The sequence below is a fragment of the Hyperoodon ampullatus genome (assembly GCF_949752795.1).
Source record: "Hyperoodon ampullatus genome assembly, chromosome: 7".
Taxonomy (NCBI): domain Eukaryota; kingdom Metazoa; phylum Chordata; class Mammalia; order Artiodactyla; family Ziphiidae; genus Hyperoodon; species Hyperoodon ampullatus.
In genome coordinates, this window is record NC_136920.1 from 11,756,307 (window position 1) to 11,875,349 (window position 119,043).

At 47.1% G+C, this 119,043-nt stretch overlaps 9 protein-coding genes across 13 annotated transcripts; 6 read left to right on the forward strand and 3 right to left on the reverse strand.

Moving 5' to 3' along the window:
• The first annotated feature begins 32,905 nt into the window (after positions 1-32,905).
• On the forward strand, positions 32,906-38,256 carry WDR74 (WD repeat domain 74). 2 transcript variants are annotated; one of them, XM_079708023.1, is made up of 11 exons: positions 32,906-32,978; positions 33,063-33,169; positions 33,256-33,377; positions 35,142-35,217; positions 35,355-35,501; positions 35,703-35,804; positions 36,899-36,999; positions 37,082-37,137; positions 37,484-37,629; positions 37,714-37,770; positions 38,036-38,256. In XM_079708023.1, exons 1-11 carry the CDS (start codon positions 32,915-32,917, stop codon positions 38,213-38,215), a joined length of 1,158 nt encoding a protein of 385 aa, XP_079564149.1. In that variant the 5' UTR covers positions 32,906-32,914; the 3' UTR covers positions 38,216-38,256. The 2 variants fall into 2 exon arrangements, with proteins under 2 accessions (XP_079564149.1, XP_079564150.1); XM_079708024.1 differs by lacking the exon at positions 37,714-37,770.
• Positions 38,257-38,410: 154 nt separating this feature from the next.
• TEX54 (testis expressed 54) lies at positions 38,411-38,809 on the forward strand (the record flags this gene model as incomplete). Its single annotated transcript, XM_079708406.1, is given in 3 exon segments — positions 38,411-38,582; positions 38,585-38,709; positions 38,711-38,809. Coding segments are annotated over 3 exon segments (396 nt in total).
• A 1,167-nt stretch (positions 38,810-39,976) lies between these two features.
• On the forward strand, positions 39,977-68,359 carry STX5 (syntaxin 5; the record flags this gene model as incomplete). The annotated part of the gene is made up of 10 exons (XM_079707638.1): positions 39,977-40,201; positions 41,437-41,507; positions 41,673-41,728; positions 41,847-41,917; positions 45,698-45,814; positions 45,893-45,949; positions 46,118-46,199; positions 46,671-46,777; positions 46,947-47,068; positions 67,612-68,359. 10 exons carry the CDS (start codon positions 39,977-39,979, stop codon positions 67,769-67,771), a joined length of 1,068 nt encoding a protein of 355 aa, XP_079563764.1. The 3' UTR covers positions 67,772-68,359.
• Positions 68,360-69,848: 1,489 nt separating this feature from the next.
• Positions 69,849-82,077, forward strand: NXF1 (nuclear RNA export factor 1; the record flags this gene model as incomplete). The annotated part of the gene is made up of 21 exons (XM_079708318.1): positions 69,849-69,876; positions 73,150-73,333; positions 73,553-73,712; positions 74,522-74,605; positions 74,718-74,822; positions 74,946-75,026; positions 75,140-75,209; positions 75,581-75,669; positions 75,802-75,909; positions 76,093-76,202; positions 78,027-78,063; positions 78,529-78,597; positions 78,693-78,748; positions 78,880-78,987; positions 79,104-79,162; positions 79,268-79,383; positions 79,507-79,549; positions 80,159-80,231; positions 80,711-80,893; positions 81,390-81,450; positions 81,570-82,077. The coding sequence occupies 21 exons, from the start codon at positions 69,849-69,851 to the stop codon at positions 81,606-81,608; spliced, it is 1,863 nt and encodes a 620-aa protein (XP_079564444.1). The 3' UTR covers positions 81,609-82,077.
• A 196-nt stretch (positions 82,078-82,273) lies between these two features.
• Positions 82,274-83,439, forward strand: TMEM223 (transmembrane protein 223; the record flags this gene model as incomplete). The annotated part of the gene is made up of 2 exons (XM_079708817.1): positions 82,274-82,589; positions 83,004-83,439. 2 exons carry the CDS (start codon positions 82,274-82,276, stop codon positions 83,294-83,296), a joined length of 609 nt encoding a protein of 202 aa, XP_079564943.1. The 3' UTR covers positions 83,297-83,439.
• Positions 83,440-83,538: 99 nt separating this feature from the next.
• TMEM179B (transmembrane protein 179B) lies at positions 83,539-85,860 on the reverse strand. Of its 2 annotated transcripts, XM_079708815.1 has the most exons (6): positions 85,612-85,860; positions 84,950-85,040; positions 84,592-84,779; positions 84,379-84,510; positions 84,129-84,207; positions 83,539-83,883 (listed from the first exon to the last, which is right to left on the reverse strand). In XM_079708815.1, the coding sequence occupies exons 1-6, from the start codon at positions 85,740-85,742 to the stop codon at positions 83,722-83,724; spliced, it is 783 nt and encodes a 260-aa protein (XP_079564941.1). In that variant the 5' UTR covers positions 85,743-85,860; the 3' UTR covers positions 83,539-83,721. The 2 variants fall into 2 exon arrangements, with proteins under 2 accessions (XP_079564941.1, XP_079564942.1); XM_079708816.1 differs by lacking the exon at positions 84,950-85,040 and having other exon boundaries at positions 85,647-85,860.
• Positions 85,727-94,055, reverse strand: TAF6L (TATA-box binding protein associated factor 6 like; the record flags this gene model as incomplete). Of its 2 annotated transcripts, XM_079708813.1 has the most annotated exons (10): positions 85,727-86,642; positions 86,761-86,889; positions 89,487-89,619; positions 89,972-90,192; positions 90,333-90,407; positions 91,826-91,920; positions 92,484-92,534; positions 92,690-92,840; positions 93,507-93,593; positions 93,900-94,046. In XM_079708813.1, the coding sequence occupies 10 exons, from the start codon at positions 94,044-94,046 to the stop codon at positions 85,872-85,874; spliced, it is 1,860 nt and encodes a 619-aa protein (XP_079564939.1). In that variant the 3' UTR covers positions 85,727-85,871. The 2 variants fall into 2 exon arrangements, with proteins under 2 accessions (XP_079564939.1, XP_079564940.1); XM_079708814.1 differs by lacking the exon at positions 90,333-90,407 and having other exon boundaries at positions 93,900-94,055.
• A 6,567-nt stretch (positions 94,056-100,622) lies between these two features.
• On the reverse strand, positions 100,623-103,691 carry POLR2G (RNA polymerase II subunit G). Its single transcript, XM_079708931.1, has 8 exons — positions 103,602-103,691; positions 103,359-103,468; positions 102,241-102,400; positions 101,610-101,660; positions 101,442-101,507; positions 101,266-101,337; positions 101,049-101,082; positions 100,623-100,843 (listed from the first exon to the last, which is right to left on the reverse strand). The coding sequence occupies exons 1-8, from the start codon at positions 103,611-103,613 to the stop codon at positions 100,830-100,832; spliced, it is 519 nt and encodes a 172-aa protein (XP_079565057.1). The 5' UTR covers positions 103,614-103,691; the 3' UTR covers positions 100,623-100,829.
• A 7,923-nt stretch (positions 103,692-111,614) lies between these two features.
• On the forward strand, positions 111,615-113,604 carry ZBTB3 (zinc finger and BTB domain containing 3; the record flags this gene model as incomplete). Of its 2 annotated transcripts, none has more annotated exons than XM_079708677.1 (2): positions 111,615-111,656; positions 111,997-113,604. In XM_079708677.1, the coding sequence occupies 2 exons, from the start codon at positions 111,615-111,617 to the stop codon at positions 113,602-113,604; spliced, it is 1,650 nt and encodes a 549-aa protein (XP_079564803.1). The 2 variants fall into 2 exon arrangements, with proteins under 2 accessions (XP_079564803.1, XP_079564804.1); XM_079708678.1 differs by having other exon boundaries at positions 111,629-111,718.
• Between the last annotated feature and the right edge of the window lie 5,439 nt (positions 113,605-119,043).

Here is a 119,043-nt window from a genome sequence, read left to right on the forward strand (position 1 = left end):
AAGTTGCCATATACACTAGCAATGAAAACTAAGAGCTAAGATAAAATCTAACAGTAAATAGATAACTTCTTTATGAAGGAAAAGATAATATCCTACAGAAACACATTCACACAAAGAACACTGAGTACCTACTATGTGCCAGGCACTTTTCTATGAGCTGGGGTGGTAGCGAGGAAAGAGACCCTGCTTTCATGAAGCTTAATTCCACTGAGTGAAATAAAGACAATTAAAAAATACTCAAACATACATAATATGTCAAATGATTACAAGTGCTTTGAAAAGATAGAGGAGGGTGAGAAGGAGACTACTTTATTCAAGGAAATCATCTCTGATGAGGTGACATTTGAGCAAAGACCCAAGGAGGTAAAGGAACAAGGGAGCTTTCTAAATGAAAGTTTTCTAGGTTAGGGAATAGCAAGTGTAAAGACCAAAAGGAGAAATGTCACATATTCATGAATAGAAAGATTTGATGTCATAAAGAAATTAATGCTCCCTGATGAAATAAAATTAAGTCAAGATAAGAAAAATTTAACATAAAATTTTTCTCTGCAGTTTGAGCCACTACCCTGCCCTTTTAGTGTGCATTGTGAATCTGCATTATGCATTAACTAGATCCCCTTAGAACACACAGCAATGCCTACTTGCAAAAAGAAACAAAAAACAAACAAACAAAGCAATTTCCTCCTGGCACCAGGAAGGTAACTCCTTAGAAGATAACATTCCTTTCTCAATTCTGTAAGGGGTCACAATAACTCACAACTCGCCTTGTTGGACTATGTTACTTTGATGTATGACCCTTTGTCTCAAAAACTTATAAAACTGTGCTTTGACCTCTAACAGAGGAATAGTCCTCAGAGCTTTCTGAAAGACTGTCTCCTGGGTTATAATCCTCAGGTTGGCTTAAATAAAATTTTCCAGTTCTTTCTTAGATCGACTATTGGTTAATTTTTTCACTGACATCCCCAAACAATCTGTCTATCCACTGCAATTCCAATACAAATCTGAATATCTGTTCTTGGGAACTTTATGATTCTATAACACATGTAAGAGAAAAGGGCCAAAAACAGTAAAGATATTTTTTTAAGTAATATTTTTGAAGACAAATCCTACCATATACCAAGCATGTTATAGTCTTAAGTAATAATAATAGCATGCTAAAGTAATAATAATAGCATGCTATAGCCACAGGGATGGACAAACGGACCAACAGAACAGAATATGAAATCTAAAAGAAACTCATGCATATTTGAAACCTTAATATATGCAGAGATAATATTACAACCACTGGAGGAAGGAATAGCTATTCACCAAATGGTGCTGAAAAAAATAAAATTAGGTCACTATCTAAAAGTAAACACAATAATATATTCCAAGTGATTAAAAGACCTAAGTATGAAAAGCAAATATTTAAAATTTTTAGAAAAAAAATTAGAATATCTTTCTGACTTCAAGGTAAGGAAGGGGTTCTTAAACAAGACACAAAAGCACAAAACATTAAGAAAAGAACTGATAAATTCTGCAAGAAAAATCTGTGCATCACGAGACCATAACAAACTGAAAAGACAAGCCACAAAAGGGAGAAGACATAGTATCTGAAACTAATAAAACAACAGAGTCTTGCATAAAACATATAAATCACTGAAAACCAGTAAGGAAAAGGCCAACAACCTGGTAGGAAAAAAAAAAAAATTTACAGACTACGAACAGTCATTTCACAAAACTGGATACACAAAAGAATGGCCAGTGAACTCTTGACACATTACATAACCTTAGTAGTAATCAAGAAAATGCAAATTAAAATCACAACAAAATATAATTTTATGTCCATCAGATTGGCAATATTAAAGCATCTGACTGAACCAAGTGATGACAAGAACATGAAATTGTATAAGTGACAACATTAACTGGTACAATCTCTCTAGATGAACAATTTGCAAAAGCCTGTAGAATTGAAAATACTCATAGCTATTACCCAGAACTGTCATTCCTGGATTCATAACCCAGAGAAACTCTCATCTACATGCACAAAGCAATATACAAAGGATTTCACTGCAGCACTGGTTAAGTAGTAAAAAGTTGGAAATCTGGGCTTCCCTGGTGGCGCAGTGGTTGAGAGTCCGCCTGCCAATGCAGGGGACACGGGTTCGTGCCCCAGTCCGGGAAGATCCCACATGCCGCGGAGTGGCTGGGCCCGTGAGCCATGGCCGCTGGGCCTGCACATCCGGAGCCTGTGCTCCGCAACGGAAGAGGCCACAACAGTGAGAGGTCCGCGTACCACAAAAAAAAAAAAAAAAAAAAAACTTGGAAATCTGAAAAAGGGTTTATCACTAGGGGACAAAATAATTTGTAGAAAATGTCTAACTAGAGTACTATAACTAAATCTTAAAGAGCTAGGGCACAAAAAGACAGAAAAAATGCATCAAAACTATAATGTTAAAGAAAAAGGGGAAATAGCAGGTTTCACCTTAAAATTTTTTCCAAAAACTAAATGATACACAGAACACCAGCAGTCTGCATTTTCTTTTTAATAAACAAATAAATAAATTTATTTATTTGTTTGTTTGTTTGTTTATGTATTTATTTATGGCTGCGTTGGGTCTTCGTTGCTGCACGGCCTTTCTCTATCTGTGGCAAGCGGGGGCTACTCTTTGTTGCAGTGCGTGGGCTTCGCAGTGCGTGGGCTTCTCATTGCGGTGCCTTCTCTTGTTGCGAAGCACGGGTCTCTAGGCATGTGGGTTTCAACAGTTGTTGCACACGGGCTCAGTAGTTGTGGCTCGCGGGCTCTAGAGCGCAGGCTCAGAGTTGCGGTGCACGGGCTTAGTTGCTCTGTGGCATATGGCATCTTCCTGGACCAGGGCTCAAACCCGTGTCCCTTGCACTGGCAGACGTATTCTTAACCACTGTGCCACCAGGGAAGTCCAACAGTCTGCACTTTGACATCTATCCCAAAAGGGAGAACCACACCATTCATGGAGGAACTGAGACATCAGACTGATTTGTGGAATGGATGGAGCAAGCCTCTGGTTCATCTCCCTGTTCCAAAATTCCACTTAATAAAGTATCCTCAGGGCTTCCCTGGTGGTGTATTGGTTAAGAATCTGCCTGCCAACACAGGGGACATGGCTTCGAGCCCTGGTTTGGGAAGATCCCACATGCCACAGAGCAACTAAGCCCATGTGCCATAACTACTGAGCCTGCACTCTAGAGCCCACGAGCCACAACTACTGAAGCCCAGGCGCCTAGAGCCCATGCTCCACAACAAGAGAAGACACTGCAATGAGGAGCCCATGCACCACAATGAGGAGTAGCCCTCGCTCGCCGCAACTAGAGAAAGCCCGCGCACAGCAACGAACACCCAAAGCAGCCAAAAATAAAATAAATTATTTTTTAAAATAAAATAAAATAAAATAAATAAAGTATCCTCAGGTAGAGGATTTATGAGATGTTAAATGATAAGAACAAATACTAACCTTGATCTTGGGCCAAAAACCAAAGAAACAACCTATAATTAAGATTCCCTAACCAACACCTGGTCCCTAACACCAGGACCTACCATATAGCACAGGGAACTATATTCAATATTTTGTAATAACCTATAAGGGAAAAAATCTGAAAAGAATGTATCTACGCATATGTGTGTGTGTGTGATATATGTGTGTGTGTATATATATAGGTGTATGTGTGTGTGTATACATGTAGCTGAATCACTGTGCTGTACACCTGAAACTGACACAACACTGTAAATCAACTACACTTCAATTAAAAAAGAGAAAAGTTCTCAACAGGCTTTGCTTCCCAAACTTTCACGCAAGGCCACAGAAGCAGCCTTAAAGTTGTTTCTTTTAAAATCCCACATATTTGGCTCTTCCAAAAACCAGTCTAATCCTTCCCTGGGAGAGCTTCCCATTGTCACACTCCTCCACGGTTCAGGAAATAAGGAAATTCTGTTCTCAGATTGAATTTTTGCCCTACAGGTGAACATCCTATCCTGCCCCTTGCAGAGCACCGTTCATTTGCTTATTCCTACTCCTCTACTAGTAGAGGCAGTGCCTCTTGCTGCCAGGAGAGGGCAGACCAATTCCCTGGAGCAGCTGCCATTCTCCCAGAAAGATTCCTGTTAGAGGAACCTGTTTATAGTTCAAAAGTATTTCTTCTAACAACCTCTTCAGGAGTTTACTTCATAGCACGGAGCAGGTAATCAATGAATTCTAGTGACATGCCTTGTTATACATGATGGGGATAAAGTAATAAATTATTAAGACAAGATTTCTGACCTCAGGGAATATATGCCAGAAAGGGGTCAGGTAGAGCAACGGGGAGGGAAGGAGTGGCGTCATTGAAACTGAAAAGGGAAACTGGGCCTTGCTCGCTCTGTTGGTAGTGAGACAGGAAGACAAGAGTACAGCCATTTCGGAAAAGAACCGAGGACGGCCTTGGGCAAAACAGGCCTTCAAGCTAAAAGAACAAAGGCCCTGGGGGTTTTGTCTCTGGGACAAAAACCAGGCTCGCATGAATAAAAGATTAACTTTATCTCTGTTACACTAACCTAGCTGTCACAAGAGAAGAAGCTCAACTATAAATTTTAATCTTATCTGTTCCTGTGCTTTCTTGCAGAAAATTCTCATGCATTTCTTTCCCCTCCCAGAAGCACTCCCTATTCCTGACAGCCAACCTGGAGCCACCTGCTGCTGATCAAAGAGCTTTGATGATTTCTGGAAATTATCAGTCATCATGAGACAAACCCTCCCTTTTGTTATAAAAGCAACTCACCCCTTTTACTCAGGGAGCTGGCTCTTCCCACCCCCCCACCCCCGCCTTCTCCCTTGTACACAAGCTATCTCTTTTAATAAAAAGCTTTGCTTGCCTGAGAGTCTTGTAGAAGCGATATTCATTTCTACAGTATTGCTGTCCAAGAGTCTGGAAAGGACCTGGTAACAGTAGGAACAGACTTTAAGAGCAAAGGAGGAGGATTTTGAGCTGAGATCAGCTTTTTTATTTGGAAAGATCACTCTGGCTATCATGTGGAGAATGGATTAGAAGGGGGTAGAGTCAGAGCCAGGGAACCTGGTTAGGAATCTCTAGCAGAAATCCAGGGGTGAAGCGCTTGAACTAGGGTACTGAGAAAGAGAAAAGTAGCTGCTAATGTCCAGAAGCTGGCCTGGCCCTCATTGCTAGGTCTTGGTGTTCTCACGTTGAACATAACATCAGACAAGGCTACTCTGTGGTCATGGTGGATGAAGAAAAAACCAGAACAAGATCATTCACATAATCATGTCTAAACACAAACGAAAACGTGAACACTGTCCAAATCACAAAAGTCCAAACATCTCTCTATCCTGACTAATATGAGTGACTGCTGCTACTTTACCAATTACAGATTTAGCCTCATTGTAGTCTTCCCTCTTTCTAGATAAGACTTATTAAGATATCCAATGATAAAATGATCCCACTTCCTGAAAACACCCAGAGTAAAGCCCCACGAGGTTTTTTGGTTTTTTTTTTTGCAGTACGCGGGCCTCTCACTGTTGTGGCCTCTCCCGTTGCGGAGCACAGGCTCCGGACATGCAGGCTCAGCGGCCATGGCTCACGGGCCCAGCCGCTCCGCGGCATGTGGGATCTTCCCGGACCGGGGCATGAACCCGTGTCCCCTGCATCGGCAGGCAGACTCTCAACCACTGCGCCACCAGGGAAGCCCAAGCCCCACAAGCTTAAACCCTCACCCAAATCATCTAACACCAGCCCAAATCCTGTAAGTTTTTCTAACACCCTCCCCCGCCATGGTGTGTGTTCTTCCCCAACCTGCTCTGATACAAGGATGTTCCTGATAGTCTTCAGCTGGAGGGCATTTACAGTATGGAGGCAGTGGGGATAATGTCTGTCTTGGACAACTGAGTAAAAGAGGGCACACTGGAGAAGGAATAGATTTGTGGGGAAAGATGATGAATTCAGTTTTGGACAAGTTGAGCCAGATGTTGATGAACTATCCCAGTGAACATGTCTGGCAGTCAGATGCAAGGGTCTGCAGCTCAGGAGATCTTATTCCTTATCTAAATGAAGTGGAGATAGGCAACCTTCCAGAAAAACAATTCAGAATGATAGTGAAGATGATCCAGGAGCTCGGAAAAAGAATGGAGGCAAAGATCAAGAAGATGCAAGAAATGTTTAAAGAAGACCTAGAAGAATTAAAGAACAAACACCTAGACGAATTAAAGAACAAACAAAAAAAGATGAACAATACAATAACTGAAATGAAAAATATACTAGAGGGAATCAATAGCAGAATAACTAAGGCAGAAGAACGGATAAGTGACCTGGAAGACAGAATGGTGGAATTCACAGCCGCGGAACAGAATAAAGAAAAAAGAATGAAAAGAAATGAAGATGGCCTAAGAGACCTCTGGGACAACATTAAATGCAACAACATTTGCATTATAGGGGCCCCAGGAGGAGAAGAGAGAGAGAAAGGACCTGAGAAAATATTTGAATAGATTATAGTTGAAAACTTCCCTAACATGGGAAAGGAAAGAGCCACCCAACTCCAGGAAGTGCAGAGAGTCCCAGGCAGGATAAACCCAAGGAGAAACACACCAAGACACACAGTAATCAAACTGACAAAAATTAAGGACAAAGAAAAATTATTGAAAGCAACAAGGAAAAAATGACAAATAACATACAAGGGAACTCCCATAATGTTAACAGCTGATTTCTCAGCAGAAACTCTACAAGACAGAAGGTAGTGGCATGATATATTTAAAGTGATGAAAGGGAAGAACCTACAGCCAAGATTACTCTACCGGGCAAGGATCTCATTCAGATTCGATGGAGAAATCAAAAGCTTTACAGACAAGCAAAAGCAAAGAGAATTCAGCACCACCAAACCAGCTCTACAACAAATGCTAAAGGAACTTCTCTAAGTGGAAAACACAAGAGAAGAAAAGGACCTACAAAAACAAACCCATAACACTTAAGAAAATGGTAATAGGAACACACATATCAATAATTACCTTAAATGTGAATGGATTAAATGCTCCAACCAAAAGACACAGGCTTGCTGAATGGATACAAAAACAAGACCCATATATATGCTGTCTACAGGAGACCCACTTCAGACCTAGGGACACATACAGACTGAAAGTGAGGGGATGGAAAAAGATATCCCATGCAAATGGAAATCAAAAGAAAGCTGGAGTAGCAATTCTCATATAAGATAAAATAGACTTTAAAATAAAGAATGTTACAAGAGACAAGGAAGGACACTACATAATGATCAACGGACCAATCCAAGAAGAAGATATAACAATTATAAATATATATGCACCCAACATAGGAGCACCTCAATACATAAGGCAACTGCTAACAGCCATAAAAGAGGAAATCAACAGTAACACAATAATAGTGGAGGACTTTAACACCTCACTTACACCAATGGACAGATCTTCCAGACAGAAAATTAATAAGAAAACACAAGCTTTAAATGACACAATAGACCAGAGAGATTTAATTGATATTTATAGGACATTCCATCCAAAAACAGCAGATTACACTTTCTTCTCAAGTGCACATGGAACATTCTCCAGGATAGATCACATCTTGGGTCACAAATCAAGCCTCGGTAAATTTAAGAAAATTGAAATCATATCAAGCATCTTTTCTGACCACAACACTATGAGATTAGAAATCAATTACAGGGAAAAAAACGTAAAAAACACAAACACATGGATGCTAAACAGTATGTTACTAAACAACCAAGAGATCACTGAAGAAATCAAAGAGGAAATCAAAAAATACCTAGAGACAAATGACTATGAAAACACAACAATTCAAAACCTACGGGATGCAGCAAAAGCAGTTCTAAGAGGAAGTTTATAGCAATACAAGACTACCTCAAGAAACAAGAAAAATCTCAAATAAACAATCTAACCTTACACCTAAAGGAACTAGAGAAAGAAGAACAAACAAATCCCAAAGTTAGAAGAAGGAAAGAAATCATAAAGATCAGACCAGAAATAAATGAAATAGAAACAAAGAAAACAGCAAAGATGAATAAAACTAAAAGCTGGTTCTTTGAGAAGATAAACAAAATTGATAAACCATTAGCCAGACTCATCAAGAAAGAGAGGGAGAGGACTCAAATCAATAAAGTTAGAAATGAAAAAGGAGAAGTTACAACAGACACCACAGAAATACAAAGCATCCTAAGAGACTACTACAAGCAACTCTATGCCAATAAAATGAACAACCTGGAAGAAATGGACAAATTCTTAAAAAGGTATAACCTTCCAAGACTGAACCAGGAAGAAATAGAAAATATTAACAGACCAATCACAAGTAATGAAATTGAAACTGTGGTTAAAAATCTTCCAACAAACAAAAGTCCAGGACCAGATGGCTTCACAGGTGAATTCTATCAAACATTTAGAGAAGAGCTAACACCCATCCTTCTCAAACTCGTCCAAAAAATTGCAGAGGAAGGAACACTCCCAAACTCATTCTATGAGGCCACCATCACCCTGATACCAAAACCAGACAAAGATACCACAAAAAAAAGAAAATTATAAACCAATATCACTGATGAATGTAGATGCAAAAATCCTCAACAAAATACTAGCAAACAGAATCCAACAACACATTAAAAGGATCATACAGGGCTTCCCTGGTGGCGCAGTGGTTGAGAGTCCGCCTGCCGATGCAGGGGACAGGGGTTCGTGCCCCGGTCCGGGAGGATCCCACATGCCACGGAGCAGATGGGCCTGTGAGCCATGGCCACGGAGCCTGCGCATCCAGAGCCTGTGCTCCGCAACGGGAGAGGCCACAACGGTGAGAGGCCTGCGTACCGCAAAAAAAAAAAAAGGACATACACCATGATCAAGTGGGGTTTATCCCAGGAATGCAAGGATTCTTCAATATACGCAAATCAATCACTGTGATACACCATATTAACAAACTGAAGGAGAAAAACCATATGATCATCTCAATAGATGCAGAAAAAGCTTTTGACAAAATTCAATACCCATTTATGATAAAAACTCTCCAGGGCTTCCCTGGTGGCACAGTGGTTGAGAGTCTGCCTGCCAATGCAGGGGACATGGGTTCATGCCCCGGTCCGGGAAGATCCCACATGCCACGGAGCAGCTAGGCCCGTGAGCCATGGCTGCTGAGCCTGCGCGTCCGGAGCCTGTGCTCCGCAACAGGAGAGGCCACAACGGTGAGAGGCCCGCGTACCACAAAAAAAAAAAAAAGACTCTCCAGAAAGTGGGCATAGAGGGAACCTACCTCAACATAATAAAGGCCATATACGACAAACCCACAGGAAACATCATTCTCAATGGTGAAAAATTGAAAGCATTTCCTCTAAGATCAGGAACAAAACAAAGATGTCCACTCTCACCACTATTATTCAACATAGTTTTGGAAGTCCTAGCCACGGCAATCAGAGAAGAAAAAGAAATAAAAAGAATACAAATTGGAAAAGAAGAAGTAAAACTCTCACTGTTTGCACATAACATGATACTATACATAGAGAATCCTAAAGATGCCAGCAGAAAACTACTAGAGCTAATCAATGAATTTGGTAAAGTTGCAGGATACAAAATTAATGCACAGAAATCTCTTGCATTCCTTTACACTACAAACGAAAAATCAGAAAGAGAAATTAAGGAAACAATCCCATTCATCATTGCAACAAAAACAATAAAATACCTAGGAATAAACCTACTAAGGAGGTAAAAGACCTGTACTCAGAAAACGTTAAGACACCGATGAAAGAAATCAAAGATGACACAAACAGGTGGAGAGATATACCATGTTCTCGGATTGGAAGAATCAATATTGTGAAAATGACTATACTACCCAAAGCAATCTACAGATTCAATGCAATCCCTATCAAATTACCAGTGGTGGTTTTTTTTACAGAACTAGAACAAGAAAATCTTAAAATTTGTATGGAGACACAAAAGACCCCAAATAGCTAAAGCAGTCTTGAGGGGAAAAAATGGAGCTGGAGGAATCAGACTCCCTGACTTCAGACTATAATACAAAGCTACAATAATCAAGACAGTATGGTACTGGCACAAAAACAGAAATATCGATCAATGGAACAGTATAGAAAGCCCAGAGATAAACCCACACACCTATGGTCAACTAATCTATGACAAAGGAGGCAAGGATATACACTGGAGAAAAGACAGTCTCTTCAATAAGTGGTGCTGGGAAAACTGGACAACTACATGTAAAAGAATGAAATTAGAACACTCCCTAACACCATAAACAAAAATAAACTCAAAATGGATTAGAGACCTAATGGACTGGAGACTAGACACTATAAAACTCTTAGAGGAAAACATAGAAAGAACACTGTTTTTTTTTTTTTTTTTTTTTTTTTATTTTATTTTTTTCGGTACGCGGGCCTCTCACTGTTGTGGCCTCTCCCGTTGCAGAGCACAGGCTCCTGACGCGCAGGTTCAGCGGCCATGGCTCACGGGCCCAGCCGCTCCGTGGCATGTGGGATCTTCCCGGACCAGGGCACGAACCCGTGTCCCCTGCATCGGCAGGCGGACTCTCAACCACTGCGCCACCAGGGAAGCCCAAGAACACTGTTTGACATAAATCACAGCAAGATCTTTTCTGATCCACCTCCTAGAGTAATGGAAATAAAAACAAAAATAAACAAATGGGACCTAATGAAACTTAAAAGCTTTTGCAAAGCAAAGGAAACTACAAACAAGACAAAAAGACAACCCTCAGAATGGGAGAAAATATTTGCAAACAAATCAATGGACAAAGGATTACTCTCCAAAATATATAAACAGCTCATGCAGCTCAACATTAAAAAAACCAACAACACAATCCAAAAATGGGCAGAAGATCTACACAGACATTCCTCCAAAGAAGACATACAGATGGCCAAAAAGCACATGAAAAGCTGCTCAACATCACTAATTATTAGAGAAAGACAAATCAAAACTACAATGAGGTATCACCTCACACCAGTTAGAATGGGCATCATCAGAAAATCTACAAACAACAAATGCTGGAGAGGGTGTGGAGAAATTGGAACCCTCTTGTACTGTTGGTGGGAATGTAAATTGATACAGCCACTATGGAGAACAGTATGGAGGTTCCTTAAAAAACTAAAAATAGAATTCCCATATGACCCAGCAATCCCACTACTGGGCCTATACCCAGAGAAAACCATAATTCAAAAAGACACATGCACCCCAATGTTCATTGCAGCACTATTTACAATAGCCAGGTCATGGAAGCAACCTAAATGCCCATCAACAGACGAATGGATAAAGATGTGGTACATATATACAATGGAATATTACTCAGCCATAAAAAGGAACAAAACTGGGTCATTTGTAGAGATGTGGATGGATCTAGAGACTGTCATACAGAGTGAAGTAAGTCAGAAAGAGAAAAATAAATATCATATATTAACGCATATATGTGGAACCTAGAAAAATGGTACAGATGAACCGGTTTGCAGGGCAGAAGTTGAGACACAGATGTAGAGAACAAACGTATGGACACCGGGCCTCCCTGGTGGCGCAGTGGTTGAGAGTCCGCCTGCCGATGCAGGGGATACGGGTTCGTGCCCCGGTCTGGGAGGATCCCATATGCCGCGGAGCGGCTGGGCCCGTGAGCCATGGCTGCTGAGCCTGCGCATCCGGAGCCTGTGCTCCGCAACGGGAGAGGCCACAACAGTGAGAGGCCCGCGTACCACAAAAAAAAAAAAAAAAAAAAAAAAAAAAAAAAAAAAAAAACGTATGGACACCAAGGGGGGAAAGTGGCGGGGGGAGTGGTGGTTGGATGAATTGGGAGATTGAGATTGACTTATACACACTAATATGTATAAAATAGATAACTATAAGAACCTGCTGTGTAAATAAATAAATAAAATAAAATTTTTAAAATAAAATAAATAAATAAATGGTGCCAAAATCTCTTCCTTAGTTCCTGGATCTGAGCCAATTTTCACATCCAAAACTCAGTTACCGAAGAAATAACTAAGTCCCTAGGGGAAGGATCATGAAACTATAATGACTCTCCCAGTTCTTCCCCAAAGGGAACTCATCATCTATTCAGATGACTATATATTTGGAAAAGGAGAATGTGCAAGTATTTTCAGCATTTTAGACACAGGATCTGAGCTGACACTGATGCCTAGAGACCCAAAGCATCATCATGATTCCCATCAGAAGAGGTAATTTCTTCAGTCCCCAAGTGTTTAGTGGAACTAATATACTCATGAATTGGTATAACCTCTACTTTGGGTCCTTAGCCTAAGAGGGAAGAGCTATCATAGTGGGAAAGGCAATGTAGAAATCTCTGAAACTCCCCCACTCTTCAGCCATGATAGTAAATAAAAAGAAATTACCATATCCTACGGAGTAAGGGGAGAGGGACAGAGATTAGTGCCACCATAAAAGACAGAAAGGATGTGTGGATGGTGCCTATCTTATCCACTCCTAGAAATAAATCTCCCACCTATACACCAGATGACATGGTAAGTTGCCAACTTTGAGTGCAACCCAGAGTAGGAAAGGGCTCTGCAGCAGGTCTAAGCTGCAACGCACAAAGCCCTGCCACTTAGGCCATAACATCCAAGAGACCTAAGAGGGTGGAAAAACATGCAGTGTGGAGCCTATGGCAAGCCCCAATGGGCAAAGCAGGGGCTTGAAATTCTAGAGCAAGGCCAGGCTGTCCACAAGAGAGAAATACATGCCTTTTGAGAAAAAACTCTTAGCTGTTATTGGAATACTTCATAATGAAACACTAAGTAACCATGAAATGCTCTCATTATGAGTCGGTTGTCAGACTTGCTCCCATTATGAGTTATGAGTTATGTCAGAACTGCTGCCATTATAAGTTGGACCTGTTAAGTCGAACAGTCAGACCAGACCAGCAGCAGTCTTTCAAAAGATAGAAATGGTACCTTCAGAATCAAGACTAAGCAGAACCAGAGGACACAAGCAAACTGCATGAGCAGGTAGCCCAGACCTCTTGCTATCCACCATACATCTAAAAGCACCCCCACCCCTTGTGCAAAAGAACCCATAGTCATAAGGAATGTCTTGTATAACCTGCTAAGGGAGGAAGTAAAAGCCCAAGCATGATTTACAGATGGGTTAACTTATGAGTGCCAACTGAAAATGGATGACAGTCACATTCAGAAGTGGTCTTGAAAGACAGTGGAGACAGAAAATCTGCCAGCTATACACCTGATGATCCACCCTGTGTAGAAGGAGAAATAACCCAAGGTGAGAATATATACACATTCTAGGTCAATGGCCAATGGCCTGGCCATCTGATTAGAGGACTGGAAAGGAAAGGACTAGAAGATCAAAGGCAATGAGGTCTGGGGCAGAGAATGGTGATGGACATATGGGAGAGTGCACAAAGCTGAAGATTTCTGCATCACACATTAATGTCCACCAAAAAGAATCCACCATGAAAGAAGCACTAAACTACCAAACAGACAAAATGACTTGGCCTTCATCAGAAAGCATAAGATGAACCCAGGATTCTAATTTCAGGCATCCTCTTAGCCGATACAATGATTTATAAAGAAAACATGTGAACTTCTATTTATATTTCATTCTTTGAAAAATTTTCTACCTTTTCAAATAATTGATAATGTATATAAAATATAATTTACCCTAAAAAATCTTCATATATTAGGGTGTTCTAGTTTTTTTTGTTTTTTGGGTTTTTTTTTTTTTTTTGGCTGCGCTGAGCAGCTTGCGGGATCCTAGCTGCCGGAGCAGGGATTGAACCCAGGCCCTCAGCAGAGAAAGCGCAGAGTCCCAACCACTGGACTTCCAGGGAATTTCCTCTAGTTTTTTTCTTAACTGATAGGGAGCAATCAAAAAAGTTTGGTGACCACTGCTATATTCTGCCATTACATAAAGTAATTACTGGTTGTTGAATTAACAGATATGCTTGTTAGCCTAGTTCTGGACTACTTCGTATGGTTTATAGTACCTCTTACAAGTCCATAACCAAATCCTTTACTAATGAATCTAGTTGCCATAGTTTATCATACTTATTCTTTCTAAGGGACACATAATTTCACCAAAGTTATAGCTAACAAATCTCTTGTTTAACAACTAAATATCCCCAAAGGGGTACACTATTCCTAGAAGTACTGCAATGCCAGGTTGATGCATGGAGCTGACAAAACAAGCTCCTATTCTATCTCCTTGTTCCAAAACTCAATGTAATACGTTGTCCTCAGGTACAGGACATAGATACTAAACTGATAAGAACAGATAGCACACTTCAACTTAGCCAAAAGGCCTAGAATTGATATTATCTGTATTAACTCCCCATCATCTCTTCCTGTCCCAAACTTTCCTCACTCAGGTCCACAAACACAGCTTATAAGCATGTCCTTACAATCATCAACATCCTCATCTTCCCCAGAGACCAGGAAATTCTGTTATCAAATAACTTAAGTTACTGTCTTATCTCCCAGTTCCTGGCAAAGAACTAGTTATTTGCATACCTCCTCATCCATTAAGTGAGGCAGTGCCTCTTGCTGCCAGGTGGGGGCAGGGTTGCTCTCTGGGCAAAATCACCAGACCTCTCTAAGCACCTCATTTGATAAGAAGGGTTATCAATGAATTGGGGCTAGAAAAAGATCATTCAAAAATGTATAGGGATAAATTGGTATATATTGAGTCCTACTTTGTGTCCTCTACTCTGCTAGGCAATAGGGATACAATGATGATTTACACAGACATGACCTCTAAACTCAGGGAGTTTATGGTGGGCAGGCAGAGCGGATCTGTCTTGAGGAGGGAGTGGCAGTAAGGAAAGGGGCAAAGGGGTCTCAATGGCCATAATGATGATCTGGACGGTAACCTAAAGACTATGGAGGGGCACTGAAGAGTTATGAACTGAGACATGAGATTGGGCCAAATTTTTTATTTAGAAAGATCACTCCAGCTTCAAGATGGAGAATGGACTAAAGAAAGGAAACCAGGGTCAGGGAGTCAGATTAAGTCTGTTGTAAAAACCTTGGGGTCAAAGGCCTCAATTAGGGTAGTGGCAGTGGGGGAGCTTGGACAGTTGAGTGAATAGGAGAAGCAGGTTGAATTCATTTTGGAAAAGTTAAGAAGTTTGTGGACCATCCAAGTGACAATGTTCATCCAGAAGGCAACTGGATGCACAGCTCTGAAGCTCAGGAGAAAGATCGTGGGCTGGAGCTATAGGCATAACGGTGGTCATTAACATCATGGGAGTGGATAAGGTGGCCCAGGCAGAGTAAGTAAAAAGCTGGGCCTAGGGGCCTCCCTGGTGGCGCAGTGGTTGGGAGTCTGCCTGCCAATGCAGGGGACGTGGGTTCGTGCCCCGGTCCGGGAGGATCCCACATGCCGCAGAGCGGCTGGACCCGTGAGCCATGGCCGCTGAGCCTGCACGTCCAGAGCCTGTGCTCTGCAGTGGGAGAGGCCGCAACAGTGAGAGGCCCGCGTACCGCAAAAAAAAAAAAAAAAAAAAAAAAAAGCTGGGCCTAATACATAACTGGAGGAACATTAATGTTTGAGGAATGGGCCAGAAGATGTACCTCAAAGGATCAGGAAGAAATTAGCAGAAACATAAGAGGAACTCTAGGAGAGCGCAGTGTCCCAAGCACTGTGGAAACAGTGTTTTAAGAAATAGGAGCTCTCTGGGGCTTCCCTGGTGGCGCAGTGGTTAAGAGTCCGCCTGCCGATGCAGGGGACACGGGTTTGTGCCCCGGTCCGGGAAGATCCCACATGCCGCAGAGCGGCTAGGCCCGTGAGCCATGGCCGCTGAGCCTGCGCGTCCGGAGCCTGTGCTCCGCAATGGGAGAGGCCACAGCAGAGAGAGGCCCGCGTACAGCCAAAAAAAAAAAAAAAAAAAAAACCAACAAGAAATAGGAGCTCTTTCTCTTTCTCTTTCTCGGCTATGTGAGGACACAACAAGAAAGCAACCATCTGCAAGCCAAGAAGAGAGCTCTCACCAGAGCCCAACCATGCTGGCACCTTGACCCCAGACTTCCAGCCTCTAGAACTTACCCGGCCTCTCACTGCCGTGGCCTCTCTCACTGCAGAGCACAGACTCCGGACACTCAGGCCCAGCGGCCATGGCTCACGGACCCAGCTGCTCCGCGGCACGTGGGACACTCCCGGACCGGGGCACGAACCCACGTCCCCTGCATCGGCAGGCGGACTCTCAACCACTGTGCCACCAGGGAAGCCCTGAATGTGGATCTTGATGTTTGAACGTGTTTTAACCTTGCACGATGTCTATACTAACAATGTATGGGTTGTTTAATAAATAAATATATATATAAAAAAGAAATAGGAAATGGGTCAATAGGGTAAGGTTCTGCTGAGAGATCAAGTACGATGACTGAAAAGTGTCTTGAGAAAGAAGTGGGCAGCACTGTGTGAACAAGTGTTTCTTAAACTTTAGCTTGCATACAGATCACCTGGGGATCTTGTGTAAATGCAAATGCTAATTCATTTGGTCTGTGAAAAGACCTGAGCTTAGCATTTCTAACAGGCTCCCAGGTAATGCAGGTGTAGACAGCTCTTTAAAGGTAAAAGACATTTGCTGGAAAGGGGAAGCCAGATACGATGCTAGCCAGAGGGAGGCATGGTGTTAGAACCACGCTAGCGCACTGTCTAAAGCTCCAATTCAGGAGTCAGACCTCCTGAGTTTAAATTCTGACTCTCAATAAATATTTTTTGAATAAATAAATAAATGGATCAACAAAAGACAGTGTACCACAGGGGTTGTTAAAGTATAATTTTTAAAAATGAAAACATGACTCATAAAAATATAAAGTAAACACATGTCAAAGATTTTATTCAACCTATTAATTAATAAGAGGATGAATAAGATTTAAAACTGGTTCAATAGAGAATTCTAGAAAAAGAGTATCATCAGTCAAGAGTCCAGGCAAGGGGCTTCCCTGGTGGCGCAGTGGTTGAGAGTCTGCCTGCCGATGCACGGGACACGGGTTCGTGCCCCGGTCCGGGAAGATCCCACATGCCGCAGAGCGGCTGGGCCCGTGAGCCATGGCCGATAGGCCTGTGCGTCCGGAGCCTGTGCTCCACAACGGGAGAGGCCACAACAGTGAGAGGCCTACGTACCACAAAAAAAAAAAAAAAAAAAAAAAAAAGAGTCCAGGCAAGAATGATATGAGTTTGCATTCTAATACATAGATATAAAATCACCTAATGTCTTACAAGGCAAACGTATCAAATTGTAAAATACCCAAAGCAATAGTAAAAAGGACATCAAACAAAGGTACACACCCCCTGGAAAACCAGATAATCCCCAAGCTAGGTGGGCCTGCTTTACGTCAAAAGGACACCTAGTAATAACTTTTGCCTATTTCCAAGTTTTGGATAATTTTTCTTAACAGGGTCAAAAGTAGAGACTGGATTTGAATAACAGCTCTGCCACACTAGCTATGTATCTTTGGATAAGTAACTTATAGAAAACTCAGTTTTCTTATCTGTAAAAAGGGGATGGTAACCATAAAAACTACTATTTTTTTGAATTGAGGTAATATATATAAAGCGCTTAGTACAGTGCCGGGAAGGTGTCATGGAAAGCACTCAAAAGATGTTAACACCCTCCACCAATTGTTTCACCTTGTTTATCTCATTTTCCATTACTTGACACTCCAGCCTTTTTGCACCATTCTAGCAAATATATTTACACACACATGCACACATTTCACTTAATTTGACTACATTCTTCACTTGTGTAACATCCTCTTTTAACCTTATTATTCAAGGGAAAAAATGTCCAGCATTCACTTATTTCATGGGTAATGAAACTTGCATTATTTCCACCAAACTTCACCTTGACGTATATAATACCTCCCCAGTTGTTTTAAAAATCCTAACCACAACCTATAAATCAGTAAGCACAGTCCAGTGTTGCAGTCCTACTTAGAGCATTCTACCTCACACGGCTCGGCTCTCTCCTCCATTTCTTTCAGAGTTCTGCACAAATGTCCCTTCTCAGAGAGGCCCTCTCTGAGTGAAATGACAATTCCTCCCCCTCTGCCCCAGCACTCCCTCTCTCCTTCCCTACTTAATTTTCACCATAGCTTTGTTTGTTTTGTTTTTTTTTTTGTTTTTGGCCGCACCTCACGGCACGCAGGATCTTATTTCCCCAACCAGGGATCGAACCTGTGCCCCGTGCAGTGGAAGTGCTGAGTTTTAACCACTGGACCACCAGGGAAGTCCAATTTTCACCACAGCATTTAACTGCACTTGACATATTATTTTTCTGTGTTTTCCACCAGAATATAAGCTCCAAGGGAGCATAAGGGGACTGTCTGCTTTGTTCCCTGTTGTATCTCCTGTGCCTCGTAGATGCTCAACAGATAAATAATATTGGTAGACTAAACGTTAAGCGAAAGTCGTGCCCGTGATCTCCAACTGCCAAGAACATTGTTTTTTTTTTTTTTTTTTTTTTGGTGCTTAAGCTTCTCAACCCACTTACAGCTTCCAAAAAGAATATCCAGTTTTTGACATTCCCCCCTTTCTAGTGGATTCTATACCACTACAAAAGATGCTGACAATTCACACTCTTGGTGCACAGGCATATTTTGATTGGCTCATAGAAAATGCTTAAAATTTTTAAGTTAGATGCCAACATTTTATTATCTTTTTTTGTTTTTTGGGGGTTTTTTGGCCGCACCACACGGCATGTGGCATCTTAGTTCCCCAACTAGGGACTGAACCCACGCCCCCTGCACTGGAAGTGCAGAGTCTTAACCACTGGACCGCCAGGGAAGTCCCGATGCCAAGTTTTTCAACGGGCAAATTAATAAACAATTCTGGATTTCTGGATTCTCTTGATCAGATTTTTCAGAGAACAATATTCTAGGAAGGCAACAATCTGCTGGAGCTAAGACAGAGCTATCTAGATCGCCAGAGTCCCCACCCGGTTCCTACAGCTGGCTGCATTACCTGTATTCCTGTAGGTATGAGTTGAAGACTTCTGACGTAAATCCTCTCCTATTTCCCTTTCATTACACTTGTTAGTACAGAATCCACTTACCTGCTGCTTAAACTACTGTGACAATCTAATTAATGTCCTTGTCTCATCTTATCCCTCAATTTCTAATCACCTCCCTACTCAAAACTTTCACTGTTTATTTCTATCTATAGTTCAAATTATTTAGCTTTGCATTCCAGGCCCTCCTCATCCGGTCTTCCCCAGGAAATCTTTTCCAATTTTATATTGACTCCCCTTCAGCCCATCTTTCATGAACTATATTCATACACATCCTTTTCCAGCTCCAATCCTGTTGCTCAAATTGTTTCTTTAACTTGAATTCCCTCCCTGGTTCTGTTTATCTAACCTTCAAGGCCCAGGCACTCCATAAAGCATTCCCCAGTTCCCATGCCCACAGACCTCCCTAGACCTATCTGCCTACTCTGGACCTTCTGAATTTTCCATAACTTATCTGTTCCATTTTCTATACATTTTGTTACAACTTTCCAATCATGTACTTGCACAAGCACTTAATAGTTATTGAATAAATGAATTTATTCCATCTATAATAACTTTGTTCATACTGGAATTCTTTCAGTACTTGTTTTGTCACTTGTGTTATGCTGGGACATGCATGAGGACAACACTGCCCCCAAAGGAGTGAAAATGGATTCCTGCAGAACAGGGAGAGGGCAAAAAACCCTAGATATTAAAAAAAAGATTAAAAAACGGTTTCTGGTCCTCCAAAGGTCCGTGGAACATAAACAGACATACAGTATATCAGTGTTATTACAACTTCATGGTTGGGATTAGAGGGGAAAATGTCTTTTTAAGACTCCTGGAGAGGGGAAGACAACAATGAAAAAAATTGAGCAACAGTATCCAGGGATCATGCCATGTGTTTGTTTGCCCCCCAAATTCCCACAGTAGAGCGTGAGGACAGCAGTAAAGCAGAGTGATCAAAAGTGCAGGCTCTCGGGCTTCCCTGGTGGCGCAGTGGTTAAGAATCTGCCTGCCAACCCAAGGAACATGGGTTCGAGCCCTGGCCCGGGAAGATCCCACATGCCACGGAACAACTAAGCCTGTGCGCTACAACTACTGAGCCTGCGCTCCAGAGCCTGCGAGCCACAACTAACTGAGCCCATGTGCCTAGAGCCTGTGCTCCTCAACAAGGGAAGCCACCGCAATGAGAAGCCCGCTTGCCGCAATCACAGGAAAGCCCACGCACAGCAACAAAGACCCACGCAGCCAAAAATAAAAAATAAAAAGTGCAGGCTCTGGAATCAGACTGTCTGGATTTGAACGTGGGCTCTGATATTTCTTAGCTGGATAACACCGAGCAAGTTAATTAACCTCTCTGGACCTCCTCATACATTACCTAGTATCTCCTCCTAGGGTTGTAGTATTAGGTGAGGTCATACAGGAGAGCACACAGTTAAGAGCTTAATAAATGACTAAAAAATGTACATGTATAAAATTTTTTTTAAACGCACATGTGCCCTAGGTGTTCACCACAAACGATTAATAAATTGATGCTGGTTGGCCTCAATAACAAGTGTATACAGGTGACTGGAACTGCCTTGCCAATCAGGCGGGAGTTGTAGGCTGCTCTGCAAGAGGTCTTTACACCTAGATTCCCTCATCTATAAAATGCACGTACTGTACCAACCTCTCTTTGGGGATCTGGAGAACTGAAATATAATCAATTCACGTAATGTGCTTAAAACGGCACTTCAAATGTCAGCTAATATTAGCCCTACTGCAAGCCAAGCTCCTAGTAAAATCGGACTGGACAGCAGGACAGAGGTGGCCAGTTAGAGGAAACATCCTAAGACTGTTATAAAATTTCAAAAGCACCTACGGCCTGATTCACTTTCCCGAAACGGCTCCATGCAAGGGGCCTCCACTCGAGCTCGGCCCGGGGCCCAGTAGTACCTGAATCGCCCCCCATGCTGGCATGCTGGGACCCTGAGGACCAGACCCAGAATGCTCGCTGGGCGGCTGGCGTGGAACCGAGACGACGCCGGCCGAGGGTTCATAAGGTTCGCGGCCCATCGTGTCAGACCCTGCACGCGGGTTTAGGGTGTGTGTGCGCAAGAGGGGGGGTCTCAGGGAAGGGAGAGGGGGCAGGCAGCTGTGACCGAGACAGGGCGTCAGTCCAGGATCCGGGGGAAACCGGGAACTCGTCGCCTCAGTCCCACAGGTTGCCGCAGTAGAGTCCCCGCCGCGGCACGTTAGACGCGCCTGCACACTCCCTAAGGCGCATGCGCACCGTTTTCGCGCCGCCGCTTCAGGGAACGCACAGCCTCCCCCTCCCACCCGACCCGGGCTTCCTCTGGAAATCTTTACCCACGAGCCACCAGGCTCGCACGCCCTCTCTTTCTGCGCTTGCGCCTGTCATAGTCCTGCCCCCAAATCCCGTGGACCTCTGCGAGATGCTATTTAAGTGTCTCGCGGTAGGCTTTCGATCTCATTTTTCCACAGATTTTGGTAAGTGTGTGTCTTTGGTTGCAGTTAAAAAAAAAAAAAATGACCACGAGAACGTGCCCGCGCCTTGGCCTCTCTCAGTTGCATGTTTTGGGTTCGTGGGGCAGGGGAGAGAAAAACATGGCCATGGCATTGAGGCCTTGAAGCGACAGGGGCTTTGTGAAGGACAACATGGCGATAGGGGGCGGTGCCGACGGGCCTCTCTGTGATGAGAGTCTTTTCACAGACCTGTACTGAGCTCCGTGAGGATAAGAAACTCTGAGGAGACAGGCCTTGCACGGCCGACGCAGTCTTAGCTCCGGAAGACAAAGCGTTTACGAGGTAGCCTAGTGCTGACCTGATGTTCTCTTGTCTTCAGGGTTCGGGCGCGCGTCGAACACTAAAGGATCGCGAAGAGTTCTCGTTACAGTAAGTGCTCGTGGCGTGCCTTTACCACCTTTATTTTTTTGGTTTCATTGTTGGATATACGGAAGTCCACCGGGATGTGCTACGGGGATGATCTCAAAAGTTGAACTCTCTCTTTCTGATGAATTAGTGGAGAAAACAACAATTCTGAGTAGCACTGTTTGTGGCCAGTTTTTGGGCTCTTTAGCCCTGAGGTGTTAAGGGACTGATGTGGGACAGTTAGGCTACGAGACATAAAAGTGAAGGGTGTTCTTTGTTTTGTTTTGTTTTTTCCAGATGTGGTTTAAATCAAAAGACCTTACGGGTGGGAGGATGGGACAAGACCTGCCCCTGTGTGGATCAAGCATTATGGCGATGCTCCAGGTGGGTATATGATGCTTTATGCAATTATGGGTAAGGGCACAGAATCTGGATGGGAATCGCTGCTTCAGATTGTGCTGGCCACTCCATGATGAACGTAAAATGACAAGCATATGCCTGAACTCAAAAGTGATGTCATCTTACTACTGAGAAGTGGGCCCCAAATACTCAAGGGTCTTGAATGGCTATTCTTAGGTACATATGATGCCTCCCTTTTCTGTCTCCAGCATCTCATCACCAATCCTAAGAAATTCAGCTGCCTCCCAGGGTGAATGCAGGTAATTTTGCAAATGGGGGGTTAGGGTGTAGTCTGTCTGGTGTTCCCCACAACCAGGGGAGCAAATGGTCAGTGGAGCAGTGTTGCCTTTTTGCTCCTTCCAGCTTGTTCCTCTTGGAATGATTTTCCTGGGGAGGGAGATGGCAGCCCAGCAAGCGGCACAGTTGGTTCTTGTGATGGTGTGCTCTTCCCTCACCCACATGTCACTGTCAGATGATTTGAATGATAATGCTGATTCTTTGTGAGGTACGACATTTAATAGCATGTTAGAGTTCTGATGGCAGTTTCTGTTAATGAAGAAATTTTATTTCACCCTAGTATTTTGAAATAACCATTTGCTCCCCTTTTGCAGGTTGTCCTCATGGTGATGTATGCATCTGTCTTACAGTAAGTTACTTTTCCCAATGTTGTAAATTAGGTTATATGTGAGCCTTGATAACTCTCTGCGTAGGGGTTGTTGTCAAAGCCCTGATTGATCCATGTAACTTTTTGGTTTCTTTTGCTCCTTATAGTGATGCTTCTTGATCTTTTATTTTTCTTTTTTAAAAATATTTACTCCTTTATTTGGCTGTGTCGGGTCTTAGTTGTGGCACACAGGCTCTAGAGCACTGGGCTTAGTTGCCCCACGGCATGTGGGATCTCAGTTCCCCTACCAGGGATCAAACCGTTTTCCCCTGCATTGGAAGGCGGATACTCAACACTGGACCACCAGGGAAGTCCCTTATTTTATCTTTCTTGATTTCCTAGATGCCTCTTGATCTGCTCAGGGTCAAACTCCTGGAAAGAGTTGAGAATGGTGAGTACTTGTAACCTTTCTGGTTGTAGCTTGTTTGCAGTGCCAGTGAGGAGGGCAAGCATTCTGTCTTACCCCTGTTCTAGCCCCAGAGCCAGTAATGGTGACCCCACTGGGGCTAACAGGGAGAGGGGATGAAAGCTTGTTCCATAAGGAAGTGTCTGAGGTGCAGCAAATGCCTGCGGATATCATTTGCTTAGCTTTTCTTGGTTTATCCATTAACCCTAGCTAGAATAATTCTGGCTATTTTGCTAATTACATGATCTTCTCACTCAGGAGCAGCTTGTTCCTTGTTCCTGTATACTCCTGGAAAGCCTCCCGAGTTGAAAGGTTAGTTGATTAATGTCCGTATGGCATATATCACCAAGTAAGCAGTTTCTGTGATGAATCAAACTAGCTCACTATGACTTAAACAATGAAAAGATCTGAACACCTGAGAAACTGGAGAAGACAGCAGTGGGATACTCTGTAAGGAACTTGTATCACTCACAGCTTTGTCCTTCCCTAGGTACCATTGCCAGTTACCTGCTTGTTTGCTCAAAGGTGAGTGTTTTTCATATGTGTTGGTGCATACAGTATATTGAGTAGGAAAAAATGCCTTTTTCGGCATGTCTGTATGATGACTTACATGGAATCTCGTTCGGCTGACGATTTGCTGTTGAGACTCGGAAATCTGATTTTCTAGGAACCATAGCTTAGGTGGGAACAACTTTTAATGCAGGAAGTAAGCTTACTGATTCAGTCTTGTTTTTGTTTTAGGTCCAACTCCTTGTCTGGAGCCTGAGAATGAATTGAGGTAAATCTGTCATCTGTGGCTGCTATATAGAATTTGCCAGGGTTTTTTGTGGCACTTTGGATAGCTGTGCAGACATTAACTTGTTTAATCCAAAGTTTGTCTTTGGCCATTTGTGAACCACATGTGACAGATTTCCACTCACCAGTGATGAGTTCAGTACCGCCCCAGTCTGATCACTATGACTGAAAGGTATTTTCTGAGCTGTGAGTTTGCCTTGGAGTGAAAGGTGACAATAGTGGGAAGTTGGGTGGGCTTTATAGCCAATAGGAAGCTTTGTGGACTAGGTGGTGGTTTCTATAAAAATGTCTGTTGAGACCTACATAGATGTGCCTTTTGTCTGGGGTGGTTCAGAGACTTAGTTCCCAATCATTCTTTCGCAGGGGAAAGGAGTGAGCCATATTTCTGTTCAACTCCAGTCTGAAGTTAAGAGGTGAGTAAATGTAAACACAAAGTGGGTCAAGTTAAAATTTCCCAGTGAAGAAATATTCACGTGTCTTACCTCCTGTCCTAGACCCAGAGCCTGTAAAGGTGAACCCACTGGGGCTGGCTGGGGGAGAAGAGGAAAGCTTGTTCCAGAAAGAACTGTCTGAGGGATCATAAGAATTTCTAAACAAGGCAAAGGAGGGAATAAATTACTGGTTGAAAATGGGTTGTGGTTTTTTTTTTCTTCAGGTCTGAAGAAAGAACAAAGCACACATAATGGTAAGTATCTATTCACGTACTTATGTTACATATTTAATAGACTAACCATGATAAATAGAAAAGTATCTGGAAGCAGTCCTTTTAATGTTAGCTGGTTTAAAGGATAGCCCTTCTAAACCCATATGATATATACTTTTCCATATGGTAAGAAAACTCAACTTTTGTTTTTTCTCTACAGGAGTCCAACTCTCGAAGGATATCAAAAATGGAATTTTCTTATACAACCTACCTGTTCAAATTAGCATACAATCATTTTAGCCTTTCTAAATAAAACTTTGTTTTTTAAACCTTCACTGATTCTTGTGTTTGAGTGGGTCTAGCTGGACAGAAGGAGATAATCCCAGAAAGACTGTTCCTGGCTTTACCCTGTTTAAGCTTGGCAGTTTGCCTAATGCTGAATTGTCTAACCCAGGGAACCATTCAGGGAGCCTCCTTACACCTTTAAGGAGTTTTCCCTTCTCTCTGTACTTAGCTGAGGAGTTCTGTATGAAAGTTTGCTGGGTTTGGGTGAAAGGCAATTTAACTGAAAGAAAATGCGTTTTTGCTAATTAAATGGTAGCCATACAGTAATAAAAATGGTCAACACAGTAATTATAGCCACAAGAATGAAAGGGTTGGTCCAAGTAAGAGAAGGCACACCCAGGAAGCCTGGGGAAGCACCTGTATTTAAAGGTGGGAGGAACAGCAGAGGACAAACCCAGAATGAGGCACTGCAAGCAGTAAGAGAGCCTGCAGTGCTGACCTGTAAACCCGAGGGAAGAGAGCACCATGAGAGGTGTTTGCTGGATAATGAAGCCTTCCTCAAGCAATATTTTCACCATGTGGCAAATAAGGAATTCAAATTAAGGCCCAGTTACTTAAGCTAAGAGATGAAAGAAATGAGACTAGGACAATCTGGAGAAATGGGGGAGAGCTCCAAAATGAGGGGATCTCTCATAGTCCTTCCAGTCTATGATATTTCTAGCCTGGACTTTGCCAACCTGCCCCTCACCTGATACCCAGTCAGACATTCAGACCTTGATTCCATGTCTGTTCCTCTCCAGTCTCCCCACCTCAGTGTCAACAGTGCCAACGTGCTCCATCCCAAACCTAGCAGTGTACTTACTGGGAGAGCCAAGGCCCTGCTCTTGCCTTTGCTGACTCATGTTTGGTTACATTCTAGAGGAAGAGGAGAAGGCAGAATGAGAGCCAACAAACAAGATTATTTGAAATAGCAGAGTGGTTCTCAACCAGGGGTGATTTTGTCCCCTGGGGAACATTAAAAAATGTCTGGAGACACTTCTGGTTGTCACAATTTTTTGTGGGGGGTGGTGGGTAGGCTATACTACTGCTATCTAGTGGGTAGAGGCCAAGGATGCTGCTAAACACCCTACAATGCATAGGACAGCACCCCAACTCCCCAAACAAAATGTCAGTAGTGCCGAGTTTTCAGGCACCCTGAGATAATAAATGCCGACAAAGAATAGGAGTCGGGCTTCCCTGGTGGCACAGTGGTTTAAGAATCCTGCCAATGCAGGGGACATGGGTTCGAGACCTGGCCTGGGAAGATCCCACATGCCGCGGAGCAACTAAGCCCGTGAGCCTAGAGCCCGTGCTCTGCAACAAGAGAAGCCACCACGATGAGAAGCTCACGCACGGCAACGAAGAGTAGCCCCTGCTCGCCGCAACTAGAGAAAGCCAGTGTGCAGAAATGAAAACCCAACGCAGCCAAAAAAAAAAAAAAACTTGATCCCTGGTTGGGGAGCTATAATCTCACATGCCTCGCGGCCAAAAAACCAAAACATAAAACAAGCAATATTGTAACAAATTCAATAAAGACTTTAGGGCTTCCCGGGTGGCGCAGTGGTTGAGAGTCCGCCTGCCGCTGCAGGGGACACGGGTTCGTGCCCCGATCCGGGAAGATCCCACATGCCGCGGAGCGGCTGGGCCTGTGAGCCATGGCCGCTGAGCCTGCGCGTCTGGAGCCTGTGCTCCGCAACGGGAGAGGCCACAGCAGTGGGAGGCCCGCGTACAGCAAAAAAAAAAAAAAAAAAAAAAAGACTTTAAAAAATGGTCCACATCAAAAAAATCTTTCCTTTTTAAAATTATTTATTTATCTTTGGCTGCGTTGGGTCTTAATTGCTGCGCATGGGCCTTCTCTAGTTGCGGCGAGCGGGGTCTACTCTTAGTTGTGGTGCGCGGGCTTCAGTAGTTGTGGCATGCGGGCTCCGTAGTTGTGTTTCGGACTCTAGAGCTCAGGCTCAGTAGTTGTGGCTCATGGGCTTAGTTGCTCCGCGACGTGGGATCTTCCCGGACCAGGGCTCGAACCTGTGTGCCCTGCATTGGCAGGCGGACTCTTAACCACTGCGCCACCACGGAAGTCCACGTCAAAAAAATCTTAAAAAAAAAAATTACATCACCTAACCTGCTGTGCCTCAGTTCCCCCATCTGTAAAAGAGGGAAGATGATGGTACTACTTATTCTATTAATGTTGTTAATACATATAAAGCACCTGGAATTGTGCATGAAACCATAGACTAGTCAGGCTGGGAATCAGCCATCACCAGGTGACGGATGGGAGGGAAAGCCAGGGCACTGGGTAAGATCATTTCAGCAGAGAGTGTAAATAGGAGTAGAAATTTTGAATTCCTAGGAGCCAGGGAGCTAATACAAATCAGCAAAGAGGAAAGGGTTGGTGGTCAAGAGGACAGCTGGTCCCTCTTTTCTGGCCCGACTCCAACCCAGAGTTGCCACAAGGGGGTGTAGGCCCAGAGGAGCCAGTCTTAAGTCCTGGAGCTGAGGCTATCTCTCTGACAGCCCTTGGACGGGCCTGCCCACAGGGCCTTCCAGGACCTCCAGATCCTGTTCTTCCATTTGATGTGGCCTCTTTTTAGGTGTTTGGATGCCTTCCGACAGGTCCTCCTATCTTTTTTGGGCTGTGGTTGTTAACTTGTAGATTAGTGAACAGGCTTTAGGGGGCTCTAAGAATCTCCTCGGAAATTGTATGCAAAATTGTATAAGGCAACTATGCATTTATTTGGGAAAAGCTTCAACAGGTTCTCAGAAGGGTTGGGTGATGTAATAAAAATTAAACACCTCTTCAGACTGACTAAGCATTTCTTCAACCTGCTTCATATTATGTTGTTTTTTAAGTTTATGACATCTTCCTCTCAAGAACACCAAAAAAAAGTATAAAATTGTTCAATTAATTTATAAATATGGGGGACTTCCCTGGCGGTCCAGTGGTTAAGACTCCGAGCTTCCACTGTAGGTGCAGCCAAAAAAAAAAGAGTTAAAAGGGGGTTGTAAATTGGGGAGAGTTGTTGTTATAAAACTTTTAACACCACTTGACAATTTATACCATTTTCATGAAAATAAAACATTAACTTACAAAATTTAAATGTACCCACATGGAAAGAATATTCCCTTGGCCTTGCTTTGCTTGTTATCAAAGCCAGTGACTCTTTGTGACTTCTTCCACTTCTCTCCATCTCTGCCACCACAGCCACCCCATCCCCACCCCCTAAGCCACTTTCATCTCTTGCCTGGAGGATCACAGGAGCCTTCTCTCACTTTTCCCCAGTAAACCTTAAACATCATGAAGGCAAGGTCCATGTCTGATTTTGCTCATCATTGTAGGGTATCTGCTCAAAGAGTATAAACAAATGGACAAATGGCCTCCCAGTGAATAAATAGATCTCCAAGTTCCTGTGGATTCCTCACTATCAGCCTCCTGTACCCACGCAGCAAGAGGCGGGGGTCACAGTAGATGAGAGTGACAGAGCTCTCCCCACTTTCCTTTGCTTCAGAGGAGGACCTGACAGCTGAGACCCGACACGGAAAAGCCCGCCAAGAGATCTGTGCGCTCAGGATGCTTGGCTGCAGCCTGCCTGGACAGACTGAAGCCTGCTCCATCAGGGGGCTGTGGCCTGCCCCAGGCTGGGTCTTACAGAATTTAGAGAAGGTTGGGATTGAAAGAAACTGAATTCTGCATTTGCTTCTGTATTAGTTTTTTGTTTGTTTGTTTTGTTTTGTTTTTATTGCTGCTGTAACAAGTTACCACAAACTTGGTGGCTTAAAACAAAAAAAATATATTATCTTACAGTTTTGGAGGTCAGAAGTCCTAAATGGGTCTCAATGGGCTAAAATCAAGGTGTGTTAACAGGGTTGCATTTCTTTCTGGAGGCTCCAAGGGAGAATGTTTTCCTGCCTTTTCTAGCTTCTAGAGGCCACCCCCATTCCTTGACTGATGACTCCCTTCCATCTTCAAAGCCAGTGATGGCTCATCAAATCATCACTCTGACACTGAGTCTCCTGTCTCCCTCTGTGATCTTTGTGATTACATACATGGAGCCCACCAGATAATCCAGAATGATCTCTCCTTCTCAAAACTCTTAATCATACCTGCAAAGTACACTTTGCCTGCCATGTAAGGTAACATAATGAGAGGTCTACAAATTAGGACATGGACATGTAGGGGCATTATTCTGCCTACCACTTCCCCTTAATTTGGCCCCTCCCTGGAGATCCTGGATTTATTTTGGGAGCTTGTAGAAACTGCTTCTGTTTATTCACAGGGACACATTGTAAGGAACCATATTCTCTAAAATCATAGATTATCAGACTTTGCTAGTTGAAATCATATCAGTGAGAATAGAACATCCCACTCTTGCCTGAAGGATCTCAGCCAGGCCGGTCACTTTGACACAGAAACAGCTGTAGAGCTCAGTTAAGGAGGTTTCGAACAGAACGTTCCACGTTCAGATTAACACAGTTTCCAAGAAAACAGGACTTCAAGTCCCGTTCTCAGCCATAGTCTGACATTAATCCCTTTCATACAGCTGGGCTTTGCTGTGAGCCTCTAAAGTATCGCTTCTTTTAAATTTGACCTACGTTGCCTCACCCCTACTCCCACCGCAGGTTCCTGGGTTTATGAATCAGGCGGCTCCGAAACGTCTTTCTCAGGCCATCTTTTCTCTGCTGTGGGGCCGACCGTGGGTGATGGATGGTACAAAGGGCAAGATGTAAGTGGGGTGGGGGTGGATGTTACAAGCCGAGGAGGCGGGAGGGGCAGAAGGGAGCTGGGAGCCCCAGGATGAGAGGGGAACACAGGCTATAAGCCAACTTCCACTGTCCCCTCTGGGCCGAGAGCAGCGTGTCCTCAGTTCTCACAACCACCGCTTAAGTGCGGGTTATTAATTCCTCCATTTAAAAGAGGAGAAGACGGGAGCCTAAGCAACATGCCTCGAGTCATCAAATCAGGAACTGGCAAGCATGGATTCCAACTCGGTTCTTTGAACTCCGAAGTCTGTGCTCGGGAACCGCGGCCTTTCCAAGTAAATGTCCGGGAGAAGGGCTCCGCCCTGCATCTTCTTCCACAGACTAACGAACACCACCGCCCTGCCGCCCCCAGGGAGCGCCTAAAAGCCTTAAGGCTGGAGACGGACGCCACAGTCTCTGAGCAAAGGGACGACGCGGCCATTGATATCGCGTCTAGTTATGTTGACCAATCCCCAGAAAGTGAAAGAGCAGAGGGGCGGGTTTATGCAAAACACACAGAGCTTGAGCAGGAAGGCGAAGCAGTAAAAACCTTATTTAAGGTCTATTTCTAAAATTTTAGTTATTATTATGAAGCAAAAGTAATGAAGAATTGGTTTTAAGCAAGACTACACATTAAGAAAAGTCTAATGGTTACGCCATAAAAGTCACCACAACCGTTAAAGCTATAGCAAGACTAAGGCTGGCCGGCCGTGAAATTTACCAGTATCGCTTCTCGGCCTTTTGGCTAAGATCAAGTGTAGTATCTGTTCTTATCAGTTTAATATCTGATACGTCCTCTATCCGAGGACAATATATTAAATGGATTTTTGGAATTAGGAGATGGAATAGGAGCTTGCTCCGTCCACTCCACGCATCGACCTGGTATTGCAGTACTTCCAGGAACGGTGCACCCCCCTTCGGGGGAACATTTTGGTCGTCAAAAAGAAGAGTACAGTAATTTAAGTACCTCGCTGTTCACGAAACGGTAATTACTCCTACAGCAAGATTTTTTCACTACCGTGTGTGTTTAGTAGCTCTGTGTACTAGCTACTCCCACTCTGTTTTTATACTGGGGTTATGTGATTCTTTCCGTATGTTTATTAGCTAATGGGGGAAACAGAAACTTAGTAATACTGTGTGAAGTTTCTCTGGCGGAAGCGCTCAGCTCTCCCAAGAAATACGAGAACATCGAGAAGAGTTCTGATAGTTCTGGGGTGCTTGCGTTTTACTTTTTTTTTTTTTTTTTGCGGTAGGCGGGCCTCTCACTGTTGTGGCCTCTCCCGTTGCGGAGCACAGGCTCCGGAGCACAGGCTCAGTGGCCATGGCTCACGGGCCCAGCCGCTCCGCGGCATGTGGGATCCTCCCAGACCGGGGCACGAACCCGTGTCCCCCGCATCGGCAGGCGGACTCCCAACCACTGCGCCACCAGGGAAGCCCGCGTTTTACTTTTTTTGTCTGTTTTTTGAGGACTCTGAAAACTTCAGTAAAAATTCTGTTTTCCATGCCATGAAGTGAATCGCAAGAAACCCGTGTAGATCCCCCCTAAATCACGAGAACTGCGGTTCTTCTTTAAACTGTGTTTTTAGCGTTTCTGTCATTCGCGTAATACAAATCCACGTGGTACCGGAGCTGACGCGAGTTTGAATCTTAATCCGCGCAGATCTGCCCACAGAGACTTTGTTTCAACGTCGCAACTGTTGAATTCCGTCGCCTGTAGTTCGTGCTCAATAGCAAGAGAAACTAGCAATGAGAAGGCCGCGCACCACCATCACCACAAGGAGTAATTCTCGTTCGCTGTCCGCGTGCAGGAGTGGAGATGCAATGCAATAAAAAATTAAGGTACTTTTTAGAAAATCAGAAAGAATAGGAAGTACTCTTGCAAGTTCCGTACGAAGTGGAGGAACTAGAGCACCAACTTTTGGTCTGGACTGAGCTAGAGTGAGAGTGTTGTTCTCTCGGTAATGCAACGCCAAGAGAAATGGTGGAGGAATGGTGGAGTGTTACTCTCCGAACTCCACACCAGTTCTGCACCGGAGTCGAAAATAAAGCTTGCTTATCTCTTAAGGAGTCAAACTTACCGGGCGAGAGTGGGGTGCTTTATTCATACCGTAGTTTATAACAGCAAAATTTCTGAAAGACTTTGATTTCAGGAAACAGCCGTTCTCCGTACGTCACTCTAGAAAGGGGGTCGTTAGGATATTTTTAAAATTGCACTTTATTCGGAGGAGAACTGTTAATTCTGCAGCATTTTCACTGAGTTGATTTTAAAGATCACCAAACCTCAACATGAGAAAGAGTAATGCCCCCCCCCTTACTTTTCCAAAAGGATATACGTAAGATTGTCTCTTTCGTTTTCCCAAACTTGTATTGTGTTTTCCTTCTTTAATTATTTTTCTTTTACGCTGCTTTGGGTCTTCATTGCTGCACGCCGGCTTTCACCCGTTGCTGTGAGCGGCAACTACTCTTCGTTGTGGTGCGCGGCCTTCGCATTGCGCAGGTTTCTTCTGCTGAGCATGGGCTTTAGGCGGCGGACTTCAGTAGTGGTGGCACGCGGGCTCTAGAGCGCAGGCTCATTAGTTGGGGCACACGGGCTTAGTTGATCCATAGCCGGTGGGAATTTTCCCGGAGTAGGTTCAAACCTGTGTCCCTGCATTGCCAGGCGGTTGTTTGATTACTGCGCCACCACAGAAGTCCCCTTTTTGTCTTTTCATACTCGAAGTTGAAGCCCTCCGCTTCACTAGCGTTTCAATCATTTCTGAAATGGTGTCTGGTGCAGGAAATATTACATGATGCTTTGGGGTAGGGAAACGGACTACCTAGACCCGGCATCGCGGTTCAGTTAGGATATGTTTCACTCGAAGTGTGAAATGGTCATAGTTACTGTTCAGACCTCCACAACTAACCATCTCCAGGTTTCATTTTCGTAAAAGCGAAACCAACTGGCGCGGAAAGGGGATCTTTTGTTTCTTTAACTCTTCCGGTTTAACTCCCAGAAACCGCATTCCACTGGATCGGATTCCGCGCGCGCTGGTGACGCAGCTGCTGCGCCGGAAGTGCGAGCCGTAGGCTCCGGGACTCAGCTATGGCTGCTGCGGCAGCACGCTGGAATCATGTGTGGGTCGGCACCGACACCGGCATCCTGAAAGGTGGGTGGCGGGCCGAGCTTCGGGAACCGGGTGGGGGGGTCGCCGTTTGGGGACACGGGCGCGACTAACGTCCGTGTTCCACAGGTGTGAACCTTCAGCGCAAACAAGCGGCCAACTTCACGCCGTCGGGACAGCAGCGGCGCGAGGAGGCGGTGAGCGCCCTGTGTTGGGGCGCGGGCGGCGAGACTCAGGTGAGCGGCCGCTGGCAGCCGGAGAGGGGGGCCCTGGGGCACGGCCGCCTCCCTCTTCTCGCCATCCTGCCCTCCTCTGCCCGCAGATCCTGGTGGGCTGTGCGGATGGGACAGTGAAGCACTTCAGCACCGAGGAGGGCAGGTTCCAGGGTCAGAGGCACTGCCCCGGAGGGGAGGGCATATTCCGAGGCCTCGCCCAAGTCGACGGGTAAGACCGAGTCCCTTGCTGAAACGCTCAGGTCGTAGGGAGAGCTTTGAGGTTCCCGTAGGACGGCCGAATAATGGCGATCAATCTTGAGGTGACACGGGCCAGGTCTGCGTGACAGGAGCCTTTGTCCTGCCGAAATTTATTCATTCCTATAACAAACATTAACTGAACATCTACTGGGTTGTATATAGGCATTGGGCGAAATGCAAGGGCTTCAGGTCAACTAGACACAGTACCTGCCTTCATAGAGTTTGCATCCTCCAGGGGGTTTCTTTAGGCTCCATAACCTTTTGGATGACCCTGAGCCCGTCATTTAATAGTTTCGAGTATGTTTTTCAGTGGGGGCTAACAACCACCAACAAGGTCGTGAAGCTCCCAAAGTAAAAGATAGGAAAGTGCTAGGTTGCAGGCCTAGCTTCCTTCCGAAGATGAATGGAGAGGCTGTGAGCAGACTGTGTAGGTTTGGTGATGTTAATTCTGACAGGTGAGGTGTAGAAGGCTTTGTGGGGGTGAGAAGTTGGAACTGGCCCTTGAAGCATGGGTAAAATTTTGAAATGTGGAGAAAGGAATAAGGGCATTCTAGAAAGAAGCTCCTGCTGAGCAGAGCCAAGGATTGGTGTTAGGCTACAGGGTACATCACAAGGAAGATAAATAGCATTTGAGGGTTGAAGCTGAGGCAATGTTTTTCCTTTTTTTTTTTTCCTATTATTTGTGAGGAAGCATTTTAATATGAGATAGGCAGGGTAGGTTGGGACTAAAGGTAAAGGGCTTTAAGTGCCAGGCCGAGAGATCTGCACTTCTGTAGGTGGTGGGGAGTTACTGGTTTTTGAGCAGGAAATGCTGTGGTCAGAGCTATGAGCCTGCAGGAATGTGGAGGATGGATTGGAGAGAGGGCAGTTGGGAGACTGTTGTCACAGCCCAGGCAAGCCTAGAGCCTGAACCGAGTTGAGAAGGGTGGGCAGATATGAGGAAGAGTATAGGCTTGAACCGTACAGATACTGGGGAGAGACTTGCTTGGGCTTCATGGGACGCATACTTTGAGGAAGAGATTGGAACCCAGAACAGGGAACTTGAGAGAAGCAGCTGGTGTTTGATTTTGGCCGAACACTAAATCCAGAACAGTCCCATTTCAATCCTTTCAGAGCTACTGATCCTGACCTCTGGTGACTAACTCAAGGTTCAGAAAGACTAGCAGGGCCAGGTGCCCCAGACGTAGCTGTGGAATAGCAAAGGCTCTCTGTTTTGGAGTATCAGACTTGATTTCCAGCTCTGGTTCTGACATTTATAGCTGAGTGGCAAATCTTTTAATTTCTCAGAGCTTCAGTTTCCTCACTTACGAGACTGGTAAACCCTTACCTTGTTGAGGAAATTAAATAACAGCCATTAAGCCCCGCCCAGACCCGAGTAACCTAGAGGCTTCCTTAGGAACAGGACTGGTATGGGACCTCCCTGGTGGCACAGTGGATAGGACTTGACGCTCACAGGACGTTCAGGCCTGTGTGCAGGAGGCCAGGGTTCAATCCCTGGTCGGGGAGCTAGATCCCACGTGCATGCCTCAACTGGGAGTTCACATGCCGCAACTAAGGAGCCCGCCTGCTGCAACTAAGACCCGGGGCAACCAAATAAATAAATATTTTTTTAAAAAAGGAACAGGGCTGGTAGGAGGGAGTCTAGTTCACATGAATTTGGGGGTGGGTCGACTGGGGCCAGAGAACAACCCCGCTCCTTTTTTTAACCCTAACTCTATCCTCCCTTTGCCGGCAGCACCCTCATCACATGTGTGGATTCTGGGATTCTTCGAGTGTGGCATGACAATGACAAGGAGGCATCCTCTGACCCTGTGAGGCTCCCCTGTCCAGATCCTGATGGTTGGGGGAGGTGGGGCCCAGGGTAGGAGCCAGATGAAGGCTTTGTGGGAGGAGGAGTAAGGATCTGGAACCGACTCTCATCTCCCCTCTCATCTTCCATTCTTTTCAGCTCTTGGAACTGAGGGTGGGCCCTGGGGTGTGTAGGATGCGCCAAGACCCAGCACGCCCCCACTTGGTTGCCACAGGTGGGAAGGAGAATGCTCTGAAGGTGTGGGACCTGCAGGGCTCTGAGGAGCCTGTGTTCAGGGCCAAGAACGTGAGTGATGGGGGGTGGGGAGGTGATGGGGGGTGGGGAGGTGATGGGGGGCGGGGAGGGGCTGGTTCCGAGGTCCAGGGAGTCTGAGGCCGCTGACTGTGTTAGAGACCAGCTGGGCTTTAGGGGATAATGGTAGAAGGCAGGAGGAAGGGGCACACTGAGCCCTCCACAACCCTGTCCCCCATCTACCCACCCTACCAGGTACGGAATGATTGGCTCGACCTGCGGGTTCCCATCTGGGACCAGGACATACAGTTCCTCCCTGAGTCACAGAAGCTCGTCACCTGTACAGGGTACCACCAGGTGAGGCACCACCCCATCCCTGTCTCTTTCTGGGCTTAAGCAGCCTCCTGGAGAAACAGCCTTGCTGTGCAGGCTCGGTCCCCACCATTCGGCACAGCCGCCCTGCTAGCCATCCTTCTTCCATCCCTGAGCTCCCAGAAGAGGGACGACTTCCCCCGTCTGTTCCAGCCCAATGGCTGAGCCGGTGACCTTCTCATACTACATTCTAGGAAGGAGTTCCCTGAACTGTGATTCTTCCTTTTCTTCCCACCTGGAAGAGAAAAGAAGGGAGTGTCCCCTTCATAGTAGAATCACATGGTTCAGGTGTCATGAGAAGACGTGGGCTGGGTATCAAGAGAACTGAGTTCTGGTCCTGATGCAGCCTCTGATTTGCTTTCGGACCCAAGCCTGACCCTCTACTAACTGGCCTCAGCTCCTCAGCTTTACGGGAAAGGTCCATGTGGGGATCTTTTCAGTGGGTCTCTCTCTCTCTCTTTTTTTGACTGCCCTGCACTGCATGCGGGATCTTAATTCCCCGACAAGGGATCAAACCCGTGCCCCCTACAGTGGAAGCACGGAGTCCTAACCACTGACTGCCAGGGAATTCCCAGCTGGTCTTATGTGAAGTTCTAAGACCCAGGCAGGCCTGGGTGGCTGTATTTGCCCTGTTTCCTTTGCTCCTGCATATTGAAGTCTGCTATTGGTGATACGCCTCTGCTCAGAACACATATGAGGGCTTCCTTTCTCCTCCCTGTTGAGACTTAACGTCTTCCTCTGCTTGAAATTCAGCAACTCTGACAGTTGGACTGACTTGCTTTTCCATCCCAAGAGGGGAGTACGGGGGGATGGAATGCTCATTCATGCAGACCATGGGAATGCTGCCGCCTCCAGGCTGGGGGGCCTCTCTCCTCAGCCCTGTATGTTCATGCTCCTTAGCAGCTGTCTCTCCTCTACCCCCCAACACACAGAGAAGAGGGGTGCATTTCAAATGAGAGTTTCTCTGAAAGAGTGGGTTATAAACAAAGCAGTGTATGAGGAGGGGATGAAGATGTGGAGGAGCCAGAGGGGGTATGTGGAGTGCGGGTACTGTTGGTGATGCCTCAGTCTTCCTCCAGGTCCGTGTCTATGATCCAGCCTCCCCCCAGCGCAGGCCGGTCCTCGAGGCCACCTACGGAGAGTACCCACTGACAGCCATGACCCTCACTCCTGGGGGCAAGTGAGTGTTTAGAGGGCAAAGTGGGGCTTGGGAAGGACTCCAGGGGGCCCCTGCTCACCCCATGTGCGTCTGATCTCCTCAGTTCGGTGATTGTGGGGAACACTCATGGGCAGCTGGCAGAAATTGACCTTCGGCAGGGTGAGTGGACTAGGGAGCCTTGCGGGAGGGGAAGGGGTGGGGAGGAAGGGCAGGATTCCCTCTGACAAGGTGCAGTGGAGCTGCTGAGCCCTCTTTCAGGTGCCAGATTGCCCGGGGTCAAATCCTGGTTCTGCCAAAAGCTGTGTGACCTTAGACAGATTACTTTGTGAATTCCCTGTGCCTTAGTTCCTTCACCTGAAAAATGGAGATATTAATGGTAATTGCCATCTCAGCGTTATGTTAAACGAGGATTAAATGTTGAAACATAAAGTGAATATGAACAGTAAACACTCAGTAAATGGTTGTTGGCTGGCCAGCTAGCACTGATTCCTACCGCCTTCTCTAGGGCGCCTACTGGTCTGTCTGAAGGGGCTGGCGGGCAGCGTCCGAGGGTTGCAGTGCCACCCTTCAAAGCCCCTTCTAGCCTCCTGTGGCTTGGACAGAGTCTTGAGGGTACACAGGATCCGGAATTCACGGGGCCTGGACCATAAGGTGAGAGCCTGCTGCCTCCTGTGCCCTGGATTCATGTTTCTATTTTTGCAGGCTTGGCCCGTTAAGGTCCCTCATCTTTTGCAGGTTTATCTTAAATCTCAACTGAACTGCCTCCTGCTGTCAGGCAGGGATAACTGGGAGGTAAGCAGTTGGGTCTGGGAATGTGGGAGCTAAGGGCACAGGTGTGAGGACTTCCCTGTGAAGAGGAAAGGGAAACAGCTGGAACTCAGACCTGGGACTGTCCATCCATCTGCCAAGTGTAGTCCTAAAAGAGTTACTGCCAAGGGTGAAATAGGCGCATGGATGGACATGGTTTCCAGGAGCAGGAAATAAAAGGAGTGGTGCCTGGAGGAATTATTCCCCTTCCCTGTGGGTCTGACTCCTAAGCTCTTCTCCCACTCACCAGGATGAACCCCAAGAGCCTCAAGAGCCCAACAAGGTGCCCTCAGAAGACACGGAGACAGATGAACTCTGGGCTTCCTTGGAGGCAGCTGCCAAGCGGAAACTCCCCGATTTGGAGCAGTCCCAAGGCGCCCTCCAAACCAGACAGAGAAAGAAGAAGAGGCCTGGGTCCACCAGATCCTGAAGAGCTTGTGCTCACGTTGTAAATAAACAGCTTAATACGTACCACGACCCTGATCCTTTTGTGTTGGCAGAAAGGAAAGAGTGATGGCTGCTCCCTGAGCTGGGGTGATGGGGGGTGTCTGACGTCACAAAAGCAGGGCCGGGAGTCGGCGGCCTGGCGTGGGTGGAACCGAGTGCGGGGGCCGCGCGTGGGGCCATGGGCTGCTGCCAAGGCAAGGACTTAAAGACTTCGGATGAGCAGGCCAAGGAGGCCGGGTCAGAGGAAGTTCAGGAAGGTGGGACCGGAGACACACAAGGGTGCTCAGGGAGCCGGGAGTGCAGGATGGACCACCTGGAGGTTGGACTGGGGAGGGTAGAGCTCAGCGGCCTCGCATCCTCGCAGGCAAAGAAGGGGTCGATGCAGACTCGGCGAAAAACCGGATTCTCAGGACGCACGAAAGCCTTCTGATCACTGTGCTGTGGCGGCGGCTCTCCCTGTTCAACCGTCGGGGCTCCTCGCGGTCAAACGAGGCAATCAGTCCAGAATCCAAAGCAGGCGTGTACGTTCCAGGAGTGCAACCGGGAGGGGATCCAGGAGGAGCCCGAGAAGGGGTGACCCTAGCCCTGTTCTCAGTCCGCCCCAGCCTCCCTCCAGAGAATAAAGTTTCTAACTTGTAGCTGCCTGAGAGCTTGTGCCTCCAAGGCTCGCTTTGCGCGCACAGGGCGCGTGCACCACCAGGGCTGCGGGCTCTTTAAGGCTCCTCCCCCGAGGCTGGCCCAGCCCCTTGGGCCCCAGGCTCTCGTCCCTTGGGGGCGGGGCCACGGTTGCGGCCTAGCCAATGGGAGAGCGGAGTTGCATTAGCGTTTAGGTGGAGGGGCGTGGCTCCCGGGTCGCCGGGCTTGAAAAGGCGTGGCACCGCCCGCTCGTCGCCGGGGGTGGGGTTATGTGTGGGTGACGTGGCGGCTTCTAGTCTTTGGTCGGGTTTCGGCGGCTTCGGTTCTCGGGGAGAAGGCGGTGACGACCCGGGAGATTGTGGCAGTGGCGGTAGCGGCGGCGGCGCCAGGCGGCAAAGAGGAGGTAGGACACGCTCTAAGAGGGGTCTGACCGCAGTGTCCTCTCTGGGCAGCTCTTTCCGGGGACGGCGCGGGCTGGGGGGAAGGGAGCCAGGGGCAAGCGGGCAAGTCCTGCCGGCCCGGCTCGAAGTGAGCGAATACGTCGCCGTCCAATCAGGAAAGCCCCTGTTGAGAAAGACGTCGGCCTTAGCTAATCAGTGGTTGCAGTCCTCCAGACGGTGGGACTTAGGTGAGGCGAGGGTGGTACTTCCTGCTTCAAATAAACACCTAGAGATTTCCCCCCTCCGCCCACCGAAGTGTGTCCCTCTCTGGAGGTCCGTCACCGTTTCTCCCTGACGAGTCGGAGGAACCCGTGGATACGAGAGGGCCTAGTTAGGCCTAGGGCAGTTGCACAGGCCGGGCTGGAGCTTCGGAGCCACAGGACCTGGCTCTGGCCCTGCCTCTACTTCAGGGCCCCGGCCCGCGCTCTGGCCGCCAGAACCAAGTTGGAAGAGGAGTCTGAGGAACGGGACGGCTTGGGACAGAGAAGAAGCGGGGTCCTACCCGCTGCGGGTCGGCCCCAGGATCTGCGTGTGGCTTCGGGCGCGGAAGTCCGTGCCAAGTGCAAAGGGACCCCGAGGATCTGCTGGTTGGGGGGGATTTGTGGGGAAGGAGGCTGCCTGGGGAATGACACTCTCCCCTCCACCACAGTCCAAGGTTATGCGTCTCAATGATCCCGCGGAAACGCTACGGGTCTAAGAACACGGATCAGGGTGTCTACCTGGGTCTCTCAAAGACACAGGTCCTGTCCCCTGCAACTGCTGGCAGTAGCAGCAGCGACATCGCCCCTCTGCCCCCCCCAGTGACCCTGGTCCCTCCCCATCCCGACACCATGTCCTGCCGGGATCGGACCCAGGAGTTCCTGTCTGCCTGCAAGTCCCTGCAGAGCCGTCAGGTAAGGACCTGGAGTGGGAAAGGCAAGAGTGACTCATACTCAGACCTGGGAGAGTCGATGCTCCAGCACCGTTGGCTGAAGTAATTCTTGGGGGGAGCCCGATGGAGAACCGGTCCAGCTTGGGGAGGGTGGTAGGATCTACCAAGCAACAGAGAAGAGGTGGACTAGCTAATGTAGAGGCAAGGATCTAGGCTTTTTTTTTTTTTTTTTAAACCAGGAGTTCCCTGAGTGTAGCGTTGCTATTCTGGAAGGAATATCTCAGGGCAAGAGGTGACTGCAAGTATATTTGGTTTGGACAAGGAACAGGTTCTCGAAAGAGCTTTTAGCTCAGAGACAAGCACTTTGAATTCTAGTTCCAGTATAATTTTACCAAGTTTGCTCTGTGACAACACAGAAGTTAATCTAGTTGGATCTCAGGTTTTGTATCTGTAAAATGAAGGAAGGTTTCTAAATAAGTAGTTTTAATCAAAAGCACTTTGGAGTGCTTTTTTAAAAATTAGATTTGTTTTGGTCCAGACTTTCTGAATCCAAGTAGAACCTGAATAAATGTAATTTAAAATATTTTTACTGGTCAGCTCTTGTTAGCTGCTCTTCTGTACAATCTCCAAGAGTTTTACATTTATTCTCTCTGATTCCCGGATTGGAGGAATAGAATGGTAATACTAGTTACCATTTATTTAGTGCTTAGAATGGACCTGGTATTTGGCTAAAATAATTTACAACCCTTAGGTTTTGTTTGTTTGTTTGTTTGTTTGTTTGCGGTACGCGGGCCTCTCACTGTTGTGGCCTCTCCCGTTGCGGAGCACAGGCTCCGGACGCGCAGGCTCAGCGGCCATGGCTCACGGGCCCAGCCGCTCCGCGGCATGTGGGATCTTCCCGGACCGGAGCACGAACCCGTGTCCCCTGCATCGGCAGGCGGACTCTCAACCACTGCGCCACCAGGGAAGCCCCAACCCTTAGGTTTTTCAGTCTTAGCAAGAACAAGAGGTGTGTGGATTGTCTTCATTTTACAGAAGAGGAAGTAGAGATTCAGAATGGTTTAAGCAACTTGCCCCAAATCCCCCATGTAGTAAGAGGTGGCACCTAGATTTGAACCCAGGTCTACCTGTATGGACCGTCTGGTGGAGGATGCCACTAGTGTTAGAAGGTGGGTTTAGTAGACACACCTGAGGAACAGTGAAAGCTGGAACTGGGGAGGGAAAACTAAAGTTTTACCTCTTGACGTTGCTTTTCAGAATGGAATCCAGACAAACAAGCCAACTCTGCGTGCTGTCCGGCAGCGCAGTGAATTCACCCTCATGGCCAAGTGAGTTGAGAGAAGTTATGTGATGGGATGACCAGTGTCTGAGGAGAGGTAGCCTTGCCTGTGGGGACCTTGGCCGTGAGGACTGGGATTGGTTGTGCTGGTGCTAATGTGGGAAAGGCCCTCTCCTTCCCTTCCCACAGTGTTCCCATTAATGCTCGTTTGCAGGCGCATTGGGAAAGACCTCAGCAACACATTTGCCAAGCTGGAGAAGCTGACAATCTGTGAGTGTTCTCGGGGCCTTTCAGAACTGGGGCAGTGAACCCGGGAGGGCGGAGGAACCATACTCCCTGAGGCTGGTCTTCGACCTCACCTTTCGTGGCTTCTTGTTTGTCTCTGCAGTGGCAAAGCGCAAGTCCCTCTTTGATGATAAAGCAGTGGAAATTGAGGAGCTAACTTATATTATCAAACAGGTGAGTGACTAGCAATCGGGAGAGCCCAGCATTTCAGTTGGATCACTTCCATCATTTTCCTTGCTCTAGGGTCCCAGAGAAAAGTTTCTAGAGCCAGCCCCAAACATCCCACTCATCCACTGGGTCAGTGATCATCTACTGTGTACAAAGCACTGTGCTGGGCACTTGCCACACAAACATTACGAGGCAAGATACCTGCCTTCAAGGGCTTATTGTCTAGAAGGGGTATCCAGCCCCATAAACTCACACTTACAATGAATAGGAGGCAAGTGGTACAGAAAAGATCTTATGAAAAAGATGAATGAGATAGTCTGGGGACACTGGGAAAGATTTTATTGAGGATGTGACATCTGAGCTGGTTTCAAGGCTTGTGGAGAAGCAGTGGAAGAACGTGCCAGACAAAGGAAACAGTATGTGCAGAGGCATGTCTTATAAAAGGGAAAGTTCAAGTTTTTGCTCAGATATCACCTGCTCAGGGAGGCCTACTGTCACCATGCTGTTTAATACCCCAGCACCCAACTCTGATCTCCCTTATCTTGCTCTATTTTCTTTTTTATAGCACTTGTTACATTCCAATGGTCTCTCTAATTAACTGTTGTTTGTTTGTTTCCTCCCACTTACCTCATCTTCCTCAAAAAAAGAAAAAAAAAGTGCTAATGCCATAAGAGCAGAGATTTTTCTTTCTGTTTGTTCATGGATGTATCCTAAATGCCTGTAACAGTGTCTGGCATGTATTAGGTACTCAGTATTTGTTGATCGAATGAGTGATTGGCAGCAAATGAGGCTGAAAAGGTAGACTGGTAGCTGTCTGTGAAGATCGCCATGGGGGCTTGCTGAGGAGTGTGGAATCACTCTGAAGTGTGTGGGCTGCAAAGACGATTAGAACCTGGATTCCAGTTCTGTCTGCAAGACCCTAGTATAGCAGTTCTAGCAGTGTTATTTGTTTCTTTCCTGGAACAATGTAATAAGAATAAAATGAGAAATTTAATGACCATGGGGGAAAAAGGAACACCCTGGAGCATGAACGGTCAGAGAGGCTAGGGGGGAGGCTTGTGCAGTCCTCCAGTATGAAGATGATTATGGCAGAGGCCAAAGGGCAGACACATTCAGGAGATGCTGTGCTGAGTAGAAAAGAGAGGGTTCCGTTAATTACTGGGGCATTATTGCGTAGGCATTTAAGAACCACTGACTGGATTTAGACAGACTTCAAATCCCAGGCTCACCAATTATGGTGTGACCTTGGGTTAGCTACCTAACTGCTCTGAGCTTCAGTTCCCTTATAAATAAAAAGGGGATAATAACAGTACCCACCTCACAGGGTTGTTATGAGGATTTATTAGTTTATTTTTTCAATCACTCACATTATTGAGTGACTTTGGCTGCCTGGTTCTGGGGACTCAGCGGTGAACAAGACAAATGCGGTCCCTGCCCTTGGGAACTTCCTTGCTGAATGGGTGAACTAGACACTATACAAGCAAACAGAAAAGACAGTTTCAGGTAGTGGCACATCCTATTAAAGAAATGATGTGAGTGAGTTCCTCAGGGTAGGGGCCTACTTTTTACATGGGGTGATCTAGGATGGTTTGGTTGAGGAAGGGACATGGAGACCTGAATGGTAAGGAGAAAGTTGGTCATCCAAAGATCTGACGGGGGCACATTCCAGAAAGTGGGAATAGCAAAGGGAAAGGCCCCGAGGCCTGGGCAACCTTGATGGGAAAGGTTGTGAAACAGGCCAGTATGGCTGCAGCACAGCCAGTGAGAAGGAGGCCTGTGGGGGGGTGAGGTCAGAGGAGTGAGGGGGCCGAGACCACACGGCCCGTGTAAGCCAGGTAAGGAATTTGGATCGTGTACTAAATTTAGTGGGAAGCCCTTGGAAGATTTTGAAGCAGGGGAATGACGTGCACTGTTTTTGGTTTAGAAGATCACTCTGGTTGTTGCGTAGAAAGTGGACTGTAGGGGGCAAATTCTAAAAGGAAGATCACTTAGGAGGCTCTGGGCAATTTTTAGAGAGAGGACAGTTTGGACTAGGGTGGCTTTGTTAGAGAAGGAGATGAGTGGACACATTCAGAGTATATGTTGGAATCAGCTGGGTTCTTTGTGGGTTCCTTGTGGCTTAAGGGAAGAGAGAGGAATTGAGGATGACTTCTTAAGGTTTTTGTTTGAGCACCTGGTGAGCGGTGGTGCCATTTACCAAAGTGGCAAAGAAGGAAGGGGGAATAGCTCTGGGGGGGAAATTAAGAGTTGTTTTCTATGTTAAGAGAAAGTCATAAGCTGCTTAGCACAGTAAGTGCGCACAGTAATCAAACCCGAGACTGCTGTTCTGTTCACAAAGTGCTGAGTATGTAGTAAACGCTCAGTGTAGGTTACGGTTGTGCTGTGGCATATAGGTTGGGTTAAGGAGATGTCAGTATGTGACTTAGAAGCTTCTAGCTTGGGCAACTAAGTGGGGAGTGGTGCCATTTTCTAAGCTATTGGGGGAGGATATTTTATGGGGGAAAAGCCTGGAATGCAGTTTTGGACACATGGCTGTGAGCAGGCTCCATTAACTCCAAAGGGACAGAGCAGTCAGCAGCAGAAATCGTCCAGGGGTCTCGAGAGAATCTTTGGGGCTAGGATACTGATTGGAGGGCTACTAACTGGGGTGCTATTGGAGGGACTCTAGAAGTTGCCTAATCTAGTTTTTTGGGTTTTTTAAGACTTATTTATTTATTTATATTTTGGCTGCGTTGGGTCTTTGTTGCTGCGCGCGGGCTTTCTCTAGTTGCGGCGAGCGGGGGCTACTCTTCGTTGCAGTGTGTGGGTTTCTCATTGCGGTGGCTTCTCTTGTTGTAGAGCACGGGCTCTAGGAGCGCGGGCTTCAGTAGTTGTGGCATGTGGGCTCAGTAGTTGTGGCTCGAGGGCTCTAGAGCGCAGGCTCAGTAGTTGAGGCTCACGGGCTTAGTTGCTCCGCGGCATGTGGGTTCTTCTGGACCAGGGCTCGAACCCGCATCCCCTGCATTGGCAGGTGGATTCTTAACCACTGTGCCACCAGGGAAGTCCCTAATCTAGTTTTTTTCCTAGCCTGTATCTTGAGCTCACTATTTTTGACCTCTTCCTCCTCCTCTTCTTTTTCTGGTCCTTCCCTGGACTTTGCTGTCCTGGGGTGGCAAGCTTTCTCTGCCACTCCCAGCCGCCTCCTTCATCTCCCTTGTCTCACGAGCCCCTTGGCAGGCAGGATTGGGAAGCAGATAATCCATTGGCCTGGTGTAGAAAGCCTGGCTGTGCTACTAATTCATCGTGTATAATGTTAGACAAGTCACATCTTTCACTCTTTTGCAATAGTAATTTTTAAAACGAATTCTGTATATAAAAAGCATTTCGTTGATGCTTCTGGGAAGCCATGGTGCCTTTGACTCTTCCCGTCTCCTGAGTACAGCACAGATGCTTTGTTGCTCAGCATGCTCTGGGTCTGAGATTTTGGCCTTTTGAAGGGTTCTATGGCCACGAGCATGGCCTCACAGTGGGGGTAGGACAGCAGGGTGGAGGGAGTAAACACCTCAGGTCTTTACGAATGGACGGGGCCATATTTCACCTCTTTCTGGCTCTACCCCGCAGGCACTGAGCCTGAGCAAACTCCAGAGCTTGGACTATCCCAGCAGGCCCTTCTGGTCTGTCCAAGATACCATCACCCCTGCTAGTCATGTCCACCCTGCCATCCCTGCCAGAGATGCCCATGTGGGAGAGATGCTGGCTGAGGACCCCATGGTTGATACTCAGTTTTTCTGTTGGCTCTTTCACCAGGACATCAATAGCCTTAACAAACAAATCGCCCAGCTTCAAGATTTCGTGAGAGCCAAGGGCAGCCAGAGCGGCCGGCACCTGCAAACCCATTCCAACACCATCGTGGTCTCCCTGCAGGTGGGACCCGGGAGAGGGGGAGGCAGAAGGGAGGAAGGCGTTGTCTTCTCTGGCTGACCTTCTCTCCTTTTCTTTCAGTCAAAACTGGCCTCCATGTCCAATGACTTCAAATCAGTTTTAGAAGTGAGGACAGAGGTGAGAAGACTCTGTGTAGGAGGGATAGGAATCAGGGGTGAGGGCCCCAGAGGGAAGTGGGAAGGGGACAAGTGGAAGGGCAAGGGCAACAGGGTCACAGGAGGAATCTCTTCAATGTGCCCACTTTCCAGCGGCCTCAGGACCTTTGCATTTCTTCCCCAACCCTAGAACCTGAAGCAGCAGAGGAGCCGGCGGGAGCAGTTCTCCCGGGCACCCGTGTCAGCCCTGCCCCTTGCCCCCAACCACCTAGGTAAGTCACAGGCAATACAGGGAGCCCTGAGGGATAAGGCTTAGTTACTCTGGTTCTGGTATCTTCCAAAGGCAGGGGTTGGGTAGGAGAATGGAGGGCCAAGGAGGTTGCTAGGCTTTGTCTCTCAGAGGTCAGACCTGATTGCTGGGATTTATGATCCACACCTAGTCTCCAGCATTCTCAGTGTTGGGGGTGAACTCAATCATGTTCAGAAGAATGACAGTTTCTAATTTTTTTTGCACTTACTCGTTGTATTCCCATTCTGTCATTTAATTTTCACAACCACCTTTTGAGAAAGCAACTATTATTATCCCCCATTTTACAGGTGAGGAAACTGAGGCTCAGAGAGGTTAAATGACTTGTCCAGGGTCACAAGGCTAGTAAGTGCCAGAGCTGGGATTCAAATCCAGAGCATGTGGGCTTTGAACCTTTTAACCACTAAGAAGTGCCATGTCTTCTTTCTTCCCCCAGGGGGCGGTGCTGTGGTTTTGGGGGCAGAGTCTCGAGCCTCTGGGGACGTGGCCATTGACATGATGGACTCTAGGACCAGCCAGCAACTGCAGCTCATTGATGAGCAGGTATCCACGCTCTGAGCTTGGGAGGAGTTGCTCCTCTGTTTTCCTCTGTGGTCACAAGCAAGTGTTTGGAATGTGCCATGGGTGGAATGGCAAACTGGAGGGTCCTGAAGAGGCAGGCCCTCCCCTGCAGAAGCTCCCAGTGCTCATGTATGCTGTCTCTCCTCTGAAGGATTCCTACATCCAGAGCCGGGCAGACACCATGCAGAATATTGAGTCCACAATTGTTGAGCTGGGCTCCATCTTCCAGCAGTTGGCACACATGGTTAAGGAACAGGAAGAAACCATTCAGAGGTGAGATTCTTTCTCCCCTTAACTTCAAAAACAGGAGCCTTCTCTTCCCTGTGGATTGGCATCCTAAAGGTCCCCAGGGACAGCTTGATGCCCTTTGGAAGAGAAGAGTGAATCCTGTCCACCCATAGGGTCAAGTTCACCTGCCTCCATCCACTCAACAAGTGTTAATTGAGCACCTGTTCCTTGTCAAGCACTATCCTAGGTGCTGGGGATATGGTGATGAATAGCACAGTTAAGTCTATTTTGTGCTTACTTTGTAGTATGGAATTTAATAGTGTGGGTGAGGACAACTGTTAAAAAGAATTGAGAAGAAATTTTCAGGTACTGATAAGGGCTATACTGAGAATTAAAGTAGGATGAGGTGTTCAGAAAGTCATGGAGGAGGTATATCAGATTGGGTGGCAGGGAAGCCTGCTCTGAAGACTTGATATTTAAGCAGAGACATGAACTACAAGAAGGATCCAACCATGCAAAGAAGAGGGATCCAACCGTTCAAAGGAGAGGGTAAGAGTTGTCTAGGCAGTGTGGACAGCTAGAGCAAAGGCCCTATGATGGGACAGTCTTGCTGTATTAAAGAATCAAGGGACTTCCCTGGTGGCACAGTGGTTAAGAATCCGCCTGCCAATGCAGGGGACACGGGTTCGATCCCTGGTCCAGGAAGATCCCACAGGCCGCAGAGCAATTAAGCACGTGCACCACAACTACTGAGCCTGCGCTCTAGAGCCCGCGAGCCACAACTACTGAAGCCCACGCGCCTAAAGCCCGAGCTCCATAACAAGAGAAACCACTGCAATGAGAATCCTGCGCACTGCAACGAAGAATAGCCCCTGCTCAATGCAACTAGAGAAAGCCTGCGTGCAGCAAGGAAGACCCAACACAACCAAATAAATTAATTAATTTTTTTTTAAATTAAAAAAAAAGAATCAAGAAGGCCAGTGCAGCTGGAAAGCAATGAATAGGAAGAGAAAGGTACAGGATAAGACTGGAGGGAGGTAGGCAGAGCCCACGCACGGGAAGGCCTCTCTGCTCCCCTGGTGCCCCCTGCTACTGCACGAGGCATTTTATCTCCTCCTCTTTGGCACTTAGCGTTCATTCATTCAGTTATGGAGATACAGTCGAGAATGAAAGAGACAAAGAACCCTCCCCTTGTGGAATATACATTGCAGTAGGGGAGACAGATAAGTTAAAATATACATAAGTAAGTGGTCCAGTATATGTTTTTGCCCAGTGATAAATCCATAAATAAAAGTAGAGTAGGGTAAACTAATCAGGAGTTCTAGGATGGTTATTAAGAGAGGCCCTATTAAGAAGATGGCGTCTATCCAAGCAAGGGGAAGGTAAGGGAGTTTGCCATTTTGATATATGGAGAAGAGTACCAGGCAGAGGGAAGAACGAGTGTAAAGGCCTTCAGGCAAGAATATGTCTGATGAGTTAAAGGACAGCAAAGAAGCCACTGCATTTGGGGACAGGTGAGAAGGAGAGTAGTACCGGGTAAGGTTAGAGGGGAAATGGAGACCAGATCATGTGGGGCCTTTTAAAGCCAGTGTGAGAGGGGCTTCCCTGGTGGCACAGTGGTTAAGAATCTGCCTGCCAATGCAGGGCACACGGGTTCGTGCCCCGGTCCGGGAGGATCCCACATGCCGCGGAGCGGCTGGGCCCGTGCGCCATGGCCGCTGAGCCTGTGCTCCGCAACGGGAGAGGCCACAACAGTGAGAGGCCCGCGTACCGCCAAAAAAATTAAAATAAAAATAAATATATAAATAAAGCCAGTGTGAGGATTTAGCGTTTACTCTGAGTGACATGGGGAGCCACTGCAGGGTTTTGATGAACGGTTATACTATCTGACTTCTGTTTTATTTATTTTTGGGGCCACACTGCGTGGCTTGTGGGATCTTAGTTCCTTGACCAGGGATTGAACCAGGCCACCGCAGTGAAAGCGCCAAGTCCTAACCACTGAACTGCTAGGGAATTCCCTCTGACTTCTATTTTAAAAGAATCATTTGGTTGCTGTACTCAGAACAGATTGTAAAGACCTAGGATAGAAGCAGGGAGATGGATGCAGAGGCCTGTTCAGTAATCTAGGCAAGAGGTGATGGTAGCCGGGACCAAGGTTGTATGAGTAGTAGTTGCACTCTGGATGTATTTTGGAGGTAGAACCAATAGGATCAATTACTTGATGAACTGAATGCAGGGTATGAGAGAAAAAGAGGAGTTTATGATAACTCCAGGCTTTTGATGTGAGCAATCAAAGGGATTCATGCTCTTCACTTGAAATAGGGCTGGTTACTCAGGGTAGAGTAGATTTTGGGCAAAATAAGTTGTGTTGGACACGTCCGACGAGGTGGACAGTTGTTTGTTAGACATCTGGGTGGAGATAGTGAACAGGCCAGTAGATATAAGGAGTTGAGACAGGTCTGGGCCAAGAGTGGGCAGAATTGGACTTTGAAACTAGGCCAAGGGAGTTCTAAGAAAGAAGAGGATCAAGCACTGAGTCCCAGGGCTATTTCTGGACTCAGTTCTCAGTTCTGAGGGAGGGCACTGAACAGGAGCACAGCTTGTGAGGTAGGAAGAAAAATAAATGAATGTGGTGTCCTAGGAGCCAGGAGAAGAAAATGATTCAGGGAAAGAATAATCAGCTGTGACAAATTTTGCTTATAGGCTAAGCAAGATGAGAGCTGAGAATTTAATTGGAGTGTTTAGTTCATTAATAGTTAATAATTTTTGCTAAGGTTGGATTTAGGTCTACCATTTTACTTTTTTTTTTTCTGTTTTTCCCTTCTGTTTTTTGTTCCTCTCTTCCTTCTTTCCTGTCTTTTGAACAGTTGAAAAAATTTTTTTAATTCCATTTGAATTTGTCTGTTGTTATTTTAGCTATATGTAATTGCTTTTTTTTTTCCAGTGGTTGCTCTAGGGATTACAATATGCATCATTAACTTTTCACAGTCAGCTTCATATAAAATGTGAAAACTTTGCAACCCTCTTCTCCATCTTTTATGCTATAGTTGTCATATTTGTTGCATCTACATAGTTTATAAACTCCACAATATAATCATATAATTTTTATCTTACAGAAATTAGGAGGAAAAAATAGTCTTTTATACTTACTCGTATATTTACTGTTTCCAGTGCTCTTCATTTCTTCCCGAATATCCAGTTTCCATCACTTCCCTTTAACCTGGAAATTTTTCCTTCGTACTTTTTGTAGTGCAGTTCTGCTTATGACAAATTCTTTTACTTTTTTAAAAAATAAATTTATTTATTCATTTATTTAACTTTTGGCTGCATTGGGTCTTCACTGCTGCACACAGGTTTTGTCTAGTTGCTGAGAGCAGGGGCTACTCTTTGTTGCAGTGCACGGGCTTCTCATTGCAGTGGCTTCTCTTGTTGTGGAGCATGGGCTCTAGGCGTGTGGGCTTCAGTAGTTGTGGCACATGGGCTTCATAAGTTGTGGCTTGCGGGCTCTAGAGCGCAGGCTCAATAGTTGTGGCGTGTGGGCTTCAGTAGTTGTGGCACATGGGCTTCATAAGTTGTGGCTTGCGGGCTCTAGAGCGCAGGCTCAATAGTTGTGGTGCATGGGCTTAGTTGCTCCGCAGCATGTGGGATCTTCCTGGACCAGGGCTCAAACATGTGTGCCCTGCATTGGCAGGCGGATTCTTTACTGCTGCGCCACCTGGGAAGCCCTCTTTTACTTTTCTTTTTTTTTTAAATAAATTTATTTATTTATTTTTGGCTGCGCTGGGTCTTCGTTGCCGCGCGGGCTTTCTCTAGTTGTGGCAAACAGGGGTTGCTCTTCGCTGTGGTGTGCCAGCTTCTCACTGTGGTGGCTTCTGTTGTTGCATAGCATGGGCTCTAGGCACGCGGGCTTCATAAGTTGTGGCTTGCGGGCTCTAGAGCGCAGGCTCAATAGTTGTGGTGCATGGGCTTAGTTGCTCCGCAGCATGTGGGATCTTCCTGGACCAGGGCTCAAACCCATGTCCCCTGCGTTGGCAGGTGGATTCTTAACCACTGCGCCACCAGGGGAGTCCCTGGCTGCTTTTTAACACTTCTTTTCTTATATTTGGATTTTCACAGTTGATGGTTTATGTACTTAGATGTGGTCTCCTTTGAATTTATTTATTTATTTACTTACTTATTTGGGGCTGTGTTGGGTCTTTGTTGCTGTGTGCGGGCTTTCTCTAGTTGTGGCGAGTGCAGGCTACTCTTCGTTGCGGTGTGCAGGCTTCTCATTGTCCTGGCTTCTCTTGTTGTGGAGCAGGGGCTCTATGAGCACAGGCTTTAGTAGTTGTGGCTTGCGGGCTCTAGAGCTCAGGCTCAGTAGTTGTGGCACACGGGCTTAGTTGTTCCACGGCATGTAGGATCTTCCCGGTCCAGGGCTCGAACCCGTGTCCCCTGCTTGACAGGAGTATTCTTAACCACTGCGCCACCAGGGAAGCCCCTTCTTTGAATTTATGCTGCTTGGGGTTCTCTGAGCTTCTTGAATATGTAAATTTATGTCTTTCACGAAGTTTAGGGAATATTTGACCATTATTTCTTCAAGATTTTTTTTCTGCCTCTTTCTGTTTTCTTCTTCTAGGAATATATATGTATGCATATATATAATCAACTATAGGAATTCCCTGGTGGTCCAGTGGTTAGGACTCAGCACTTTCACTGCCAAGGGCCTGGGTTTGATCCCTCGTTGGAGAACTAAAATCCTACAAGCCACGTGGCACAGCCCAAAAAAAATCAACTATAACTATATATTTATTTTGTTGAGATGTATATATATCTCAACAAATTACATCTCATTAGGAGGCATTTAATGTCAGATTGACCCTATATTATCTAGAACAAATTTGATCACTTGATTAAGGTGGTAACAGATCATCTCTCCTTTTATTTATTTATTTATTTATTTATTTATTATTATTTTTTAATCTCTCCTTTTAAAAGTACATTTTCTTCTTTGCAGTCAGCAAGTGATTTATGGGATACCCTCTTCCCAAAAAACCTTTAACCTAATGCTTCTAGTAGCCAGTTATGATGCTTGTCTGGTCTGAATCAATTAATCTAATTTGGGTGTGTTTTTTCTGTAAAGAAGAGCTTTCCTTTATTAACTTCATGAGCTGAAGTTCATCTTAATCAGGCTGGATAAACCTTAATTATTTTCCTGTATTTCCAGAGTAAATAGTTATGAAGTAGGTGCCATAGTAGTGACCAAGGAGGTTTTTTGTTTTGTTTTAATTCTTTCTTGTTTTTGAGTATCATTATGGGCTTAAGGTTTTTATTTATGTTTTATATTACAATTAGTTAGGATAGTGATTATTTTCAATGTTCAGATTGTTCCCAGTTTGTCCAGTGGAAGACAAGAGGTTTTTGTTTTGTTTTTTTAAAGAATGGGAGAAAATAAAAGTATGTTTGTATTCTTTTTTTTTTTAAATAAATTTATTTATTTTTGGCCGCATTGGGTCTTCATTGCTGTGCATGGGCTTTCTCTAGTTGCGGTGAGCAGAGGCTACTCTTCGTTGTGGTGTGCAGGCTTCTCATTGCGGTGGCTTCTCGTTGCGGAGCACGGGCTCTAGGCGCATGGGCTTCAGTAGTTGTGATATGCGGCTAAGTAGCTGTGGCACACAGGCTGTAGAGCACAGGCTCAGTAGTTGTGGCACACGGGCTTAGTTGCTCCGCGGCACGTGGAATCTTCCCAGACTAGGGATTGAACCCATGTCCCCAGCATTGGCAGGCAGATTCTCAACTACTGTGCCACCAGGGAAGCTCCATATGTTTGTATTCTAATGGGAATGATCCAGCAGAGAAATAAAAATTGATAATATAGCAGGCAGGGGGAAGAATCTTAAAGTTATGTCCTTGAGAAGGTGAGAGGAAGTGGGATCCAGTGGATAAGTAGAGGACTTGGCTTTGAGACGAGCTGGTGAGAGCTGGGAAAGCAGATGCTGGGGGGAGGGACCAAGACAGCTGAACTCATGGCACTGTGTAAATGCCTGGGACTCAGCACCTAGTAGTTGAATAAATAAACAAACATCCTTTTAACCATTGGTTTCCAAACCTGGATGTTCATAGGAACCCCCTATAGAGCTTATAAAAAATGAAGATCTTGCCAACCAGTGGCTGGCAGCCATTGCACAAGGCAGAGCCTAACCAGACCAGGGGCCAGCCACGCCTACTGGGCCACCTACGCCTAGTCAGCCCCACCACAGCAGAAGGGCCCACACAATATGGGGCAGCCCTAGAGCATATAGCTGTGGTGACCAGAGGGAAGTGAACTGCTGGGATGCATAGGACATCTCCTACGAAAGGCCATTTCTCTAAGGTCAGGAAACATAACGAACCTACCAGGTACACAGAAATAAAAACAGCAAATTGGGCAAAATGAAGCAACAGAGGAGCATGTTCCAATCAAAGGAACAAGTTAAGACCCCAGAAGAAGAACTAAGTGAAGTGGAGATAGGCAAACTACCTGATAAAGAGTTGAAGGTCATGATCATAAAGATGATCAAGGAACTTGGGAGAAGAATGGATGAACATAGCGAGAAGATTAACAGAGAGAAGATAGAAGATGTAGGGAAGAACCAAACGGATGAAAATAACTGAAATGAAAAATACACTAGAAAAGGCTTCCCTGGTGGCGCAGTGGTTGAGGGTCCGCCTGCCGATGCAGGGGACACGGGTTCATGACCCGGTCCGGGAAGATCCCACATGCCACGGAGCGGCTGGGCCCGTGGGCCATGGCCACTGGGCCTGCACATCTGGAGCCTGTGCTCTGCAGCAGGAGAAGCCACAGCAGTGAGAGGCCCGCGTACCACACACACACAAAAAAAGACAGTAAAATCACCCATATCTACAATAAGTAAGTAAGGGGTACACAAAACAAAAAGTTGTAAAATATGATGTCAAAAACTAACTGGGGGGGAGGGGAGTAAAAATACATTTGAACTTAAGAGATCAGCAACTTAAAATAACCACATATATATATATAGATTGCTATATATAAACCTCATGGTAACCATAAACCAAAAATCTATAATAGATATACAAAAAAGAGAAAAGAATTCAAACATAACACCAAAGATAGTTATCACATCATAAGGGAAGAGAACAAAAGAAGAAAGGAACAAAAAGAACTACAAAAACAACCCCCAAACAACTAACGAAATGGCAATAAGTACATACCTATCAATAATTACTTTAAATGTAAATGGACTAAGTGCCCCAATCAAAAGACATAGAGTGCCTGAATGGATACAAAAACAAGACCCATATATATGCTGCCTATATATGACTCACTTCAGATCTAAAGACACACACACAGACTGAAAGTGAGGGGATGGAAAAAGGTGTTCCGTGCAGATGGAAATCAAAAGAAACCTGGGTAGCAATACTTATATCATACAAAACAGACTTTAAAACAAAGACTGTAACGAGAGACAAAGAAGGACATTATGTAATGATCAAGGGATCAATCCAGTAAGAAGATACAACAATTGTAAACATACATGCATCCAGACATAGGAACACCTGAATATATAAAGCAAATATTAACAGACATAAAGGAAGAAACTGACACTAAATAATAGTAGGGAACCTTAATATCTCACTTATATTAATGGACACATCAGACAAGAAGTTAATAAGGAAACACTGGCCTTAAGTGACACATTAGACCAAATGGGTTTATATGGAGAACATTCCTCCAAAAGCAGCAGAATACAAATTCTTTTCAAGTGCATATGGAACATTCTCCAGGATATATTACATGCTAGGCCACAAACCAAGTGTTAGTAAATTTAAGAAAATTGAAATCATATCAAGCATCTTTTCCAGCCACAGTGCTATGAGAGTAGAAATCAAATACAAGAAGAAAACTGCAAAAAAAACTAACAAGTGGAGGCTGAACAATATGCTGCTAAACAACCAATGGATCACTGAAGAAATGAAAAAAGAAATAAAAATTATCTGGAGACCAAATGAAAACAATAATCCAAAATCTGTGGATGCAGCAACGGCAGTTCTAAGAGGGAAGTTTATAGCAATAGAAGCCTGCCTCAGGAAATAAAAATCTCAAACAACCTACCCTTACACCTAAAGGAACTAGAAAACGAAGAACAAACAAACCCAAAGTTAGTAGAGGAAAGAAGTAATAAAGATTAGGGCAGAAATAAATAGAGACTAAAAAAAATTGAAAAGATCAATGAAAGTAAGAAGAGATAAACAAGATTGATAAACCTTTAGCCAAACTTATCAAGAAGAAAAGAGAGGGCTTCCCTGGTGGCGCAGCGGTTCAGAGTCTGCTTGCTGATGCAGGGGACACGGGTTCATGCCCCAGTCCGGGAAGATCCCACATGCCGCAGAGCGGCTGGGCCCGTGAGCCATGGCTGCTGAGCCTGCGCGTCCGGAGCCTGTGCTCCGCGGCACGAGAGGCCACAGCAGTGAAAGGCCCACGTACCGCAAAAAAAAAAAAAAAAGAAGAAAAGAGAGGGCCTAAGGCGATAAAATCAGAAAAAGGAGAAGTTACAACTGATACTACAGAAATACAAAGGATCAAAGGAGATTTCTATGAAAACTATATGCCAATAAAATGGACAACCCAGAAGCAGAGAACAAATTCCTAGAAACGTATAATCTCCCAAGATGAATTAGGAAGAAATAGAAAATATGAACAGACCAATTACCGGTAATGAATCAGTAATTTAAAAAAACTTCCAACAAAAGTCCAGGACCAGATCACTTCACAGGTGAATTCTACCAAATGTTTAGAGAAGAGTTAACACCTATCCTTCTCAAACTATTCAAAAAAATTGCAGAGGAAGGTGTGATCCTAAACTCATTCTATGAAGCCAGCATCACCCTGATACCAAACCAAAGATATCACAAAAAATAAAATTACAGGCCAGTATCACTGATGAACATAGATACAAAAATCCTCAACAAAATATTAGCAGACTGAATGCACCAATACATTAAAAATACACACCATGATCAACTGGGAGCTTATTCCAGGGATGCAAGGATGTTTCAATCCACAAATCAGTGTGATATACCACATTAACAAATTGAAGAATAAAAATTATAGATCATTTCAATAGGTGCAGATAAAGCTTTTGACAAAATTCAACATCCATTTATGATAAAAACTCTTCACAAAGTGGGCGGAACATGCCTCAACATAATAAAGGCCATATATGATAAGCCCACAGCTAACATCATACTCAGCAGTGGAAAGCTGAAAGCATATCCTCGAGATCAGGAACAAGGACACCCACTCTCACCACTTTTATTCAGCATAGTATTGGAAGTTGTATCCACAGCAATCAGAAGAAAAAGAAAGGAATCCAGATTGTAAAGGAAGAAGTAAAACTGTCACTGCAAACGACATGTTACATAGAAAACCCTGAAGATGCCACCAAAAAGCTACTAGAGCTCATCAATAAATTCAGTAAAGTTGCAGGATACAAAATTAATACACAGAAATCTGTTGAATTTCTATACACCAACAACAAACTATCAGAAAGAGAAATTAAGGAAACTCATTTACAATCGCATCAAAAAGAAAAGGAATAAATCTAAGGCAGTAAAAGACCTGTACTTCAAAAACTATAAGACACTGATGAAAGAAATTGAAGAGGACACAAACAGATGGAACAATATTCCATGTTCTTGGATTTGAAGAATTAATACTATTAAAATGACCATACTACCCAAGGCAATCTACAGATTCAGTGCAATCCCTATCAAAATACTAATGGCATTTAGTCTTTTTTTTTTTTTTTTTTTTTTTTTTTTTTTTGTGGTACACGGGCCTCTCACTGTTGTGGCCTCTCCCGTTGCGGAGCACAGGCTCCGGACGCACAGGCTCAGCGGCCATGGCTCACAGGCCCAACCGCTCTGCAGCGTGTGGGATCTTCCCAGACCGGGGCACGAACCTGTGTCCCCTGCATTGGCAGGCAGACTCTCAACCACTGCGCCACCAGGGAAGCCCTAGTCTTTTGTTTTTTGAATTTTATTTTTTTATACAGCATGTTCTTATTAGTCATCAATTTTATACACATCAGTGTATACATGTCAATCCCAATCTCCCAATTCATCACCCCCCCTCCCAGCCCCCCGCCGTTTTCCCCCCTTGGTGTCCATACGTTTGTTCTCTACATCTGTGTCTCAATTTCTGCCCTGCAAACTGGTTCATCTGTACCATTTTTCTAGGTTCCACATATACGCGTTAATATACGATATTTGTTTTTCTCTTTCTGACTTACTTCACTCTGTATGACAGTCTCTAGATCCATCCACGTCTCAACAAAAGACCCAGTTTCATTCCTTTTTATGGCCGAGTAATATTCCACTGTATATATGTACCACATCTTCTTTATCCATTCGTCTGTCGGTGGACATTTAGGTTGCTTCCATAACCTGGCTATTGTAAATAGTGCTGCAATGAACATTGGGGTGCATGTGTCTTTTTGAATTATGGTTTTCTCTGGGTATAGGCCCAGTAGTGGGATTGCTGGATCATATGGTAATTCTGTTTTTAGTTTTTTAAGGAACCTCCATACTGTTCTCCATAGTGGCTGTATCAATTTACATTCCCACCAACAGTGCAAGAGGGTTCCCTTTTCTCCACACCCTCTCCAGCATTTGTTGTTTGTAGATTTTCTGATGATGCCCATTCTAACTGGTGTGAGGTGATACCTCATTGTAGTTTTGATTTGCCTTTCTGTAATAATTAGTGATGTTAAGCAGCTTTTCATGTGCTTCTTGGCCATCTGTATGTCTTTGGAGAAATGTCTATGTAGGCCTCTGCCCATTTTTGGATTGGGTTGTTTGTTTTTTTAATGTTGAGCTGCATGAGCTGTTGATACATTTTGGAGATAATCCTTTGTCCATTGATTCGTTTGCAAATATTTTCCCCATTCTGAGTGTTCTCTTTTCGTCTTGTTTATGGTTTCCTTTGCTGTGCAAAAGCTTTGAAATTTCATTAGGTCCCATTTGTTTATTTTTGTTTTTATTTCCATTACTCTAGGAGGTGGATCAAAAAAGATCTTGCTGTGCTTTATGTCAAAGAGTGTTCTTCCTATGTTTTCCTCTAAGAGTTTTATAATGTCCGGTTTTACATTTAGCTCTCTAATCCATTTTGAGTATGGTGTTAAGGAGTGTTCTAATTTCATTCTTTTATATGTAGCTGTCCAGTTTTCCCAGCACCACTTATTGAAGAGACTGTCTTTTCTCCATTGTATATCCGTGCCTCCTTTGTCATAGATTAGTTGACCATAGGTGTGTGGGTTTATCTCCGGGCTTTCTGTCTTGTTCCATTGATCTATGTTTCTGTTTTTGTGCCAGTACCATATTGTCTTTTTTTTTTTTCTTTTTTTTCCTTTTTTTTTTGCGGTACGTGGGCCTCTCACTGTTGTGGCCTCTCCCGTTGCAGAGCACAGGCTCCGGACATGCAGGCTCAGCAGCCATGGCTCACGGGCCTAGCCACTCCGTGGCATGTGGGATCTTCCTAGACCAGGGCACGAACCCGCATCCCCTGCATTGGCAGGCAGACTCTCAACCACTGTGCCACCAGGGAAGCCCCCATATTGTCTTGATTACTGTAGCTTTGTAGTATAGTCTGAAGTCAGGGAGTCTGATTCCTCCAGCTCCATTTTTTTCCCTCAAGACTGCTTTGGCTATTTGGGGTCTTTTGTGTCTCCATACAAATTTTAAGATTTTTTGTTCTAGTTCCGTAAAAATGCCATTGGTAATTTGATAGGGATTGCACTGAATCTGTAGGTTGCTTTGGGTAGTATAGTCATTTTCACAATATTGATTCTTCCAATCCAAGAACATGGCATATCTCTCCATCTGTTGGTATCATCTTTAATTTCTTTCATCAGTGTCTTATAGTTTTCTGCCTACAGGTCTTTTGTCTCCGTAGGTAGGTTTATTCCTAGGTATTTTATTCTTTTTCTTGCAATGGTAAATGGGAGTGTTTCCTTAATTTCTCTTTCACATTTTTCATCATTAGTGTATAGGAATGCAAGAGATTTCTGTGCATTAATTTTGTATCCTGAAACTTTACTAAATTCATTGATTAGCTCTAGTAGTTTTCTGGTGGCATCTTTAGGATTCTCTATGTATAGTATCATGTCATCTGCAAACAGTGACAGTTTTATTTCTTCTTTTCCAATTTGTGTTCCTTTTATTTATTTTTCTTCTCTGATTGCCGTGGCTAGGACTTCCAAAACTATGTTGAATAATAGTGGTGAGAGTGGACATCCTTGTCTTGTTCCTGATCTTAGAGGAAATGCTTTCAGTTTTTCACCATTGAGAATGATGTTTCCTGTGGGTTTGTCGTATATGGCCTTTATTATGTTGAGGTAGGTTCCCTCTATGCCCACTTTCTGGAGAGTTTTTATCATAAATGGGTGTTGCATCTGTCTCCTCCAAACCCAAAAAAAAGAAATCTTTTTCCAAGGAGGAGCTGGTTAGTGATCTTGAAGAGACAGCTGGCAGTGTAAGTCTTAACAAGAGGAAGAAATCTTTCCCCAAAGAGGAACCAGATAGTGACCCTGAAGAGTCAGGAAACAAGAGGGTCCCCAAGAAAAAAAGGAAATTCTCTTCCAAGGAGGAGCCTGTCAGCAGTGGACCTGAAGAGGCTGCTGCCAGCAAGAGCAGCAGCTCCAAGAAAAAGAAAAAACTCCGAAAGCTATCCCAGGAAAATTAGAATGGACATTTCCCTAGTAGGGCATAACTTACAGAGATATTTCCCAATCCATCCCCTATAGCCCAATAAAAATAAAAACAAATTCACGAGTCATAAATGGGTGTTGAATTTTGTCAGAAGCTTTTTCTGCATCTATTGAGATGATCATATGATTTTTATTCTTCAATTTGTTAATATGGTGTATCACATTGATTGATTTGCGTGTATTGAAGAATCCTTGCATCCCTGGGATAAATCCCACTTGATCATGGTGTATGATCCTTTTAATGTGTTGTTGGATTCTACTTGCTAGTATTTTGTTGAGCATTTTTGCATCTATATTCATGAGTGATATTGGTGTGTAATTTTCTTTTTTTGTAGTATCTTTGTCTGGTTTTGGTATCAGGGTGATGGTGGCCTCATAGAATGAGTTTGGGAGTGTTCCTTCCTCTGCAATTTTTTGGAAGAGTTTGAGAAGGATGGGTGTTAGCTCTTCTCTAAATGTTTGATATAATTCACCTGTGAAGTAATGGCATTTAGTCTTTTGTGGAGACACAAAAGACTTGCAATATCCAAAACAATTTTGAGAAAGATGAACAGAGCTTGAGTTGTCATGCTCCCTGTCTTCAGACTGTACCAAAGCTACAGTAATCAAAACACTATGGTACTGAAACAGAAACAGACACATCAATGAAACAGAATAGAAAGCCCAGAAATAAACCCATGCACTTATGGTCAATTAATCTATGACACAGGAAGCATCAATATGCAATGGGGAAGAGACAGTCTCTTCAGTAAGTGGTGCTGGGAAAACCAGACAGTTACATGTGAAAGAATGAATTTGGAGCATTTTCTCACACCATATACAAAAGTAAACTCAAAGTGTGGGAATTCCCTGGTGGTCCAGTGGTTAGGACTCTGCGCTTCCACTGCCAGGGGCCCGGGTCAGGGAACTAAGATCCCACAAGCCACACAGTGCATTAAAAAAAAAAAAAAAAAAAGTAAAAGTGGATTAAAGACCCTAAATGTGAGACCAGAAACCATAAAATTCCTAGAAGAAAACAGAGGCAGAACACTCTTTGACATAAATCATAGCAATATTTTTTGCATCCGTCTCCTAAAGCAAAGGACACAAAACCAAAAATAAACAAATGAGACCAAATCAAGGTTGCAGAGCAAAGGAAACCATCGACAAAACAAAAAGATAGCTTACCAAAATAGAAGATATTTGCAAATGATATGACTGATGGGTTAATTTACAAAATGTATAAATAGCTCATACAACTCAACATGAAAAAATCAAACAACCCGATCAAAAAGTGAGTAGAGGGACTTCCCTGGAGGTCCAGTGGTTAAGACTCTGTGCTCCCAATTCAGGAGGCACAGGTTCGATCCCTGGTCAGGGAACTGGGATCCTGTAAGCCGAACAGCACGGCCAAAAAAAAAAAAAAAAAAAGGCAGAAGACCTGAATAGACATTTTCCAAAGAAGACATACAGATGGCCAACAGGCACATGAAAAGCTGCTCCACATTGTTAATCATTAGAGACATGCAAGTCAAAACCACAATAAGATAATCATCTCACACCTGTCAGACTGGCTATCATCAAAAAGACCACAAATAACAAATGGTGGTAAGGATATGGAGAAAAGGGAACCCTTGTGCACTGTTGGTGGGAATGTAAATTGGTGCAGCCACTGTGGGAAACAGTATGGAGTTTCTTCAAAAAAGTAAAAATATTAGAACGACCATATGGTCCAGCAGTTCCACTTCAGTCCTGGGTATATATCCAAAGAAAATGAAAACACAAATTTGAAAAGATACATTCACCCCAATGTTAACAGCACCACTATTTAGAATAGTAGAATAGCCAAGATATGGAAACGTCCTAGGTGTCCATCAACAGGTGAATGGATAAGGAAGATGGCATATATGTATACAATGGAATACTGCTGAGCCATAAAAAGAATGAACTCTTGCCATCTGCAGCAACTCTTGCAACAATGAATAGGCTTGGAGTGTATTATGCTTAGTGAAATAAGTCAAAGACAAATATTGTATAATATCACTTATATGTGGAATCTAAAAAATAAGACAAACTACTGAATATGACAAAAAAGAGACACACTCAGATATAAAGAACAAACTACTGGTTACCAGTGGGGAGAGTGAAGGGGGAGGGGCAACATGCGGGTGGGGGATTAAGAGGTACAGACTACTGTGTATAAAATAAGCTACCAGGATATATTGTACAGTTCAGACAATATAGCCAATATTTTATAACTGTAGTTGGAGTATAACTTTTAAAAATTGTGAATCACTATGTTGTACATCTAAAACAATATTGTAAATCAACAATATGTCAATTAAAAAAATGGAAAGAAAAATGAATGAATGTAACAAAACAGAAACAAATTCACAGATATAGGGAACAAACTAGTGGTTACTGATGGGGAGAGGGAAGGGAGAGGGGCAAGATAGGGTGAGGGGTTTAAGAGATAAAAACTTTATATAAAATAAATAAGCTACAAGAATGTAAATATTTTACAGCACAGGGGATATAGCCAACATTTTATAATAACTTTTTTTTTTTTTTTTTTTTTTTTTTGTGGTCCGCGGGCCTCTCCCACTGGGGAGCACAGGCTCCGGACGCACAGGCCCAGCGGCCACGGCTCACAGGCCCAGCCGCTCCGCGGCACGCGGGATCCTCCCGGACCGGGGCACAAACCCGTGTATCCTGCATCGGCAGGCGGACTCTCAACCACTGCACCACCAGGGAAGCCCTATAATAACTTTAAATGGAGTATAATCTATAAAAATTTTGAATCACCATGTTTTATACCTGAAATTACTATAGTATCTTTTTTTTTTTTTAAGAAGATGTTGTTGGTAGGAGTTTATTAATTAATTTATTTTTTTGTGTGTGTTGGGTCTTCGTTTCTGTGCGAGGGCTTTCTCTAGTTGTGGCAAGTGGGGGCCACTCTTCATCGCGGTGCGCAGGCCTCTCACTATTGCGGCCTCTCTTGTTGCAGGAGCACAGGCTCCAGACGCGCAGGCTCAGTAGTTGTGGCTCACGGGCCTAGTCGCTCCGCGGCATGTGGGATCCTCCCAGACCAGGGCTCGAACCCGTGTCCCCTGCATTAGCAGGCAGAGTCCCAACCACTGTGCCACCAGGGAAGCCCTACTATAGTATCTTAAATCAGCTATACTTAATTTAAAAATATTTTTTCTCCTGGAAAAAAAAAAAATGAAGGTTCCTGGCAGTCCACTGCACTCACATCTGTGGAATCAGAATCTCCAAGTGTGAGGCCAGGAACCTGTTTTTTTTACCTTGCCCAATTCTTCAGACTACTTCCATGTTCTCAGTTCGGTAAGAAGAAAGGCCATTAGTGGAGAGAATCAAGGAGAGGAGGTGTGGGAGTTTTGAGGAATCCACAGGTTCATACATTCCCGCCCACTTGCTCTGATGCCTTCAGGCAATGTCCAGGCCTGGATGTTCTTTATTCCCCACAGCACCGAGCAAGCAGAGCGCTTGTACTCTTGGTTGTTGATCAAGTGAAACTGCGTGAACACCTGCATTTGTATAAAGCAGATTTCCCAACACCAATGCATTAAGCAGCCTCACATATTTAATTGGGCAATTTAACGGTACCGTGAAGACAGCAGTCTTGATCCTAGAACCAGGAGAATTGACTGATTCTTATCTGGTTCAACTGAGACCTAGGGAATTCAGTTGAATTGCTGAGTTAGGCCATAAACACTGGAGCTCCTCAGGCTACAATGTTTTTGTTTTTGTTTTTGTTTTTGTTTTTTTGGTTGCATTGGGTCTTTGTTGCTGTGTGCGCTCTAGTTGCTGCGAGCAGGGGCTACTCTTCGTTGTGGTTCGTGGGCTTCTCATTGTGGTGGCTTCTCTTGTTGTGGAGCACGGGCTGTAGGTGTGTGGGCTTCAGTAGCTGTGGCATGCGGGCTCAGTGGTTGTGGCTTGTGGGGTCTAGAGCGCAGGTTCAGTAGTTGTGGCGCATGGCTTAGTTGCTCCGCGGCATGTGGGATCTTCCCGGACCAGGGCTCGAACCCGTGTCCCCTGTATTGGCAGGCGGGTTCTTAACCACTGTGCCACTAGGGAAGCCCTACAGTGTATTTTGAATATTAGAATATTATAGATTCAAAGAAACAGATTTGTATCAATAAAAGCTTTGTGTTCTTTCCCCAATGCATATGTGTTTTTTTAAGAATTTATTTATTATTATTATTATTATTATTATTATTATTTTGGCTGCGTTGGGTCTTTGTTGCTGCGTGCGGGCTTTCTCTAGTTGTGGCGAGCGGGGGCTACTCTTCGTTGTGGTGTGCAGGCTTCTCATCGCGGTGGCTTCTCTTGCTGCGGAACACGGGCTCTAGGTGCACAGGCTCCAGTAGTTGTGGCTCACAGGCTCAGTAGTTGTGGCTCGCAGGCTCTAGAGCACAGGCTCAGCAGCTGTGGCGCATGGGCTTAGTTGCTCTGCGGCATGTGGGATCTTCCCTGACCAGGGCTCGAACCCGTGTCCCCTGCATTGGCAGGTGGATTCTTAACCACTGCGCCACCAGGGAAGCCCCTGCATATGTGTTTTAAATAGAGTTAGGGAATTCCCTGGCGGTCCAGTGGTTAGGACTCCACACTTCCACTGCAGGGGGCATGGGTTCCGTCCCTGGACAGGGAACTAAAATCCCGCATGCCAACAAAACTGAAAGCCTTTTATTTTTTTAAAAAAGTTAGAGTTATAGTATGTATACAACTTTACATTCTAGTCTTCCTTGAAAAAGTGTCATAAGTATTTTTCGGTGTTGGTACTCATTTGTTCATTGGTTTAGCAAACATTTGTCGTTGCTCCTGTGAGCTAGTCCTCCTGGATCTGGGGATAGGGAGAGAACGCAAGAGGCCGCAGACAGGTGCTGGGTGAGGAGAATGAGGTTTGTTCTGGGACAGCTGAGAGGCAAGAGATGCATGGTCTTAATGCTCAGAAGAGAGGGCTAAGCTAGAGATAAGGACTGGGAGTCAGCAGCTTCTTGGTGAGACCATGGAGGTAGATGAGACTACCCAGGGACAAGGGGTAAAGTGAGAATAAGGACAGGACAGCTCCCCATGGATTCCAGGCATATGTGGTGAAGGGAAGAATCTGTCCAAGAGACAGAGGAGGAAGTTTTAGGGAGATGAGAGAAAGAAGCAAAGAGATGTGAAGCTGAGGTGGAAAGGATTTTAGGGAGAAAGGGGTCGTTATTTCTTGGTACCCCTGAGAAAGGAAGTGTGAATTAAGGATCCTCAAGCATTACTTGGATCGGGGGGCTTGGATTAATTGGATCAGTGCCAGCAATTTCAGTTGAGTGGCTCAGAAGCAATCTGGCAGTAGATTGAAACATAAAAGGGAAATAACAAAGGAGAGAAAATTTGTGGGCAATGATATGAAAAAGAAATTGAAATTTTGAAAGGATGATATTTTTAAAATAGACCCAGATATTCTTGTGTTTGCTTCCTGCAAATGCCAGTGGATCTGGATTTGAGCACCCTCTTGAGAAACCACTGATTTAGTCCAAAGTTCTCAGTCTGTAGTTTCCTGGGCCCCACCCTAGAATCTCTGAATGTGAAACCTAAGAATTTGCTTTTTTTTTTTTCTGCTCACTCCTTGTGGCATGTGGGATCTTAGTTCCCCAACCAGGGATCAAACCCCAGCTCACAGCAATGAAAATGCTGAGTCTTAACCACGGGACCGCCAGGGAATTCCCTGGCGGTCCCGTGGTTAGGACTCCACGCTTTCACTGCTGTGGGCTCAGGTTCAATCCCTGGTCGGGGAATTAAGATCCCACAAGTCACTTGGCTTGTCAGAAAAAAAGAAAAAGAAAAAGAATCTGCGTTTTTGAGATGCTCAATAGGTGATTCTTATTTTTTTCTAAGGTAGAAAAACTGCTGATCTAGTGTCACTCAGTCATTTTCCTTTTCCCTCCAACTTGTAAATTAAAAATTTTCAAACTATAGAAAAGTTGGGAGGATAGCATAAGGAACACCTATATTCCTTTCACCTGGATTCACCAACTGTTGACATTTTATCACATTTGCTTCCTCTCACCTTTTTTTTTTTCTGAATCATTTAAAAGTAGGTGCAAACATCATGACATTTTATCCCCAGATACTTCAGCAAGCATCTGCCAAAAATAGGTATTCCCCTGAGCAGCCACAATACCATTATCAAGCCTAAGAAAATGAACAATTCTCCAACACAATCCAGTACTCAGTCCATATTCAAATTTCCCCAACTGTTCTAAAAAAAAAAAGTTTTTAGCTTTTTTCCTTCAAGATTCAGGCAACATTCATACATTTCATTTGATTGTTGTGTCTCTTTAGCCTGCCTTTTGTTTTTTTTGTGTGTGTGATACTTATTTTTTGAAGAGGCCAGTGTCTTGTACGAGGCCCTGCATGTTTATTTGTCCACTGTTTTCCCTATGATTAAATTTAAGTTCCATGTATTTGGCCGGCTATGCAGGTGATCATAGCAGTAGGCACTTGATGAGGTTATCTCTTTTATTGGTGATACCAAGTTTGGCCACTTGTTCAAGGTGGTGACCATCAGACTGAGTCATGTGTGGAGTGATGCTTTGAGTCCCTGTGAATTTCCAGTTCCTTAGCCCCCTGATGGTCCTTGCCTGATTCGTTTGTGAGAGTGTGTGTTGCAAAATGGTAATTTTCTAATTTGCTCATTCCTTCTATATTTATTAGCTGACATTCTTCCTTAAAGAAGTTTTCTGTCTTAAAATTACTATAGGATAATAGTAATTTCTTTCCTTGTATTAGATTTCATTCACAGACTCCCATTTAAAATCTTTTATATGCCAGATTGCAGTCATTGTTTTTCCATTTTTGTTAAGCAAAGCCATTATAATTGCCAATATGAATGAGCTTAATTGGGTATGAGATGACAAACGCATCCACACTGAAAAATGTAGTTATAGCCAAAAGCTAGGAAACCTGATACTTTAGTTAGCCTCCCTGACATAAACAGGGAGCCATGTACAATCCAGGCTCCTGTATTTGGACAGAGATTAGCTCGCCGTCCTCATGACCACCTTACCAGGACCTTGGGCTTGCAGCCACTGGCCCAGCCTTTCCTCTCACTTACCTATTTGATTACCAGGCTCCACCAACTTCTATGACCTCACAGCTCCCACAGGTGCCTGCTCCCAGCGACTCCCTTTGCAAAGACCAGGGTTTATATTTGGTTTTTAGGACTGCATATTCAGATTAGCTGGGATATGTTTGACTTTACTCAGCAGTGTCTCAAGAGACTGCCATTCTTCTGAGAACTTCTCTATATCCTGAGAGACATGTTCTCCTAATATAGGGCTTTTCTTATCCCTTGACTTTCTGTCCACGTCATCAAGTTTTTCTTCCTTTCTCACTCAGAACCAGGGTTTCCTTACCATAATGGTCTGTGAACTTTTCCCCCTTATTACAAATGCAATACTGTTTATTAGACAAAAATTAATAAATACCAATGAGCAAAAAAATATAACTAACATTTTGGATCCTCTTAGTATGGGTTGGGCACTTTATATAACTCATTTAAGACTGACAACAAACTTACGATTTGTGTTATCCTCATTTTTCCTTCCTTTGCAGTTGAGGAAAATGAGACTTGAGGTTAAATGATTGGCTTAGGGTCATAAGCTAATAAGTTGCAGAGTTGATTTTCAAACCACACCCAAGACTTGTTTATATTACCCTTCCAGAGCTTTTTCTGTATATCAATACAAATATATAAACATGCAGAAAATACACTTCAACAGCATTCTTTTTAATCCAGTGTCATTCTCTTTCCCCTCCTCCCGGCCCTATCCCCAGGATTGACGAGAACGTGCTGGGAGCCCAGCTGGATGTTGAGGCCGCCCACTCGGAGATCCTCAAGTACTTCCAGTCGGTCACCTCCAACCGGTGGCTTATGGTCAAAATCTTCCTCATCCTCATTGTCTTCTTCATCATCTTTGTGGTCTTCCTTGCCTGAACCCTCTCCACTCTGAGGCACTCCATGGGGGTTTGGAATCCTCCTGGGAGGGCAGGTGGCCAGAGCTGCCACTGAGCCTGTGCAGGGTGCTTGGGAGAAAGGCCCTGTTTCCTTCGAACTGCTAAGAATGGCCACTGCCCCCAATCCCCCACTCCTTTCCTCTGGCCACCCTGTCCTCCCCTCACCACCCTCCAACCCATGAAACACACGGTTCTGGATTTGGACTCTGCTGTGAAGTGGCTGGAAGGGAGCAGAGGCCAACTGGGGGGCCCATCACGCAGGTTGTCTCCACTAGGAGATTTTTATAAACCCTCCCCAGCCTGTCGCAAAAGAAACTTTGGCAGCAAGGGGAGGTGATGTCCTTCCCCACCCTCCTGAGAGTGAGGAAAGGAAGTGAAACTGGCCCAGGGACCAACTTTCCCATCTGGGTTAGAATTTGACCTCTTCTTCCTCTCTTCACCATTGAGGCAGGGGGCCCTGAGCCCCTCGGCTGCCTGCATAACCCCAACTTTGGCTGCAGGTGACTCTGAATCTGCCAAATGTGCTGCAGCCTGTTTTCTCCCAATTACAACAAGACTGTCAGCCTCACTAGCCATGTCGTCATTTTTGGGTGGGAGCGTCAAAAGGCCTAGGCAGCAAGTGGAGTGAGCCCACTGCCCAATATTATAACTGCAAGGGTTGGGCTGATGGCCCCAAGGGGCCAGGCTTTGGGCTCCATGCACACAGCTGTCTCCAGCAGGGGATATCCAAGTGCAGCAGCACTTACTTAGCATGGAAACTTCCCTTCAAAGGGGGGAGAAGGATCCCAGAGTGGGTCTCTGATGGGTGGCAACTTCCAGGACCGTCTCCAGAAGTATTTGGACCTGTTTCATCTGGATCCTCCAACCAGCTGGCCCCACGTTTTCCTTGGGCTGGATGAAGCAGGAGTTCTGCCTGCTGCCAGGAGTGAAAGGTGAAGAGAAGTGGTTGTTCGCAGCTCCAGCTGAGGCTCGTGGTCCCCTCGAAGCCCCTCACCAAATCCAAGCTAGTCACACGAGAATGAAGTAGAGACCTGCCTGGAACACCTACCCTCCAGGGAGGTCAATATGCTTGTCAGTCCTGAGCAGGACCCACGACCACATCATGCCGAGGTCACTGGAGTTCCCCCATTTCACACACCCAAAGGAAGCTCAAGCTATAGCGAGGACAATCACCATACACTGGGCTGCCCATAGCACTTTGGGGGGGATTTGTCTAGGAGAGCCCAGGTCTTTCCTAGGCCTGGTGTTTTAATATTTCCTCTCCCCTTGGCCTGTGTTCAGGGGGTGGTCTTGCTTGCACCTTCACTGCCCAGTTGACCCACGATGTGGGTTTAGCACAGCACATCGGTGGTGGGTGGGGTGGTCTGTGAAGACGACCAAAGCCTGACAAATGCAGTTTTTCTCATTTGACTCTGCAACTCTTTTTGGGGGAACGCATAGATAGGAAGCTTATTTCATAAATATTTGTTGAGTTCCCGCTACGTACTAGGTATGGTACTGAGCCAGGTGCTGGAGAAAAAAGCCATGAATTAGTCAAGTCCCTGCTCTCCTGGAGCTTACCTTCTAGTTTTCTATTTCTTTTTATAGGCGAGGAAAGCGAGGCATAGATATGCAGATGGCAAAGGGCTGGGCTGAGCTGAGACTTAAGCCCTGGCTGGGTCACTCCCACTCCAAGGCCTTTGGTCTCCCATTCCTCGGCAGCCCTTCTTGTGGCTCCTGTTCCCTGTTCCTCTTGGAATCCTGGGCTGTAACGCCCAGTGGCGGACGGATGAAAGTAGGGGGCGGGGCGAACTCGCGGTAACTCAGCTTCGCGAGCTCAGGTCCTGGGCGGGGCGTGCAGCGCCAAGTCCCGCCCCCGGCGCGTCTGCTCGTCGGATACGCGTGCGCATGTCCCAGCAGCTCCGCCTATGATTGTACGACGTCGGCGCTCTGTGACGTGCTCGCCCTATAAATACGGTAGCACCCGGCACAGGAGCAGTTCGGCCAGGAGCGCCTGGGCTTTCGGACGTTGGGCTGGGTTGCGGCCCGCGACGGAGCCCTCCCTTTCTCGTTGTGCTATGGCGGACGAGGGGAAGTCGTACAACGGTCAGTGCCGGCCCTTGGGTTGGGGAGCGGGAGGGTCTGGGCTCAGCTGGGCAGCACCGGCCTAGGCCGCAGCGCCGGGGCATGAGGCCGCGGGGGGCCCGGCGTCCGCGGGGAGCGGCGGTGTGCGGCGCGGGTCCGGGGCGAGGCAGCCCGGGGGCCTGGCTGAACTTGAGGGTGGGTGCCCGGCTTGTTAACTCCGGAATCCTGGCGTTGCGAGCACCTGCGGCTCGAAGCCGATGGCTCGGCAGCGGGGTGACGAGATTCCTTTGAACTTTGTGGGTGGTTGATACCTGTCAGTTCAATTTGGCTGCCAGACTCTTTAATGTGAGTCGGTGCCCTGCTCTTGGGCTGCCGGTGCCCTATTTTCTACCGCGCGTCCAGTCGGTCTTGCCCCCCCCGCCCCCCACCGCCCCGCCGCGGCTTTGGCTTAATATTTTAGACCTACACACTAACTCGATGTTCTAGTCCGAACACTACATTGGGTTTTAGTCCAGAGTAGTGGTTAAGAGCACACGACAGCCGAGGTTTCAATCCTGAGTTGGCTATGCCAATCTTGAGTGAGTTATACACTCAGGCCTGATTTTCCACCCCTTTAATGAGGATAGAAACAGTACCTATCTCCTGAGTTTGTCTCCGTGTGTGCGTTAAAACGAGATTGTTCGTGGCAAGTGCCTGGAGCATGGTGCCTGGCATTGGAGAAAGCCCTCAATGAACGTTAGCTGCGCTTTCTATTCATTTATTATTTTTTCCCTAGGGTCATTTCTTGAGGTTCATTGTTTGCAGAGTATTACGCATTAGACAGACCTTTTTGGGGAATCATTCGTCTTTTTTAAGAAGCCATTCCTACCCACCAGGATTCAGAGGATCATATTCCTGGAGAACATTTGAGGGCCCTTGGTGAAACACCCTAGCTGCCACTAGAACCTGAATTTAGGGGTTGTCTCCTGAGTTAAGAGTCATTTCTGACCAAGGAAACAAAGAGCCCACTCCCTAAACTTCAGAGTGGCAGTTTGAGAATAAGACTTTCAAAAGAAGCTCTTAAATTGGTCATATTTGTAACTGATGTTTGTACTGTATAGGCAAAAGAGGTATTGTTTACTGAAAGCTAATGTAATCATTGTGATTGGTTTTCCAAGATGTGAGAGAGGTCACCTTGGGATTAAGTAGATTTGGGTGGGCTGATAGCTGATTTCAGGTGACTTTCAGGGAGTATGAGTTGTGTCCAGTTACACTTGGGTCACTCACACTTCCACATTCACTTCAGAGTGGCAGTTTAAGAACAAGAATTTTATTTATTTAGTTTTTTTTACTAAGGTTGATTTACAATATTATGTTAGTTTCAGGTGTATGACATAGTGATTCAGTATTTGATAAATTCGATTCCATTAAAAGTTATTACAAAGTAATGGCTGTCACTGCCCATGCTGTACAATATATCCTTGTTGCTTATCCATTGTATATTTAGTAGTTTGTATCTCTTAATCCCATAACCTATCTTGCCCGTCCCCACTCCCATCTCCCCAGTGGTAACCACTAGTTTGTTATCTGTATCTGTGAGACTGTTTCTGTTTTGCTGAATATATTTGTTTTATTTTTTAGATTCCACATGTAGGTGCTATCATACAATAATTGTCTTTTTCTGCCTGACTTATTTCACTAAGCATAATACCCTCCAAGTCCATATATGGTGTTGCAGTGGCAAGATTTCTTTCTTTTTTATGACTGAGTAGTATTCTGTTGTGTGTATATATACCCCATCTTGTTTATCCATTAGATGGACACTTGGGTTGCTTCCATATCTTGGCCACTGTAAATAGTGCTGCTATGAACTTTGGGATGCATGTATCTTTATTTTTCCCCCCTGAACACAAGTGAAGCTCATATGGTATATAACACAGGGAACTCTACTCAGTGCTCTGTGGTTACCTAAATGGGAAGGAAATCCAAAAAAAGAGGGGATATATGTATACATATAGCCGATTCACTTTGCTGTACAGTAGAAACTAACACGGCATTATAAAGCAATTAAACTCCAATAAAAATTAAAAGATTAAAAAAAACAAGTGAAGCTTATATGTATTCTTCCCTTTTTCTTAGTTTTGATGTTTTACTTTTTAAAAAATTTTTATTTTACATTAGCATATAGTTGATTTACAATGTTGTGTTAGTTTCAGTTGTACAGCAAAGTGATTTAGTTATACATATATCTATTTCTCAGATTCTTTTCCCATATAGGTTATTACAGAGTTTTGAGTAGAGTTTCCTGTGCTATATGGTAGGTCCTTGTTGATTATCTGTTTTATATATAGTAGTGTGTATATGTTAATCCCAACCTCCTAATTTATGCATGTATCTTTTTGAGTTAGTATTTTTTGTTTTTTCCAGATATATAACCAGGAGTGGAATTGCTGGATCATATGGTAGCTCTATTTTTAGTTTTTTGAAGAGAGAGCAAGACTTAAAAGAAGCCCTTAAATTGGTCATATTTGTAACTGATGTCTGTGCTATACAGGCAAAGGAAGTATTGTTTACTGAGAGCTGATGTAATTATTGTGATTGGCTTTCCAAGATGTGAAAGGTCACTGATCAAATTTTCAGTGAGGGTAGACTTAGGGAATGAACTTATGGTTACTAGGGGGGAAGGGTGGGGGGGCAGAGATAGTTAGGGAGCTTGGGATTGATGTGTGCACACTGCTCTATTTAAAATGGATAACCAACAAGGTCCTACTGTATAGCACAGGGAACTCTGCTCAGTATTCTCTAACAACCTAATTGGGAAAAGAATTTGAAAAGGAATAGATAACATTTATATGTATAACTGAATTACTTTGTTTGACACCTGAAACTAACACAACACTGTTAATCAACTCTACTCCAATATAAAATTAAAAGTTAAAACAATTTTTGAGTGGGATTAAGTAGATTTGGGAGGCTGAGAAAAGCAGACTTCAGGTGACTTTCAGGGGCTGTGAGTTGTATCCAGTTAGACTTGGGACACTCGCACTTCCACATTCTGCTTCTTCTTTCTATAGTTCCAGTTTCTGCTTCATTTTTCTAAAGACTTTACACAGTTTTCCAATCCTTTTCCCCTGATGATGCCATCCCACGGAGAGGGTTCTTTCCCTGGACAGGCAGGAGAGTTTGCACGGAGGTGGTCTCTGTAGTGATTGTGTATCTCATCTGATAGTGCCGGGTGCCGGATGCTGTGGTTGCCAAGCAAGGTAGCTGAACCAGTGATGTATTTTCTCATTTATGTTCTGTTCCCAACCCCAGAGCACGATGATCGAGTTAGTTTCCCTCAAAGAAGAAAGAAAGGCCGGGGCCCTTTCCGGTGGAAGTATGGTGAGGGGAACCGGAGGTCTGGAAGAGGAGGTTCTGTGGTTCGGTCTTCCCGCCTTGAGGAAGATGACAGAGATGTGGCAATGAGCGATGCCCAGGATGTTCCCCGAGTACGATAGTAAGTAACCAGTTGATCTGGTTTGAATTTATCGACCCCCTCATCTATGTAGCCCTCTTACTGTCCGTGTCATTTCTCTTCCCACCTGGAAGAGAGAGAAATGCCAGGACCTGCTTAATGGTTGAGCAGTCTTAGTTGTGGTCCTGGTAACAGTGCAGGGAAGTCTTTGAGAAGACATTCCTAACCTTTGTGAGTGTTTTATTCTCTCCCTCCCCACAGCGCCCCCTATGCTGCACGACCCAGCCGTCGGGGTGATAACTGGCACGAGCGGTCTCGAATTCACGTTACTGTGCCTCTGCGGAGAGATCGGGCTCCTCCAGAGAGCGGAGGGGCTGGCACCAGCCAGGACGGGACCTCAAAGAGCTGGTTTAAGATTACAGTGAGTATCTTGGAAAGTACATGGTGCAGGGGGGCTGTAGGGGGCTGGGTTCAGAGCTAAGGTGTTTACTTTTCACATTAAAAAATCAGTGTTCTCAGCTGTTAACTCCACAATCAGGTAACCATTCTTTCTCCTAAGAATCAATATCTTAGAACACCTAAGAGCAGGTTCAGAAAAGGAGAAGGGGACAGGTAGGATGGGGAGGCCATCTAAAGGGAAATGTGCTAACTGTGGTTGGGAGGTGGAATAACCCCTCCACGTGTCTCCATCTGACTCAAGCTGAGTGTGGAGCTGGGGGTCCCTTGAGTTCTCTCAGGGGCAGGCAGGTTATAAATGATGTCTTGGAACTTTTAGAATCAAACAATTTGAATCTTTTGAGGAATAATAAGCATAAATGGACAGAAAGGAGGTTAAGGAGTTCGTGTTTGGCTTGAGTAGAAACCCTTTTTTCTGGCCACACTGCGCAGCTTGTGGGACCTTCTTAGTTCCTCCTCCAGGGATTGAACCCGGACCACCAGGGAGTTCCCAGAAAACTTTTTTTTTAATATTTATTTGGCTGCACCGGGTCTTAGATGTGGCATGCTGGATCTAGTTCCCTGACCAGGGATCGAACCTGGGCCCCCAGCATTGGGAGCGAGGAGTCTTAACCACTGGACCGCCGGGGAAGTCCCCCCAGAAAACCTTTAGTTGACTGTTTCTTCAGAAAGTCTTTTAGAGCTTGGCAGATGATACGAAAGGAGGACTAGAGTGGGTCTGCTGTTCAGTATTAGTTATATCTTGTTCCCTTCTCTTCTCTTTCTCTCATCTAGATTCCTTATGGCAGGAAATATGACAAGTCATGGCTCCTGAGCATGATTCAGAGCAAGTGCAGCATCCCTTTCTCTCCCATTGAGGTAAGAGAAGGCCCAAGTGTGTGGCTGGGGACCAAGGAGCAGGTGGAGGTACCAGCTGCACGGGGGTGCTCTGGGCTCTCAGGTCCAATGCTGTTGTTCTCTCTTCTTGCAGTTTCACTATGAAAACACGCGGGCCCAGTTTTTTGTTGAGGATGCCAGTACTGCCTCTGCATTGAAGGCTGTCAACTATAAGATTTTGGATCGGGAGAACCGCAGGGTGTGTGTGAAGGGCCTGGCTTGGTTAGGGGTGGGGATTGGTGCTCAGGGCATGGACTGGGTCTTGGTCCTGGGGCTTAGGCCTCCCTGGAGTTCACCGTGCCCATGCGTATCTCCCCTGCAGATATCCATCATCATCAACTCCTCTCCTCCACCCCACACTGTGCAGAACGAACTGAAGCCAGAACAAGTAGAGCAGCTAAAGGTGAGGCAGCCTCAAGGGATGGGGCTTCCACCCGAGTCCTGCCGGTCCTCACCCTCCCCCCGACCCCCACACGCAACCCCAGTGACCGCTGAATCCTTTGTGATCCTCTGTAGCTGATCATGAGCAAACGATACGATGGCTCCCAACAAGCACTTGACCTCAAGGGCCTCCGTTCAGACCCAGGTACAGTTGATAGCAGTAATTTTTTGTTTTCCTTTTTTTTTTTCTTTCTTTTGCGGTACGCGGGCCTCTCACTGTTGTGGCCTCTCCCGCCGCGGAGAGCACAGGCTCCGGACGCGCAGGCTCAGCGGCCACGGCTCACGGGCCCAGCCGCTCCGCGGCACGTGGGATCTTCCCGGACCGGGGCACGAACCCGCGTCCCCTGCGTCGGCAGGCGGACTCCCAACCACTGCGCCACCAGGGAAGCCCGATAGCAGTAATTTTTAGATGGGTGGCGGCAGAGGGGGATCTGTCAGGCATGGAATGTTTGAGGCTGGTTTGGTGGGAACGCTGGGCTGGGCAAGCCCTCTCAGACTTCCCTTTCCTTCCTGAAGATTTGGTGGCCCAGAACATTGATGTTGTCCTGAATCGTAGAAGCTGTATGTCAGCCACCCTACGAATCATTGAAGAGAACATCCCTGAGGTGAGGCCTTTGTCCCACTAGGTGGGAGGAAGCAGGGTGGGATAGATAGATAGATAGGATGGGGTTGGGAGGCAGGTTTGTTTCAAATTCCCTTGCTGCTCGTGCTTCCTCTAAATTATTCTCTCCCCACAGCTGTTGTCCTTAAACTTGAGCAATAACAAGCTGTACAGGCTGGATGACTTGTCCAGCATTGTGCAGAAAGCACCCAATCTAAAGATCCTCAATCTTTCTGAAAATGAGGTGAGATTGAGAGCCTGTTTGTGTTTTGGATGGGGTGGGCAGAGGGTGGAGAGAGGTTGCCTGGTGGCAGCAAGAGGCGAGGGAGGGCATTTAAGGGATGAGGTGGGACTTGGGGGTGGGAGGAATCTAGCTGGCTCCCTTTACCAGCATGTCTTTCCTGCCTTTTCTCCCCATCCTTTGCAGCTAAAATCTGAGCGGGATTTGGAGAAGATAAAAGGGCTGAAGCTAGAAGAGCTGTGGCTTATCGGAAACACCCTGTGTGATAATTTTCGAGACCAGTCCACCTACATCAGGTCAGTTTTAACCTCTGTCTCTCCTCCTGGGGACCTTCACCCCCTAGGAGGCTGAGCTGATGCACCCTGACCAGTGCCCGTCTGCAGGAGATGTGCAGCCCTGAGCTGGAACCACCTGTCCTTGGGGAGGATCACGTGCTCCTCCCTTTTGTCTGTCCGTGACACCCAGCTTTGCCCGAGGCCTCCTTTCCTTTCTTCTCACCTGTCCGCCTGTTTGCTGGTTCTATGGCCTTTCTCCTTCCTTCCTGAACACAGCCTTTTCTACACTCCCCTCACCCTTTTGTTTCAAGAAGAGCATCTCCTTTTTTTACCATGACTAGGGGACATCTTGTATATTATGCCCCATACATGGAGTTGCTTTGAGCCAAGAGCCTGGTAACCCTGGGCAGAGAAAGCCCTCCCTCCCTGGGACTTCCTGCTGATGGAAGTTCTTCCTTCCTCTGTCCTGCAACGGCCCCTCTTGCCCTGTTGCCAAGAGGGGCTCTCTTCTCACAATCTCCTTGCCCAAGGCTGTTGCCTGGGCTTTCCTGCCCACGCTGAGGCTGAGGCCTCCTGGTGGCTGGTGCCGTGCCATCGGTCTCTCTCGCCCAATGCTGTAAGCTGGGCCCTCCCTGGAGGAGACACCTGGGTTCCCTAAGACATGTGACCAGAGCCGGGGCCCCGCCAGTAGGCGAGGGAATCCCAAGGCAGGTGCTGGGCGTGGAGGCCACGGGGGCATAGGCTACCAAGGAGACAGAGAACCGACCCTCTCTGGGGGCGCTGCCCCTCGCTCACCTCACATCACCCTGCTTGGCCCCGGAGGATGGCTGGTTAGCCAGAGACGGGTAAGATTCCTCAGGGAAGGAACAACCTAAGACAGGCACAGTCGCAGAGGGGCCATCAGGAGAGAACTTGGGGGCCAACAGAGGTGGGGCACAGACCCTCACCCCCCCAACTTTGCAGGGGCCTGAGCCCTCACCCCTTCTGAGGGAGGTCTCCTGCCCCCATGGCTGCTTCACTTCCCACGCCCAGCTCAGATGGGAACCCAGGTAGCAGACAGAGACCTGGCCAACAGCAGCTGCCCTCTCGCCACAGCGAGGATTTGTTTCCCACTTCCTCCTTGGATCACAGGGAAGAGGGAACTGAAAGAAAGGGCTGTGTCAGGTGCCTTCTTCCCTTTGTTCTCCCTCTTCTTTCTAAATGACTCTTTGCCGTGTAGTGCTTTCGCTTTTTCTTTGCTTTCTCTTTCCTTTCTCTCTCTCCTCTCCAGTACCTCCCCCATCTCTCCTTTGCTCCTTCCTCTCCTACCTTTTCTCTCTCTTCTCCTTTTCGTCCCCTCTCTTCTTCCTTGGCCTCATCTCCTCCTGAGCCCTGCCTTGCTCATCTCCCTGCCCCAACATCCAGTGCCATTTCTGTGGTGTTTTCTGGTCTTGGCCACGGCCAGACCTGGCAGAAGTGACGGATACCTGTTGAGGCAGCGGAGCCCCTGGGCTCCCACCCCATTCCCTCCTCCCGGGGGCTGCACAGGTGAGTAGGTGGAAGGTAAGGGGGACAGGGAGGGAAAGGAGGTCCTGGCTTAAAGCCTGGGCTGGGAGTGCTGCTCCTGTGGCACGCTCAAAAGTCAGGCAGAGAGGAGAGAGTCGTCCTCTGAGGCAGTCATTTCTGGGTGCCTCAGGAGAGATGGGGAGTTGGGGCCGTTTTTCCTGGAGCTCAGAGGCTGGGAAAGAGTGAGGACAAGGAGGATGGGATGGGCTGTCCCTCGGGCATTGGTGTATTTGCCCCTAGAGCAGCCCAGGAGGCACGGCAGCTCTGAAGCATCACTCACTTCTGTCCTATTCTTGACAGCGCCGTTCGAGAGCGATTTCCCAAGTTATTACGCCTGGTAAGTACCTAACTTTTTTCATTCTCTTCTGAGAAGCATAGCATCTCGGACCCTCACAGTCTTGCCTAACATGTTTGTATGATCACTGATTTGGGGACATGGAGCCCTTTGAGAATCTGACAAAGTCTCTAATCCTTTTTTTTTTTTTTCTTTCCTGGTGGGGTGGGGGGAATCGAGCCATTTTATTGAGGACCTTTGAGGGAGGGTTGAAGGGCTGGTAGAACAATGAGATGCGACATCCTTCTCCCAGCTGGGATCTCCCCAGCTTCACAGTCGCTGAAAATACAATCATTCTTCCCAGAAAAACACCTGTAGACAAAAGTTGCATCTATCAGGATTCATGGACCCTTGCCGTTTCTCTTTTACACTTGACCTGTGGCCCCTCACTCTTAGTTCTCCCATCTGAGTGCTCATCCAGCCTTTTCTGTCTGGTTTATATTGTCGGCTGTCACTTCCTTTCTGCAGGACGGCCATGAGTTACCCCCACCGATTTCCTTTGACGTTGAAGCCCCCACAGTGTTACCTCCCTGCAAGGTGAGTGGAGGGGGGCGCGGTTGGGGGCACAGAGCTAGTGCTCACGTTGGGAGGAGAGTCCTGGTTACATGGTCCTAATATCTGTTTGATTCCAGGGAAGCTACTTTGGAACAGAGACCCTGAAGAATCTGGTCCTGCACTTCTTGCAGCAGTGAGTATCTCAGGTCGCCTCAGGCTGGGGAGCGGTGGGCTAGCCCCAGCACAGCTCGCTCTCGGGAGCTGTCGGTCCCTGTGTGGCCCCAGATTGTGGAGCTCAGGCTTTCCCTTTTGTTTTCCTCGTAGGTACTATGCGATATATGACTCTGGAGACCGGCAGCGGCTCCTGGATGCCTACCACGATGGGGCCTGCTGCTCCCTGAGTATTCCTTTCACCCCCCAGAACCCTGCCCGGTGAGTGTCACATCCCAGAACCTGCCCAGGACCAGAGTTCCTCGGCATATACAGGCCAGCACGTGCGCATCCACACCGCTCTGACCACTGCCTCCTTTTTCTCCTGTTCCCCCCAGAAGCAACTTAGCTGAGTACTTCAAGGATAGTAGGAATGTGAAGAAGCTTAAAGACCCTAGTAAGTGTGTGATGTGAGCAGAACAGGTTGGGAGAAGGGGATGGGAAGGAATCAGTCTGGGCTGAGTGTGGCAGCTGCTCACCTTGGCTTCCCCTCCTCCCACAGCCCTGCGGTTCCGGCTGCTGAAGCACACACGTCTCAACGTCGTGGCCTTCCTCAATGAGTTGCCCAAAACTCAGCATGACGTCAGTTCCTTCGTGGTAGACATAAGCGCCCAGACAGTAAGCACCTATGTCTTCCTTGGCAGAAGTGTGGAATTGGGGAAGGGGCAGTTAAGAGGCGGGGAGGGCTCAGGCTCTGGCTGGGAGCCTACATGGTACCTGATGCTGCTGCTTCTCTTTCAGAGCACGTTGCTGTGTTTTTCTGTCAATGGAGTCTTCAAAGAAGGTGGGTGGGGATCTTTGGAGTCCCAAGTTTGCAGAGTGGTCCCTTTCCCAGCTAGTCATTCTCAGCACTCTTAGCTTCCCAGCTACCTTCTCTTCTCTCTTCTTCCCTGACCTCCTTCTGTCATTCTGCCTCCCCAAGCCTACCCTCTCCACCTGTCTTTTCCTGTCTGGGATATGGGAAAAGCCTGAGGATTAGAAGGACACAGACTTTGGAGTCAAGCAGGTCTGAGCTTCCATCCCAGCTTTGGTCCTCTGTGTCTGTGGGCAATCTACATTACTTCTGAGCCTGAGTCTTTATTTGTGAAAGGAAGGGGGTTAGTAATAGCCATCTCACAGTGTTGTGGGGAGTAAATGAAGTGATGTATAAAATGCTTGACACAGGGCCTGGCACACACACACTCTACTAGTGGGATAGCAGTGTTGTTGTTATTACTGTCCTCCCTGACCTCTGGTCCTCCTCCCCGCTGTGCTCCCCTGTGCGCACATAATCATCCCTGTCTGGCCCACTTAGGGTTCTTTGTATCAATTAAGACCATGATTTTTGAGAAGCTGTTTGAAAACATAAAACATGAGTGACTCTGACAGGTTGTCACCATCGTTATCATTGCAGTGGATGGAAAATCTCGGGACTCTTTGCGAGCCTTTACCCGGACGTTCGTCGCTGTTCCTGGCAGCAGTTCAGGGTGAGTGTTTGACTTACCATATGGGGTCCCAGTCCCAATCCATGGCCACCACTGTGAAAATTGGGGAGGGTGGAGTCGGTCCTCTGGGTATCTTCAGACATTCAGAAAGGCAGGGGGTGATGAGAGGAGGGTCACATAGTGGTGATGAGCTTGGCTCTGGGGTCCAGCTGTCTGGGGTTTTCATCCTGGCTCCATCACTTCTAGCTAAGGGCAAGTTTCCTCATTTGAAAAGTGGTTTAACAATATTCACTTCCTAAGTCTGTTGTGAAGATAAATGAGGGTTGGGGGAGAATGTATAATTCTAGTGTGTTTGGTAGATAATCCCATACATGGAGTCCACGGGAGAGGGAGGAAATGATAAAGGGACCTCGTGGGCATTGAAAGGATCTGAGTGTCAAGTGAGAGAATAGGAATGATGTTGGGAGGATGAGGTTATCTGTCTGTCTGTCCAGCTGTCTCAGGTGCTTTTTGTCCCCAAGGTTATGCATCGTAAATGATGAGCTGTTTGTGCGGAATGCCAGTCCTGATGAGATCCAAAGAGCCTTTGCCATGCCTGCACCCACACCTTCTTCCAGCCCAGTGCCCGCCCTCTCCCCAGAGCAGCAGGAAATGGTGCAGGCATTCTCTACCCAGTCTGGCATGAACCTTGAGTGGTCCCAGAGGTGAGTACATGGCATGTGTAGGAATAAGGGTAAAATGGGGCAGGGCTGGTGGTGAATCATGAGTGCCCCTAAAATTTTTTAAGCCAGAACTTTTTTTATTACTTAAAGAAAAAAAAAAAAAAAGATGGTCCATAAAAAAATTTTCTCTATGCATACATTAGCATAACATTTAAAGTCAAAATGAAGTCCCTCTTTTATACTGTTCTGCAACTTACTTTACTTATCCCATGAACATCTTTCCCTATTAGTATAAAACTCACCTTAGTCTCATTTCTGTTAGCTATTTAATAGAAATAGATAGCTATTTAATATTTCTTTGTATCCAAAAGACCATTGATAGATGGATTTTTACCAAGTTTTCATTTGTATAAAGAGTGCAAGAATGTATGTAATTGTTGGTGAGTGTTTCCATAGAATGGATGTTGAAGTGGCATTTAGTGATCAGGGTGACTGCGTTTTGGTTCTAATGGAGGTGCCTGTTCTTGTCCTACTCCAGGTGCCTTCAGGACAACAACTGGGACTACACCACATCTGCCCAGGCCTTCACTCATCTCAAGGTAAGATTTGGGAATAGGTGGCTAAAAGAGATTTCCAGGCCTTCAAGAAAGAGGGTCAAGTAGGCTTGGGACACGGGCATGGGCCACCTGGCTCTACTGACCTTTTATTTTTTTCTAAGGCCAAAGGCGAGATCCCAGAAGTGGCGTTCATGAAGTGATCCACAGTCGTGCCCCATGCCCCAGAAGATCCCTGTGCCCCAGAAGATCCCTGTGAATAGCCCTTGTATGTACTGATGTCTCCTCTCCTTACCTGCCTTCTGGAAGACTTCCCGGAAGAAGATTGAGCCTCCCCCGTTCCAGGAAGCCAAAGCTTATTGTAGAATTGACACTAAACTACCCGAAAGACTTAGGTGCTTTGTGTACTTATTGCCAGGATCCTCCCTACTTTTTTTTTTTTTTTTTTTTTGCGTTACGCGGTTGTGGCCTCTCCAGTTGCGGAGCAGAGGCTCCGGACACGCAGGCTCAGCGGCCATGGCTCACGGGCCCAGCCGCTGAGCATGTGGGATCCTCCCGGACTGGGGCGCGAACCCGTGTCCTCTCCATCGACAGACGGACTCAACCACTGCGCCACCAGGGAAGCCCAGCCCCCTCCCTACTTTTTAAGATAAAGAGTGATATTGTATTTTGTGTCGAGTGTGCTGGGTTGTTTTAGCCTTGCCCTTCGCAAGCGCGGGCGGGGCCGAGGCCGAGGCCGGGGGCGGGGGCGGGGGTGGGGTGCCTCGGCTCACCTCGCCTCCCCTGGGGCTGACAGATGGACTCCGAGGGGGAGGGGCGGGGGCCAGCGGCAGGAAGTCCCGCCCCGGAAGCGGCGCCGCTCAGGGCCATGGCGGCTCTCGGGCGGCAGTGGCCTGTGCGGCTGTACTTAACGCTGCAGTCCCTGCCCGCGCGTAGGGCCCTGCATGACGCGGCCCCGCCACGGGACGTGCTGCTCTTCGAGCACGAACGGGGTCAATTCTTCGCCGTCCTCGGGCTGTTCTGCGCTGGCCAGGGCGTCTTCTGGGCTTCCCTAGCCATTGCCGCCTTGGCCCGCCCCGCGGCCTACACTCGGCTTCCAGACGCCGAGTCCCCAGGCCGCGGCCGCCTGGACCTGCGCTCCGCGCTCTGGCGCTACGGCCTTGCCGTCGGCTGCGGCGCCATCGGTAAGGTGTGGGCTGCCTTCCCGGCATGGGTCGAGGAGGGCGGGCACAATCCTCTCCGCTTGGGCAAGAAGAGTAAGGGGCTCCCAACCCTCCAGGATGGGCAGGCCACCCTTATAGGTGTGTGGTACACTGGAGTTGGACGTCCCCGAGCGCCAAGCCCTCGTACAGGTTCAGGCTGAAGTCTGCCTCTCACTCTCTGACCTTGAGCGAGTTAGTACTTACGCTCTGGACCCTGTTTTAAAATGGGGATGAATATCTATTAAGGCTGTTGGGAGGAATGACTAATACATGATTGGGGTGTAAGAGGAGCTCAGTAAATGTTACTATCATCACAATTTTTTTAATTCGCGGGCACACTGTAAGGGTTGCTTCTTAGCTCTCCAGGGAAAACCCCAATCTTTGCTCTTCCTGCAGGTACTCTTGTATTTGGTGCCGGTCTTCTCTTTTCCTTCCGCTATGTGCGCTCAGTGATGCTACACGCTGGAGGGAAGCAAGTGACCCTCACCACTCATGCCCCCTTTGGCTGGGGTGCCCATTTTACAGTTCCCTTGAACCAAGTATCCTGCATGGCCCACAGGGGTGAAGTCCCTGCCATGTTGCCTCTGAAGGTCAAAGGCCGACGATTCTACTTCCTCTTGGACAAAGCTGGACACTTCCCCAACACGAAACTCTTTGATAACACTGTGGGTGCCTACCGGAGCTTGTGAAGAAACCACCTCAGGTCACTCACCCCTCCCAGAGGGGAATCAAAACTGAACCTTAGGGATGGGGTGACAACCAGGGTCACACAAGAGGCCCAAAATTCATTAACAGCAAATAAAGGAGCAGTCGTCCCAAGGGCAGCTACCTGTCAGTGCCTCCAAGTTTTGATCCATGCCCGTTTCGCCTTCACTCCTTACTCCCATCCACCCTACCTACAGTGCTTTACGCCAAGAACTCAGTACTGAAATGAAGAAAGAAAGTAATATAATACTTTGGTACAAAAACAGCTGTAGGAAGAGGGGGTCTGTTAATCATGTTTCCCTCCTGGATGGAAAACTGAGGCTCCCGGCCGTGTGGGCCATGTGGGGGCAAGAGGACTGCAGGCACTTGGGCATGGAGTCTGGCGGCAGGAGTACTCTTTGGTTAGTCTTCAGGAATGGGAAAGGCGTGGCCCAACAAGAGCATCTGTCTCAGAGCTCCACACAGGGTCCCCCCTCTCCAGAGGCCGGTATGGGGTGGCTTCAGACTTCCACTGCACGACCTGGAGCACCAAGACCACACACCACAATACCAGATTCACCCAAGAAGAGGTCTGTGGGAGACAGGAACAGGAGTGTAAGGAGTGGGCCCATCTCGAATCCACTTCCACCCACACACCACTCTTAGCTGTTCACTGTCAGGCTGTCAAGCCTTCAGCTCCTCTCAGCCCCTCACTGGTGGGCCAAGCTCAGAGTACACTGGTGAGCACTCTTAACTACAGATTGTGTTATATGATTCATTATGTGAATCTGTGTATCCCTCAATCTCCACCCAGTCTTTCATATCCCAGGACCTCACTTCAGCATTGTGTAGGTTCGAGTAAAACTGCAGAGTGGTTCCAGGGGGTATCCATGGAGTTTTCTGGGCATCAGAGCAGCTGTGAGGTCAAAGAGACTGTTGTGAGAAAGGGGAGACATACCCTAAATACCCCTGTGCTCCAGTGCCCCTTTGAGAACTGATGGGGATATAAAACGGGGTGTATAGGATCCCCTCTACAGAGGGAAGGTAGTCAGCCCCAGCCAGGCTTCCCTCCCCCTCCAATCATTACCTAGTTATGTTCAGGGAGATGATGGATTTGCAGAGGGAACTGGTGCCAAATCGAAGGATACAGGCAGACACTAAGACCAGGAAGATGGCTATAGCTGAGATGGCCAGTGCAATGCGGAGCCCTATCGGGCCTCTAAGGAAGGAGAGAATAAACCTTGTGGTTGAGGTGGGACTCCTCCCACCTCAGCCCCCGGCCCTCAGAGTGGGCAGTCACCTGTGGGAATCCTCGATGCAGCTGCTGTAGACCCAGAAGAGCAGAAGCAGGAGACAGTAGAGGGCCAGCAGGCCAGAGGCCCCAGCCACAAAGTAGCAGAGAGATGGGGCCGAGGGTCGGGACAAGACCAGGGAGGAGCCATTCAGGGCAGCCACACCATACAGGGGACAGCTGCCGCTGAAGGAGCCCTGTGGAAAGAAGCTGCTGAGTCCTAGATTTCAGGCTAGTGCCTCCGGAGGCAGGCTCATGGCAGGTGTTGGGGATAATCTAGACCAGGGCCGCTCTAGGGAGTTATTTGTGCATTGTCAGTTCCTGTTTCTGGGCCAGTAGATTAATGAGTCTGCTGGGGAAATCAAACCTGCAGTGAGTGGCCAGAAGGATCAGGAAATAGGCGGTAGTTATGAAATACAAAGAGCTTCAGAGTTGCCTCACAAGTTCTGGTCTCCCCTCATGCAGAAATCCTAGAGTAGAACCAGAACTCTGACCTTAGGCTATCTCCGATGTTTTCTGATCTGTAAAACAGGCGTAAGAGCGCCTACTTATAGGGATTAAGTGAACCTGTTTATTAACATGATTGCCTGGCTGCGATAAACACTCAGCCTAAACTTTTGGCTTCTGCTACATCACTGTTTTGCCATTTAACACATTCTATTGCAACCATTTGGTACTTTGATCATCTCCACTACACTAAGCTTTATCTCTTGGAATAGCTTAGCACAATAGTGTCTGATTTAGGGGGCCCTGGGCCAACTTGTTTCACAGCCAGGGTGAGGTTATGCAGAGGGAGTCACCAGGCCGGGCTATAGCTGATGCTGTTAAGACTCTCCCGAGGACTCGTTCCTTTGGCCAGAGTATGACCCGGGCGGACGGATCGACAGAGCGCGTTTACCGCCGATGCAACTCCGCCGCCGACCAGCCTCAACCGGCCCACCGGCTGAGAGAAGCAGCGCGCCAGAACCCGCCCGGCCCGGACAGCAGCGGACTCTCCGTGTCAGGATCGGCCTGCCCGCCCCCGCTTACCCGGCCCGACGGCCGGCCCCGTCCCGCAGCCGCACCTGGGTCCGGGTCAGTGCCGCGGCCGCCACGGCTCCGCACAAGAAGGCGGTAGCAAAGAACACGAGCTCGACGCGCTGCAGCCAAGGAAGAGCCATGGCTCCCTCGCCACCAGGAAGCGCCGCCGTGGGAGCCAACCGCTCAAGCCCCGCCTCGTCCGGCGCGACCCACGAGCGCGGAGACGTCACTTCCGGGCGCGGGATTTATTCACAGAGGCCAGCACCGCCTCAAAGCGGCAGGTACAGCGAGTAGTCCGAGAGCGCCCAGCGGCGGGCCGGACGGCCGGTGCGGCCGATCATGGGCAGCTTCTGCACGTAACGGGAGGCCGGGCTGGGCCCGTACGGCGCGGGGAAGGCAGTCTGGAAGAGGCGCCCGCGGCATCGCCTCCCTGCTTGCCGCCCGGCGATGATGAAACGGAAGTGAGGGGCACCGCGCGGGGCGAAACGGCTCTTCTGGAAGACGTCGCGGGTGCCGGCGCCCGGGCCCTGCTGCCGGGGCGCCCCCCGCGCCCGGTGCACGCGCGGCAGCGGCCTGCCCTCAGAGGCGGTGGGAGCAGAGGCCGCTGGGGGGGCTCCGCCCCGGGGGCTCTCGTCGCCCTGCGGGCTGACCATGGCGTTGGCGGTCAGCTGCGGCATCTTCCGCACCGAGTCGGGGGCGGCCGCCGGCTCCTTCTTGTCCCCAGGCGGCCGCGGGGCCGTGGGCGCGGGCTGACCCGTGCCAAAGCGGGTGGCCAAGCTGTCACCGAAGAAGGCGTAGAGCTCCCGGTAGATGTCCGCCAGGGTCACCGAAGGGGAAGGAGCCTCCGGCCCCGCGCCTCCTGGCGGCAGCAGAAGACCAGACCCAAAGCCTGGCTCTGCGCTGCCCCCGGAGGGAGACTCCTGCAGGAGAAGGCTGTCCCAGGGCAGGTCGTCTGAGCGCCGGCACCCCCTGCTGCCTGGCCCACCCTTGTTGGGCTCTGCTGCCTGGGCCTTCATCTTCAGCAGTCGTTCTACGGCCACCTGCAAGAGCAGAGGGACTAGGATACGAGGAACCTGGGCCTATCAAGTGTTCCAAAGTAAGCCAGCTCAGCTGCTGTGCTTATGCAAGGAGGAGAGGCTGGAAGGGGCTGGCACTCACCAGAATGGCTCCATAGACTTTGTGCCCATCTGCTTTAACCTGGGCATTCGATACTGAATAATCATCTAGCACAGCCTGCAAATTTGTCCAGTAAGTGGACAGGTGTGGGTACAGGACTCGCTCTACTGCCTGGAAGGGAGAGAAGAATGCAGTGAGTGCCTCTTTTTTGCTTATTGTCTCCCAAGTACCATTTCCCCTGAAAGATCTACTTTTATCTCCGGTACTGAATTTAGGGCTCAATCCTAAATTCCCTGCTTGGCATATTCAGCCAACGTTTGGAAGCTCCTGGATGCCCAAGCCTTAATTAAGCCCTGGGAACAAAGATCGGGTACAAAGACATACAAAAACAGTACAAAGTGACCCCACTATCACTGACATATGTGCCAAAGGCTAAGAGGGTATAAGTAATGCACCCTGGTAACAGAGAAATTTAGTGGCCAACTGCTACCCTATACAGCCAAGTAATGTCCTGGCGTAGATGTAACCTGGAACTCAGTTCAAACCACTTGTGCAAAAACAAACAACTGATCAGAGACCTGGACTCTGATTATATAATTTTAAATCCTATGTTTAATTTAGGGGAAAAGCAATTAAGACTTCACAGAGCTGGTGACGTTTGTGACAGGCTTATATGGATAAGTTCTTTGGTTAGCCACAGACTGAGAATTTGAAAATGTTGATAAAATTAACACGTTCCTAGAAAAATAAAACTTAATGCTGATTCAAGAAAGATGAAAGCTTGGGACTTCCCTGGTGGTCCAGTGATACAGAATCCGCCTTACAATGCAGGGGATGCGGGTTTGATCCCTGGTCAGGGAACTAAGATCCCACATGCTGCGGGGCAACTAAGCCTCTGTGCCACAACTACTGGGCTCACGCGCCTCAACTAGAGCCCATGTGCCACAAACTACAGAGCCCACGCGCTCTGGAACCCGTGTGCCACAACTAGAGAGAAGCCCGCGCGCCGCAACGAAAGATCCCACCTGCCACAACTAAGACCCAATGCAGCCAAAAATAAATGAAATAAATAGATCTTTTTAAAAAAAAAAAGAAATATGAAAGCTCAAATAATTCTGTAACCGTAGTAGTTAAAAATATAACCACAAAACACCATGCCAGAATTTACAGTCTACGGACACTCAAGGAAAAGAGCGTTTCAATAAAATAAAATAAAATAAAATTTAATTTAAAAATATAAAGTATAAAAAATATCCCTACCTCATCCCATAAAGCCAGTATAACCCTGATACTAAAACCATGTAAGGACAGTACATGAAGAAACTTAATGATTGATTTCACTCATAAATAGAGATAAATCATTTAAAATTTTGGCAAAGGGCTTCCCCTGGTTAAGCGCCTGCCAATGTAGGGGACATGGGTTCGAGCCCTGGTCCAGGAAGATCCCACACGCCGTGGAGCAACTAAGCCCGTGCGCCACAACTACTGAGCCCGTGCGCCACAACTACTGAAGCCCGTGCACCTAGAGCCCGTGCTCCACAATGAGAAGCCACCTCAATGAGAAGCCCGTGCACCAAAACAAAGAGTAGCCCCTGCTCGCCACAACTAGAGAAAGCCCATGCACAGCAACAAAGACCCAATGCAAACAAAAATAAACAATAATTTAAAAAATAATAATAAAATAAAAATTTAGTAAAGCCAACAGTATATAAAAAATGTATTATATTCCAATAAAAGTTTTGCATTTTTTTAAAGACTATACCATGACTAAATTGAGTTTATCCTAGAAATGTGAAGATGGTTTACTGTTAGAAAATCTATATAGGGAATTCCCTGGCAGTCCAATGGTTAGGACTCAGCGCTTTCACTGCCGGGCCCGGGGTTCATTCCCTGGTTGGGGAACTAAGATCCCACAAGCTGTGTGATGCAGACAAAAAAAAAAGAAAATCACATTAACAGATAAAAGCAGGAAAACCTTAGGATTAATTCAAAAGATACAGAAAGAGCATTTGATAAAAGTTAACATAAAATAATAATAAAACTAAGAATATAATTTCCTTAACCTGAGGAAGGTATCTATCTATAAACACACAAAGTAAACATCAGCCTAAATAGGAAAGGTTACTGTTAACCCTTTTTTTAAAATTGGAAATGAGACAAGGATGCCCATTTTACCATCATATGTAAAATATTAGTGATCCTAACAATAAAATAATAAAAAGAAATTAAAGGCATTAGGTTTGGGAATAACCTGGTGGCCCAGTGATTAGGACTCTGCACTTTCACTGCCAAGGGCCCAGGTTCGATCCCTGGTCAGGGAACTAAGATCCCACAAGCCGTGTGGTGTGGCCCCCCAACAAAAAAAAAGAGAATTCAAAAAAATAAAGGCATAAGGTTTAAAAAAGAAAAGCTGTCATTATTTGCACGATATGATCTACCTTAAAAACCCAGAATAATCCACAGTTAAAAATGATAGTTTAATAAAGTAGCTGAATCAATACACAAGTCAATTGTGTTTCTATACACCAGTAAGAAATTAATACCATTAAAAGAAGACACCATTACAACAGTATCAAAAATAGCAAGAATCTAGGAATAAATGGAATAAAGTATTTGTAGGTTCTCTGCAGGGAAAATTATGAAAGGATCCTGAAAGACAGTGAAAGACCTGAAAAAATGGAGAGAGATGACAGGTTCTTGGACAAGAAAGACTTTCAAACTACAAATGGGAGCTCTTACAGCTCTGCGAGAAAAGCCAGGGTCCTCACCTTCCAGCCAAGGGCGTGCAGCCCCACCACAGCCCCGTAGTGAGAGCAGAGAGGCCTCACAGGATCTGCCAAGACCTTCTGCAGGGAGAGCAGGATCTGCTGATAGAGGCCACTTACAAGGTCCCCATGAGTCCTGCGGGAGCAACATTCAGTCAGGGGAATGAGGCACAGCACTGCCCAGCTGCACTCAAGTCCCAGCACACAGAGAAAACAGCACCTGTATGGCACACTGGGGTGAGTGAAAGAGGCGTCTGGGCCGAGAGGCCCAGGATCTGAGGGCTGACGGACCAAACCCCTGGCACGTTCGTCACCCATTTGTAGAATGCCCGGGTTCACGGCACACCAGCTTGGAAGACAGAAGGGAAGAGGCTCCCGACCTCTCCACATAGAGCCTCAAAGCCAGAAGTTTCACCCCATCTCCTACCGCAACCCACTCAGCTCTGCAGCAGTCCTGCCCTTTGATCAGCACTAGGCCCAGTAGCTACCAGAAAATGTGGCTGAGCAGGAGGGCAGCTCCATCCCGCAGAGTCCAGTGGTCATTCAGCGGGTTGATGGAGGCAGCCAGTGGCTCCAGGACACAGTAGAGGACACTGCCTACCAGGGAGCGGACATAGGGCCCCAGGCAGAGGTGTGGGTTCCGAACTAGGCTCCGTGCCACTTGCAAGAGCCGGTGTAGCTGCTCCAGGTCGTGGCTTACAGATTTCACCTGTTGGGAGGAGAGGGGTGCTTAGGGGACACAAGGGCGCACAAGAGCCTGCTCTTCTGATGGCTACTGCCGTGAGCCCTACAGGCTGCTGCATCATCTCCTCCCCACAAAACATCCTCCCCTGCAGTCTGGTCACTTACCCCACTGACCACATAAACAAAGTACGGCAGGAGTGCTGCAATCTTCGAGTTGGTCTGCAAGTCCTGGAGAGCAACCTGAAATGGAAGGGGCCACACTGCACGGTCCACCAGCCCCAAGTATAAACTGACGTTTTTTTTTAAAAGAACAATTTAGCACCTATGTAGTAAAATTTTAAACGTTCAAACTCTGTGACTCAGCAATTCTACAAATTTAACCCGCTACAAAAGAAACACACTCACACATACCCACATACAGATAGCACTGTCTGTAATGTAATAATAAAAAACTGAATACAACCTAAATGTCCAACATATTTTTAACTGAGTAAAGCAGTTATTCTAAAACCAAACATTTAGTATGATACCACTGGTTGATGGTAAACTATGTATAGTTTATACATACAAAAAAAAAAAGGTGAGTGGGTGATTCTACAGAATTTCACTTTCTACTTTGTATGATTTTATATTACAGTACTTCTATTATAAACATATGCTGGTATTACTTTTTTTTTTTTTTTTTGGCTGCGTTGGGTCTTAGTTGTGGCGTAACTGCTCCTCCCTAGTTGTGGCGTGGGAGCTCAGTAGTTGCAGCACATAGGCTTAGTTGCCCCGCGGCATGTGGGACCTTAGTTCCCCAACCAGGTATCGAACCCATGTCCCCTGCATTGGAAGGTGGATTCTCAACCACTGGACCACCAGGGAAGTCCCCTGGTATTACTTTGATAAGCAGAAAAAAGAGAGTAGGTAAATGAGTAAAACCATCTTAGCCCTGAACCTCCACCACCTGTGCCCTTCCAACTCCTCTGGATAAAGACCCTAAGGTTCAGGTTCTGTGAAAGCGGACAGCAGCTAGTGAGGAAGGAGCTCAGCTCCCAGGCCCCACATCCAGCCACTGCACTGTTGCCTGGGGACCAGCAGCCAAGTTTCTAAGGCAGAGAAGTATAGTAACAACAGTCCTAACTTTGCAAGGGAAATAGCAGCAGCAGCCAGACATGGAAGATGTAAAACCCTCAAACAGAGAGAGGCCACATGGTCAAGCAGACCATCAACCTAGTCCTCGTCTGACTCTGGACAGAAGAGGCCTGGCACAAGGTCTGGCCAGGCACCCTAACCTGGCTCCCTCCACTTGCTCTTCTCCTTTCCCTCTCAAGTCCGGGCAAATGAAAGCTACCATGTGGATGCCCCATGTGGCTCCAGGTCAACAGATGCCCCAAAGGGTGGGCTCTGGATTAAGGTGTGGGGAGGCTGATCACCTGAGCCCCCACAGGGCCCTGCTGAGCTGCCCATTCCCTAAGGAACAAGGGCTCCTACTAGAGTAGGAAGAGGAGGCAGCGCTGGCGGAGGGCCAGCCACAGAGCAGCACGCCGCCACCAAGAGCAGCTTCTGTCCACATCAGTCACTCAGCATTCAGAGAACAGAAGGAGGCATCTGAAGGAATTCCATGAGGATTTGAAAGTTGGACTTCGTGCCCCAATTCAGGCCCACGTGCTCACCTTCATCAGCTGTGGATCATCCCCCAGCACAGCCCGAGTCACTTGCTGGTAGTACTTGAGAAGGTCATCAGTCAGTGAAGACACAGCGCTGGGCACTGCCAGAGGGTGGGCAGAAGGTGGTCAGGGTGGAGCCCTGCCCTCTCCCAGCCTCCCGGCCTCCCCCCAGCAACCACCGCCATTCCCACACTCCCACGAGGAGCCCATTCCGACGGGACTCCCGGAGCAGAGTTGCCAGCCCCTCTGAGCAGCCTGCTCAACCCTGACCTTGCAAGCTCTCCACACCCAGCTCTGTACGCTGCCTCCCACCTGTCCTCTGCTGGGCAGACTCCTGCTTAGTCCCCGAGTTCCAAGGTCATAAGCCTCAGGCTCTGTGAAGCTCCATTCAGCAGGCCCTGGAAGTGTGACACCTCAGGGACCCCAGCAAGCTGCCCAGACTTCTGTACTAGCATCCAACATGGCATCACGATCGGTCTTAAGTCTGGGACACTGTCTCCAACTCTGAGGCCTCTGGACGGGGAGCAGTGCCCATTCAGGGCAGGCACCCCTCAGGCACGGAAAATTCTTGTCAGATGAAGACTCAGAGGTGTAGAGGCACCACCCTCAGCTCCTAACGGAGGAACGTCCAGGCAGAGGGCCCATTCCCCACACTGCCCCTTACCCGATCCTTGAGGGGCCAGGTTCCCTTTGCCATCTAGGTAGGAGACATGAACTAGAACCAGAGGAGAGAGATGGGTCAGCCTGGGGTTCTGCCCCTTGTAATACCACCCACCCTTCTGAGTTCCGCCCCATCCACCAGCCAGCCCATCACCACTCCTCCGACAACCCAACTCCTGTCCCCACCCCATGCATGACCCCGGCGGTCACCTCTCACAGCTGTCTCGGCGCAGCCTTTGGGGATGTTGGTGGCCAGGGCCAGCTCCACCAGGTTCACCTCTCGGTCCTCGGGGAAGTAGAGCTCACCCTCCCTGGCAGGGCGCAGGGGCAGTGCCTCCTGGGACCCATAACCACACACAGCCTGAGTGAAGAGACGATTGGGCCGAATCCAGGGAGGGAAGAGGTGCTCTACTGACCAGGGCACGGAGGCTATGTTTGCGGGAAGTCCAGAGGTCCTGAGAAGAGGGGGGATGCCCGGGGATCCAGGCCCTTCACTGGGAACTTGGCTGGAGCATCCGGTATTCGCTGAGTCAAGGAGTAGAATGTGGTCCTTCCTCACGGATCCACAGGGACTCAGAACCCCACCCACAGGCTGCTGGTCCTCCACCTCACACTTGCCCAACTTTGAAAACCCTCCTCTCTTCTAAACATGATCTTCTTCCCTGGACCCACTGCCCCGGAACAACTATGCAGGACATTCTAACCCCTACACTTGTGCTCAGGCTCCTCCTTCACCCAGAATGCCCTCTTTTCCTTGTGACTTAGTCTAATCCCAGCCTCCCTTTCAGGTTCAGCTCAAGTTCCATCTCTTCCAAGAAACCTTCCCTAACCTCCTGGTCTCCGTGGCCGCCTCTCCCTCTCTGAACTCCTGGCCCTTGGGGGCTGGGCCCGGCACATGTGCTGTGGTGGCTGTGACCTTCCTCGTGTGTGCACTGGGTCTTCACATCTCGCTGCACTGCCAGCCCCGAGCTGGGCGTGCAGGAGGGCTCGTGCCAACCGAGCCTTCCGCAGCTGGCACCCCACTCACCTCCACACTGCTCCATCTGAGGGCCCTGTTGAAATCCTCGACAGTCAGCTTCCGCCGTTTGGTGTGTTTCATGAATTGAGAGCTATTCTGGGAGCGGAGGAACAGAGTCAGTCAAGGGACAGGGAATAGGGGGCAAACAACTCCCAACGTCACATCCCCTCCCTGTGACTCAGTTTCTCATGTGCAGGATGTGACTATGAACCTGCCTGGTCTGCCCAGCAAGCACCTTGTTCGCTGGAAGCCCAGCTGGCTGGAAGCGGGCTCTGGAGAGGGCGGGGACTGCCTCCACTGCATTCCCTCTGAGCAGGGAGTAGGTGCCTGACATATACTTGCTGAATAAACCCCTGGGGGAGGGGGTAGTCAAAGGAAGGGACAAGGAGAGGGGGAGTGTACCTGGGTGGCCTCTCTGAGACGGTAGCACACGTCCTCTGCGAGCAGGGCTGCCACCTCATCGCTCAGCTCCAGGCCTGTGCTCTCTGCCATGAGCCGGACGGACTCCCGAGGGATCTCCACGAACCGCCGCTCTTCTCGCTCAGACATGGCCCCGATGGAGCTGGGAGTGGGGAGGGAGGTGTGAAAGGCCAGCCCAGGCTCCCTCAGAGCCTGTGAACCTGACTCAAGGCCCTCGAAACCAGTCTTGCTGCTCTTGCTCCAGAATCCCTGAACAAGGAGTCACGATGGCTCTGAGTGTCTAGGTGAGGAAACCTGAGGCTCAGAGCAAGAAACAGACTTGAGCTGGACCAGAGGGCAGAGAACAGGGAACCTGGGAAACTGCCTGGCCTTGGGCTGCACAGAACTGGGTCCCAGCCCTGCTCTACCACCTCCGATGTGAACCTGGCTGAGACCCTCATCAGTCTGAGCCCTGGTAAAATAGTGGCAATAATCCCTGCCCCCCCTAACTCACAGGGTTGAGGTGAGGATGAAAGGAAATGAGGTGGGAGAAACTCAGGGTCTAGAACACTACACAAATGGAAAATGTTACAATCACTAATTATAAACAAAAACTTCATGCCTTCTTCCTTCTGATCCTTGCTAGAACCGCTACGGACTAAACACTGATGAAAAGACTACTTTTACCCCGACAGTCCCTTGCTCAAGTCTTCAGTACTTCTCCACCACTCATAAAAGGAAAGTCCCAACTCCCTGGCTCAGCATACCGTGTTTGGTCCCAAATCCCCACAGCTGATCAAGCTGACCCGTCCCCCCAGTAAGGCCGCCTCATGTCTTCCAACCTGCCTTGCGCCCCACTCCCAGGCCTTGGGCTGGTCTGTCCCCCACCTTACTCCAAGCCCCCACACCCTCCTGTTTCTTTCCTAAGGCAGAAGCAGCCTGTCCTTTGAGGTCTTCCTACCCCATGTGCCATCTGGGACTGTCAGGCTTTTAGTAGCTGGGCTTTCTGCCCATGTGTCTGGTCTTCCCCAGTTTGGCTATGAGCCCTAAAAGCTGGAACCTGCTCTTCCGTTCACAGGATATGGCAGGATAAGAAGGCACGAAAACAGCGGCTGGTGACTACTCCAACAGCACAGCCCAAAATTAGAAGGTTGGCCCTCACGGACCAAACTGAGGCATCAGCACCATGGGCAGCGACGCTCACCCAGCTTCACGGTGACCCACCCAGGCACTGCCCCACCACTCCTCTCTGACAAGGCTCAGTGGGTCACCAGTGACCTCCAGGTCCCTAAATCCAGTGGGCACCCTACCTGGTCTCCCTGCAGCATTTTCCCCAATGGCTCCTCATTGCCTTTGGAATAAAAAACTAACCTGTGCCATGGCTCCAAGGCCCTGCATGTGTGGCTACATCTGCAAACACCTCTTTCCACTCTCTCGTGTTCTGCATACCCGTGGCCTCTTTCCATTTCCTCAAAAACACCTTATTTCAGGACGTTCATACACTGTTTCCTGGACTTGAAACGCTCTCCTCCTCTACCCCCAACCCCTTTGTCCAGTGAGCTCCTAGAGCGCCAGTACTTTACCTCCCAAAGCAGTTAACAGTCTGTAATTATATACTCGTGTAACATTCCGATTAACACCTACCTCCCCACTAGATTGTAAGCTCCATGCCAGCAAGGATCATCGTGCCTTTTTGCTCACCTTTGCATCCCCAGCGTCAGGCAGTGCGTCTGCACATAACACGCCCTCAATAAACACTTGCTGAAAAAACGAATAAAGAACAGTGATTTTTCTAAGCACATGCTATGCCTGAGGCATCGAGCTAAGTGCTTTATATGGCTTACGCCTCATTCTGCCCACATTAACAATGAGATAGGTATTAGGTAAGTATATGTCTATTTCACAGCCAAGGAAGTCAAAGCTCAAAGGGGTTAAATGTTAAATGACTTTCCCAAGATCATCCAGCGAGCACTACCTGGGTAGGGAGCAAGAACTAAACTATCGTTCTAATCATGAGGAGCGGCGGGCTGTGTGGGGAACCAGGCCTGGATTCCCAGCCAGGAGACTTGGCGGTGGAAACCCGCCAATGGATAATTGTTAAGCTTCTTTCTCCACCTGTAAAATGGGAGCACGAAATCCTGCCCACACGGAAGGCGCCGAGGAGTTTTCCCCGTTACGTGCCCACATTACAATCCACAAAGTCCGGGTTCCGACCAAAGTCTCCCGCTCTTCAACCTCCTCTCCTCCACATCCTCAGCCACTAGCCATACTGTTAACGAGGCGTCAGAACTGACCTCTACCGGTCTCCGTGATGCGCATCCTCCCACCCAGCCTCGCTTCATGCTAGAAGTAGAGGTGGTGGGGTACGGGGGAGGAGGTCAGAGGTTACCGAACTTGGGTCACGTGGTCAGCGAAGGGGGCAGGCCCCCAGCGCAGCTGGCTCCCAGGCCGGTGAGCGCGCGGCCCACAGCAAGACGGGCCTTCGAGGGCCTGCTCACCTGAGGGCTCCGGGACGGCGAAGGCGGTTACCGAGACGGCGGTGGCGGTGACGGTGACGGTGACGGTGACGGTCGTGGTGGCGGCGCTGGCGCCCGCTCACCCAGCTCGCACTAATTCCCTCTCTCGGCGCTCAGGCTCCGCCCTGAGCCAATCGACGAGCGCCTTGAGGAGTTCCCGCCCACCAAAGGACTTCCCGCTACCCGATTGGCCACTCTGATGGCGCTGTAAAAGGCTCAGGGCGCCAGAGGTCACGTGATGCTGAAGACTCGCGCTTCTTAAAGCAACAGCTCTTGGGAGCTTTGCGGGGTGTGTATGGTTCGGTGTACGTTTTAATAACCATGTTCTCGAGGAAAGCGTCCGCATTCCCTTGCCTACTCCTGAGTTTCCGAGCACTTGCATTTATACGAATGCACTGATGCTTTAGACTTTGGCGTCTGCGTTAGTTTTGCTGCCCGCTTGGTGGGGATCAGCTTACCTCTCCCACATCACCTGTCACTTCCCCTTCCCACATCACCTGTCACTTCCCCTTCCCGAACGTTGGATGGGGCTCTCAGTAGGTATTCTCTGCCGGCAAAAGGGTCTTCTGACTGGGCCAAACACACCCCGTGCAAGCTCTAGACTCCAGGGCTCTACCCATTCGGCCACCCTACCTCGTATCCTCCCCATTTCTGTCCAATAAGCCAAATATAAGCCCTCACCTACCTCGCACACTTCCTTGACCGTTTTACACGCACACGCTTTCCCGAACTTGGACAGTTCTCAACTGAAAAGCAGTGGGCTTAGTGAGTCAGACCGACACGGATTCAAACTCTGATAGTGCTTTTGAGCAAATTACCTAAGCGCATTTCCCCATCTACAAAATGGAGTGATAATACCCACCTCACAGGGTTATTGTAGATTAAATGAAAAAAAATGTAGATTGACAGTTGGTAGTTGAACTTTCACTCACACATCACGGGGCAGACAGTGATTTAATTCCTTTATGTTCATCCAAGATGGGACCATTTGCAATGGGCTATTATAGAAAGGAGCTTTCTGTAGGGGAGCATGAATGTATACATCCTTGCCCTTCCTCCCTCTCAGGGTTAGATGCTGCTGCCTCTAGAAAAGAAGATCCTCTGAGACCAGAGCTGAGAAAGCCAGATGGATGGGACTGGGGTTGCCATAGCAACACCACCTAAGGGGACTGTGACCCTGCTCAGTCTCTTCCAGTCATATTCAGAATGATACTTGGAGTAGTTTCAGGACTGTGCTTGGCCACTGGAGTGTCTGCCCACCTATGCATGAAGGATAGGGGGGGCTCCTCTAAGGTTCTGAGTCTGAGATCAGCTCAGATCTCCTGGCTGCTGGCAGACCTTCTTGCAAAGGTGTTATTGGTAGGGACAGCCATTGGCAACCTTGGCAGCGTTAGACAATGAAGAGAGGATGGCCTGCAGGCCTGTAGGATGCAGTAAAGCTGCATGCAAGCTGTCTGGGGCTGATCTGCATCCAGCTTGAGTCAAAGCAGTAATAAGACCCACATGACCATAGATGGGAGAAAGGTGGCTCCCACTCACTCCCCAGCCACCAATGCCTGGCAAGAAAAGCTATGATGATTTTAGAGTTAGACAATTAAAAATTTTTTTTTAAATAACAGCTCCACTATTCATTAGTTGTGTGTGTGACCTTAGGCATGTTTAGTTCATCCCTCCGACCTGTTTTATCATCTTTCAAGTGGGGTGACAGAATGTTACATGGAACTGTTGTGAAAATTCAGTAATGTGTGTAAGGATTTAACATGTTACCAGGCACATACTCCTGTCACTATTAAGCCCGTGACCTCTTTAAGAGGCTGTAACTTCCTGGGAATTCCCTGGTGGTCCAGTGGTTAAGACTCTATGCTTTCACTGCTGAGGGCCTGGGTTGAATCCCCGGTCAGGGACCTAAGATCCCAAAGCTGCATGGCCAAAAAAAAAGAGGCTGTAACTTCTAGACTCCCCTAGTACCAAACCTTAAAAGAAGATCAGAAGAGTCCAGGACCATCTCCAGACCATCCCCACTTACTCGCTTCCCTATCCAGTGCCAGCCTTCTCAGTGCCACACCCCACATCCTCACCAGCAGTTCCATGAGCTGCTCCTCTGTCCATCAGTCTCTTCCTTCTGGCCTGGTTTTACTACTGGGGTATCCCCGACACAATTTACAGATGCATGATTCCATTTGAGAACTTGGGAAGAACTCTACTCTCAGTGAGACACATGTTTAGGGCCTAGGCAAAATCCCTGCAACCTATGTAATCAACTCTGTAATCAACTCAGTGTTGGGAAGTGGTTTCACAACTTGAACATTGTTTCCGTGGCAAAATTCATTGCAAATCCAGCACAGAAACATTCCTGGGTTCAACACACTTGGGAAAACTGGCACAGTGCTGAGAACTGGAGATACAAAAATCAAAGGGATGCATATGAATCTATAATTATCTCAATAAAATAACTGAAATTTTATGTAATAAAAAAATGGAAAGGGAGACAATAAGGAAATAATGTGTTTTATGACATACTAGAGAGGTATGAATGGAAGGGCCTACCTCTGTCCAGGAGTGGTGAGGCGAGGGGAAGGGAAACACATTCAAATGCCTTTTCCTTACCAGGTTAAAGGCAGTATTCTGGATGTTTCATAACAGGTCTGGACCTTGGCACGGTTGACATTTGGGGCCAGATAATTCTTTGTTGTGGGGTGGCTGTCCTACACGTTGTAGGATATTAGCAGCCTGCCTGGCCTCTACTCACTAGAAGGCAGTCGCATCCCCACCCAGTTGTGACAAGAAAAAAATGTCATTGCCAAATGTCCCCTGGGGACCAAGATCACCCCAGGTGATAATCACGGCTTTATATGCACCATATAACAATAATTATAATTAACAGCTGAGTACCTATCATGGGCCAGGCTCTGTGCCACCCACTTGCACATACAATCTCTGATACTAGCAGCAACCATCCAAAGAGGGTTATATGATCATTTTACAATGAGGAAACATAAGGTCACCCAGCTAGGACTGCAACCCAGCTCTGTATCAACCCAAATACTGTGCTTTCTATGACACAGCTCTGTTTCCCAAGGAAGTCAAGGAAAGCTTAAAAAAAAAAAAAATTGACTGAGATTTGATAGATTCCTAGGTAGCAAGCAGGTAGGTTGGAAAAAGGCATTCCAAGGTAGACAAATAGTACTGCAAAGACAGTGTGAGGGAGGGTAGCGTGTCTGCTTAATCTTCTTACTTCGTGTATTTCTGTTGTGTTACCCTAAGGAGATTATGAGCCCTTTCATATCTTCAGTTCAGTTTAGTTTAATAATTGATAAGCAAATAAAGGCTGTAGTTTATGTGCCCATCCTAAGAAGGTCTGGGACCCCACAATCTGTATCATTACTGTCCTATTATTCACCTCTCCCTACCTGCTGTCTCCTCTTCCCTCTCCTCAGCTATACTCTTGGTTATTTTTAAGGCTGGGGAAAGGGCAAATACTCTGAAACTAGACTGGGGCTTAGGACTTCCCTGGTAGCGCAGTGGTTATGAATCCGCCTGCCAGTGCAGGGGACACGGGTTCGAGCCCTGGTCTGGGAAGATCCCACATGCTGCAGAGCAACTAAGCCCGTGTACCACCAACTACTGAGCCTGCGCTCTAGAGCCCGCAAACCACAACTACTGAAGCCCGCGCGCCTAGAGCCCGTGCTCCACAAGAGAAGCCACCACAATGAGAAGCCCACGCACCGCAACGAAGAGTAGCCCCCGTTCTCTGCAACTAGAGAAAGCCCGCACGCAGCAACGAAGACCCAACGCAGCCATAAATAAATAAATAGATAGATAGATAGATAGATAGATAGGGGCTTAGAGTGGCTCTAATGATAGTATCATTTGCTGGAAGCCAAAGACCCAACACTAGCGCCTTCCCTTTAGTGAGGTCAACTTTAGACCTTGGCAAAAGGGTTAGTCAGATCCCCTGGTGGGTGAAGCTAGTTAAGGCATCAGGCCAAGAAAAGAGGGGCTGGCAAGCAACTGGTCCTCCAGCCTTTTTAAAAAAAGAGTTGTTCCGGGTCTTCCCTGGCGGTCCAGTGGTTAAGACTCTGCGCATCCACTACAGGGAGCAGAGGTTCAATCCCTGGTCGGGCAACTAAGATCGCACACGCCGCACGGTGTGGCCGAAAAAAGAAACCAGACTTGTTCTTACCAAAGAAAGAAGGAGATGACACTTCCATGAGAATCAAGGACCTTTTATGGTTAGAACACACAGTCAGAAATCTGGGAGTGGCTGCTAAGCCACAAGAAGAGCCAGATGTCTTCTGAGGACAAGAAACCTTCCTTGCCTCCTCCACAGCAGCCAGACTGGGCCTCTGGACAACACGGGAAGTGTGACAGTCACACCTCCTGGATAAGGACCAAACAAGGTAGGAGGTCATGGTGCTCAGCTCACAAGCCCTGCCGAGAACAGGAAGAGCACATTGGTTACACCCAGAGCTTGGGGCAGCCCTAAACATCGACTTCCCATCCCGAGAGGCACATGTCCTTGGTCTTCCAAGCAGACAACAGGAGAGTTTCTGTCATCTGTGGTTCAGGCATTAAATCCCATATCCACCCCCTGCACCCACAAACCCCTCCTGCAGGCAATGACCCTGACACTCACCCAAGTAATCATCCATCAGGGAGCCGATAGCAAACTGCAGAAGGAAAGGTAAAAAGGAAATGAAGCCAGAGCAAGCACAGAGCTATCCTCTAACCCTCAGCCTCAGGGCTTCTGCCCACCCATTTCTTCTTCCAAGCAGAAGAGCACAAAACCCCCAGGAACTCTGGGTAGGCAGAAATCATCAGCTCTGCCTGGTAGAGGCAGGCAAGAGACTCACAATGTCATTCTTGTCCACACGGGTCCCCACAATCTTCAAGCGGATCTCATCGTCCTGCTGAATCACAATGTCCTGCGGAGGAGGGAACAGTATACTCACACACCCCCAGGCCAGTACCCTCCCTCCGAGTGGCTCATTCTCTTGTCCCTCTCACTGACTTCTTCCTACCCACTTACCTCATCCATTGTCTTGTAACATGGTGGGTTGGAGTTAGGATCAAACTCCATCTCTGATGGGATGGACTGAAAGGAAGGTGAGACTGGGTAAGAGTACTTTAAAAGGATGCTTCAATAGATGCTCATACCTGTCTCCTCCTTAGACCCACCCAGTATGCCTAGACTTACATGTCGAGAGATGAAGCAGGACATGGGCCCAATTTCTGTGAAGAGTCCAACCTAGAAGGGAAATGGGTGACCTTGCTTTTCTTTTGTCCCCCAAAGTCTTCTAAGCTTCCCGTCCTTATCTGCTTCCTAACATCAATAATATTCTTCATGTTTTGAAACCACTCTGAAGTTTGGCATTTGTTTTCATTTCTTTATTTTTTCAAGCTTTCGTTTTAAGTTAAGGAAGTGTAGTGGTAAACAGCTGAGGCCTAGAACTTGTCGGAACTTGGGATTTGAACACCTGTTGGCCACATGACCTTGGCCAGTAGACAACTTCCCCAAGCTTCAGCCTGGAGAAAAAAGCACAGGGATAAAAGCACTCACCTCAGAGTCACTGTGAGGCTTTGCACATTACCTGGCCCAAAGGAACTATTCAATCAATGGAGGCTACTATTGCTTTGACTATCAATAATGACTTACATGCCCCCGAGTGAGGCAGAGCAAGATTACCATACCATTTGACAGGGGAGGAAGCTTGAAGCACAAAGAAGTGATGTGGCCAAAGACACAGAGCTATTAACAAGCGGAGTTGGGATCCATCCCAGATCTTCTAAGGGAGTGACCGTCCCACTAACTCCTCTGATGGTCTTACCTTGTTGACCTGAGTGACAACGGCATCCACGACCTCCCCTTTAAAGGGTCGGAAAACAATGGCCTTGTACTTAACTGGATAAAGGACAAAGCCTCGGCCTGGCTGGATCACACCAGCACCGATATTGTCGATGGTGGTGACAGCAATTACAAAGCCATACCTGCAAGGAGGATGAGACGGAGAAAGGCACCGTGTGTGGAAAAGCCTCTAAAACCATCTGCCGCAAGAGACGCTGAGCCTGGGGGTAAAGGGGTGGCACAAAGGGGAAGTAGATGGCACCCCTGCCCCACAGAGCTTAATAATCAAGAGAGGAGACAGGACAATGATCAGCATCTAAAATGCCAAATGCCGCTCTCATAATTTCACAATAAATGTCCAAAAGGGCTGCAGTCCTTGAGCCAAGAGACATCAATCTTGGAGATGCCTCAGAATCACCTGGGAGAAACTTATTAAAATGCATATTCCCGGGCCTTCCCCCAGAGAGTCGTGATGCTGTAGGGATGAGATGAGGCTCAGGAACCTGTATGTTCAAAGAACACCCCAAGTTACTCTGATGCTGGAGGCCCAAGTACTCTCTAGCCCTGCTCATCCTCACTCATTTACATCACCGTGTGCGAGGCTCCTCTGTGCAGAGCCCAGAGATGGTCAAGTCTCAGTCCTCTTCCTTCCTCCCCCTGACTCTCAATCTGCTTTTTCCTGCTCACTCATTCATTCAACAAACCTTTAGTGAGGCCCAAGATGTGCCATGCCAGGTCCCTGGGACAGAGAAAAGCAGCAGAATCAAAAGAGACTGTGAGCTCCACAAGGGCGGACCTCATTCTACCTTTTTCACTGACACAGAGCCTGGCACACAGCTGGAGCTTTAGAAATGTTTGCAGAGTAAATGAATGACCACCAATCTTGGCTGAAGGAAGGAAGCTCCGTTATCTAGCTTCGCAGAGGGAATCGTGGGAACACAAAGCAGGAAGCATCTAACTGCCTGGGGCTCCTGGGAGAGTGAGAGGGCTCGCCAGGGTAGGTAGCAGAACCTTTCAGGATGTGTAGGAGTTGGGGAGGGGATGCAGGCATAGGGAGACGTGTGCTCACTGCTTAGGTGGCACGGAGGGCGCGACACTCACTTGCCGGTGCAGGTCCCCTCCACCTCGGTGAAGAGCTTTTGCTTCACCGTGTTGAGCAGGTTGGGGCCGAAGTAGCGTGGGTGCAGCAGTATCTCGTGCTCCAGGGAGATCTGCAGGGAAACGGGGATGGAGACCAGGCTACGAGCGGCAGGAATGTGAGGCAAGAAGCGGCCCCTAGTCCCGGTCCTCCGCTTCTCTCCTCCTCTCGACCCTGCCCTCGCCGCCATCCCGTGCCCTGCTCACGTGGTAGAACATCTTCCCGGAGGAGGCTGGACAGCAGCCGGGCCTTCAGCAGCGGCGGGAGCGAGCCTCCAGACCCACCGGAAATACAGCAACTGCCCCAAGCCCGCTTCCGGGACTGCCCCGGAGAAGTGGGAGGGACTCGCCTCCTCCACGGACCCCATTGAGCCTCGCTGTCGTGGGCGGGGAATCCGTGAAGCTCCTCCCCTCTGTCCAGCCCAACAGCGGTCGAAATGCCAGAGTCCCACAAATTATCAGTGTACGGCGTAGACTAGATGCTCAGTAAATCCTTTTAAAAGGAATTAATTAATTAATGAGAGATGACATAAATAAAGCGCTTTAGCAGAAGCTATTCATTCAGCAAATAGCTGAAGACTGCTTTCACATATTAAGCATAGTAAGTAGCTGTTCTTATCTCATTTAATCCATACAGCAACCCCACCAGGCAGGCTTTGTTATTACTCCCATTTACAAAGAAGGTCCCAGGCTCAGAAGGTTGAGGTCACTCAGGGTCGGGATTCAAATTCAGGATGCCTGACTCCAAGACTCTTGTATACTCGGGCATTCATTGCCTGGCTCTGGTAGTTTAGAGATGAAACCCGCAAAGTCAGAGCCCAGAAGGCAGCGCCCCCTCCAGGTGTGAAGAGAACCTCAAGTCACTGCGCTCCTCTCAACCCCCTCTCGCCCCCTCGCCCGCCCCCTTACACCCACGGACCTAGAGAACTGGTGAGCCTTGTCTGTTCCTTCAGCCCTGCTCGCAGTTTTGTAGATAGTCCCTTTATTAAACTCACCTCAGTTAACCAGAGTGAGCATGCAGTCTGTGCCCTGCTGGGACCCTGACTGATAAAAGGGCCATGGGAAGAAAGGCAGAAACACCATGAGACGCGGACCTATGATAAAGGCTCAGCAAGAGCCGCTGTTTCTAAAGCCCAGACAGTCTCTGGGACCTTGAGCAAACTCCCTGTTGCCTACGTTTTTGTATGTTGTAAGAAAGCCTGACCTTCCCTCCTGCAAGAACAGAGACCTCATGCTTTCTTAGAGCTGTCACACACCAGTTTCCATTGACGCTGCCCATTTCCTAGAATGATTGAGGTCGCCAGTCAGCTGCTCAGACTCCTTGGGGATCCCCTGCACCTGCAACCACATAAGGAAGCAGATGGTGGGACGGAGGGCAGGGCCTCAACAGCCCCGACTCCCTCTTTTCCTCTATTCGAAGCCAGCCTCCCCGCAAAAGCAACCTTACCTGCTGACAGTGGTGTGCTGGAGCCCCCTACAAAAGCCAGTTGTTAATATTTCAGGAATTTTGCAAGCCAGTGGGTAAACACAACCATTAATAAAAAGTTAATTGTCTTGGGACTCCCCTGGTGGCCCAGTGGGTAAGACTCCACGCTCCCAATGCTGGGGGTCCAGGTTCGATCCCTGGTAGGGGAACTAGATCCCGCATGCCTCAACTAAGTCTGCGTGCTGCAACTAAAAATCCTGCATGCCGCAACTAAGACCCAGCACAGCCAAAATAAATAAATAGATATTTTTAAAATGTTAACAGTAATTTAATTGTCAACTTACAATTAAATGAATTATACTAAAAAACAAAGGCAGAGGTGTAGATGAAACAAGTTTGGCAATATATTGATAATCGTTGAAGCCAGATGATGGATAACGGTGGTTTCTTACACTTTTCCTACTACTTTTGTGTGTTTGAAATTGTTCATAATAAAAAGTTAGAAAAAAACAAAAGTGTGATACTGTGATTTACAGTAAATATGTATATATATTTGGTCTTTCCCTCCGTTTCTGTCACAGAGCTCATAAACCCTTGGAATTGCCTAAGTGATAAGATGATGAATGTGTCTTGATATTCATAACAAACCCCTTTCAACCACACCTGAGTTTATGTTAACGAGGTGACTTTTGGAAAGCACCTAAACCAGGGGAAACAACCAAGTGACGGGTGGGTTGGAACTTTCAGTCTCAACTCCCTGACCTGGCTAATGAATTAATCAACCCTGCCTTTGTAGTGAAAATCTCCATAAAAACCCAAAAGCATGGGGTTCAGAGAGCTTGGCGTTGGTGAAGACCTGGAGAACTGGGGAGAGTGGTGAGCTCAGAGAGAGCACGGAAACTCCACGCCCTTTCCCCATCCCATACCCTAGGCATCTTTTCTATGTGGCTCTTCCTGAGTTAGGGTCTTTTATAATAAAGTGGTAATCTAGTAAGTGAAATGTTTCTTTGAGTTCTGTGAGCCACTCTAGCAAATTAATTGAACCCAAGGAGGCGGGCGGGGAGTGGTCTTTGGAACCTTCAATCTATAGCCAGTCAGATGGACAGATGACAACCGGGACTTACTATTGCCATCTGAAGTGGAGGGCAGTCTTGTAGGACTGAGCCCTTAACCTGTGGAATCTGATGCTATCTCCCTGTCGATGGTGTCAGAATTGAGTTGAACCGTAGGACACTCAGCTGGTGTTTGAGAATTGCTTGGAAGTGTGGGGGAAAAAAACCACACATTGTAATTAGAGTCAGAATCATTAGCAATAAATACTTAAAACTCATCACTTCCTATTTAACACAGTTTACTATTATCAATGCTCTTGAGGTTATTTACACCTACTGTGTCTGTGTGGTGTAAATGTTATATAATTGTCTATGTAGGTATAAGAGTTCCAGTTGCTCTGATATCCTCACCAGCACTTGGTATTGTCAGCAGGGTATATTTATTTGTTTGCTACTCTAATAAGTGTGATAGTATCTCATTGTGGTTTTAATTTTCATTCCCCTAATGACTAAGGATGTTGAACATCTTTTCATGTACTTATTTGCCAAGAGTGATCTTTTCAAAACTCACGTCAAATCATGTCAATCCCCTACTTAGGGCCCGATGGCTTCCCAGGGCACTAGAATAAAACCATCACTCTGACCAACCAGGCAGGGGCCAGATTCAACCAACTCTATTTTCTGCCTCTCTTCCTCTTGCTTTCTCCACTCCAGCCACATTGGCCTCCTCTCCCACCTTGAGACCAATGCACTTGCTATTTCCTATGCCTACAATGCTATTTCCTACGCCTACAATGCTATTGGCTCTGATTTTCACCTGATGGGGATGGGGGAGCTCCTTCTCATTTTTCAGTTATAAGCTCAATATCATCACTTCCAAGAGGCCTTCCATGACTGCCCTGACTCAAGTAGCCACACCCCAATCACTCTCCTATTGTATTGCTTTGTTTTATTTTCTTCATAGAACTTAGCCCTATTTAGCATCATCTTATTAATTTATGTATGTGCATATTGCCTGTTTCCCCTCAAGAAGGGCAGGGATTCCTGTGTGTTGTGTTCCTCTATATCCCTGATGCCTAGAAGAGCCCCTGGCACACAACAGGTGCTTGGGATCTATTTGCATCAGTGATTGAATCTCTAGCAAATAATGGAGTTTAACAAATATGAGTTGACTGAACCTCATTCTCATATTGAATCTATTATGATCTCTTCAAGCTCCCCAGGCATGGTTTGGCCCTGATAAATCCTCCCCAAGCCCTGATCTCTTTGCCTCCAAAGCTTCAGAATCAGAGACAAGCTAGAACAGAAAGAAAATAGCAATGGAAAACAATGAGCTGTATCGAGATTCGGGGTACAAAGAAAGTCTACTGAAGGATTGTTTTATTTAACTTTTGTTGCACAATAATCCACCCCAAAACTTTGTGGCTTAAAACCACAGAAATTTATTTATCTCATAATCTACAGTTGGAGCAAAAGACTCAGTGGGGAAGGTGTGCTCCTGCTCCAGGCAATGTCAGCTGGGCAGCTCAGCTGGGCACTGGAGGGTCCACTTCTTTTTTTTAATTTTTTTTATTTTTTGCGGTATGCGGGCCTCTCACTGTTGCGGCCTCTCCCGTTGCGGAGCACAGGCTCCGGACGTGCAGGCTCAGCGGCCATGGCACACAGGCCCAGCCACTCCGCAGCATGTGGGATCTTCCCGGACTGGGGCACGAACCCGTGTCCCCTGCATCGGCAGGCGGACTCTCAACCACTGCACCACCAGGGAAGCCCTGGAGGATCCTCTTCGGAGATGGCTCAATCACATGGCTGGCAAACTGAAGCTGGCTGTTAGCTGGAAGCCTGGTTGTGGCTATGGCTGAAACACTTACAGGTGCCCTCTTCGTGTGGCCTGGGTTCCTCACAGCATGGTGGCTGGGTTCTAAGAGAAAGCATCCCAAGAGGACCAGGTGGAAGCTCTATCCCTTTTTATGACTTAGCCTCAGAAGTCACACAGCATCACATCTCTCTGAGGGTCATAATCTCTCCCGGACTCAAGGTGAGAGACCTTACCGGATGGAAGGAGCATCAATGTCATATTGTAAAAGGAGCATGTGGGAGGGAAGATCTTGTTAAGGCCACCTTGGAGAACACAATCTGCTGCAAGCATAGGTCTTACCAACCTACAGAGTAGTAGAGAGGAGCCCTTGTCATGATGTCTGTCACCTGTCTCCCAAAGATTTATACACAAGCAGCAGGTCCAGCCCCTGGAGGGCAATCTCTGAGCAAGGATCACCCATCCTAGCTGCCCCTCACGCTGGTTCTAGGTTCCTGCTTCTGTGCCACCAGTTCATCCAACAGCTAGGATAATCCTGCCCCCAGCTGAGTCTGAATCCTCTGGCCATGGGTGCAACAACCCTGAGGACCACCTGGGGGACACTCCAGGAAGACAAATCTACAAAGTGGTTAAGGGTGTGACTTTGAAGATAGATAGACCTAGATTCAATTTCAGCTCTGCCTTTTATTAGCTTTGTGACCTTGGCCAAGTTACTTAACCAAGTCTCACAAGAACCTCAGTCTCTTCTTCTGTCTAATGGGGATAAGAAAGGCTATAATGGAATTAGAGATCATATGTTTAGCACATTGCTAGCAGTTAACAACTACTAAATATATGGTAGGTATTTTTCTAATTTCTACTAATACAAAAACGCATAGAAGAAAGCTTTTCAACCTTTTTCCTTGGGGGAAAGTTACGGCAATAAGTATGAAATTTCTTCTGTTTTAGCTTTAAAATTTACATACTTTTTTTTCATGTGCCATATAGTCTATCTATGCCAGTTTAATATGCCTATTCCCCAGATAAAAACTTTTATCAAAAAATCTGACTGAATGGTGCTCTAGAAAGATGTTTCCTGGCATCCTGTAGCTCTGTGTACCCCAGGGTGGGGGTATGTATATTCCAGGTTTTTTTTTTTTTTTTTTTAATGAGAAGACTTGTCTAAATTGAAGACACTTTTTTTTTATGGCTGTGTTGGGTCTTCGTTTCTGTGCGAGGGCTTTCTCTAGTTGTGGCAAGCGGGGGCCACTCTTCATTGTGGTGCGCGGGCCTCTCACTATCGCAGCCTCTCTTGTTGCGGAGCACAGGCTCCAGACGCGCAGGCTCCAGACGCGCAGGCTCAGTAATTGTGGCTCACGGACCCAGTTGTTCCGCGGCATGTGGGATCTTCCCAGACCAGGGCTCAAACCTGTGTCCCCTGCATTGGCAGGCAGATTCTCAACCACTGCGCCACCAGGGAAGCCCTATATATTCCAGTTTTGAGAAGCAAAACCAACAAGTTGTGCCCTGCTTAATGGTGCGCCTGGGTGTGAGAGAGGCTGAAATCTAGCACACACTAGGCTTATTAAGCCACAGTGGCCACTAGCCTGTGTTGACCAAAGGGATTTATACAGAGGTTAAAATAAATGTAATCTTTTTTTTTTTGGCTGCACTACATAGCATATAGGATCTCAGTTCCCCGACCAGGGATGGAACCTGTGTCCCCTGTAGTGGAAGCGTGGAGTCCTAACCACTGGACTGCCAGGGAATTCCCAAAATAACTATAATTTTTTTTTTTTTTTTTTTTTGCGGTACGCGGGCCTCTCATTGTTGTGGCCTCTCCCGTTGTGGAGCACAGGCTCCGGACGCGCAGGCCCAGTGGCCATGGCTCACGGGCCCAGCCGCTCCGCGGCATGTGGGATCTTCCCGGACTCCCAACCACTACGCCACCAGGGAAGTCCAAAAACTATAATTCTTAAAACCTGGGTCCAGTATGTTTGGCAACCCCAGAGTGTGTCAAGCACACAGTCTTTGTGCCCAGTCTCAGGTTCATCTTCATTCTGATCACTTCTGAACCTATAAAAACATGATCGCTTAAGCTTCCTGAACAGCCTATGCTCCTCACTGCTTAGCAGCTCCACAGCCCTCTCTCCTACAAGGGTTTTCCCTCCAGTCCCCTGGCTTTAAATACCATCCATATGCTGATGACACTCCCAATGTATATCTCCAGCCGCAGTGTTTCCCCTGATCTTCAAGCTCACAAGTCTAACTGCCTGAGGGGAAGCTCTACCTAAAGCGTCCAAACAGAACTCTCCATTTTCCTATCCCATTGTCCCCATCTCAGAAAATGGCTGTCAGCCACACCATTGCTCATGCAAAGATTTTAGCCATCCTTGACTCCTTTTTGCTCTTGACTCTCATCTCCTATCCTAATTTTAGCAAATTCTGTTGACCCAGCACTTCTCCCCAGCTCCACCATCACTACCCTTGTTTAGCCACCATCATCACTTGCAGAACAATTTCCACAGCTCTCTCCCTGCTCCCACTTTGATCCCCTATGCTCCTTTCTCCAGACTAGGCAGGATAAGCTTTTAAAAGCAAGAATCGTATCAGAACACTCCCCTGCTTAAAACCCACCAATGGCTCCCGATTATACTCAGAATAGAATACAAACTCTTCACCATGGCCAATGAAATTCCATGCCCACTCATTTGTGTGAGGTCAGATTTTAATTTTCATATAATCAAAACAATATCTCATAATAGTTTGAAAACAGAAACAGATGTGAGAATCCAGCTGTCTTATGTTAAGCCAGACATCAAAGAAACTTGGAAAAATGTAAAACAATGCCACTATTTTCACTACATATTTTTTTGACTTGGGAAAATAGAGTTATTTTTCCTAGAAAATGAAAATGTTACTTATGTCGGGTTTTTTTTAATTAATTAATTATTTTTGGCTGCATTGGGTCTTCGTTGCGGTGCACGGGCTTCTCACTGCAGTGGCTTCTCTTGTTGCAGAGCACGGGCTCTATGCATGCCGGCCTCAGGAGTTGCAGCACGCGGGCTCAGTAGTTGTCGCTAGACAACTAGCTGCTGTCTAGGAACTCTGGAAGATCTCTTCAGAAGTAATCACACTCTTTATTCTTCCACCCAGGGACATTTTAGGGCCCTGGCCCACTCCCTCCTTTCCTACCAGCTACTGCCCACTACGCTCCAGACAGAGAAGGACACTCATCTCTTTATTGTAAGTTGGCTATAGAGTTTAGGCTAGGGACGCTACGACTGCATTCGCGCAGCTGCTAGTTCTCTGACACCACCACTGCTGAGCCAGGAGCCCAGAACCATCAGACTGGAGGGAGTGAGGCAGCAGGGCATCTTGGAGTTTTTGAGAGAGTAAGGGACCTACAAGAAACAACCGCAGTTCAGAGAGGTGCAGCTATCGCCCACGGTTACAGCAGAGCCGGGTCTAAGACTCGGGCCTCCTGGGTACCACACCAGCTTGTAGGTTCTCATTTTCCCGGTCACCCAGCAGCGAGGGTGACGTGCTGTCCGTTAAGACACAACGCTCTGCGCCGTAGCGGGCCTCGCGGCCCGCCTGGAGGACGTCGCACTCCCACTACCTCAGGTAGCTGGAAAAGCTCAGCCAATCCAGAGGGCTCTGAGGCAAAGAAGGCGGCTAGAAAAGGAAAAGTTTAGGACAGGAGCGCTAACCAATCGGGCGCCTACTTGCCTGAGTGATGGCCACCAGCACCCACTTGGAGACGCCGCCCCGAGCTGGGGGGATTGTTAGTGGAGAGTGAACCAATCCGTGACGAGGGATGGCAAATTTGAGCCAATGATAACTGAGAAGGTGGGAAGGGGCGGAGCTCTCCCGGTGGCTGATCGGTGGTGAGTGAAGAGATCAGCTTTCTCTGCTAGTTCCCACCCTCGGACTTCTTAGCCCCTGGAATGCGAGAGAGGCTCAGGGAGTTCCCGGAGTGGGGCGTAGAGGTATCGCCCGCAAAGGCCTGGGAGCGAGACTTCTAGTTGGAGGAGGTGCTGGAAGCTACCGGGTGGGCATCGAGGAAGCGGAGGCTGCTTAGGAGGCGGGACTTCCGGGGAGGGGCTTTGTCGACGGGGCGGGGCCTGCTTCTAAGGTTAGGCCGAAGGGGCGGGGCTAAAAGTAGAGCACTGGGTGTGACCTGGCAGAAAGAAGGGTAATAATTTAAGCGAGCGTCTTGGGGTCAGGACGGTGCTGCCAGAGGCTTTGGGGTGGCAAGTAATAGCTCAGAGGTGACGTTAAGGTTTATGGGAGGGTCACCTGCCTTAACCCCCTGTCCTCTTTTCCCAGGGAGCCACTGGTGGCGACCTTCCTAGGGTCCCTTTCCCTTCGTGGGGTGCTATGGAGTTCCCAGAACACAGCCAGCAGCTGCTGCAGAGCCTCCGAGAGCAGCGGTCCCAGGGTTTCCTTTGTGACTGCACGGTGATGGTGGGTAGCACCCAGTTCTTGGCCCATCGGGCTGTGCTGGCCTCCTGCAGCCCATTTTTCCAGCTTTTCTACAAAGAGCGGGAACTGGACAAGAGGGATCTGGTGTGTATCCACAACGAGATTGTCACAGCTCCAGCCTTTGGGCTGCTTCTGGACTTCATGTATGCTGGCCAGCTGGTCCTGAGGGGGGATACCCCGGTGGAGGATGTGCTGGCGGCTGCCAGCTACTTGCACATGAATGATATTGTCAAGGTGTGTAAGCGGCGGCTGCAAGCCCGGGCCCTGGCAGAGGCGGATAGTACCAAGAAGGAGGAAGAAACCAACTCACAGCACCCTAATTTGGAGTTTTTGTCCAGCACTTCCCGTGGCCCCCAACCTTCGTTGGCATCTGCAGAGACATCAGGCCACTGGGGCAAAGGGGAATGGAAAGGCTCAGCAGCTCCCTCACCTACCGTCTGTCCTCCAGATGAGCCACCGATGCCGGCTGGGGCTGATACTACACAACCTGGCGTGGAGGTTGACTCACCGCATCTGCGGGCACCTCCTCCACCAGTGGCTGATGTCTCTCTTGCCAGCCCCAGTAGCTCCACAGAGACCACCCCTGCAAACTACTTCTCTTCGGGCCTCCCAACGGTTTCAGTGGAGCCACTGGCTCCCCTTGATGTGGTTTCTGAGAATCTGAGGGTGGTGGAACCAAGGGGAACTGGAGGACCACTGCAAGGCTTCTATCCCCCAGCTTCGGCTGCAGTCCCAGTCCCAGCCCCAGTTCCATCCCAGGCTCCAGCCCCAGCAGAAGCGGAGCTGGTCCAGGTGAAAGTAGAAGCTATTGTGATTTCCGATGAGGAGCCCGATGCCTCGGAGGAACAGCCTCGGGGTCCTGAGGGACTGTTCCCACCTGGAGGAGCAGTGTATGGTGAACAGCCCTCCCAGCCAGAGGCCTTTGAAGAGCCAAGGGCAGCAGGACTGGAGGAGGTGGGGGCCAGTGACCACTTCCTGCCGCCAGATCCTCACCTACCCTACCATTTGCTGCCAGGTCCAGGGCAGTATCATCGAGGACTGGTGACCTCACCCCTGCCTGCTCCACCCGCCCTGCACGAGCCACTCTACCTGCCTTCTGAGTATGAAGCAGCCCCAGGAAGCTTTGGGGTTTTTACTGAGGATGTTCCCACTTGCAAGACATGTGGGAAGACCTTCTCATGTTCTTACACACTACGGCGCCATGCTACAGTGCACACGCGTGAGCGACCCTACGAGTGCCGCTACTGCCTGCGCAGCTACACGCAGTCAGGGGACCTGTACCGCCACATCCGCAAGGCTCACAATGAGGACCTGGCCAAACGCAGCAAACCGGATCCAGAGGCTGGCCCCCTCCTGGGAGTGCAGCCCATCCCTGGCTCCCCGACAGCAGACAGACAGAACAGCAGTGCTGGAGGGCCACCCAAAGATTTTGTACTTGGCCCCAAAAACTAACATCTGTGAGAGCACGCCCTGATGCTAGGCCTGCTCTTGCCACCATTAGGGGGCAGCACGGAAGGTGGGAAGCATCTCATTTCCCCTGCTGGGGACAGAATGAAGATTGCCCAGGCTGTAGGTTCCTACCCTTTTCTTTTTCCAGCCAGATAGCAGGACTTTATGGGGCATCGCATCTCAGTCAACTGCTCACCAAGGGCACTGGGAATTTTCCTGCGGTGTAATCGCTTCTCACTCTGCATTTGGACCCATAAAGCTAGCAGTGAAAAGTATCTCTCTGAACTGGTCTTGGCTGGTTTCTTCCACAAACCTGCACGCCTGCTGATTCTTTCACAGCTCTCCTCCAGACCTAGGAATCTGATACCTGTACTTGGGGTAGGGGTCGGGGTCAGGTTGTTTATGAAGAAAAAAGTGAGAGAGGCAGAGGGCAGTGTAGACTTTATTTAGGAAAAGTGTACAAATTAGGGAATTTCACACAATTATGGTTTATTGTTGTAGTTGAGCTCCTCCTGTGTCCTGGGCTGTACTGGGGACTTCACATAAATACTCATTTAATCCTCAACAACTTTATGAGGTATTATCCCTCTCCCCGCTTTTTTCCCCACAGACAAGGAAACTTGAGACTGAACAATCAACATTAACTTGTTCTGGGTCACAGAGCTAGTTAAGGGGCAAGCCAGAATTTGAACCCTGGCTTATGACTTCAGATACCATGCTGGTTTAAAACACTGTTGAAAATGGTTAACTTTGAACTAGAAGTTGTTTTCTTTTTTGATCTTTTGTTTGGTTTTGTTGCCTTATCCCTTTCCCTCTGCTTTCCATGTAGAAAGACCTTTGATTGACTGTTTCAACAACAGATACCGTATTGATGACTTGAAATTTTTGCCTGCATGTCTTTTTTTTTTTTTTGCGGTACGCGGGCCTCTCACTGTTGTGGCCTCTCCCGTTGCGGAGCACAGGCTCCGGACGCGCAGGCTCAGCGGCCATGGCTCACGGGCCCAGCCGCTCCGCATGTGGGATCCTCCCGGACCGGGGCACGAACCCGTGTCCCCTGCATCGGCAGGCGGACTCTCAACCACTGCGCCACCAGGGAAGCCCTGCCTGCATGTCTTAAATGTGCATTGAGGTCTCTGAAGATGACAAACTGGAAGGCAGAAAACACCAAGCTCCACGGTGGTGGGCGTGTGGGAGCAGGTTGAGGACTTGTGAAATGGAAATGATGGGCGCTTGGGAAAACTAAAGCAACAAACTCTAGATGAGACAATCTTAGAGTTCATCTGGTCTAACTCCCTCACTTAAAAGGTGTGATGACAGCCTAGACAGGTCAAATTGCTCAGGTACGGTCACACATGTGGTTACTGACGGTAGAGATAGCAAAGAAATGGGAATTTGGGGTGTTGATGTGGCATGGGGGGAAAAAGCATTCTAGGAATGTAAGAGAAGGGTCTGCCCCTGCCTGTGGTGAAGAGTGGTGTTTGTAGGATGGACCAGAGGGCTCCCCACAAACTCTCTCTCTTTGGCACATAAGGAACTGAATGCAAAAAAAGTAGGAAGGAGTATTTAGAAAAAGATGAAAATATGAGTGAATTTTCTGAATTTCTTCTCTTTTTGTATTTGTCACATTCAGCCCTGTGAACTCGCACTAGCAAGCTGTTTTTGAGTCATAGGAAGGAGACAGAGCTGAGCATCAAAGATTTGGCCAAAGAAAGCTCCTTACTTGGGGTATGATGGGAAGCAAAAGTTGACGCTTAACATTTCCATGGCTGAGAGACTGAATTCTGCGCTTTTCATTTTCCTTGTGTTGGAATAATCTTTTATTTTATTTTTCAAATGGCTAATTTTATTTATGCAAATATATTACTGCCTTAACTCCTTGGTGAAACAAGGCAAGATATACATACATACAGTAAGAGCTATTTTAGCTGACTGGAGCACCTTTTCCTGGAGTAAGTATCACATCAAAATGCCTATAAGAATCAGTTGCCTTGAAAAGAGTGAAATTTATGGTATGTGAATTATCTATCAATTTTTTTAAAAAGGAGGGGGGAAAAAAGAAATCGGTTGCCTCAGAACATCAGTTCCTAAAAGCAAGGCGTAATAAATATGTGTACATGTATATATAATGTATATAATTTCTCTGGACCATCTGGGGAACACAGGAACCTTGTTACTGTCTCGGCCAAGTGCAATACTTAACTAAAGAGGATGTGTTACTTGGTGAGATTCTCCTGAAGAGCAAGCATTTGCCTTTAGTTCCCAGCACGGAATGCTTTCTTCATTGGAGGTGGCAGCCAAGAATTTGCAAGATGTTTAAAGCAGCAGCCAACACAATTACGGCCACAGTTGCCTCACTTTATCTATCTGCTGGACACCAAGAACAGTTTAGGCCTGTCTGTAGAGGTGTGATCAAGAGAACTTTCTCTGGTTTCCACTACTCTTGACAGTCCCATCCATGGATTCAACGAACCATAGGCCAGCTCATGAACCTCTAGTCCAACGCTGGGTCCTCCTTTTGCCAAGTGTTGAAAGAGAACTCACTATTCCCAAAGGAAACATATTCTATTGTTGGACAACCCTAATTGTTGGATAATTATTCCTTCTACTAAGCCAAAATCAGCCTCTTTTTATGGTGGGATGGGCCAGGTCCCAGGCTATTAAGAGTTTAACCCTGAGAAGTTATTTGCTTTTGAGCTACAAGCTGATTTAGTTTTCAGACAACCACCCTTTGCTCTCCAGTTTTAGAGACCTATTCCTAGTTTAGGATTTCATTTCTTAATTGGTATTTTATAAGTGTATGCCTTCACTTGCTCTTAGCTTCACAACACTCACCATTTTAGCCCTTCACATTGGATTTCACTTTCTCCAAAGCCAGTGTTTCCAAAGATGGTTTACTTCAATATATACTAATACTTTTTTTTTTTTTACTGTAAAATATTTTTATGGTTGATTGGTTGGTTGTTTTGTTTTGGGGTTTCTTTGTGTGTTCTTTGGCAAATGATATGAAGTGCTCTAAAGTCCCTGCCCCAATTTCATCAGTAAGCAATTTCAGCATGTACCTCTAAAAGAACTCTTAAAAAGACCAAATACCATGATCACACTCAGCAAAACTGATAATAATTCTTGTTCAAATTTCCCTGATTGTCTCATAAACTTTTAGTTGTTTTTTCAAATCAGAATCCAAATTCCAAGGGTTTTAGGAGATCTGTGCCAGGACCTGGGAAGAGACCAATATATATATTTTTTCTTATTTCACACACAGTCTCATAAAAACTTTTAGTTGTTTTCTTCTAATCAGAATCCAAAGTAGAGTCACATTTATTTGGTTGGTGGCTCTTAAACTTCTTTTAATTTATAGGTTCCCCTCTCTTTTTCTTTGCAATTTATAGAAGAAATGGGTTTATTCATCTTATGGTTTCAGCCTGGGGTTTGCTGATTACGTCCCCATGGTATCATTTAACATATTCCTCTGTCCAAAAATTCATATTTAAATAAAATATTGACTAAAAAGTAGTATAGGTAGTATGTGATTCTGGCAAAACTGTAAAGATGGTGGGTATTGGTTTGGAGGGAAACACTGTTCTAAACTGCCCCTTATGTGCAGTATGAATCCTCACATCACCATGAATGCTTTCTCTTCAATCAAACCCTCAAATCCTGTGTGGAAACCATTAAGGATTGGTAAGGTGAGCAGCCTCCCCCCTCCACAAACTCCTGAGTACAGAGATTGAGGTACCTCTGGCTGATTCCTTCAGGATGTGGGCTGGCCAGACCTCCTCCAGACCCACATCTGACTGCCTACCTTTGTCCACTTTCCCGTTTGTTAACATCTCTGTTAGGAGCTGGCCTTCAAATTAAAGACCGAAATGTAAGTCTGACCACTTTGTCTCTTAGTAGTGCTAATTTTAGGGTTAGTGCAATAAATTTCTACAATACATTTTTAAATATCAGTTTTATTTTTTCCTCATTGATGCAGAACATAGCTTACTGTAACATCAAGTCTTAGGGGAAAAAAAGAAAATCAGAAAGCAAAACCAACCCCAAACAAACATAACACACAACCATGACATAATTTGGCAACAGTCTAGGCTTAGAAATTTAAGAAGCTTGGAAGAGGAATAAAATATTCAACTTTTGTTAGTTCTGTCCTTGGACTTAAAAGATTATTTGGTATGAAAACTTTTTGTTTGTAAGTTGATGGCTGTATTATTTAAGGGTACAGGGAGACTCAAAGAGGAGCCTAGCTCATTGAGAGAGGCATTACTGATAAAGGGAGAAGAGCTTGTGTACACTTGGCAAGACTAAGGGGTTTTTGTCTGAAATCTGTCTGTGTATGATGGCTAATGACACATGCTTATTACCTTCACTCATAAAGGTAGAAGCAGTGCTATTATGGTCTTATCTACTCTGTACAACTCATACATTGTGGACATTAGCAGAATGACAAAGGAGCTCCCAGTTGATGAAGCCTCCTACTGAGCCATGACTGCACCAGATCTGCGCCTGCACCCATGCCCAAAAAATCTTCCAGAAAGTTCGTTGGTGCTTAAAAGGCCCTAAGGGAAGAGAACCTTTCCTCACTGTTTCCCTCCTCTTTAAGGAAGTGAGCTCCTGCAAAATACAAGGGGGCGGGTAACAAGTAAAAACAGATCTATGTTTTTATCCTGTTCTTTTATGGTATTGTTTCTAGAAGACTTGGTAAACTGTCTTTCCTATGTTTTTTTAGAGAAATGAGCATACTATAGATATGCACCTATTAAAAATTAAAATGTTTACGAGTGTTTTTTTGGCATGAGAGCTTTTAAAAGATTACAAAATACACACTTAAATGCTTGACTCCAGAAGTTTTAAGACAGAAGGGTTTAGTAAAGAAAATAAATAAGTATACTATATTAATGATCTGAGTGTGAACAATAGCAAGGACTAGAAATTACCAAGAGAGGGCTTCCCTGGTGGCGCAGTGGTTGAGAGTCCGCCTGCCGATGCTGGGGACACCGGGTTCGTGACCCGGTCCGGGAAGATCCCACATGCTGCGGAGCGGCTGGGCCTGTGAGCCATGGCCGCTGAGCCTGCGCGTCCGGAGCCTGTGCTCCGCAATGGGAGAGGCCACAACAGTGAGAGGCCCGCATACCGCAAAAAAAAAAAAAAAAAAAGAAATTACCAAGAGAAACAAGAGGAACTAGATACTTTTGTGGGGGAAAAAGAATCTGAATGTATGTGGAACATTAAGACGAATTATTTTAATCAAGATGGTTAATTTCAAATCTTTCATTCTGAGCCGTGACAATTTATAATTGTCTAGTTTCACAGTATATATATTTGCCAGTTTGTGGCCTGTGTAAGTTTGGCTTTGGGCATCTGAGGAAACGAAGGAAGAAACTCCTTTCTGCCTTCCTTGTTACTTCATCCTCTGCTAGCCTTCTCCTTTGTATATGACTACAT

Excerpts from the sequence above, each read along its gene's own strand:
- POLR2G (XM_079708931.1), bottom strand. Across the intron at positions 101,661-102,240 it reads TTGTCACTCAGGTCAACAAG|GTTGGACTCTTCACAGAAAT; the intron begins GTAAGACCATCA and ends TTTCCCTTCTAG. Across the intron at positions 101,083-101,265 it reads GTGTGGACAAGAATGACATT|TTTGCTATCGGCTCCCTGAT; the intron begins GTGAGTCTCTTG and ends TTCCTTCTGCAG.
- TMEM179B (XM_079708815.1), bottom strand. The coding sequence starts at position 85,742 with ATGGCTCTTCCTTGGCTGCAGCGCGTCGAGCTCGTGTTCTTTGCTACC. Across the intron at positions 85,041-85,611 it reads GGGGCCGGCCGTCGGGCCGG|AGGGGAGACCAGAACTTGTG; the intron begins GTAAGCGGGGGC and ends GATTTCTGCATG. Across the intron at positions 83,884-84,128 it reads CGAACCTACACAATGCTGAA|ACCTCTTCTTGGGTGAATCT; the intron begins GTGAGGTCCTGG and ends TGTCTCCCACAG.
- WDR74 (XM_079708023.1), top strand. The coding sequence starts at position 32,915 with ATGGCTGCTGCGGCAGCACGCTGGAATCATGTGTGGGTCGGCACCGAC. Across the intron at positions 35,805-36,898 it reads CCTGTACAGGGTACCACCAG|GTCCGTGTCTATGATCCAGC; the intron begins GTGAGGCACCAC and ends GTCTTCCTCCAG. Across the intron at positions 37,138-37,483 it reads AGAAATTGACCTTCGGCAGG|GGCGCCTACTGGTCTGTCTG; the intron begins GTGAGTGGACTA and ends CGCCTTCTCTAG.